General features: G+C 56.6%; 7 protein-coding genes, 1 long non-coding RNA gene and 2 other non-coding genes across 15 annotated transcripts in view; 7 read left to right on the top strand and 3 right to left on the bottom strand.

Annotated features, from left to right (window-relative positions):
* The window catches only part of EFNA2 (ephrin A2), a 48,368-nt gene extending 1,535 nt beyond the window's left edge, over positions 1 to 46,833 (top strand). Inside the window, 3 exon segments of the mRNA XM_076359140.1 lie at positions 41,274 to 41,563; positions 44,665 to 44,730; positions 46,330 to 46,833. Coding sequence (XP_076215255.1) covers positions 41,274 to 41,563; positions 44,665 to 44,730; positions 46,330 to 46,451 — 478 coding nt within the window. The 3' untranslated portion in view covers positions 46,452 to 46,833.
* Positions 46,834 to 67,830: 20,997 nt separating this feature from the next.
* Positions 67,831 to 79,038, top strand: LOC143170769 (calcium/calmodulin-dependent protein kinase type IV-like). Its single transcript, XM_076359319.1, has 12 exons — positions 67,831 to 67,879; positions 68,419 to 68,546; positions 72,402 to 72,480; positions 72,785 to 72,847; positions 75,200 to 75,282; positions 75,460 to 75,532; positions 76,176 to 76,266; positions 76,367 to 76,441; positions 76,669 to 76,744; positions 76,900 to 77,026; positions 77,152 to 77,304; positions 77,753 to 79,038. Exons 2-12 carry the CDS (start codon positions 68,449 to 68,451, stop codon positions 77,975 to 77,977), a joined length of 1,143 nt encoding a protein of 380 aa, XP_076215434.1. The 5' UTR covers positions 67,831 to 67,879; positions 68,419 to 68,448; the 3' UTR covers positions 77,978 to 79,038.
* Positions 78,958 to 81,177, bottom strand: LOC143170770 (uncharacterized). The gene is made up of 2 exons (XR_012997096.1): positions 81,073 to 81,177; positions 78,958 to 80,698 (listed from the first exon to the last, which is right to left on the bottom strand). It is a non-coding gene; the product is annotated as an uncharacterized LOC143170770 (long non-coding RNA).
* A 296-nt stretch (positions 81,178 to 81,473) lies between these two features.
* PWWP3A (PWWP domain containing 3A, DNA repair factor) lies at positions 81,474 to 91,819 on the top strand. Its single transcript, XM_076359619.1, has 15 exons — positions 81,474 to 81,520; positions 82,151 to 82,246; positions 82,372 to 82,467; positions 82,734 to 82,825; positions 83,181 to 83,251; positions 83,674 to 84,702; positions 85,311 to 85,430; positions 85,865 to 85,935; positions 86,412 to 86,488; positions 87,005 to 87,065; positions 87,576 to 87,651; positions 87,779 to 87,829; positions 88,286 to 88,716; positions 89,642 to 89,730; positions 89,976 to 91,819. The coding sequence occupies exons 3-15, from the start codon at positions 82,411 to 82,413 to the stop codon at positions 90,052 to 90,054; spliced, it is 2,304 nt and encodes a 767-aa protein (XP_076215734.1). The 5' UTR covers positions 81,474 to 81,520; positions 82,151 to 82,246; positions 82,372 to 82,410; the 3' UTR covers positions 90,055 to 91,819.
* A 535-nt stretch (positions 91,820 to 92,354) lies between these two features.
* Positions 92,355 to 92,427, bottom strand: TRNAF-GAA (transfer RNA phenylalanine (anticodon GAA)). The gene has a single exon. It is a non-coding gene; the product is annotated as a tRNA-Phe (tRNA).
* Positions 92,428 to 92,650: 223 nt separating this feature from the next.
* TRNAN-GUU (transfer RNA asparagine (anticodon GUU)) lies at positions 92,651 to 92,724 on the top strand. Its single transcript has one exon. It is a non-coding gene; the product is annotated as a tRNA-Asn (tRNA).
* Positions 92,725 to 92,899: 175 nt separating this feature from the next.
* On the top strand, positions 92,900 to 97,044 carry NDUFS7 (NADH:ubiquinone oxidoreductase core subunit S7). Its single transcript, XM_076359309.1, has 8 exons — positions 92,900 to 92,975; positions 93,365 to 93,401; positions 93,735 to 93,803; positions 94,273 to 94,390; positions 95,115 to 95,294; positions 95,379 to 95,425; positions 96,236 to 96,324; positions 96,835 to 97,044. The coding sequence occupies exons 1-8, from the start codon at positions 92,960 to 92,962 to the stop codon at positions 96,930 to 96,932; spliced, it is 654 nt and encodes a 217-aa protein (XP_076215424.1). The 5' UTR covers positions 92,900 to 92,959; the 3' UTR covers positions 96,933 to 97,044.
* A 580-nt stretch (positions 97,045 to 97,624) lies between these two features.
* Positions 97,625 to 101,219, bottom strand: GAMT (guanidinoacetate N-methyltransferase). The gene is made up of 6 exons (XM_076359523.1): positions 100,810 to 101,219; positions 99,967 to 100,112; positions 99,806 to 99,869; positions 99,405 to 99,472; positions 98,812 to 98,922; positions 97,625 to 98,460 (listed from the first exon to the last, which is right to left on the bottom strand). The coding sequence occupies exons 1-6, from the start codon at positions 100,991 to 100,993 to the stop codon at positions 98,320 to 98,322; spliced, it is 714 nt and encodes a 237-aa protein (XP_076215638.1). The 5' UTR covers positions 100,994 to 101,219; the 3' UTR covers positions 97,625 to 98,319.
* Positions 101,220 to 102,198: 979 nt separating this feature from the next.
* DAZAP1 (DAZ associated protein 1) lies at positions 102,199 to 128,957 on the top strand. Of its 6 annotated transcripts, none has more exons than XM_076359560.1 (13): positions 102,199 to 102,321; positions 108,463 to 108,503; positions 108,956 to 109,122; positions 109,441 to 109,506; positions 110,125 to 110,235; positions 112,642 to 112,690; positions 117,231 to 117,313; positions 120,656 to 120,809; positions 122,319 to 122,348; positions 122,778 to 122,918; positions 123,826 to 124,008; positions 125,627 to 125,715; positions 127,957 to 128,025. In XM_076359560.1, exons 1-12 carry the CDS (start codon positions 102,290 to 102,292, stop codon positions 125,704 to 125,706), a joined length of 1,137 nt encoding a protein of 378 aa, XP_076215675.1. In that variant the 5' UTR covers positions 102,199 to 102,289; the 3' UTR covers positions 125,707 to 125,715; positions 127,957 to 128,025. The 6 variants fall into 6 exon arrangements, with proteins under 6 accessions (XP_076215675.1, XP_076215674.1, XP_076215673.1 ...); XM_076359559.1 differs by having other exon boundaries at positions 125,582 to 125,715; XM_076359558.1 differs by lacking the exon at positions 125,627 to 125,715 and having other exon boundaries at positions 110,128 to 110,235; positions 127,957 to 128,957.
* Positions 128,958 to 131,516: 2,559 nt separating this feature from the next.
* Positions 131,517 to 133,648, top strand: RPS15 (ribosomal protein S15). The gene is made up of 4 exons (XM_076359159.1): positions 131,517 to 131,584; positions 132,052 to 132,137; positions 132,400 to 132,634; positions 133,484 to 133,648. Exons 1-4 carry the CDS (start codon positions 131,582 to 131,584, stop codon positions 133,595 to 133,597), a joined length of 438 nt encoding a protein of 145 aa, XP_076215274.1. The 5' UTR covers positions 131,517 to 131,581; the 3' UTR covers positions 133,598 to 133,648.
* Positions 133,649 to 135,416: the final 1,768 nt, after the last annotated feature.

Below are 135,416 nucleotides of genomic sequence, written 5' to 3'. Positions count from 1 at the left end.
GTTTGGGCTGTTCCGTTCTCTGGGTAAAAGGGGTGTTTCTTTGTCCCCCATGGGACCCTGCGGGGCGAGGGGCCGTGTGGGTGTGCAGCGTGGCCTGGCCCTCGTCCCCCCCCCGGCGGGGCTGGGGCCCTGGCCACGGCAGAGCAGGCAGGAGCTGGGGCTGCCGGCGAGGCGGCTCCCCTGGTGCTCCCCGGCCAGGAGGCTTTTCTCTTCTTGCAGTGGGAGAGCTGGGAGGGGGACCCTCGGTGGCACCTTCTCCTCTCCCGGCCGCATCCTGGCAGCGTCCTGGTGACGCCATCGCAGTTTATTAAAGTTCCCGGCTGTGTTTCGGCCGGTGGCTGCAGGCACCCAGAGCCCGTGGGACGTGTGCGGGGCCGAGGACCCTCGTGAGCGTCGGCGTTCGTCTGTCCACCACGCGTCCCCTCGGGGCGACCGACCGGGTGCCATCGCCCCCATCCTCGCACCCTCACCCCTCGCGCCGCCTCGAAATTGGGGAGAGCCCGTCCCTTTGTGCGCGGCAGTGCCTTCGCCGCGGGCCGCCTGTGGTGCATATGGATTTTATTATCTCCTTCACATTTTTGTGGGGGATTGTAAGAGGCAGGGATTTTTTTTTTGCCTATTGCAAAGTTTTTGGTTACAGTTCCTGGTCCTCCCCAGCTCCACACTTTGGGCTCTTTTCTTTTGTTCTACCAAATGCCAAACATGTGCGAGGGCCTCCCCGGTCAAACTCTGGCATCCCGGCCGCTGGAGACGAGGGCGGCATCGCTGAGCGGTCGGGGCCGCGGCTGAGATTTAGCACCCAAGGGTTCCTACGGCGGTGCTGATAGCCAAAAGCGGCCCCTGGTCCTTGGGTGACGGGCATCCCGGGAGCCGGTGTGGGACGTGGCGTCAGTGGTGGCTTCGGCTCAGTCCCGCGAGCTCCCCAAGTCCCCATCGCCCCCTTGTACGCGCCGGGATGGGCGCCGTGGAGAAGGCAGCGGGGAATTTATCCTCAAAAATAGGTGGTAGTTTATTATTATGTGTGTGTGTATATATATATATTTTTTTTTTTTTAAATCTGACATTGGCAGGGAAAATATTTTTGAGGGGGAAAACAAAATAGGGCAAAGGAAGTGCGAAGGGATAGGAGGGAAGAGCAGACAATGGCTGGTGGGTTTTAGCAGGCGCGTCCGCAGCGCCTGGCTCCGGGATGTGACCCAAATTTCCCCAATGTGGGAGCGCCCCATGTCGCAATCGGCCGATGCTCTCCCTGCGTGTGCGTTCAGGTCTCGGGATTCAAGGCACTTTATTGGATGTTGCAAATATAGAAATTGCCATTGAGTTTTCTGCTTATTTTCCTTTTTGAACCCAGTGGTGTTTTTATTTTGTTTGTCTCTGGAGTTACTAGAAGACTATCTCATCCTTAAAAATGAAGAACAACGTGTATATGCTTTTTCTGGTCCCTTGTTTTCCTTCTTTTTTTCCACCTACCATCTCATTTAATAAGGGGGAAATCAAAAGGGATTAAAAAAAAAAAGGCGGGGGGGAAGGTTAAAATGCCCGGTGCTTGTTTGAACCCACAGACCTGATCTGGCGATAAATATTTTTCTTCAGGTTTATATTGCAATCTATATTTTATAAAAGACAGTAATAAATCTCATGGTCAATATGATTTGCCCAGATTAGAATAATTCTATATTTCATAATTGGGTCTAAATTAAAAATAAGTGGTACTTCAGGATGCTGCAGTTTGCCTGTTCTGTGGAGATATTTAGCCACTCGCCGTGGATTTACAGGTTTATTTATTTTCTTTAAATGATTTTGTAAGCTTGCATTTGGAAGAGGTTGCACGGGTTCTGCTGGATGTAACTCCTGGATCGTCCTGGAAATAGCCGAAGGAGGAAGAACGTATCTTTATATAATAATGCGCTGTTTCCGTACCCACGTATAACTGTGGATTTTTGCTCTGTAGCATGTACAGACACGCTGACACCGTTTTATCTCCCCGGGTGTGGGATGCGTTGGCCGTGCCCGGGCAGCAGCAGGGCCAGGGCCGGTCGTGGGCGCGGGTGCTGCGTGGCCGGGGTGATGGCGCCTGCGGACGGGACTGCAGGGCACAAGAGCTTAGCAGGGCTCTTGCCGTGTCCGGCATCGCGGGCAGGGGTCCAGTCGGGGCAGGGCTCTTCCCTCTGCGGGGTCTTGGGGAGCCACGCCGTCACTCTCTGTTTTCCAGCTGGTGTGGCCGGTGGCGCGGGAGCCGCTTGCCCGTAGGGTTCTTGGGTGGATTTGCAGCCTTGGGACCCGACAAGAGGCGCAGCGGGTCGAGCTGGGCATTCCGGAGCATCCACCGGTCGGACGGCATCGCCCGGGCGGGTCGGGGTCTCCAGCTTCGGCTCCCTTTGCTCACGCGACCCCCGCGCTGCAGCAGGATTTAGGATGAATGTCTCGGGTGCACGACAGTGCATCGTGCAGCAAAAAATCAAGAGTCTGGGAAACCTCTGCACGCCGGGGGGAAAAGGTCTGTGGAAGGGAGTGACCTATCCTCGGAGGGTCCTCGAGCCCGGGACCCCCCGACCTGTGGTCTCAGGGCTGCGACTGGAAACCTCCGGAAAGCCAAAGAAGGACGGAGGATTTAAGATTTGTTTTTGTCCCCTGCTCTACCTACAGCTGTGTAACGGGCAGGTTATAGTAATTCCAGAATGACAGTTTTCCTGCAGCCAAATGCAATTCCCATATATGCTGCCGTGTGTTTCTGTATCTACAGAGAGGGAAATGTGCAAAGTATTAGGTATTTTCCTCTCTCTGTTTACAGTACAGATACAAATGCTGTAAATGGTCTAGATTTTACCCGTGTCCTATATTTAACTGTGAAGTCATTTCTTTGCCTTGGAAGGCTTATTTTCTGTTGGGGTTTTTTTTTGTTGGTTTTTTTTTTGGTTTTGTGAGCACAGCTGGGATTTCTGTTCTGCTCCTCTGCACTCCCCAATCCCGGGATCGGGAAGCCGGAGAAATGGTTTCTAGCAGGGGGATTTACCGTGGCTGGCAGGAGCCCGGGATGATGCTCAGGGACAGTGGTGGTGGCAGAGCAGGACTTTTGGGGGATCGTTTTGTGTGCCCTGTCCTTCGGGAGCGGGCGAGGGGTCTGTGCCGCAGGGATGGTGGAGTTGGGGTGAAGGGGGCACATCTTGGGGGGGAGGTGTGTGTGTCTGGGATTGTGTTCCCCAGCCCCTCGGCTTTTGTGCCCCTTCTCTCCTGCGTTGCCGTCTCCCAGAGCCACAGCCCCGGCGTCCGCCGGTGCTGGCTGGCTGGTGCTTTGTCCGAGAGCTCGGTGAGCGGCAGCCGGGGCGAGGAGAGCTGTGGCGAAGCCCCGATCAACTGGGGCTGGGGCCGTGCCCCATTAACTGCCCGAGCCTGAGCAAACTTGCCCGCCTCTGGGTCACGAGGGGTTGTGGCCAGGACCATGGCAGCCCGCGTGTGCTGGCTCTCCTTCGAGGGAGCGATGAAGAGACACGTTTTTTTTTTTCCAGGGGAATTTGGTGCTGGAGAAGGGTGGCCGAGCGTGCATGGTGCTGGATGTGCCCACCCACGCCTCCGTGCTGGGGCGGGTTTGGTACCAGCCCTGCCATGGGGTTGGTTCCCAAAACGTCCGCATCCCAGCTCCGTCCGGGGCTGCCTGGGCTGGGACCTTCGGGGTCGGCTCCCAACCCTGCGTGACCGCCCTCCCCGCTCCCGTCGGCATCGCACCAGGATCTGCACCAGCCTCTGCAAGAAACACGCCCCGTTCCCCCCTCGGAGCGATTTTAACGTGAATTTTAACTCTGGCACTTGGGTGGTTCCCGTATCACCGGCAGGCCGAGTCCCCTCACTGGGCGCACCTGGCTCGGGGTGCCGGGAGCGGTGCCGGAGTGGTTGGGGGTGCCGGTGCTCGGCCACATCCTGCATCCTGCGCAATTACTGCTCTTTTAGTTTTCATCTGTTTCGTTTTCCCTTTGTGCCGAGATCATTTGCAGCCCTTCCCACCCCTCTTTTCCAGCCCGTTAAGCTGTGTTAGCTATTCTTCACCAGCCCAGGTCTGCGGCGAGCGCGGTTAATGGAGAGCAGATACAAACAGGTCCAGCGTCTCTGACAAGATTTTCTCTCTCTGCCTGTCCCTTTTGAGGGACCACAATTACATTCCCTGCTGGTCACACATTTGGTATCCAAATGCTGGCCATGTGCCGCATCCTAATGCGAGGACGGGCTGGGGGGTGCGTGGCGCTGCCGGCGGGTCAGCCGCTCCCCGGCACCTGCGGCGTCCCCCGGCTTGTCCCCAAGCGGGGAGGCACAAAGAGGATATGGGGAGTGAGAGCGGTGCAGAGGGTGAGTGATGCCTTCACTTACCACTGGAAAGCTTTAAAAGTACTCCTTCGTGTATACATGTGTGTGTGTATGCACACATGTGTGCACACATATACACACTTCACACACGTAAACAATACAGATGCCCAAACACACCTACTCCCACCCAGCCTACCTCGGTGCGTGGGAAGGAGCGCATGCCTGTAACCGTCCCTATGTTATATACACATGTGATACCTACCTGTGGGCTGAGGGATATAAATAGGTTTGCTTTTACATGTCTATAAACACAGATCTTGGCATCCAGGTCTAATCTCGCCCAGCTGTCTGTCTGTCTCGCTGCATATGCACGTATGTCCCACGTGCCGGTGGCTCTGGCTATCTGTATCCGTACCTGCATACATTTGACAAGGTTCATCTGTCGGGTTGTCTGTAAAATTGCAGCAATTGTTCTTTAAATAGCTTCGTGTTCCTGATGGTGAAAATTTCGGTTCTTTTGTGTTAGATATTAATCATGATTTTAGAGGCTTCATTTTTATCCTAGATGTCTTTCCCCAATCGGGGCAGAGATCTTGCCCTGCTTCATTGGATTTAATGGGATTTACGGAAGGCAAGCGGATCTTGGCATTGTTACCTTCAGCTCCTAAGAGGAGTTTAAATTTTTTTTTTTCCCCTCCACCGTGACCCATCTGAGCCCGATGCGCTCCAGCCCAAAGTCCGGCCATTTTCCTGTGCTTGGAGCATTAGCACGAAACCAAAATCAACCCCGTTTTTGCTGCTGTGAGCGCGGGGGTAAGTGGCGCTTCCAGCAGCGCCGATGCCGGGATCCGAGTCGCCGCAGTCCGAGCCGCCGCGGTGAACGGGTCTGAAGCCTGAGAAGCACCGGTGTGAGCAGGCGGCCGCTGCTGACGCTTTGGTCTTTGCCAAATGAATTCAGGAGGCGTCTCTGAAGCCAGGGACACCCCGAAAACAGGGCTTGTGTTTCACTGACATGTAGGGGGTGTTTGTGTGGGTGCAAACCCTTTGCCGGCAGCCTGGCAAGCCCTTCTCCCCTGGCTGCCGGTCTTGGGGTCCCCATTTCTGTCCCCACTGCGCCGCCGGGCTGGGTGGGAGCCACATCGGGGTGGCAGCGCCCGTGGGGCCATTCGGGCTTGTCCAGCCCGTGGGATGCACCGGGGCTGTTTTGCCCCCAGCAGGAAAGCTGGGAAGGGGCGAGGCTGTGAGAGCGGGGCAGCCGGGAGGGAGCCCGTTCGGCTGGCGCTGTGCCGCGCCATGCCGTGCCGTGCCGCCGGCTGGGCAGGGTGCTGCGGCCCTGCAGAGTCCCAGCTTGTTCCTGGGCGGTCAGAGTGTTGTTATTTATTTATTTCTCCTCCCTCCTCTCCCCCTTTGCTTGTTGATGCTGCTGTGGCTGGGCTGCTAAATAGCTTCCCATTATTCGAGAGCTAATTACCTCTTAATGAGGCTCCTTACTCAAAAGCCAAGCAAGAGTGGAGGCTGTGGGGTGGGCTGCGTTTCAGGTGGGTGAAGGCAGGCTGCCTGGCAGGGCACTGGGGGAAGGTGTGGGCATCAGGGCACTGGGGTCACCGGACCCTCCTGGGAGGCAGCGGTTGGGTTTGGCTCTGCGGCACCAACGGTGGGCAATTGGGGCTTCCTTGGTTGGCTGTGGTGAGAGCTGCGGCGGTGGAGCTGCCGGCTGGGGCTTCATCCCAAAGGGCGGCCAGGGACCAGAGGGCTTTGCAGAAAGTCCCGTATTGACCCTCAAACCCCGCAACAGCCGGGAAGAAATGACAACCCTGCAGGGTTTGCCAAGGCGGCTCCGGCGCGGGGCCGTGCTGATGCTCGGCACAGAGCCCGGGAGCACAGTCCCAACGTCCCTTCTGGTGTGACACCTTTCCACCAGCTGCGTCTGCAGGGAGGTGTGTAACCTTCAGGGCACGTCTTCCCTTTTGGCAATAGGTACTTAAACCAGGGTTCCTCTGAGCTTATCCCTTGCCTGTGTGTGCGCCCTTGGTGGGACAAATCCTGCTCCGCTTTGCCTGTCTCCTCCTGACCTTATCCCGTCCCTCGGTGAGAGGCTGGTGCGAGCCCTCACCCCTAATGGGGTTCAAGAGCTTTGGCCGGAGGGAGCTGGGCAGCGTGGATGGAGGGTCCTCGGCCCTCCCGGGGTGAGAAGCAGAAGTTTTTGGTTTCTGCTTGCCGGATCCCGTCTCTGCCCCCGGAGTCGCGTGTGTCCCTTGGGCTGGTGGGGCTGGAGCGGCACCGCGGGCACGAGGCTGCGGCGGCTCATGCGGCTCCTCCGTGTGCCGGATGGCGATGCCGCAGATGTGATGGCGGGGAAAAAAGGATCCTTCTCCAAAGGGATTGGGAAAGCACCCGCCTCCGCCCTGCCCAGCCGCCCTGCTCTGATTGAAGCTGGGCTTTGTCCCCCCACGCCGGGGGTGGGTGCGGGTGGGAGGATCCCAAACTTCAGAGGGGGACGAGGTGGTCAGAGCAACAACAATGGGGAAAAATAAAACAAAGGAGGAAAATTTACTTCCTAGAATAATAATGAAGATGGGGAACGACTTCCCCTTCCCTTGCGCCCTTGGGGAGCGCCCGGGGCAGTGAGGGGTCTGACCCCGCAGCGCTCGCAGCCCCCGCAGAGGGGAGTGAGCCCGTCTGAGCTGATGGAAGTGCAAAGGCACGCGAGATGCCGGGCTCGAGCCCCAGCCTGGGCTGGTGGGAGCTTTGGGGTCGTCGTCCCCTGGCCTGCCAGCCGGGGCTCGGTCCGGCCCCAGGCAGAGGGGCTGGCTTTGCGGGGTGGCAGGGGAGACCAGTGGGTCTCACCCATGTAGTGCCTTGGTGGGGACCAGCCTGGGGCAGGACCGGGCTGGACAGCTGGCACTGGATGTGGGGGTCCAGGGGCAGAGGGGGTTTGGGGTTCGGCTGGGGCTCCCCAGTGCCCTCGGCTGCCCGCCTCGCCCACGGCTCGCCCGCCCGGTGAGGCAGGTGGTGGTGGTGGGGGCCCGCGGCGCTCTGCCGTATCGATCCCCGGCAGTGATTTAAATGCCACAAAGCACGGCTATCGACGTCTCGCGGCCTCCGGTGAAGCCAATCAGCGCTGGGGCCAGCAAGACCCACGCTCCTATTTCTGAGCCCTGCTCGGATCCATTCGATGTTTTCCCCCGGGTCGTTAACAGAGGGAGAGGGATGCAGACAGAAATGGGGATTAAGACTTCTTTTTCTGTAATTTTTTTTTTTCCTTCCTCCCCCTTTTAAATTTTTCCCCTCTTCCCACGTTTGTTTTCCAAGACCCAGCTGCGAGAGCGGAGGAGCAGCGAGCAATGCCACTGCTGGGCAAGGGACGGCCACGGAGCCGAGCCATGTCCTGGTGGGGCTGTGCCAGAGGGGCAGCCGTGGTGGGATCCCGTGGGATGCAGCTGCGGGATGCAGCCGCGGGCTCCCTCGGCACGTGAGCTCTTCCTGACCTGCCAATTTTCTGCTTTTCTTGGCATTTTTTCCCGCCCCAGCCTTGCTTTCCGTTTGTGGGGTTTTCCGTTTTATTCCTGCAGCCGCGACCTCTGCGCGCACACGTGTGTCGGTGCAAACGCCGCCTGCCCGGGGGCTGCCCGTGCAGAGTCGGTCCCGCCGAACGCCAGCCTGGTGCTGGACCCGGTGCCACTGGTCCCCCGAGATGCGGCAGCGCGTCTGCAGGCATCCGCAGACACCGCCGGTATTCCCACCGTGCGCTGCAGAAGCATTACCAGGATCTGCGGAGTTTAAAACCATCACTCGATACTTTTCATTTGAATACAGGAACGTGCTTTTGTTTAAGCTTCTTCCCCACGCAACCCTGAAATCCCCCCAAGAATTAAACTTTGTATTTCAGATCTTTTGTACAAAACGTAAATCTCCTCTGGCTCCGTTCCCCGGGGCCGCCGGCTTTGGCAAAAAGGCGAATAAATTGCAAAGGGGGTTTGTAACGACTGGAGATGGGAAAGACCCATTAGATCCCCCAGCCTGTTCCTCCTCCCGATGCATCCGAATTGTCTCCTCCATCTATTTGATTAGCGTGGCGTTCAGCCTAATTTCAGTGGAAATATTTGCTGTTTCCCCTGGTGTGTCTGCAACCAAGTTTTGTAGGATCTTTTTCTGCAAGAAGAGGGAGAAATTATTTGTATCGGTTTATTTTTTCTTTAACATTACATGGAGAGCAAAACTCTCCCATGTGCTAGGAAACAGATAAAGTGTTTAGACAGCAAATACAAATATTTCTGAACGCTCAGCTTGGCTACAGATATTTCTGCCTGTCCTCCAGCAGGATTTCTTACTGTGTATTCTAGTGGGTTTTTATTTAGGCTGGCTTGATTTTTTTTTTTTTTTTTTAAAGCCCTATTTGCAGTAAAATAAAATCAGCCAAGCCTGACCCTGCAGAGAACTTGAAAAATCCCAATTCTTCCTTTTTCAAATCCCGTTTCCACTGAGGAAAAAAGCCCCTGGACCTCGTGCCCCGCGCAAAATCCAACTGCAACGGGATTATTTCGGCGGCTGAGCTTTCTGCAGCCGCGGGTGCTGGGACGGCGGCAGCACCGTCGGCCCCCCCGAGCCGGGATGCGGGGATGAGCTTGCAGAGGTGGGGAGAGAGCTGGGGTCCCCGGGCACTCCCGCGGTTCTTGGGGGCATGGGGCGAGGGCGGTGGCCAGGTCCCTTGTGCTGCAGGTACCGACCGTGCGTGGTGCATCCACAAAGGGTGTTTGTTTTTTTTGTTTTGCCTTTTTTTTTTTTTTTTTAAATTATAAATTAGCTAATGCTGCTCCCCGGCAGTGTCCCGGCCTCGCAGTGCCCAGCAGCCGTCCCACTCCTGCTGGTGGCTCCGTGGGTGGTGTTGCCACCCCGTGCCAGCCGCAGGGTGCTGGGGCGGTCAGGAGCAGCCCGCGCGGCTGTCAGGAGCTGGGGAAGCTCTTTCCCAGCCAGCTCGATAATCCCAATTATTATCTGGTTTCTCGATCAGGGTTGCTTATTAAACTTGGCACCGCTGGCTTTGCCGTTCCGGCTGCCTGCCTCGGCAGAGGGATTTATCTCCTGCCGACTCGGGAAGGAAATTGAGTGGAAAAATGCGGGGCAGAGCCCCCCACGATGGCAGGGCTGGGGGCCGGGGGTACCCGGCCTCTGAAGTGCCGGTGGATGCTGGTCCAGCCCCAAACGGCTTCAGGACGCAGGAGCGGTGCTGCGGTGTGTCTGCCCCATCCCTGCGCGCCAGCGGAGGGTCAGGTTGGTGGTGCCGGCGGCTGTGCCGCCTGGGCCGTGTCCGTCTGTCCGTCCCCGCCGTCTGTGCTGGGTGGCTGTCGTGGCTGCGTCCGGGGCTGCTTATGGTGGAACGACTCCAGTTCTGGGATGGGTGCATTTATTTCAGTGTTATTTTGAAACGGTAGGTTTTTTTAAAAGAACATGTAAACATTTGCTAAATAGTTGTTATTTTCCCCTTGCCCTGAAATTAAAGGGAACCTTTATCAGCCTCCTCTCCCCCTTCACACCAGGAACATCACCTTTTTCTATATTCGGGCCTTCCAGCTTGAATTCCCCTGCTTCCCATCACATAAACGTTCTTCAGTGCTTTGCTAACCGACGCTTCCTCTTGCATTTCTTCTGCAAATTTTGTTTTATTGTTACCAAGACAATTTGCCAGACCCGGCACCGGAGCTGCCCATGCCTGAGCCAGCGTGTCGGCCCTTGGGAAGGGGCTTTTCACAAATCTCGGACCAATTCTCGGCACGGCCACGGTGCTGCCGAGCGGGGCATCTGGGTGAGCGGGGCTGGAGGTGGGAGAGATGCTGCCAGAGAAGATGCTCTCCTGAAGGGTTTCCCTCCTGGTGTTTGGTACTTGGGTGTTCACCGAAATTTCCCTTTGCTCTGCTGGAAAAAGAGGAGCCGGGTGGTTGAGCGGTCTCGGGTGCAGCTGGGTGTTGAGCACTGGGGCATCAAATCCCGATGGAGCCTCTCAGGGGGCTGCGGTCAGCCCCTCACTGCCCTCCCGGGATCACCTAAAGCAGGACCCGCTGCCTTTCGGGTGGGCGTCTCCCGTGGATCAGCCCGGATTTATTTGTCCCCTGGAAAGCCTGGGCGCATGGGGCGGGTGGGAGGGGAGAGGGGCTCTGTGTTTGGGGGAGCAGCCCAGCCGCGGGTGCTGGGGGGGGGGAAATCGCCCCGCTGGGCTTTTTGCTGGGGGCAGGAAGGTCCCAGGGTCCCTCGAGTGGCTGCGTGCCCTGTGTGGCACCGGTCCCACTCAGGGCGAGAGGAATCGCCTCCTCTCCCCTGGCTCCTCTCCCCACAGCTTCTTCCTTTGGTTTTTATCCCAGTTCCTCTTTCTCGTGCCCTTCCACCATTTCACTTCATTTTAAAGAACTGCAAAAAACCTGTAACTGCGTTTCCTTCTCCCCGTGGTGTCTGTTTGCTCGGCCGCTCTCCTGCCAGTGGGTGAGTTCCCTGCTCCCGTGGTCCCCGTTTGGGGGGGGGGGGGGGCTGTTCCCCTGTGCCCTCCCCGTGTGGGGTGCTGGGGTGTTGGGGAGAGCGGTGAGGACAGGAAAGGCTCCGAAATCCTTTATTCGGGGGAATTACTGTTATCCTGAGCCCTGCAAGGTTCTTATCTCCGGGGCAGCCTTGTGCTTCAGGGCATGGCGTCCGTCTTGGAAATCCTCCGAACTCTCTCCTTGTGTTTCCCGAGATCCTTCATGCAGGGTGGTCAGGAGGACCTGCTGCCCGCTTGCTGCCTGCCTGCCCCCTGCCCGCCTGCCTCCCTGGCCTCCCCAGCTCCGGCAGCACTGCGGCATTCGGGACGGAGCCGTGGCCCTGCTAGGCTGTGCCGTGCCACATCCCCAGGGCTGTGGGGCGGCTGTCCCGCTGCCACCGGCGCTGTGTTGCAGTTGTACAACCGCTGTCGGATACGGCACCAGCACGCGGCAATTCTGGCACCAGCTCCAGCTGCACATGCCGGTCAAAATGGTGCTCCCGGTTTGGTTTCCAACAGAGAATCCAAACTGCCATCCAGAATAGAAATGGCTTTTGGCTCCAGTGCCCGTCCAACGTCAATCTCTGTTGGATTGCCTCGGGTTTGCAGGTCTTGGTTTGGCTGGAGCTGGGCAGGTGTGCGGGGTGCCGAGTCCCGTGAAGCACCGGGGTCCCCCTGCACCGTGACACCGGCATCGCTCCCCCACTGCCTGGCCCCGCGAGGTGGAATTAAAGGTTAAAACGAGGGATGGGAACAGGGATCACCCTCTGCTGCAGGATTTGTGCTCCAGAGGTGGCATCGTGCCTAATGTTCATTGCCATGAATTGCCTTCGCCTCTGACCGGGGCCGGGTTCCTGGCTTTCCCTGCCTGTGGTCCCTGTCCGTGCTGGTTCTTGGGGTTGGTGGCTCTGAGGTCCGGTTGCCCAACCGCTGCCTCTTCGGCTGGCCCGGCCGGCCTCGTCCCCGCCGGCTTCGTCCCTGCCGCCATCTGCAGTTGTTTTTCTGCCTCGTCTCCTTCCCGGAGCTCTCTCCGGCGTTGTGATGTGAAGCGCTGGTGGGGCTGGGCGGCAGCGGGGGGGTGTCAGGGGCCTGGCGTGGGTGTACGGCAGCAGGAATCTGGACTCCAGAAAACATTTCAAAGCTGATTAATAATAATAAATCATAATGTTGTCTTTTAAAATAGAATGCTTTTGGATAAGGTGGAGGGATACTCTCATCATTAAGACAGCGAGCTGGGGTGTGAGTTCTGGATCCGGTTTCCAGCTCGTTACACGGAGACAAATGGCTTCCCCCCTGCCAGCCTCAGTTTCTCCGCTGTTAAGGTGAGGATCGCTGCCAGAGGCTAAATTAAGCAATTAATATTTGTAGAGTGCGTGGAGAGATTAAGAAGGACATCGCTCTCACAGCGCTGTACCCCGCTGCACAGCGTGTCCTCCTGCTCTGCGGCTGGACCCAGGAATTTCAGCTGGGAGCCGGAGCGTCCCCCTGGCAGCTCTGCGAACGCAGCAAGCGGTGTCGATGGCGGCGGCTGCAAAGCGCCTTCTCCTCCGTGTCCGCAGAGCCTGGGGCACGAGGATGGGCTGCAGCCCCCAGCCCCCCGGCTCCTTCCGGGCTGGTTTGGGGCCCCGGTGGGGATGCGGTTCTCCCGTGTTGGGGACGCGGTGGCTCAGAGCCATGGCTGGCTCCTGCGTACATCGCACGGCCGAGCGTGTTGGACAGCGCCGGAGCCCAACTTCATTACGGCATCCCACGGACACAGCCCTGCGCCGGGAGGGGTCCCTTGCTGCCCTATGAGTAGGCAAAAAACTGGTGTCACCACGGGTCCCTGGTTCACGCCGGGAGTTCCGTCCCCGGCAGGAGGGGAGCCCAGCTGGATGGGTTTTTGGGTTGTTTTTTTTTTTTTCCTTAAACATTGTAATATTTGTTTCACCTTATAAATCACCCCACCCGGGCTGCCTTCTAAGGGAGGATTTATGGGCGCAGGTGTAGCTGCAGCGAGAGGAGCTGTTCCTGGGGACCAACCTGGTTTAATGTTTTTATAATGATGGCGTTGCAGCAGCGATCTCGTTGAGGGGAGAGGTCTCACCCGGCTGTAAATCCTGCCTGGGCAGCGCTGCCGGGGCTGTGACGGGAGGGGGATCTGTTCTACGGACCCAGCCGGGATGGCACGGGGTCCGGCACACGTCGGCGGTGCCACTCGGGGTTTTCTCCGTGCTGGAAGGGGTTGCAGTGCTGGCATGGTGGCAGGTCAGACCCCAAACCATCTTCTGCTGAGTGAAACTGGGGGGGCTCAGCCCCCCAGTGAGCAGAAAAGGGGGTTTCCGAAGCCGGGGTGGTGGGTGTGAGTCTAGCAGCCCCACCGGGCTGCTCCCGGTGTCGCTCCCGAGCGATGGAGCCGTGTGAGGCGCCGGTGGGTTCCCTGGGCTGGTTCGGACTTGGACCTGTTCTCGTGCCCCGTACCGGGGCCGGATCCTGCTGTGATGCTTGGGGAGCATCAGCACCCCTGGGGCAAGTGGCCCCGCCAGCCTCCGAGGGGCAAAATGGGCATCGTGGCGTGTTTAATTGCACTTTGCTTTCATGCCTCAGCCTGGTCTGGCAACGGGGAATGGGGGTCTCTGCCCTTCGGGGCTCCATCACACCGGGGTGGGGGCGGCCCTGGCCCCCCAGGATGTTTGTAGCTCTGCGTGGGGACGCTCGAGGAGCCTGACCAGGGGAGAGCCAGGTCTTGCAGATGGTGCAAACCGGAGGGGGCTTTGCTGAGTCCCTTGAAGGCTGGTTTAAATCCCAGGGAGATCTCACGTTCCCGCCGCAGCCGCATCAGTGTCACGCTGGGGACGTGGGAAAGCCGTTAGCTGGCTGCTAACGAACACGGCTCTGACGGTGAGGGGGCTGAGGGGGCGTTGGGGGTGCGTGGTGAGGATGGGGATGCTCGGTCGTGGAAGGGCTGGGGGGACCCTGCCGGGGCTCCCCCTGCTCTCTGGGGGCCAGGGCAGCTCCAAGGGGATTTTCCCTGTGCCAGCGCTGCCTGCAGCAGCACAAACGAACCAAGTAATTGGCAACATGGAAATATTTTGTGCTCATTAAGCAGTGGGAAGCAGCAGGTGAGGAAGCAGCATTCTCCAGCACGGGCAGGGGCTGCCGGCAGCGTCCCCGGGGGCTGCCGACAGCCAAAACCCCACTGACCTCCGGCTGGAAAGTGGAGCCGGCGATTGCTGGCTGGATTGAGAGGGCAGGGACCGTGGCTGCCCTGGGGGGCACAGAAACACCCTGGTGTTGGGGGGCTGGCGGTGGGAAGCCCTGCACCCCGGTGTTCTGTGGGGAGCAGAGGAGCTGGGTCCCATGGATTAAAACTTGAAACGGCGAGTCTCAGCAGCTGCCTTTGAGCTCCCCTAACCCCGGCACTGTGTGCCGCTGGTTCCCAGGAGGGATGTCGAGGGGAGCCCTGGGGGGCTTGGTGTCCCCTCCGCTCCCAGCGCAGCAAGGGAGAGCAGTGGAAGCGGGGGGCGATCCCTGGGGGATGCCGTGGGGTGGGAACCCCCCTGGGTAGCCTTGTCCCTGCGAAGGTCGGTGGCCCGGGGATGGCTGCTCCCTTGCACCCCGGCATGGAGCCACAGGCTGGAGATGGCCCCGGCAGCATCCTCTGCCACGCTCAGACCCGAGCACGTGCTTACGGCACTGGACAGGGATGAGGCTTTGCCATCCGCCCTCCCCGTCCTGAGAGAGCCCCCCGGGGCGGTGCGTGCCCTGGTGCAGCACGGGGAGCGCCCGGCAGTGCTGCAGGAGGGGGAAGCTTTATGGCTGTAGTTAAAGTGACTTTATGATATTGTATCTGAACAATTGCTGGCTATTATCTGGATCGATGCTGCGTGATTGAGACACCGGTTGATAACCCAGCCGAGGCCTCTAATCGCTTTTAAACTGCGCAGGGTCGTTTGTGCTTTCGATAAAACCCCTCAGCATTTTCTATTTTAACTCTCTGTCCCAGGCTCTGGCGGGTTTTTCCCCGGGGCTGCGTGCCGGGGGCTCTGCCTGCCGCGATAGGTGCGGGCTGGCGGGGATGTGGCAGGTCCCAGCTCGTGCGTTGTGCCGCAGCCCCGTCTCCAGCCCCTCCGACTCACCGTTTGCCCTGGGTGGGGACCGGGATGCTGGGACCTGGCTCGGGGCGGCGGGATGCACGCTGGCTGCAGGGGCGCTTCAGGGTGCTGCATGGTGCCCAGCACTGCCGGGTCCCGTCCTGCTCAGGGATGGGAGGAGGGGGCGAGGGGTGTGCGGGGGGAGATTTTGGGGTCCCCGTCCCACCTTCGCCCGGCTTGCAGTGACCTTGGGTGAGTCACGTCACCTCTGCGCGCTTCATTTTCCGCAGCTGTAAAACGAGGACAATGATACCTTTCCCACCTTGCAGAGGGGTTGGGAGGCTTAATTAGTTAATGTTCGTAAAGTGCTTTGAGGATTAATTAATATTGTGACTCTAATTTTTTCCGATGGTAAAACGCTGCTAAAATATCTCCACGCTGGTACCTTCCTCCTGACCCTATAAAGCAAATCTACCCGGGGATGTCGCCAGTCTCCACAGGAGCCGGGCGGCCCCCTCCCTGGCAGGCATCGTCTCCCCAGTGCTGAACTGGGAGGCCACTGGTATCGGGAGGAAAGCGGGGCTGAGCAGGAGGCCCCGGGGTCGGTGCCCTCCGTGGCGGCCGTCCCACCAGGGCTGTCCCAGAGCTCGGGGTGCAGCCCTGCGCCCCGGCTCCCCAGTGTGTCCGCCTGGGCCTGATCCTCCTCCTTTGCCAGGCTTTCCCTGCTGGAAGCAGTTCGTATGTTGGGATTATGCCGCTGTCACCTCCCTGTGACGCTGCTCGTCCCTGCCCAGCCTGCTCAGGCACCTCTGGCATCCCCCATCCCTAGCGGGCTCGACCTGCTTAGAGGCTCCTGTCCCCACCTGCAGTGTGGGAAACTGCCCCCAGCAAATCCCACATCCCGGGTCCAATCCCATCCAGCGTGTCGGGGGCTGCTGGGCTGGGAGCGGGGCTGCAGGGACCAGCCGGGGGGGTGGCTCGGTTCCAGGAAGGTCAGGGGTGCTGTGCTGGGAGAGGTGTGAACCAAAGCGCTGAGCATGCACCGTCACAGTTCCCTGTGAAAACAAGTTGTTGCAAACACACCTGCCCTGGGAAGCTGCTGGCAGGCGCGGGAGGGCATTTTCTGGTATCTTAATTCCCGTATGCCATTAGTCAGATCGCTGACTGGCAGGTTTTGTTTCCTCCGAGATGATTTCTCAGCAGCGGCTCTGCTCTGCCGTGCGCTCCTGCCTCCCTTCTGCTCCGCCGCTGGGAGCCGCGGGGACAGAGCCGCCGGGGACAGGGATGGCGGAGGGGTCCCTGCGATGGCAGGGCTGTCCCCGGGGGCCCTTTGAGGTGTCGGGTGTGAAACCCGGGATTAGCTCAGCTCCAGCGCTGGGAGGGTATCGGGCATCTCTGGACTATCACTAGTGGGAGGTTTCCTGCATGGGAGCAGGCAAGGCAAGAGCTGAGCGTGTTTCCCAGCTCCTGATGACCCGAGGGAGCTCAGCCATGAGTGCTGGCACAAAACGGGGGCTTCTTGCCATGTTGGAGACATGCAATTTCCAAGAGGGGCTGGTGGGAGGGAGACTGCGGGAGGACGGTGCGGTCCGGTGTGGGACAGGTTGATGGGGTGCGATGGAGCCCCAGGGCTGGAGAATCTGTGACGGCGCAAGCATCTCCAGTTGCAGAGCACTGGAGGGGACTGGGACCTGCAGTGGAGTGAGGAGGAGGAGGAGGAGGGAGGACTGGGGGGAAGCCACCATCCTGCTCCCCGGTGCTGCTGAGTGGAGCTGGAGGAGAAGGAGGGTCTGGGCTGGAGGAGGTGGGAGAGGATGAGCCGGGAGGCTCCGGCGCTGGTCGATGGCTCCTGTCCCTGGTTGTCACCAAACGCAGCGCAGAGCTGTGGCTGTGCAGAGGAGAGGCACGTGCTGGTGTGCAGCAAGCGTGCTGGGTCTCAAACCCCACTCCGTTGAGGGCGTCCGGGGGGTTTGAGGCAGGACAGACTGACAGCAGCATCCCCGCTGCTCGGACCCTGCTCCGTGCAGTTAATAATATCCCGGCAATTAAACTGGAACTAATGCAACGATAAAAATAACACGCTGTCCTTCTGCAGCGTGCTGCATCCCACAAGCTCAGAGGTGTTTAAAAACCCATTTAAAGCCAGATCTTGCCGTCAGACCGGTGCGGGGTGTGGAGGGGGTGGCACTGGGCTCTGCGTGGCTGCGGGGCTGGGGTCGTGGTTTCCAGCCCTGATAATCTCCCTGCCTTCCACAAGGTGTGAATGGCCCCGTTTTCCTCCAGTTGAGAGACTGGTTTGCCAACTGCCAGGTTTTAAATAATATAAATTACATGAATTTTTTATTTTTCTTCTTTCTAGAGTTGTTTATTCCCCAGGGGTTAGTTTTCAGGCTTTTCTCCATAATGCAAAGAGGATAAATGCATTCTTTTAATGGTAATTGAGATTCTAGCATCATGGCAGGACTTGGAAGCTGCGATGGGCTTTAAATAACATGAGAGTGAGTGAATTCGGGTTCTGGCTCTTCAGACGGGTTTCTGAGGTTTTCTTGCGGTTTTCCTTGCTCTGCTCTGAGGTCAGAGCAGCCAGAAAGCCGCATCCCTGTCCCATGCTGGGACACGCTGCCCTGGGCACCCTCCCCAAAGCAGGGTGTGACTCTGGGGGGAGACAGGGACCCGTGGGTCATGGTGTCCTTCAGGAGACCTCTCGGGAACGGCTTTAGTGGTGACCTGCATCCAGCATTGCCTTGAGCCGCCTGCCAGCCCTTTCCCAACCCGCTCGCACCCGGACATTGGAGCTGGGTCCTCCCAGACTGAGGTTTGGGTTTTTTTTTTTTCAGCTTTGCCTACATCTGCCTGGCACGATGGGCACCCAGCCTGGTGGGCAGCCAGCCCTGCTTCTGCCGCGGGGCAGAGGATGCTCATGCTGGAGGCTTGGAGGAAACCTCCCACCTGTGGGGTGACGCCACGTCTGCAGAGGAGGCGACTCTGGGGCAGGGAGGTGGCTCTCCTCGAGCGGAGCAGCTCCGCAGTGGTTTCGTCCCGGCCCCCGCGCCAGCCGTCGGTGGGCTCCTGCCCCTTCGATGAGCCCTCGGGAGCCCTGGCTGCCCGTCTCCCATTTTCCTTTTGCTGCAAGGGAGCAGGCGGTGTCGGAGGGGACGGTGTCCTCCCCGCCTGCCGCGGCAGCTCCCTCCTTCGCCGCGCACGAGACCGGGGTGGTTTTGGAAGGGAGGCACGTGCGGGTGAGCAGGGGGTGAAGCGCGGCAGCTGGCCAGGCACCAGTGTGCCAGCCCGGCTGGAGGGGGCTGGATGTGCAGCCTGAGCGGGGGTCCCGTCGCTGCGAGTCCTGAAACCTCGAGCGCAGGAGCGCCGTGGCAGAGCTGGTGTTGCCGTGCCTGTGCCCCGCCGAGCTGCCCTGTCCTTCTGCCCGGCCTCGCCACGCTGGGGTAAATCTCTGCCCCGGCACTAGCGACACGCAGCCGTACCGGCAGGGCTTGCCTGTGCTGCCCATCCCCACTAAAACTGGCGCAGGGCGGTGGAAGGGGCTGCTGGGCACTTTCCAGATGGGGGGAAGCGGTTTCCGGCTGCTGGGGGAAACATCTGGATCCAATTGCTGTTCCATGTGCAGCCGGCCGGGCTGGACCTGCTCCTGCACGGCGCGATGGGAGTCGCTTTGCTGCAGAGGTACCTGCTGGGTCCCCGTCCCATGGCCGGGAGCCCCCCCCGCCGTGTCCCCATCCCACTGGGAACCCCACCGTCCTGCCCTGGAGGTCCCCTTGGCCGGGTGGCATCACTCGAGGCTGCCGGTGCCCGTCCCCAGCGTCCTGCCGCCCCGTCCCAGGCTGTGGCAGGGGGAGCCACTGCCCGACCGCGCCTTTTGTCAGCCTCAGAAAAATTGACCTTGAAGCGCGCTGGAAGAACCCTGCAGCTAATCGTGTTAGGAGGTGTCTGACTGCGGCTCCGCGCGGCTCTACCTGAGCGGCATTAGCAAGGGGGACGTGTCGGGCTCGCGGCGCCCTGGCTCAATAATTGATGCGTTTTTCTCAGCTCCCCCTTCCGTGAAAGGAAACTCAAGTGCCGGGAGGACGGCAGCTCCGGCGGGGTGGGGACGGGAGCGTGGTGAGGGGCTGAGGTGCCATGCGTGATGCTCGGGGACGGCGTCGTGGGGCCACCGCACTCCTCGCCAGGGATGGATGGGGATGTGCCGAGGGTGCTCTGCAGCCCGGGGAGACCCGCGGAGGTCGGAGCAGCCGCCTGTGCGCCCTCCTGCTCTGCACAGCCTCCTCCCCGCGGGGAGGCCCTGGGCAGCACGTCTCCACCCGCTCTTTTTGGGAATCCCTACAGAAACCTTCAAAACCTGTGTTCCCACGGGAACACCAAGCATCCTTGCACCGAGCATCTCCCTTTTTGCCGCGAACATCTCCTGCTCCGGAGCCCGGCACAGCCCCCTCGGTGCCCCCGGCACAGCCCCCTCGGCTGCCCCTGCTCTCGCCAGAGGCTCTGCCCCAGGCTCTCCCCATCACCCTCGGCCACCTTGGACCCCGTGGGGGTGACATTAGACCCGGGTGCCCCCCGGCTTGGCCGCCCCACGCCGGGCAGAGCTGCCTTGCCTTGATACAAACCTTCTTCCCCGCCTCCTCCCCTTTGCCTCTTTTTTTTTTTTCCCACCCTTTCCCCTCTTAGAAAAGCGTGCGGGGAAGGGGAGAGATTTTAACCTTCTGCCTGGAACCAATTAAAAAGGTCTTTCCACAGAGACGAAAGTGCTCGTGCACCTTTGTGTGCTGCTAACGGGGGGAAGAAAGCAGAGGCAGCCTTTGATGGGGGAGATGGAGGTCTCTCCGCTGGGACCCCTCCGGGCTTTCAAAGCCTGTGTTATTTCTTTATTTTTAAATAGCCAAATTAAAGTGACTCCCGCTTCCTTTCCTCCCCGTTAGCACATCGTGCGGCAAGCACGTGGCCCCCGCCAGCCGGGGGGGGGGGTGTGTGTGAGATGTGGCCGATGGGGCTGCCACTGGCTGGTCTCACACCAGGCACTGGTGCTCTGGGCATGGGGGGGTGCGGGCACCCCAAAACCCAGCCCAGCCCCGCGGGACCCCTCCGGGATGAGGCAGAGCCTCTCTCCTTCTCCCTGGGCTTGCAAAGCCCATCGGCGGGAGGCAGAGGTGGCCCTGGCAGGGTGATGCTGGGGGTGTCCCGGCTGAGCCAGGGCAGGGGCACGCCGCCCCCCCACTGCCCCCGTGGCCAGGACAGCCCCCCTGCTCGCCCCAGCACGCTGCCCCTTGAACTCAACCAGCCGAACGGATGAGTGGGTTTCTTCAAAGAGACCCCCCCCCCCCGCAAGCAAGACCTCTCTGCCCCCCTCCCCGCCGCCCTCTCCCCATCTCCGTAAGACTCGGGTGAAAAGGCAGCAGAACAAAGCACAGGAAGGATTTTAGGTGGTTTCCGCACAGACCTGAATGTCGAGTTGCTCAATGGAAGAGGAGATGCCGATGCGCCGACGCTTTCATCCCTGCGCCCGAGTTTGGCCAAGGGGGCGAAGGGGCGAGAGCTGCCTCCCCGCGCCCCCCAACCTCTTTTTTCTTTCTCTCTTTTTTTTTTTTATATAGTCTCAGATTTATTTTTCCACAGTATAATTCTGAAAGACAGCAGAGTATGAATTATTCATTGACCCCTAACTGCCTTTGCATACAATCCTGGCCGGGGGAGAGTGCCCGTGTCGAATGCATTTGTGTGCAGAGCTGGGCCAAAGTGAATTGAAATCAATTTTTAAGGTTTGGGGGGGGGGACATTTGGTGATTTTGGGGCTGGAGGGGCTGGAGCACGTGGGGAGGTGAGTGGGATGGGGCCAGAAAGTTTCTAGTGGGGAATTACTCCCTTTCCAAAGCTGCCGAGGAGCGAGGCTGGGCTGTGGGGTGCTGCTGGTGGAGCAGGGAGCTGGGGGTCCCGGGGGACAGGGTGTGGGTGCTGCTGGGTGGCCCTGGTGGGTCCAGGTCTCACGTGCATTCGGGGGGTTCTGGGCCCAGAGCCAGGGTCCCGGCTTCGTCCATCGCTGCCCGCAGGCAGGCACCCATCGTGCCCCCTGGACGTTGGTGAAGGGCAGCTGGCACGGAGCAGCACTGGTGCACGCGGCTCCTGGGCGAAGAGAGGGTCAAAAATAAAAAAAATACACTTTTTACTAAATTTATTTTGTTCTTAGATGCTCCTTTAGCCTGACTTGAAATGTGAGGCATGGCTGAGAAGGGAGAGGGATTCCCCAAAGAGCATGATGGTTTCGGCAGGGAGAGCTGCTGCTGCCCTGCTGCCTTCATCCCCATCCTGCTGCCCCCGGTCACTCCTCCTTCCCCTGCAGCCCCCCTACCCTGTGCCCTTCCCCGGGGGTACCTCGGCTGCCCGGTGCCACTGCCGGCCCCTTGGCATGGCAGTGCGGTGCCCAGACCTCGAAGTTGGCTGCCAAAACCCGCCAGGGGATGAGGGGGTGAAGCGGGGCGAGGGAGGGGGGGGAGCATCCTGGGCAAGGCTTTAATCTGATTAGTCTTGGAGTGAATGGACGAAGCGAAAAGGCTTTTAAACCCTAGTGAAAGGAGCGAGGAGGGGCGGGGGGGCCGTTGTGCCCTGAGAAGTGGAGACCCTGGCAGATCTCGCCAAATTAGGTCAAATTTGGCCAGGGGAACACGAGGGGAAGGAATAAGGGGGGGAAGAGCCAGGTGAAGAAATAAGTGTGGTTCTGTTGGTCCTGTGACCTTCCCTGGGCTTGTGAAGGTGACCGCTGGCCCCCCTGCCACGGGTGCTTGCCCCCTCCCCTGCCCAGGGGCCGGGGCCCGCCGCTCCCCTCCAGCCTCGCACGGTGGTGGAGGTACCGGGGAGGAGCCCCCCGCACTGCTGCCTGCGCCCCATGGTCACCCGGCTTCTTGGATGGGGACGAGGGGCTTCCCCGTGCCCCCGACCCGGGACACGTCAGGGTGCCACTGAGCTGGGTGCAGGGGGAGCTCCTGGTGCCGGGGTGCTGATGGCAGCCCCTCGCCTGGTGGGTGCGGCTCAGGCACCAGCATGACGGTGAGTCAGTAAAACCTGCCATATCTCCGGTCACCGTGAATCGATCACTTCTGCTCCCCGGGGAGCCGCGCTGCCCAGGCACAGCCCGCGGTGCTCACCGGCACTGGAGAGGAGCCGGAGGCATGAGCCAAGCCCCACGGGATGGAGGTGCCAGGCTGCAGCGAGGCACGGCCGCCGGCGTGGGCAGAGCTGTGCCGGACCGGGCTCTGCCCTCCCATTCATCCAGCTCCTGGTGTGTGCCGGGTCGGGACGTGGCACCCTGTGCCTCCTCTGCAGCCCGTGCCAGCGGCACCTCCGGCCAGGTTGTGATGTGAACATCATTTTGCTCCGGCAATGCACAGGGGTTGCACCTGGGATTTTGGGGGGGGTGGGGGGCAATGGAGCCGCGATGGGCAAACCCAGCAAAGCGCGGTGTGTTGCAGGACGGGCGGTTGCGGCTGTTACTGCGTGCGTGTGCCGTGGGCTCGCACAGCCGGTGCTGGCCGTGCCAGTTGCCATCAGCAGTGACACAAGCTCGTCCTTGTGCAGGAGGAGCCAGGCAGCTGCCTGCTGCTGGGAGGAGACTTGGGAAGGCGGGAGACCCCATCGGCGCGGCTGGAAGGGTCACCCCAGCCCCAGGAACGGTCGTTGACTTCGCCTGCGGTGCCTCGGGGTTGGACCAAGTGGGAGCAAAAGCTGCCCGGGGGTCTGCTTCCCCCAGTCCCCTCCGCGGGGGTTGCCGCCCTCCCCTCCATCCTCTTCTCCATCTGATCAATCCTGGCCCCGATCGATGGGCGCTTCCCTGCGGGCGAGGGGCGGTGCTGCCCGGCTGGGCAGGCAGGCAGGGAGAAATGGTTTTTCGCAGAGCCTTGAGCGGGTTCCAGCATCGATCTCCCGGCGAGGAGCAGAGCCTCGTCAGAGATCAATTAGGCCAGTCATTAGCCATGCCCCAGAGCAAAGCGTGAGTCTGGGTGGTGAGCTGGAAGGGGAGCGGGGGAAACGCCAGGCTGGGAGAGCTGGGAGGAGGTGCTCACCTAGCACCGCCACTGCCCTGAGCTGCTGAGAGGGGCTGGAGCTGCCGGGGAGGGTCCCCCCGGTCACCGCCTTCCTGCGGGAGCGGGGATGTCTCGGCAGCTTGCCGGCACCCCGATGCTTCGGGAGCTGCCAAGCACACGCATCTCACCCCAAGCACGCACAGATCCCTCCGTACCTCAGTTTCCCGGATCAGCAGCCAGGATAGAGGCTCTCTCCAGCAGGACCGAGGGGCTGGTGATGATCCTGGGGGCCGTGAGAGTCCTGTGGCAGCCCCGTGCCCAGGGTTGGCCCTGGCTGCGTGGCAGCAGCATCCTCCTGATGCGGAATGTTTGTTTATAAAGCATTTTGGAGGCCATTGGCGTGGCCGGAGCTGTCCCAAGGAGTGGAAAGGGGACGGGGAGGAGTGCGGCCGGAGGCACCACGCGGCTGTCCCGGGAGTTGACAAGTGTTTGCAAACGTCCGGGCGTGTGTCCATCCCGGCTTAGGGAAAACAGGCCGTGGGAGGCCCCGCGGGGACCGGCGTGCGGAGGAGCAGGATGTTGGCAAAGTCATTGTCCTTCTGCTGGGAGGCACGTGAGGCAGAGCGGCGTGGCCGAGGCCACCCAGGCAGTGATGCGGGGGCTGGATGGGACCCCCAGCTTGGCCCTGGGGACAGGAGAGTGCAGGGAGCCCCGCTGCGGATGCCCCAGGGTGCAGGAGTTGGGGAAGCAGGAGGAATGATGCCCTGGGGGGTTGTGGAGGGGAGCAGGATGAACGTGCCTTTCAGGGCTTTAATTTTTAAACCTGTGAAGGACCCGCAGGTCCTTGTCATCCATGCAGGGACACGTCGGGCAGGGCTGCCTGCGGTTCCTCCGTGTTTGAGCAACCTCTGCAATCCCCCCAGAGACGGCGAGTGCCCCCGCATTGGCGTGTGTGCCTCTCGCCGCCCTGCGCTGTCTCATCCCGGTGCCCACGGGGTGCCTGGTAGCCGGTCCCCCGAGGGCAGCGCTGGCACAGCACAGGGCCTGTCCATTCTCCGGCAGCTTGCCAAGGAGCGACCCCGGGGACCAGAGGGGACCCGGGGGTTGTCTGGACCGAGACCCTCTGCCCCCGGCATCCCCCAGACCCAGCATCCCCCAGGCCCAGCACCCCCTACCCGTGCCCCAGCCTCATCCTGTGCCTGTTTTTCCCCCCGGCTCGCGGGTTTGTGCCTGGCCAGGAGCACTCCCAAGCAGCAGAGGATGGAGGGAGCAGCATGGCACAGTGTTTGACATCCACCCTTTGTGCCGCTGCCCCGCCATCCTCCCCGCTTCCTTCGGCCAAAAAGCAGCTGGAGAGAGAAGCTGAACAAAGCAAACCCTTGGGTTAGGGGAGGAATGACCTGGAGCAGGTACCGCCTGCGACAGCCGCCTCTGCCCGGGAGCTGCAGCTTCTAAGAAACAGAAAATAAGGAGGGTTTCGGGGGGAAAAAAAAAAAAAAGAAAAAAGTTCCCCGATTACATCTGGTGAAGTGACAAATCTGCCAGGCAGGTGATTATTCTGTGTACGGACGTGCTGAACACAGATGCCGGTAGGATTAAAGGGGAAGGGGGGGAGCTCACCCTGTTAAACCAACACCTGATAAAAGAATAAACCAGCCGGAGGAATAAATTGCCTGTGCTGCCAAGGTCGTGCGCTGCCGGTCCCGCTGCTGCCGCACGGGGAGGGGGCAGCATCCGAGCTCCTCGGTGAGCCAGCCAGCAAAGGGCCCCCTGCGCCCGGGCACCCGGCGGCACCGCCGCAGCCCCCGCTCCCCGGTGCGCCCATACCCGGCATGCCCTCGGCTGCCTGGTTGCTTTCCAGGCACGTCCCGGGCATCCCCTTGGGATGGCGCAGAAAATTAACAGCAGTTCAGATCTGAGGAACTTTATGACACGGGTATGATAGGACTGAACCAGGGCGTAATTGAATGACGGATGAGCTTCCAAGAGCCACATTTCCAGGGAGTAATGAAAAATAGAAGTGCTATTGACTAAAGGAGCTTTTGGCGGCCGGGCGGTGCGGCACAGGATGAGCAGGCTGCCGGCAGGGGGAATGCATCAATATGGCAAGTAATAGCTCAGTTATTATAACTCTGGAAATGTCATTCAGGCCTAACCAGAGAACACTAGCTATTAACTAGCCTTAAACAGAAAGCACCAGGCGGGGAGGCCGAGCTGGGAGCTCCCGATAATTATTTTACTTCTTTTCATGGCTCTGTTGCTTTTTCCATTGCAGGGGGCCCGCCCGAGCACGCCTCCTTGCTGCCGGCAGCTCCGGGGGTCCCTGCGCCTGCCTGTGTCTGCTGCCCTGCCCGCGCTGCCGGTGCCGCAGCACCGAGCCAGGCTGGGCTCCCTGGGAGCTGCTCCGGGGCAGGGTCCCCGTTGCACCCCCGGAGTTTGCCCTGCCTGCTGCTGCCTGTCCCTCGCGGGACTGCGGGCAGCAGGATGCTGGTGTTGCTCTCGCCACCTGCGGCCACAAGCTTGGGGCTGAAGCCCTTGAGGACGCGTCCCTCCCCGCATGCACATCCCTCCCCGCACACGCATCCCTCCCTTCATCCCACCAGAGCCTCTGCCGAGAGGCAGATAAACGGCAGAGATGTGATCTGGGCTTGCAGCTTGGCCGTATCAGGGCCCCGTGCACCGCGGACCCCTGAGGTGTAATGAAAGCCTGTGGGAGAGTATCAAGTGAACCTAAATGGATTTTCTCCATTAACACAGACCCATCATCCAGTTATCAGCTCCTCGGCGCAGAGTGCTCTGGGGCTGCGGTCGCAGTGGCTGGCACTTAAAGTGCTCTCCGCCGGCGCAGCCAACATCTGCTGCCGCAGCGCAGCACCCACCCGCCGGCACCGCCAAAGCAGGCTCCATCCCGGCTACCCTCTCCCCGGCACACTCCGTGTGCGCCTTTGCACTGGCACCTTCCTTCTTGCTTATGGGGCCATCTGGTTTCGGGGTGCCCTTTTTTGGGGGACAGCATGCCCGTGTGAAGGGTGGCGGGATGCAGGGGAGTTCCAAAGCCCAGCCTTAGCCCCAGGTACCCCAACATCCCCCTGCCCCAGCCCGCTGTGGGGGAGGTGGTGGGGATCCTGTGGTGGGGAGAGGGCATGGCAGGGTGAGGGAGAGGAGTGAAGGGAACGGCTCTCATTCCTGCACACGGCCACTACCTGCTTTGCAAGTCGGAGTTCATCATTAGCCAGGAAATAATTAATTGTTGGGCAGACAAAAGGCATTGCTCGGCCCCCCCGGGGACCCCGTCAAAGGGAGCTGTCAGGGGCTGGCGTGATAAATTACGGCTCCGCTGGCTCCGCAGCCCGTCACCGTCAGGGCTGGGGGGAAAAGTCCCGCGTTGTCCTTTTGATTGGGGGTCACCGCGGGTCTGGCCTCCCGCCCAGCGTCCCCCGGGGATGCTGGGGGCAGGGGCAGGCAGGGTCTGCAGGGCTGGGGCAGAGGGGCCAGGAAAGGGGCTGGGGGGTGAGCAGGAAGGTCCCTGCCCCGTGCTGCGGTTGTGCCCGCTGCGTCCGTCCTTCTGAGCCGTATCCCTCTGTCCACCTCCGAACACTTGCCTGGCCCCGCCGTGGTGTCCCGCTGGGCTGCCGGTGGCGCGTCAGGCGGCCGATTTCCACCTCGTTGGCGTTTTTGCAGTGATGGCGGGGCCGGCGCTCTCCCCGGCTCCTGCCGATCAAATTACCGCGGCCGCGCTCGCCGGCAAATGCGCTCAGAAATCGCTCCCGCCGCTCGCATGAAATTTCCTGCGAATTAAAGTGTTGCAAGGTTAAAGAGTCACCCGTGAGCCCTGCTGCCCCTCCGGCCCCTGCAACCCCCTGGGACCAGGATGCCGCCAGAAAGTAAAGTGTCCGACAACCAAAATAATGAAATAATACGTGTTCATCCGTATTCCTTTGCGTGTCTTAAACAAAGTGGGGTGGGGAAGGCTCTCCTGGTTTGCTGCTTGTGCTGCTGGACCCGTGCCGTGCAGGGTGCTCCAGCCCTGGGACAGGGAAGCTGAGGCTCGGAAGCAGTGGCTGCTGCACCAGTGTCACAGCAGGTCTGTGCCAAGTCCTGGTCGTGGCTCTGGGGTGAGACCAACAGCAGCTCCCACTGCTGCAAACGGCTCTGGGGAGCACCAGGGCAGTGGCTGGTTCAGCTCAGAGACCCAAGGGTGATGCTGATCTCCCTGGTGCCCTTTGCAGCCGGGTGGCTCAGGGCACTGCCGCCACCTGTCGCCACGCCTGGCCCTCACGGCACCCAGCTGTGCCCCGGCCACTGGTCCGTGAGCTGCTCGGCACGAGCACCGACACGGCAGCCGGGCTGGCGTGTGCACTGCACACTGAGTACGAGCTAAAGGGGTTTGCAGATTAGGGTGGTGGTGGCTGCTGGGGAAAGAAGAGATGGTGGCTGTCACCTGGTGGGGACCAACGGGCTGCTCTGAGCATCTCCCTCTGGCCCAGTGGCGGTGGGGCTGGCAGGATGGGTGCCCCGAGGAAGGGCTGTCCCTTGCCCCTGCGACAGCACTGTGGGATGGCGGGGAGGTGATGGCAGATGGGATGAGAGGCTGGTACGATGCTGCTGCCCGTGCCCTGGGGCCGAGTGCCGATGGCCACGGCGCTGGGGACTCTGCAGCCTGGGTCTCTGCCCACAGCATGCCAGGGTCAGCCTTAATGAGTGTCAGGGCTCGGCAGTGCTAACGAGGTCAGCCCCGGAGGCTGTTTACCCTGTCCCCCTGTGGGAGACCCCCAAACGGATGCCTTGATCTGGCTGTCCTGGCGGGCTGCGGTGCGGAGCCGGCGTGGGCGGTGGGGGGCCTGGCTGCCGCCAGCAGATAACCCCCAGTGGCTCCCGCCCCATGCCCGTTATCAGCGCCCATCCGCTTCGCCAGACGTGTTAATTAGGGCACTCAGCGTGAGCAGCCAGAGCACGTATGAGCACGCGTGGCCTTGTGCATGGGCTGGCACGTGTCTGGTGTCTGGCTGGGAGCGACGTGCAGGGCCCGATGGCTGCTGGAGCTCCTGCACGGCTCCAGGGGACGTGAGTGGGGTGCAGGCGTGGGTGTGCATGGGGCAGGGTGTGTGCAGGACAGGGTGTGCATGGGTGCATGCATGCTGGGCTGGGTGTGCACTGGGCAGGGCGTGCATGGGTGCACGCATGCTGGGCTGGGTGTGCGTGGGTGCACAAGTGCTGGGCTGGGTGTGTGTGGGTGCATGCACGCCGGACTGTGGCAGGCTGTGATCTGGAGAGTGCGGGCAGCCTCTCCTCCCCTCGCCTCCCCGCCGGAGCCCGGTGCCCTTCTCACCTTTGCTGTCAGCTGCCACCATAAACACCTTCTGCTGCCGCGGCTCTGCCCTCTCCTGAGCCATCTGGCTGCCTGCTTTTGCAGAGCTCCGCTTGCCCTCCCCTGGCCCTCTCCCTGCTCCCTCCCTGCCTCCAGGACTCTCGGTCCTCTCTGCCTGCTCCCCGCCAGGACCGGGGGGCTTTGGGCCCCCAGCAAGCCCCCTGCCCCAGCGTCGCTGTGCCGATCCCACCATGCCCCCACGGCTCTCCAGGAACAGCGTGGCGAGCCGAGGCCGCAGGACTGCCGGCACTAACACAATTACCGTTACACTTTCCAGCAGCCGTCTCTCCGACAATGAATTTCTGATCTGATTAAATTTGCGCGGACCCCGGCTGCACGTACGGCTGTCTGCCGCCATCCATGGAGCCAGGCAGGCGCGGGCACTCCCTGGGGAGTGCGACGGGCAGCCGCAGTTGGAGACCCCCCCAGTGCCGTCCCGCCGGAGAGGAGCGGAGCGGGCACCGCTTCACCTCTGCGCCGAGGGCTGGCGGCAAGAGATGTCGTTGCATTCACGATTCAAGAGGCAAACGGCTCCTTGCACCTCGTTAGCTGGGAGTTGCTCCTGCGGTGATGCTCGGTGGTGCCGCTGGTCGAGCCGTGCCGGGGCACGAGGGCAATGGTCAGTCCCGCTCATGGCCGCAGCCCTGCAGGCACGTATGGTGCTCCCAAAAGCATGCAGGAAGGGATGTGGGACAGCGTGCCCCAGTCTGGCCGGGATGCTGAGCAGAGAAGGTGGAGACAGTGCTGGGCTGCGGACCCGGCTGGGCCTGGGGGTGCTGCGGGCGAGCGGCTGGCACGAGGGGGGCACAGAGAAGTGTTGGGGCGGGGAGAGCAGGGCGAGGGTCCTGCGGTGGCAGGGCAGGGTGCAGCGAGGGGCATCGGGGCTGTTCACCCACATCTTGTCCCTCAGGATCTCCATGCCTTGCCGGTCCCTGGCCCGCGGACTCGTGGCCGGCACCGCTCGGTGGCCTCAGAGTCCGTCCAGGAGCAGACGGGGCTGGGCTGCAGGAGGGGGAGCTGGAGCAGGGACCTCTGCACCGCCTCGCTTTATTATTGAGTTTAACCTACAGTCTTCCTTACATGCCACAGTGCCCGTAACTAGTGCAGAGGCTGCTTTTATGTGCAAATGAGCCTTTTTTTTTTTTAATCTTTGACAGAGAATGTGCTGTGTTTACATAACAGAGGGCCCTGGTACTCTGGAGAGGGCCACTGACAGTGCTGGCAGGAGATGTTAAGAAAGATCTAACATTTCTGATCTCTGTTTAGCCAGAGGCACTGCGAGGCAGGCAGGGAGCAGCAGGGGAGGGTGGCTCTGGGGTGCCTGGGGGAAAACAGCTCTGCTGCTGCTGCCCCGGGGTCTGGGGAGGGCGCAGGGGCCGGGGGCCTGTGGCAGCAGTGATGGACCAACCTGGGCAGGCTGCGGGGATGCAGTGGCACCGGAGGGTCGAGGTCCGGGGGTCCCCATGCTGGGGCAGACGCCACAGGGTCCTCCCGGGGATCCCCAGCCCCACAGCCATGGGGCAGAGGCTGCCCTTCCCTTGCGTTGATGATGCTTCCTGAGGTTCAGGAGCACCCAGCAACCATGGGCTGACCAAAAGCTGGTGGTGAAGCCAAAAGCTGGCAGCAAAGCACTGCCTTCAGTGGCATCCCTGGGGGAGAAGGGCTTCCACTGCAGTTGCCTCCAGCCCCCCCCGAGCAGCTGTCCCCTCCGGGGCTCCTGGGCAGGGGTCCTGCTCCCCTTCGGCAGCATCTCGGGTGGACAGGTCTGGTTGGGATAAACTGTCCCTGTGTCCCTCCCCGAGCCGCTGCCACGCTCACCGGGCACTGGCAAAGGAAAAAACTCCTCCTGCCAGGTTAAGTGGAAAAATGACCAATATCCTAAGGCCTGCCAGGTTAAAATGCATTAATTCAGGATAGTCTGTTAATGGCAGTATTGATTTAGTCTCAGTGCTGGGCTAATGAGCATCCACCTTAATAAGGGGTGAGTGGTGTGAATTGCAGCAGCTGGTGTGGTTCCAGGGGGCTTTGGCTGGGGGGTGACGGTAGAGCACCCCAAAAAGGGGCTGCTGCTGCGAGGACCGGCTTCGCCTGGCTGGGGAGTGGGTTTGTCCCCTCGGGGAGCTGGGGGATAGGGCTCTGGCACACGGAAAATGGAGTATTCGTGTGTTAAAAATATGTATTTCCAATTGACACCTGTGTTTTTTTCCGGGCAAGTGAGTAGCCTTGTGAACCCAAGGAAAACCCGTCTGGTCCATGCCTGCATCATGGGAGCAGTGTGCAGGATCCGGCCACCCGGCTCGTTTGTGCTGTACTTGGTCATCGTGGGGCAGCCAGCTCCCATCTAATCAGCGCTTGTGTTAAAAACTCTGCCTTGTCCGGTCAGATTTGGTCCCAAACGTGTGTGCTGCTAAAAGCTCCGGCTTCCCTTGTAATGAGACGCTCGGGTGGGAAGGGATCTTGGGAGGCAGAAAGCAAAATCTGCGGCAGGTTCCCAATCCTGTGCACGGCAAAACACAGCCTGGAGCCCAGCACGGGGCCGGGGAGGCGAAGCAGCCCTGGCTCTTTCCTGAAAAGCTTCTCATTTTTTGAACTCCGTTGCTTTTTTCTTTCTTTTTTTTTCCTTGAAAATACTTGAAAGACCACATTTCTTCCCCCTCCACTTCTCTAGCAGCTCTCCCTTACTCTACCCCCCCAGCCCTGTTACGCCCTGGTCCAGGGGGAGGAACGATGCCCAGGTTTGGCTTTTCTTTTTCTTTGTGCAACTTTGCAAAAAGTGCGGGGGGAGAATAAACTTGGTCTTTCAAGTATCAAGAGCAGTTTTGCTTTGGGGTGGCCATGAGTACCCTTTGGGGTGGCCCTGCAGATGGGGTACCAGCCCTGCAATGGGGTGCCAGCCCTGCAATGGGTACCAGCCCCGCAATGGGGTGCCAGCCCCAGCCCGGTGCCAGTTGCCCACGAGCGCCGGCGAGGATCGATTCGTACACGAAAGCCCATGAGAAGAGTTATTCCATCCAAGTCACTCTGTCGCTTGCCTGGTACACCCGGAGCCGGCCGGCCTGATTCTGCCTCCAAATTAATCTGTATGGTTGAGGGCACATCTTGTAAGATAAGTGTGTCATCCCGAGAGTATTTGAGAGGTGAGAGTGGCTGAGTGCTTCCTCACTGAACGGTGATAGGACGCGCCTGGCACCGTGTAGGCTCTGCCGTAGGACCTCTTGACGCAGCGGGAGGGAAGCTGGGGCTGCTTCGGCTGCATTTTCGGCACCGGTTTGGTGGGAAACCTCTCTGATGTGCCATGTGTCCGGGCGGCAGCTGCGGAACATGATGCCGGCACTTTGCTGATGAGTGCTGCCAGTTCGGCAGGCTGGCGCTTGCATTTAAACAAATTTTGTTTTCTACTCTGTTATAAAGCCTACCCTTAGCCTGGGGGAGTGGGGATTGCTGCTCTTTTTCTAGATCTGCAAACAGGCTGAAATAATAGCTCCGGGTGTACCCATTTATCTCCGTGTCTATCTCGTCGTGCATCCCATCTCATCCCACTCTGTCACCCGGTCCTGTAATATCTCAGCATCTCCCTAAAGCAAAAGATGACAATAAAGTGTAAATGGGGAGTGTTGGCTCTGGAGCATAATGATGGCAATTTAGATGCCAGCCATAATTTCCCCGCCGTTGCCCCAGGTAACAGGAGCCGTTGTCTCCTGTGGGAGCGCGGCTGAGCCGGGACGAGGTTACCTCCGCTCTCCCGTGTCTGATCGCCGCTGTGGGTTTTTCTGTCATTTACATTAAAAGGAAAGGGAAATATCTTTAAATGAAGGAGTGAGCCTCAGGAGGGCCAGGCGGAACCAGCCGGCGGGGCTGCTGCTCCCTGGTCCCGGCTGGACCAGCACCGGTCCTTGACCAGCAGCATCGCCGCCGGTGCCAGCCCACATTGGCTCGAGGGGTGTCGGGGCTGGGGAAAGCGCTCACCGGCCGGTGAGTGTTGGTTCTAGATGGGAATTTGCATACGTTACCCACAATGCCCTGCCCTCCCCAGTCCGCCCGGGGGGCTGCATGTGCCGGCATGTCCTCCCACCGCGTGCTCCGGCTCACTGTAACCGTGTGGTGCCAGTGGCCTTTGCGGCACCCCCAGAAAGTCGGGAAAAAGCAGTTTTTGGGAGGAGCGAGTTTGGGGTTCGCAGCAGAGCTGGCCCTGCGCCGCGGGCACGGTGCCCGCCGGGGAACCGCCTGTGCCATGAAACTGCCGCTCGGTGAAACCGCTGCTCGATGCTGCAAACCAGCGCCCGGTACAGAGGCTCACAGCCCATAGTTGCCAGGTTTTTAAGGATGAAAAAATAACTGAGACCTGGTTCTCAGGGTCCTTCCCCACCAGGGTGTGCATCCTTCAGATGCTGGGTGGAAAAACACACTAATGATGAATCCATTCACGATTTACCGATGCCGGGGCACGCTGTCCCTGTGGGCTGCACAGGATGCGACTGGGGGTGACTCAGGGAGGCTGATGCCAAAGCCAAGCCAGGGCATGCCGGTCCGGTCCCGGTGACTAAGGAGGCAAGCGTGTGTCAGGAGAGGCTCGTGGGGGCATGTTGGAGCAGGTAGGATCGGGCAGCCCGTGCACGCTGCCCTGTGCCGGCTGCTGCCAGGGAGAACGGGTGCCGAGGGGGCTCGGTGGGCTGCCAGGGGGCCCTTGGGGCTCACACTGTGCTAAGCCGGTCGTACGTCCCACCGCTGGCACGGCAGCTCTTGGCACAGTTCAGTCTCTCCGGTTCAGGTGATGGGGTGCTGCCTGTCCCCATCCCCATCCCTGTCGCAATCCCTGTCCCCATCCCCATCCCTGTCCCCATTCCTGCCACGCGGCTGCCGGCCACGGCTGCGCCAGGACTGTCAAACAGCATTAAGCCCAAACTAACCTCCCGTCCGTGGGAGCCGTCGCCGTCATTCCGGATAACTGTAATCGAGCTGCTGAATATGTAGCTGGGCTCGGAGTTTTGTAGTTGAGATAAATATTGATATTAAAGCTGTCAGGGCTGGCGAAGTGACGCTGACACCTGCTCCGCCGGTATCTCGCCATCTGACCCGTCGGCTCCCCCCCGGCCGCAGCTCTGCACAGCCCCAGCTCCCACCGGCAGCCCCGGGGGGCTCGCTCCATCCCGCCGCTCCCCTAAGAGGGGGGCCATTTCCCGGCGCACCAGCCGGGTTTGGTGGCTCGCCACCGCCGGCTGAAGCAAAGGGACGACCCCGGGCTTTCAACCTCTGGGCTGGCACAGCACACACCGGGACAGCACCTACAGTCCCCAACCGAAACGGTCCTCACGCCTCTCTCCTGTCCCTGAGGAAAAGAAAAGGGGAAAAATATAATGGGCATCCCTAAACCACCCCGTGTCCCCCCATCACCACCCGGCCAGAGCGGGGGGAGCCCTCGTGCCTAGAGTCCTGGTGCCCACTGCCCCGTGCCGGTGCCCGTCCCTCCTCCTGCCCCGCCGCGCTCCCGCTCGCTCCTTCTTTATTTTTTTAATTAGCTGATTCGCTATCTGGCGCCAAAGTGTGTTTCCAACCACCGCACTCAGGAAACCTCATTAACACAGATCAAAAGGAGCTTTTAATGATTTATAAAGGTGCAGCAGTTTGGAGAAATTAAATAATTTAGGTGGTGTGTGTACGGCAGGTCCCTCTGGACCACATTACAGGCGTACTGTGAGCCGCAGAACGAGACGCGCTTCCCCGCTCTGCCCCGCCGCCGCGGCGCTGGGGACACCGCTGGAGTGCGCACGGTGCTGCACGGCCCCGCCGGGACCGGGGGCTCATCGCCATCTCCGTTCTGCAGGGCTGGGAGAGACGAGCCCAAGGACGGGGCGGCTCCTGCCGTAACCCCGAGCATCATCTCGTTCCTGCAAGCACCGGGGCTTGGCCGGGTTGGGATGCTGGGATCCTCCTGCACAGCCCGGCGGAGGTTTGGGATGCGGCGGGTGCTGGTGCCACTGCCGGGGTGGCCACGCTCGCTCTCTGGCCATGCAAAACATTTTACCAAAATGGTTAAAATAAACCTTGGCACTGGTGGGGTGGTGGGACGGGGCGGGGGGGACACCCGACCCCGCTGGACTGACGCCAAATGGACCCAGGTGTCCGGGTGCATCCAGCTCCAGCTCCATCCCCTCCTGGACCCTGCAAGTGGCTTTCACCTTTTTTGCCTCAAGCGCTGCGACCGCTCTTGAGCGGGGAAAATGAATCTGTCTTCAGGACACTGTGACCAACACGTGGCCAAAATCCCCCGACAGCCCCGTCCGTCTCCCGCCGCTCGTGCCCGGCGCTGCCTTCAGCCTCCCGCAGGACGGCGCTCCGCTCCGCAGCGCGGCGGTGCCGGCTGTCCAAGGAGAAAGAGAAACAGATGGGAAAACCAGCTTAAATGTTCCCGGCGTGAAGTCCATCGCTGGCTACGGACATGCCAGAAACCAGCCGAGCAACGGGATTAATGGAGAAAAGAACCGTAACGCTGCTGAAAGGAGTCGGGCGGGCGCCTCCTCCCGCAGGGGCCATTCCCTGCCGCCCCCCCAGCACCGAGGAGCCGCTTTGTGCCTATTTACCGGGGGGGGACCACGACGGAGGCTGGCGGGGGGCTGGCGTTGGCCGCTCCGCAGCTGAATTTTCATCAGGTTGGGTTTAAAAGACAGCGAGAGGGCGGTGGGCAAGGTTGGGGGCTGGTTTCGGGGGGGGGAGAGGCGCTGCTGTGTTTTATTTTACTCTGTAATAGGCTTATTACTCCTGATCACGCTGTGACTATTTGAATGAAGATTTCAGGAGATGAAAGCCTAAGGGAGATTTTAAGTATCTCAGCGCCTGGCCCCGTGAGGACGGGTGCCCTTGGAGCCGGGGGACCCCCGCGCCTGGGACCCCAGCACCAGCAGCACCCTGCCCCAAACCCCTCCTCGCCTCGCTGCCCCTGCCGCCGCGAGCCCCTTCCAGCCCCTCGCTCCTCTGACGGTTACAAACCTCCTAATTTCCAGCCTCAATTTATTCATGGCCAGTTTATACCCATTTGTTTATGTGCCAACACTGTTCTTCAGCTTAAATAGCTCTTTTCCATCCATAATATCTCCCCCCCCCACGTATTTCAGCAAGCGCAATCATATCTTTTTTCAAGCTGTTCAGGAAAGAAAAATCTGAATTATTTAACCCTTGGGACACTGGCTGGTCTTACAGGGTGTAGCAAGACTGAGAGACAAATACGCTTTGTTCCCGCACTGGGTCGCTGCCCTTGTTTGGGAGTTTTGCGGGGAGCCGCTGCAACCCGGAGGGGAAACTGAGGCACCGGCCATGGTGGGAGGGACCAGGACCAGGGTCGGGGTCTCGTTACTCCTAGCATGGAGATGCTGTCCTGCCCGGAGCAGCTTCAGGGCTCGGGCAGGGTTTGGGTGCTGCCGCGGCATGGGAGGAGGGGAGGGTGGCGGAGCCGCTTCACGAGCTCTGATATTTTATTCCAGGCAATTTCACTCCAATGGATTCCCACTCTTGTCATGCAAAGGGACAGGCACGTGATGGCGCCGGGAATATTATCAATTAAACGCAAACCGAGATGGAGCCAGGGGAGAGCGGGGCGGCTGCCAGCAGCGCCGGGCTCGGTGGGTGGCAGGTCCCAGTACCGGGACCCCAGGGTGAGGGGGGGTGGGAGCACGGCACAGCTGCCCCTGGCTCTGCGGTGCTGCCGTCCGGCGGGAGCCGTGGCCGTCCCGGGGAGGGTGTGCTGGCGTGGGTTGTCCCCAGGGGGTTTCCTCCGTGCCACCACCGGAGCCCCCGCGCATGGGGGGCGGCGGAGGGGCCATGGGGCAAGCAAGCCCACCGAGCAGCCTGCTTGTCCCCTGCCCTGCTGGCGGAGCAGGCCCGGCTGTCAGGCAGCGCTAACAGTAACGAATGCCCCTAATGAAGCACCAAATTAGCCAGGATCCCAGCCTTAATGGTAGCTGACAGAGCTGAAAGCTGCGAGTAGTCAATTGTCAAGTGTAACATCCCGCTGGGGTGAGGCGGGGAGGCTGCTCCATCCGCCTCTGTCAGGGAAAAACAAAGCTCCCGCGTTAACCCCTTTGGCATTGGGTGAGCTCTGTGCCCACTGGCGGGGCTCCGGCAGCCGTGGTGGACCGTGGCATCGGCCCCAGCAATGGCATCAACCCCGTCCCATGGCATCAGCCCCAGCGATGGCATCGGCCCCGTCCCATGGAATTGGCCCTGGCGATGGCATCAACCCCGTCCCATGGCATCAGCCCCGTCCCATGGTGTGCATCACCCTGGCCATGGCATCGATGCAGTCTGTCCTAGAGGGGTGGGGGCTGCCCTGCATCCAATACTGGGGTGACCCCCAGCCACCCCACCAGCCCTGTGCAGCCCAGCACCCTCCTCTTTTATTTTTCCATGCATTGCAGGGCATGAAGACAAGGCAGCCGAAGCTGCTGCCACCCCCGCGGGCAAAGCCACCCCATCACTGCTGAGCTCTCCAGCGTCGGGGCAGGGGCTGGCCGGGGAGCAGGGAGAGCCCCCCAGCCTCTCCTGGCAAAGCCGTCCTGTGGCGAGGGGCTGCTCTGTGCCGGACACGTGCAGCTTGCAGAGGTGCAGCGCAGAGGACGCCGCTGTTGGGCCCCGATCGGCTGTGGTGAGCCCCGGGGTGCAGCCCTGCTGCTGGCACGTTCTCCGGAGCACGCCCATGCTTTCTATTTTCCCGAGCATTTAAGTGCAAGCTGCTGAGGGGACGGTAATTACCCTGTAGCTGCTGGATGGAGAATCACCTGGCTGCCTCCCGCAGCCATGCACCGCGGCAGGGGGACCTGCCCCGGCTCCACGGCCGGGGGGGGACACAGGGTCCCTGCTGCTGAGAGGGGCCAGGGCTGCACATTTCCAGTCGGAGTAACAGAAACCTGGATTTGCTCAAAGCTGAGCTTTTCATTTGGCTTGAAAATGTTGTGAATTGGCATTTGTTGGTGTGCCAAAGCAGGGTCTCTCCTCTTGCTTACTGCAATTCGCAGGGGACCCGGGGATTTGCCCTGTCCTTGCCCTGAGCCGGTGTCCCTGTGTCTCAGGGACTCGAGGGCTCAGTGGAACTGGGGACAGGGCTCCTCGTCCCTCTCACCCCGGGCTGGCAGCCGTAGGGAAGGGGAAACCCCGAGACATGGGCGCAGGTCCATGGGCACGGGGACTACAAGTTTGCGCTGGCCCAAGTGGTGCATGCCCTGCATGGAGCAAGGCGTGCCGGGCACAGGGCTCTGCCCGGGCGCCCGCTTCAGCTCCCAGCGGGCCCTCGGCTGTGGTTTGCAAAGCTGCAGCTCCTGCAAGCGTGCCGCTGCTCACCGTGAGCGCACCGAAACCAGGGAGCAGGAGAGGGGCACTGGCGCCCGGCTCGGCCCCGGCCGCTCGCCCTTCCCTGCCCCGCTGAAAAGCGCATTTTAGTTTTTCTGTTTTGAAGCAGACAAATTAGCGATGTGCCTCGTTTAGACAGTTCAAATCCCACTCATTTTAATTAGCGCGGCCTGGCAGCCCTGCTGCGGGTATTACACGGGGCGACAGCGCGCTTTCCAGGTGGCGGGTTTTTAAAATGCTGTTGACATTTTGCGAACTGAATGACTTAAACGATAACAAATTAACAGACGGCTCCGTGCGTGCGCGTGGGGCTGGCTCGGCGTGAGCCTCCGCCACGCGCCTCTGTGAGCAAATTCGGTTATCTGAGCGTGTCCGAGCGCCGGCGCCTCTCTCCGCGCACTCGACTGCTCCACGCCGAGGTGTGCCCTGCGCCGCCGGCGGGTGCTCGGGTCTCTGCGTGGGCACTGCTGCTTGGGGGCGGCTTTCGGGGTGGTGTGTGCTGGATCCATCCCTGCTGCTCCGGTGTGGGGTCCCGGCAGCACCACTGTGCCGGCTGCTCCACCGGAGTTGGCTGCAAGCGTTTACTGCCGGAGGGACAGGGGCTTGGTGTGAGCGCTGGAGCACCCCGTTACACGGGCACGTTCTGCTAACCCCCAGATCCGGGCTGTCGGTGCGGTTATCAGCCTGATGGTGCCCGAGGAATATAAAGCCGAAGTCAGCCCTGATGAGGCAGTGGCAGCTCCGGTCCGGTGCTGAGCCGAGGTCGGTAGCAGCTCCGGATGGCCGGTGGTTGGGGTGGGACAGGACAAGGACAGAGCGGCTCCACGAGCCGCCGTCCCTGCACCAGTTGCTTGTCCGGCCACGGGGTGCCCCGTGCCCAGCACAGTGGCACAGACCCCTCATCCCCGCATCCCCCTCCTGAGGGCATCCCCAGGGCTCCTCCGAATAAGCCCCTTCCCTCCTCCATGGAGCCGCCTGTGCTGGGCTTTGCCCGGTGTGCCGGGGCAGCGGCGCCCGGTGCTGCGGCACAGCCACGCTCCTGCTGAGCAGCTGCTTTGGGTCCCCGGGTCGTGTGTGTCGCAGTGTTCGGCAGAGCCACTGGGAGGGAATATTTGATCAGGCAGAAATGTAATATTCATAGGAGGGGGTGAATCGGCAGGGGGAAATGGAGACATAAATGAAGATTTGCCGGCAAGGAAAAGCCAGGACAGAGCCAAGACAAAGTCACCCAGCACCTGGGGACGGGTAGCCCCGGGGGTGGCAGTGCCCCGACCCCTGCCCGCTCCCCAAATGCGGGGTCCAGGCAGCCCCGGTGCCCCCCCAGCACCCCCCCGGCACTCGAGGGGACACAGGAGGATCTGGGCTGCAGCGTGGGTGTCCCATGATGGCAGATGGGGACGTCCCCTGCCCGTCCCATCCCATCGGGGTCCGTCTGTGCCTTGGGGGCTGCAGCTGCGGTGCAATGGCAGGGACGCCCGGTCCAGCCCTGTTGTGGGCTCCGGCACAACGTCCCCCGGGGCCAATTAAGGCCTCGCGCTGTCCCTGACCCTGGCTCATCCATTCGGAGCCACCTGGGCACCATCTGCCGCTCCCGGCCCCGGCGAGGGGTCTGCGGGGATGGGGACGGGGATGGGGATGAGGACAGGGCACGGCGTGGGTCCCTCGGCCAGCCCCTGCTGGGGGGCGGCCGGCCGGGGGGGGCTGCGAGCACCTCCAAGGCTGGAGCCCCCCACCCCACATCCATCCCCCCAAAACCTGTTCTTAGCTTTAAACCCGACTTTGTGCCTTGTGACCCTGAAAGCGCTGGGCTGGGCGGGAAGGTGGGCTCACGGGTGGTGGGGACGGTGACACCGAGGGGCATCGGGCGGGGGTGCCGGGTGGGCACGGGGGATCTCCACCGTGCTCGGTGGGGCCGGGAGGAGCCCAGGACCCGCCACAGGCGGGGGTGTACCGTGTGGGGGGTCCCCGCAGCTCCCCAGCACCCGCCGCCCCCCCAGTGGAGGATGACCCGCCCTGCCAGCGCCCGCCAGCGCCCGTCTCCGTCTGTGCCATTTATCACAGCTAATCAGCTTTAATTCAGCAATTTGTCAGTCTGGAGAAGGCCCTTGGAGTTAGTTGATTTTTTTTTTTTTTTCCCAAAAAATATAATTATTATTATTATTATTCCCCTGATAAGCGTGGGCCCTCCTGTTACAATCACCTTTGCTTGGGCTTTAATAACCATCATTAAAATAAATAATTTTTTAAAATAAAAGGCACAGAGAAGGGGGGGGTGCTAGGGGTTTTTTATTGTTTTGTATGCGTTTGAAAATTGTTTCCCAGTAAATCCCGGCCCTTTGTATTAATTTTACATTTTAAAATGTTACCTTGCCAGGGGCAGGGTTGGCACAACTGACTCGGGAAAGGAGAGAGAAGGAGAGAGAGAAAAACCCTTCTCCTTAATTAGCGTATTTCCCTGTGTGATCAGAGTGCTTATGAAGCAGGTAATGAGCTGGATGGGGGCAGGACGCTGCTCGGCTGCTCCGGCGAGGTTGGAGGACCAGCCCCCCCCGCCCGCCTCCTGTCTTTGGCCCCCCCTTCCCTTTTTGGGGTGCTGGGTGCCTTTTGGGTCACCCTCCGCCACTGCCGGTGGTTCGCTCCCATCCCCGCCTGCCCCGCCGGCGCTCGGCCGCCCCGGGGATGCATGGATGCATGCTTGGGGTGTCCCATGTGCTGAGTTTGAACCAGCCTCAGCCCTGCTCGCAGCTACTAGAGACTCAGGAGGGCACAGGGGGTGTTGGGGAGCCCTGAGACACCGCTTTGGGGTGGCCGGGGGGGCCGTGGCCACCGTCCTCGTCCCACCCAGGGCTGCGCTGGCCCCTCTGGCTGCTGACCACCCCGGGGCCGAGCTGCAGGGATGCATGTGGAGCCGGTCCTCGGGGTCCGGGAGCACTGACCCTGCAGCTGTGGGGTGTCCCCCGTCCCTGGTCATGCCGAGGCGGGGGCTTTCTGCTGGCGGGAGGGCCACGCCGCAGGAGCCTCAAATTAATTAGCAAAGAAAACGTGCTCGACATGGCGGGGAGGGGGAGCCAAGCTGCCAGGTTGGCTCCTGGGGGAGCCGGTGCGTTTGGCTGGTGAGCTTCATCGGCTGCGGTGCTGGTAGCGCCGGGGGTCTGCAGCGTCCCCCCACAGGGTGCAGTTTGGGGATGGGGGTGTGCAGGGGTCGCCCCGAGGAGCTGGGGGGGGTGGGGGGTGGCTGCCGGGCAGGCGCTGCCGGCATGCGCCGCGGCGTTCTCCAGCACCGCTAATCCCTTAATCTCTCAGATAATCAGTGCCAGAAACGCAAATTACACTGGGATTGCAGCGCACAGCTGCAGCGATGCCAACGCTTCGATGGTATCGCTGTGAATAATGATTCTTTTGTGACTTACTACCAAGTGGTGCCGGTTTATCGGGCGTAAAACAAAGAGGCTCTGGGTTAATCTTGTAGGTTAATGGGGGTGTTGTAGGGGCAGGGGGCTGGCGTGCCTGGAAGGGGGCGATGGGGAGAGGAGAGCGGTGCAAGGTTGGGCTGGGCTGGATCAGGCCCTGGGTCATGGTCAAACCAGGGTTTCGGCGTGCCCGGGGTCTCTGGCATCCCCACGGCAGGATCTGGTGAAACATGGTCCCACTGACGCCGGCTTCTCCCGCAGGTTTCACCGCGGGGACTACACAGTGGAGGTGAGCATCAACGACTACCTGGACATCTACTGCCCGCACTACGAGGAGCCGCTGCCCGAGCGGATGGAGCGCTACATCCTCTACATGGTCAACTACGAGGGGCACGCATCCTGCGACCACCGGCAGAGGGGCTTCAAGCGCTGGGAGTGCAACCGGCCCGACTCCCCCAGCGGGCCCCTCAAGTTTTCGGAGAAGTTCCAGCTCTTCACCCCCTTCTCGCTGGGCTTCGAGTTCAGACCTGGCCACGAGTACTACTACATCTGTGAGTAGGGGCCGCCGCGGGGACGGTGGGGAGGGGATGGGCGGGGGTCTGGCGAGAGCATCCCCGGGACGTCCCCCGCATCGCCCCGCGGTGCAGACTGGACCCGGGCGCTGAGCCATGGCTCGGTTTGCACTGGCGACCCAAAATGCTGCAAAGCCCCCAAACCCAGCCGTGCCCTTGTGCTGGCAGCGCCGGCATGTCCGGCTCAAGGCAGAGATCCCGGCCAGCGCACGGTTGGTGCCGAAACCCTTTGCCGGGACTTAGTCACAGCCATGGGCATGGGGTGGCCACGAGAGTGACTAGGACTTACCAGGGACCGCTGGATGATGGGGACACCGGTCTCATCCCCGTGGGACTACCACCAGGCACCGGTAAAGGTGCTGCACCGGAGCGGTGTCGCAGCCCTGCCAGCCCCAGGCAGTGGCCCCATGTGCTCCCACGCTCTCCGGCGCACTCCCATGTATTCCCACACGCTCCCGTGTATTCCCGTGCTCTCCCGGGGCGGCGCTCCCCTTTCTCACCCAACAGATGAAGCCCAAGCTGGCCGACCCGCTCCGGGGGAAACTTTTCTGCAGGCGCCCGGGCGCTGGTTGCAGGATCAGGACCCCCGGGGTGGAGCAGATCAGGCCCCTCATTGAATTTCTGCCTCCGGAGCGGCCGGGCATGGGGGCCAGGGGAGAGGAGGGGGAGAGGAGCCAGACGGGCTTCCTCGAGAGCCCGCCGGAGCCATGGAAAAATAAGCTAATGGGGCACGGATCAGGTGCTGGGAGTGTGGCAATCAGTAAAGGGTAAAAAAAAAAAAAAAAAAAAGAGAAACCATGACCCCCAAGCACTCGACGGTGTCACAGGGAGACAGGGACGCCTCTCTTCTCGCGCCGGAGCCAGCCGGCATGCTTATCTTCCTTATTATTTCTCCCCCTTTTTCCTAAAGCATCTGTTTTCAGCCCACTTAATTTGTTCCTTTTATCTATATTAAATTACCATTTTTTCCCCCCTCTCCTTCTCCCCCTGTAAAATGTCACTCGTGAAATAACTGCATCTACAACTCTCTCTTCCCCCCCCCCCCGTTTTATTTTTTTTATTTTTTTATTTTTAATGTCGTTAGGGAGAGATTACACAGAAGTAAATGGTGAAGCCGATCATTGCTAAACCGGTTAGAATTCATGTCATGCGGAACATTAGAAATTATGCCTCTTTGAGGAACCGTATTTAGCAGACATGAAAGAAAAGAAATTACCTCCTCCTCGAGCTCGCAAATTGGAATGCCATTAACCTCGCAGGCACAGGGACGCGCTTGTGCTCCCCGTGCCGGGTCAAGGGCACGGGCTGGCCCTGGGGATGGAGCCGGTGGACGGAGCTGCTGCAGGATGCCCACGGTGCGGCTCGGCACGGCACGGCACGGCACGGCAGGCGCCGGGCGCAGCTCGCGTGACCTTCTCCTTCCCCGCGTGGGGTGTAAGCGCCAGGGAGGAAAAGAAAAGGGAAGGGAAAAAAAAAAACCCATGGAGGCTCTGCAGCATCCCCGGCATCTCCCCGACATGGCTGTGCCCAGGGGTGCCGGAGCTGCGCCCGTTCCCATGGGAGCGCCGGTGGCGTGGGTGAGATGCTGACCTGGGTGCAGGGGCTGGATGCGACCCTCGAGGAGTCTGGGGGTGCACGGTCCCCATCGCGGGGGGGTGCTGGGGTGCAGAGAGGGGCCAGGTGGGGGTCGGGAACCCAACTGAGCCGGCGGCCCCTCTGCAGCTGCCACGCGGTTTTATTTGGTAAAAATAAATCAAACGGGTCCTGTGGAGCAGCGGGGGGTGGCCCCCGTGTCACCATCCGTACCAGGGCCCCCGCCGTGTCCCTCCCGAAGCGCCGGAGGGGAGGGACGGTGGTGGCCCGGTGCCGCCGGAGGGCACCGCGTGTGCCCCGGCAGGGCTGGCCCCTTGCTGCTGGTTCTCCTGTGAGCAGCATCCCAATTCCCCCTTCTTCCAGCTGAAATTAAACTTTACTGCGAATAATGCTTTCTCCCCTTCTTTAATTAAAAAAAAAAGAGAAAAGAAAATTAAATTCCTTTAAAAACATATATATAAAAATCACATTTTCTCATATTGAGAGGGGACTTTCACCAAGATAATCATTGCAATTACTCCCTTTCTCTCTCCCAATGAGTATTATTTTTATTCTGTGCCTTTATCCTCATTTTGCCTGTTCAGGGAGAGCCGTGCAGCCCCGCCTGTGCTCTCGCAGCCCCCTGCAACGCAGGCGATGGGACAAAAGCCCCGCGAGCCATCGTACCCTGTCCCCAAAGGGAAGCTCCAGCTGTGCTGGGACCATCAGGGACCCTTTACTGGGCTCACCTGGGCTGGGGCTGCCCCTGCCCCAGCCCTCCCGCCCACTCTAAATTCAGGCAGAGGGCGGGTGAGGGCTCTGCTGTGCTGGGGATGCTCTGGGGCAGCTCACTCACCGTGTCCTGTCCCCCCCCCACACCTCCTCCGGGCTCCCTGCAGGATGCGGCCCCCCTGGCTCTGGGTGGGGGGCTCTCCCTGGAGCGGGTGGGTGCTGGGACCCCCGGTTTTCCCTCTGCCCGAGGCAATGCCTCGGGGGAGCCTCTGTGGCGGAGCCTTATGATCCGCATTTCAAGCTGCTTCAGCATTTATTTGAGGTGACCCCGGGAGGGGACGCGGACCCGGCTCGTCCCCGGGGGGTGTTCCCCCCTGCCATGTCCCACCGGGGTGCGGGCAGCCAAAACAGCCCTGACATGGGCTCAGCAGGCAGGGTTTGCCGCTGGAGCTGTGCCAGGGCAGGGCGGCCGCCGTGGCAGCTTTTAAGGTGTGGTGACGCCGTGTGGGGGCTCTGCTCCTCCCAGCTCGGACACCCCCCCCCCCCCCCCCCCCCATCACTGGTCCTGTGCAGCAGGGCTGGATGCGGCCGCCTATCTCCCCACCCTGCCTCAGGCATCTCGGCGGTGCCGCAGGGGGTCATGGCGTACGCGGACACTCGAGGGGTCCCTGAGGAGGATCCCTGCCCCGAACCGGGCTCTGCTCCGTCCCCATGGTGGGGGCCGAGCCGCTGCCCCCCCTAACCCGCCCCCTTCTCTCCCCTTTGCTTCTCTGCAGCCGCATCCCCCCCAAACATGGTGGACAGGCCCTGCCTGAAGCTGAAGGTTTACGTTCGGCCAACAAGTAAGTGAGCTGGGGGGGGTCCTGGGGGGGAGCGGTCCTGCCCCACGGGGCAAGGGTGATGTTCTCGGCGGCCGGTGGTCCCAGGCGAGTGGGGACCACGGAGGGGGACGGGATGTCCAGGGTCCCACCTGGGTAGCACCCTGATGGGGACAGGGACGGTGCCCGCAGCCCTGCCAGAGCCGTCCCGGCGGTGTCTGGACCGCGGCGGGCGCATCACCTGCGTGGTGGACATTTGCCGCTGAGTTTCAGATGGGGGGGGGGGGGAAATAATAATCTCTGCACAGTGGCTACTTTTCAGAATCAAATAACTCAGCCATTTAAAAAAACAAATTAATAATTTTCTTCTCCTGTTAATGTGTAATTAGCAAATGGCAGCAGCGCTCCCTGGGGAAGGGCTGAGTGCCTGCGAAATGTCACCATTTAAAAGGATGTCTTTCTTTTTTTTTTTATTTGCATGGCTTTAAAATAAAACCCAATATAATGAAACCATCTGTAAAAAATCATCCTGTTTTGTTCAGGACTAGGGCATAATAGGGGGAAAAATTCTCTCCTGATACTATTTTTTAGTATTTTAATAATACTGGGATTTTATTACACTGATGCCTCGTGGAGAGGAAAGGCTGCCTTCGTGCTGCGAGGGGCTTTGCCCTGGGGGCTGCGGGGGCTCCCCGAGGGCCATCCCGGGCTGGGCACCCCAAGGCAATTGGGTCTGGCCCTGGGACGAGTCCCTGAAACCTCAGTTGCAAGTGCCTGGCACGGGGGGACCCCACCCAGGGACCCCCCAGGATGGGGGGGACAAGGGGACCGGGTGCGTGGGCAGATGGAGCATCCCCAGACAGGACCAGGGTCTGCTTTTCCTGGCTCCGGGTCTGTAAAAATCCTTAATCCAGTAACAAACATGAGTGAGCCGAGCCCGGGGAGCGTGTTAACAGCTTTAGCCATCGTTGAACTGTTCCCCGGCGCGCTCTGAGCTGCCGCCGGTCAGGGTTTGGCTGCGGGACCGCCGGGCTGTTGGCGAGCGGGTGCCCCTGCCCCACACGGGCTGGTCCGTCCCCAGCCCCGGCCATGTTTGAGCCGCCCTGGCCACCGCAGCTAATCCCCCTCGCGCAACGGCACCCGCCTCTGGCACATGGGGCTGTCAGGGAGGCTTAGGAGGGGACGGGGTGAAACGCTGCCTAATCCCATTTAGAAGGCAGGAACCAGAGCACCCCGTGCCCTCGCCCACCCTCCAGCCCCCAATCCTGCGGCGTCCCCGCGCTGCCTACCCCTGCGGCACGGGGCTGCCGGAGCTGCGTGTTGGTGTCCCTGCTTCAGGTCTGGCAGCGGCGCCTTCGGGGAGGCGGGGAGTCCCCGAGTCCTTTTTTTTTTTTTTTTTTTTAAATCCCATTAATCTGGAGACGGTGCCAGGGTTTGAGGGGGGATTGGTACCCGGCTCCTCGCCGTGGGGGATGCTGCTGCATCAGCAGCATCCGGACCCCAACCCCCGGGGTGCTGAGCATCACCCCCCTTCTGCCAGGGCAGGATCCGCCCTGGAGCGCGGCCATCCCGCATGGCTCTGCCTCCGGCTCAACGCCTCCCTCTCTTCCTCCCCTTCCACAGACGATTCCCTCTACGAGTCCCCGGAGCCCATTTTCACCAGCAACAACTCCTGCTGCAGCCTCAGGGTCCCGCACGCCGTGCTCGTGGTGGTGCCGGTCGTCTGGACGCTCCTGGCCTCGTAGCGCCAACGCCGACGTGCCGGGGAGTGGCTCTGTGGGGAAGGAGCAGCCCGGGGACGGATCCTGGCCACCCCAAATCGCCTTCGAGTCGTGGCTCCTGCAGCAGCGAGACAGTGCCCGGGGAGGTCGCCGGCACGGAGGGTTGGTGCTGCCAGCGAGAAGCTCACCCGGATCCTGCCGCCACGTGAAGTCCCCGTCCTCGCACGGCCACCCGTGCTGGGGCATCGCGCTGGGAATGGTGAAGGGCTGCCCCGCGGGACGGATCCTGGCTGCGCACGCCGAAAGCTCCCGTCCCTGCGCTGCAGCTCACTCAGCGCCGGCCCTCCCTGTCGGATGTTGCTTTTTACATTTCTAGACCAAATACAGAGTCCTCGTTTGGTGTGGTTTTGTTTTGGTTTTGTTTTTTTTTTTTTTAAAGAAAAAATATTTTTATTTTTATTTGTCGGGTTGTTTCAGTCCAGGCTTCTCCCTGTCAGACTGACCTGCAGGGGGCCGGGCTCAGCCCCCTCCCGCAGAGCCCCTCGCCGGGGTGGCAGCGGCATCCTGCCTTCGCCCGGCCACGGGCAGAGTCACGGACAGCACCAGGACGCCGGGAGAGACGGGATGCCAGCGATGGTGCCGACGGCTCCGTTGTCGCAGACTCCTTCCCAGCCCGGCTCTCGCTCCAGCAGCAGGACGTTGCAGTGCCGGCCCCGCCACGCTCTCCCTGCCACCCCCCTGCCACGGAGGGACAGGGACGGGGGGCCCAGATGGACACGAGCCCCTGCTGAGCCCCCGGTGGGGTGACCCTGTCCCCAGCACTCGTGCCGTGGATGTCACTGTTGTCCCCATGGGACCCCGGGCAGCTCTGCGGGCAGCAAAGCAAACTGGACGCACCCGAGGGGAGCACCGGGGATGCCCGGCTGGCGCCAGGAGCACCGGGGATGCCCGGCTGGCACATGAAGCGCCGCCGGGCGCTGGGAGCCGGCGGGCCGGGCTCGCCCAGCAGCTGGGATCGCTCCGAGGGCGTTTGGCTGGACCCGGGGCTGGAGTCCCCATCCATGGCGGGGCTGATCTCGCTGGGGCAGGAGGAGCGTGCCAGCCCCGGCGCTGCCCACAGGGCAGGTTTTCCTCCCCCGCAGCCTTCTGCTCTGCGCCAGATCCCCCCCGACGCCTTGGGGGTATGAGAACACCCCCCCATCCCCCCGGGGGGGGCCGGCGGCCGCATGCGGGACCATTGCGGCGCTCCCCATGGTGGCCCCGGCTGCTGCCAATGTCCCCAGGGCTCCAGGGCCGGGCTTGGGGATTTTTTCCTTTTCCTTCTTTGCATTAATAGGAAAAACCCACCCAAACCCCTGATCCGAGGTTGGCCCTGACCCCAGGGGCGGCAGGTCCCCAAGGAGGGGTCCCCCCGGGGCCCGACCCCTCCTCGCCTTAAATCTGGGGCTGTCCCAGCCGGGGGGGTCCCGTGCCCATCCCGCAGAGCCCCCCCACGCCCCAGGGTTCGGTGGTCCTGTGGGATGATGACGATGGGCTCGGACACGACCGAAGCCCTTCCCGCGGGCGCCTTTTCCGAGCGCACCCCAGACCCTTCCGGCGGCGGGGGGGGGCCGGCGGGGGCTCCGTCCCTGTACATACAGCGCTATACTGTGAGCGGTTTTTTTTATGTATTGTTGAGAATGAATTTTATGGAAGGGTTTATTTTATTTTTATTTTATTTTTATTTTTTAGACTAGGAAGCTGAAATCTCGCAATAAGCTCATCTCAACCATCCAAAAAATAAAAAAAAAAAAAAAAAAAAAAAAAGAAAACCAATAAAAAATCGCATTCCCTGCCGTCCCGTCCCCGTGTGTCCAGACCAGCTTGTGGTTCTCGAAGGCGAGCGAAAGCACCATGTTCATCCAGGGGATGAGGGGGGGCACCCACTCAGCCGGGCTCTGAGCACCCACCGGGCTCTGGCGAGGAGCCGGCAGCACCCGCCCGCTGTCACGGTGCCGGCTCGTGGGGGAGCGGCGACGGCAAAACCTGGCCTTCGGTCTGTGTTTTATATATATATAGATTATATATATAAATATCTATATTGTGTACAGCGACTGTGGGAGAGTGGAAAAGCGAATGCGGCAGCAAGGCTGGCAGGGGCCGGCAGCCGAGGCGAGGGGGTGGTGAGGGCTGGGGGTGCTTCGCTGTGGCCGGGCTGTCCCTCGGGAGCAGCCCATCGTGGGCGCTGGTTCTGCGTGTTGGTCTCCGTTCCGCCTAGCTTCGTCCTTAGACACGCCGCTTTTCGTCCTCGACGTCGTGCTGATGGTAACCGGATCACCGCCCCATTTGGATTCTGTATTTTTTTATAATAAAATAAAAATAAATGTCATGTGAGGCCCTTGCTTTCGAGAAATGACTTTCCCTCCCGCCGCTGTGGCGCTTCGGGCTGAGCCGCGCCGTGTCCCTGGGGGGGTCCGGCCCCCCCACAGGCACCGGGAGCCACCGGCCGGAGCGAGCTGGGGGGGGGGACGACAACGCCAGCACCGGGGTGGCCGCGCTTGGCTCCGTCCCTGCTCCCCATGCAGCCCTCTCCCCCAGTGCAACGGGGCTGAGATGCCAGACCGCTCTGCTGGGTGGTGTGTTAATTACGGGAAGGATTTAATTACCGCGTTAATGAATAATAATGGATATTAAATTAATTAATATGCAATTGTTGATAGTACTTAATTATTGGAGGCAATGCAGCCTGGCGGGTGGGCGCTTGGGGCTCTGATGCTCCGGTGTCTCCCCGGGTGCTGCTGCAACCCCGGCTGCTCGCCCGCCTCTGCCTCAGTTTCCCCCATGCTGGGGCGGCGTCGGGCCACCAACAGGTGATGTCCCGGGAGGCCACCAAAGCCCGGACAGGCTGCTTGTACGTGGCACCACAAGCATCCTTTGCTAACCCTACCGCAACTCCCACCCCTTGGAACAGCAGATCCAGCCGGGGAGGGGAGGGGAGGGCACCCCCCGCGTGCTCTTTTTTTCCTTAAGTACTAAATAACTTTTTTGTGCGGCCCATGTTCATTCCCGGCGCTTAATGCGTATTTCAGCATAATTAGCAGAATAGGAAGAAGCCGCTGTTAATTAATTTGGGCTCGTACAGCTGATCCGAGGCGCTGAAGTTTGCCACGAGAGGGTGAAAGACTAATTTTGCTTTTTAAGAAGGGCCATCTGCGTGCCGGGGGCGGGGGGAAATACCAGCACCGACGGCCGGGGAGGTGGGTGCCGTGTCGAGCTCTGTGGTCACTGCCAGCTCTGCCGGCTCCTGCCAGCGATGGGCTTGGGCAGTGAAAAGTGCCGGGGAAAGGGCCTGGCAGGGACTTGCCAAAAAAAAAAAAAAGGCGATTTTTTAGACCGACTCAGTAGTTTCTTTTGAGGCCTGACTCATTATTTTTTTAACACTGGGGGTTGGAAATATGGAGTTAAAAATAGCAAACTGGCAGGCGCAAGGCTGAGACAGATCATCGTTAGTAATTAATTAATAGAGTCATGGATTTTTAAGGCCTGAAAGGGATCATTTAGATCGGGCAGCCCATCTCTCCTGCAGAGGTGTTGTGGTTTGATTTAAGGACTTGTGGTGATGGAGAGCTGGTCCAGCCCTGGATGCTCTTCCCGCTCCATCCTGCCGGGGCTGGCCCCGCTCCGGGCACCACCAGGTATCGCCTGCCGGTGCAGTTCAGTCCTTTATTGTATTTAACCCGGGGCTGGATGGGGGCACACGGGGCTGGGGCTGCCGGTGAGGCCAGGGCACGGCCGGGCTCCCTGCAACTCGTGCATGGGGGGGTCCCTGCAGCTCTGGGGTCTCACCAGCCTCGTGCGAAGGGGAGAGGGGACATGGGGACCCGCTGCAGTGCCCACGTGCTGCAAGCGCTGGCGCACAGGGGATTGGAGCCGGGTCATTAATGCAGTTGATAATTGGGGCTGAAACAGCCGCTGCGGGGCCGAGCCCTGGGTCGAGGGAAGCTCAAGGTCCCAGTGCCGCGTCCCCTCTCAGCGAGCAGGGCTGGGGTCGTTCCCTTCCCGAGCATGGCTGCTGCTCACCGACTATCCCATCGGCAGCATCCGCGTTACCGTGTGGGGGAACCGCGGCTCCCTGCCCGGCTGGAGGCTGTGGTGATGCTGGGGGGGAATAACCCACCGCAGCAGACGGGCTGTCGGGGAATGGGTTTCCAGTCTCTTTCCTTATTTGAAGTGTCTGGCACTGCTGGAAAAGAAAGAATTCCTCTGCACGCTGACCCAGAGAAATGAAACGCGTCTTAAATCTCTTTAAACGTGGCAGCATGTGCGAAGGAAGGGGAAGGAAACGGCCCCCAGCCCCGGGGGGGGGGGTCCCTGACCCCCGATGGGAGCTTCCCCCAGCCCCATGACCCCCTGAACATCCTTAGTCCCAGCTGCAATCAGGATTTTGCTGGCAGCCAGGGAGGGGGGGGCGAGGGGGCAGGATGGGGTGCAGGGATGAGTGGGGGTCCAGGCACACGCAGGGCAGCGGCTGGAGCAGGGGAGCCAAGGCTGAGGGATGGGATGGGGCATCCCCAGGACCCTCTCGCCCTGGGGTGCTCTTGGGCTGGGGGGGCAATGCCCCTGAGCGCGGCCAGCACCACGGGCAGGCAGGAGGCAGCGGGGGGGGACATCACATATGGCTGGCGGTGTCTGAAATGGGTTTTTTATGGGCCAGGGTCTCCTCTAGCACCAATTTCACGTTGTCGCTGCCAGGGCTTTCCAGCCCTGTGGGCACTGGCAGCCCCTCAGGTCGACAGCCCCGTTACACCAGCAGTCAGGGTTTCAGGGCTGGCGGAGATACAGCTTCATCTCCCCGCGCTGCACTAAGGGCTGATTTCCTCCGGGATATGGCTGTGCCAATTAATCAGGACCCCTGGGCTTGGTGCGGGTGCGGGGGGGCCAGGGCTGTGCCCTCCTTCCAGATGTTCAGGCGTGGGGTGGGATGAGGACAGCTCATGGACCTCAGCTTTCCCACGTGCCGTAATTCCTCCACTGAGCGGTGAAGGGGAGCTCTCCTGGCACGGCCCTGCTCCAGCACACGCTCTCCCTTCTGCACCCTCCTCCTCCTCTTCCTCCCAGCCAGGGACATGCTCGGCTCCATCTCTCTCCGACCAACTGCCGGACCTGCGTCTGGCCGCAGAGGCGGTGGCAGGAGCTGCCCCCGTGATCCTGGGGGGACAAAGCTCGTGTCTATGCGGGGCGGCTGCTGGGGTGCTGGCGGCCACGGGCACGGTTGGGTCGCCCCAGCTGCACCTCCAAGGGCGCCTTTGGGAGGTGACAGCCCCGTGGCTGTGACCCTGCGGCATCCTGCGTTGGTGCTCCCGATCCGCTCCAGTGCAAAGGTACCGGGGCAGCTCAGGGGTCCCGAGCCCCCATGGCGGTAGCTGCCTGGTCATAGCACGCACCTCTCCGAGGAGAGCAGCTACTGTGCGTCTCCGCCGGCACGCCGCTCCTTGCTCCATTTCAGCATTTCAGCGGCAGTAGGTTTTTTTTCTTTTAATCCCATGAAGGCAGCAGGCGCACCGTGCTCCACTGGCCCGTGGGATATCCCACCTGCCGTGAAGTTACGTCTGCAGACAGCACAGGAGCCCAATCTGCAGCTTGCTCAGGAGGGTGTAGCCTCCCCAACCCTGGTGATACCATCCAGGTTTACACCTCGGTGAGGCTCAGGATCTGGCCAGCAGCTCACCACTTCCCCTGGTGCCTCTCTGGCTTCCCTCCTCTTGTTCTTGCTCCAGATTCAGAAGCCTGCAGGCGAAACACAGCCAGAGGAGGGATGCTCAGCTGGGCAGGTCTGATCCCTGCTGTGCTTTGCAGCGGGGGTTTCCCAATTTGCACCGCGGAGGGGCCAGCCTGGTGCCCGCTCTCGCGGGGATGCCTCCTCAGCTCCTCTGGCAGCGCTGGGTGCAGCCCTGGACGCTGTGTGCCGAGGGAAACGGTCACAACATGAGGACGGGCTGAGCTAAGCTGAGCTCTCCATGGGGCTGCTCGAGGCAGAGGGGGCTGGGAGCACCCCGTGCTAAAAGTGATCCTTTCTGCAAAGCCCGCTCGATTCCCCAAACTTGCTGGCACCCTGACACCATCCTGTCCCGTTCCCCCCCCCCCCTCCAGCCAGGCCACCCACTGAAATGCTGCCCCCCTCCCCGCCACGTGCTCTGGGCTCCCTCCCTGCGAGCTGCCCCACGTCCCCTCCCCAGCATCTGGCTTGAATTTGCTCCGTTTAAATGAATTCCCAGAGGCCGGGCTGCCCCCTCGCCTCCCTGCGTCCCCCGTGGCATTGTGCCTTTGCACAGGGCTTGTGGATGCTGCAGAGCTCAGGCGCCTGGATGCACCAGCTTGCACGGTGGCCACCGAGGTTGCATGGTGCCATCCGGTTCCTTCTGCCGCCGCGGTCCCCCAGCAGCCGTGCAGAGCCGAGCAGAGACCCGGCTGCAGCAGGGCTGGGGGGCTCGTCCCTGCGTCCCCCGGTCCCATCCGACGCAGGAGACCACAGCGCCCTGCAGCACCCTGTGCTCACCGCAGCCTTGCTGGCACCTCCCGGGTTCCGTCGCTTCTTTCCGGCAGCTCCTGGCACAGGCTCCTGCCCCGTTTTGGCACAGCTCCGATAGGAGCGTGCATCCATCACCGCAAGAGGTAGCCGGGCTCGCAGGAGGAAAGTGCTGATGAAGCGGCACAGGGGGACCCGCCGTCCCTGCTGCTTGTTTTCTGCTACTGGGCTGTCACATCTGCACTTCATTCCCTGCCTTCCCTCCCGCCATCCCTCTCCCCAGCCTTATCTCCTGATAGGTACAAGTGATACAACCCAAAACATTCATGTAACAAGCTGCCGGGCACTGAGCACCCAGGAAAATACCAGATCGGGGGGATGATTTATGAAAATAGCACGAGAGAGGAGTTTGCTGAGCCGTGGCGGAGACGAGTCGCACGCGGTGAGGGATGCTGGCTCCCATCGCTGCTCCCCGAGCAGTGCCAGCACCTTTGCTCCCGGCTGATCTGGATGCGGGGCCGTGCCTGGTGCCGGCGGGCGGCTGGAAGAGGAGGCGGAGGGGGGAGGCGGGTGCGTGGAGCCCCCGCGCTGTCCCTTTGCGGCCATTGATTTCCATGAAATAAGCCAGCCGGGTGTGTAATTGCACACAGCGATGGCAGCCTCCTTTACATGCCGTTCGGCGGGGCCCTGCTCGCAGGAAATGAAACTTTTCAGGCCACTAGACATTTAGTTTTCTTCAGCTGTTAATTCCCCCGCCCCGGGGAGAGGAGGGGGTGAGGGCGGCCTCGCGGGCTGGGTGATGGAGGGGTGGGCTGGGGGCTGCTGCAGCCCCCTGGGCGTGGGAGCATCCGTAGGAAGCGATGGGTGAGAGCATTTCGGGAGGTCAGTGCATCTCGCCTGCACCCAGGGCACCTTCCCTGCCCCTTTGCCCCCATCCTGAGCCTGGCTTGGCTGGTGGGAGAGGCGAAGCAGGCGCCGAGCATCCGCATCCCTGCCCCCTGCCAGCCCCGAGCGCTTTGCTGGGGAGCGATTTCTTCCCCCCAGGCATGGAGTGAGCATCCATTCCCCTCGGCGAGCTCCTCTCTCGCAAGGTAACCAGCATTATATTCGGACCAATTGCTCCAGCATGATCCTCCTGAATGTTGCACAGCATGTACAAGGCGTCTTATGTAAAATACATGCCCCTGGATGAGCCTTTTAATAGCAATGGCTCCTGCCCGGGGGGCGGGGGGGCCGCTCTCTGCCATGGCGGTGCCAAGAAATGATTGAAAAGTTGGGGCTCGCCGTAGGAAACACCCTGCTGGGGGGAACAACGTGTTTTCATTCCCCTGCCAGGTAACAAATGAAAAGAATTGCAATGAATGCTAATGGGGCGGGGAGCGGGATGCTGCGGAGGCTGCCGGGGCTGGAGCCGGGGCTGGGCAGGTGCTGGGGTGAACTGGGAAGGGGGGAGTCCAGCCCTGGGAACACGGGAGCTGCCAGGGGACCCCTGTTTTGCAGGCTGGAACCGGCCACGCGAAGGACAGCACGCCCTGGCACGGGGCTGGTGGGCGCTACGGGGAGGATGCTCTGGGATGCTGTACAAAAATCGTTTCTTTTTTGTAGCAAATCGGAGCTGGGGGAACGCGCCAGCCCCCAAAATTCCCCTTGGCGGGAGCTCCCATCCCCAGGGAGCCCGTCCCGGCTGTCGCCCTCCCCGTGCCATGGCCGAGCTGCCGTTGAACCAGCTCCTCCTCGCAGGCAGCCGGCGAAGGGCTGCGCCGGGCTGAGCTGTTTGTAAATGCAGCCGGTCTGGAAAGCGGGAGGGTAAACACGGATGAATAGCCTTCATCCATTCCAGTAAATATTTTATATCACACACCAAGAAAAGACACTCCTATTTAAATGATTTATAAAGGAAGATCATGTAGAGGTTTCTATAAAATATGTAGGGCTCCTAATCCCGACATCATCAAGCAAAGAGGACTGAAATCATATATTACCTTTTCAACAGCCTCGCTGGCTGCAGGGATACAACTGACAAATAAAAGTGTGTTTACAGCTTTTGGGCTCCTCTGGGGAGAGGTAAATCACAGCAGGGGTGGGAAGGGGAAAGGAAGCCGGAAATTAAGTGGCAATTTCTGTCCGTCACGGCAGCGCGGGGCGGGGGGATGCCAGACTCGGGGGGCCCCAGTGTCCCCGTCCCGGGCAGTCATGCTCTGGGTACAGCGATGCTCGTCCCCCGGCAGGACCCTGGAGGGGGTGGGCACAGGGCATAAACCCTTCTGGGATGCCCGGAGCCGCACTGACGTGCAATGGGTTGACGCACGTCGAGGCCGTGCCTCGCTCCGCTCCGCAGCGGGGCTGGACCGAGGGCAGCCATCAGGGATGAGTTTTCCATGGGCACCAGCGGAGTCAGGATCAGGCCCGCAGGGATACGGCCCTTTTAACCTTGGGGCCGGCATCTGCCCCCTCCACGCTGCCACTTGACGCTCCCATTGCCCCATCCTCTCGCCGCATCCTTTTGGGTCCATTTATTGAGCTTTTTTTCCCCCCACAGACCCATCCGCTGCCGCCATCTCCCCACCGGGAGCCAGGGGGGGACCCGCGGCCCCTGCAGACGGCTCGCACCGTGTGCCCGCGCCGGCGAGGGGCACGGCTGGCCTCTGGCAGCGACGGCGGTGATTTGGCATGCGGCAGCGGGAGCCACCAGCCGATGGGGCCCCGGCCGCCGCGTTATTAAGGGATTAGCAAGTTGTCTTGGCGCTCAATTGTAGATAAGTGCCGCATTTTGTATTATCTTTTCACGCTGCACCGCGAAGGATGACAAAGAGACAACATGGGTGTCATGGCCTTCAGCATATCATTAAGGGTAATTTGTCTTGCAGGGAGGGGGAGGGCGAAGGGAGAGAGGGAAGGAGAGGAGGCGAGGGAGGAGAGGGAAAAGCAACCCGGGAGGAGAGAGGGGATTAAAAACTAAGGAGAGGCGATTAGGAGTGAAATGCGAACTGTATTCAGAGTCAGCCAGGCAGGGAGAAACAAATAGCCGAGGAGGGGACGGCCGTGCCGCGGGGGCTCAGCCCGGCAGCCGGGTCCCACGCCGGGGCCAAGCCGGCAAGGGAAAGCCCCAGGGCTTGGATAGGGGAGGCAGGAAGGTGGGCAAGGCACGTGGGGGGCTTCAGAGACACCCCCCCCTCTTTTTTTCCTGCACTGAAGAGCCCCGAATCCATCCCCAGCCTCGATCATATGCATTAATCTATAATAATAAGCAGCCATCCAGGCCGGTGTCACAGGCAATAAGATGCACACCAGAGGACTCGAGTGAATCCATTTCCCCCTTTCATGACTGACTAACCATTGCCATCAGCCCAGGCCCGGGGGGGTCCCGGGGGGGGCTGGGGGCACGGCTGGGGGGGGGGGGCAGGGGCCAGGGCACGGCGGCAGCTCCTCAGTGCAACCCACTCCTTGGTGCAACCCGCTCCTCGGTGCAACCTGCGCCTCGGTGCAACCTGCTTCTGGTGCAACCTGCTCCCCGGTGCAACCCCATTTCTCACAGGCTTTGCAGCACCCCCCAGCCCCGCTCGGCCCCGTCCTCACGCAGCACCTTGGCAGGCGACCCCGATAGGAGCCGGCAGCGCAGGGCAGGGTCTGCTCCCCCCCTTGCCGGGCAGCGAAGGGTAAAAGAAAGAGTAATAGCAAGAGGAAAATGTAGCAGAAATCCAGCAAAGCCCCCCAGGCCTGGGAAAGCGGGGGCTGAGCTGGCGGTGGTTTGCTCTATCGGTCAATCAATCAATCAGGAATAAAGGCGGGGTATTGATCGTGGAAGATGGCTTTTCAGGGGCCGGGTAATGGAAATATGCATCTGGAGACAGTCAAATGGAACCGCTAATGCTGCAGTCACTGCTACGAGGAGATGCCGACCTGATTTGCAGGAGGAGAAACCCTGTGACGACAGCTCACCCCCACCCAAACACTGCTTCGGCCCCTTCCCGCAGAGCCTGGGGTGGCCGAATCCCCGTGGGGCGGCGAGGGGCTGGTGCCGGCCCCGGGGGGACGCAGCCATCTCGGGACGAGGGGCATCCACGTACCACTGTGGTCCCCCCAGCCTCTTCCTCCACCGCAGGGACCGCGTCTGCTGGGGAGGGGGACGGGGCTGGGGACAGGGACGGGGCATCCTCCCGCACCCCCTCCCTACCCTCCCCTTCTGATAATCCTATTTTTGAACCAGGGGATTAGGATCAATACTTCACTCCTAATGCTGTGGTAATACAGTGTTACACCGCCAGCGCCAGTTCCCCGCTGAAACACTTAAGGTAGTTTAAACCCATTTGTGCCAGGGAGTGCCGTGAATCCACAACGAGCTCGTTGCACGGCTGAAGCAGAGCCGCGGCGGGGCGGCACGGTGGGTGCCGGCCTGGCAGCTGCCTGCACGGCTGCTGGCCAAATCCAGCCCTGGGTGGCCGCAGCCAGCGAGGGGACGGTGGCCCTTTGAGCTCAGGGGGCTTCTGGACCCCGAAAGGGCCATGCCGGGCAGGGGCTTGCGTGCACCAGGGCCGCCGCTGTGTCCCCTGCAGCCGGCCGGGCGGGAGCCACGAGGGACGTGCAGGCAGCGGCTGCCCATGCTGCCTGTCTCGGCACCTCTGCTAGCCCTGCTCTGGGCAGCCGAGCCCTCACGCAAGCACCCCTCGTGCAAGCATCCCTTGTGCAATCGAACCCTCGTGCAAACAGTTGTGGCCCCTGGGTTTTGGGTGACCCCGGCTCTGCCCCACGTGCGGGCGCCCGAGCAGCCCCTCGCCGGCCGGCAGGACAGTCCCAGCGCGGGGCTGGGGGAAACCCGGCCATCTTTCACTCCAAATTGGCTGAGGGGTTTGGAGGCAAACTCCCAGGGAATAGAAACACAAATATTTCCATCCAGTGCTATAATTATGAATTAGAGCAAAGCTCTGTCTTTATTAGGTGCTAATAGAGATAAAGGGGGTTTTGAAATGCAAGGCACAGCTATATAAATGCTAATTCACCCGGAGACCTTCCTCTCTCCCCAGACCGCAGAGAACTGAGGTTTCAAGGCAACTTCACTCAAAAAAAAAAAAAAACCCAGCCGAGCAAACTCCAAGAAACCATCTCAGTAACTTAATTAAGTTTGTTTAGCAATGCAGCAGCTCCCTTCCACCGCGCCGCCCTTGCACCAGCGATGCCCCAGCAAACCCCATCTACGGGGTCCAGGGCAGGAGCTGCCCGTGGGGGCCGGGGAGGCAGCGAGGGGCTGGCGGGGGACCTACGGCGTGTGAACAGCGAGGCACGGAGAGGGCCGTGTCCCCTGCGCGCGCAGGTGTTGCGGCATGCGCTTGTGCACGTGCGCGCGCGCACACACACACACACTCTGCAGCATGCACACACACACACTGCAGCATGCGCACATGCACACACTGCAGCACGCACGCGTGTGCGCGCACAGTGGCATTGCCGTGGCACCCCTGCGCACATGTGCTGCCCTTCCTTGAGGCACCGCAGCGGGAGGAAGGCGAATCGCCGCCCTGCGCTGCCCGCAGGCGGGGCCGGGCGGGCTCCTGGCAATGGCGGCACAGCCGCGGCCCCCATTTACTGCAGCTTTTGGATCTGTAACGCTGCAGGGAACGGCCTGGCCTCCCCTCGCCCGCCTCGGGACCCCCACCTAGGGACATCAGCCCCAAACTGATCAGGCGGTGACCGGGGAAAGCAGCAGAGCCTCTAGCCCAGCTCCCGCCTTCAGCAGGGCTGTAAGTGCCTGAAAGCTTCCAAGGTGGGTTATTAGGGAAACGAGCGGCAGGGATCCTAGTGAAGGGAAAGCGGCTCGCTAGCACTCATCCTGCCTTTCACAAGCAGCCAATCAATCCCGGCTCCCCTCTGCTCCTGGCTCCTCTTTTCCAGGGAATTCCTTCTGCCGCCTGGCGCAGACCAGGCGATGATTTATCCACCCGCCGGGTGTGCGAAGCCCGTTACAACAGCCCCGGCTTTACCTGGTGCCCCCCGTCCCTCTCCCCGTCACCCTAAATATGTATTTTTCCATTTTCTCCCGTATCGATTTTCAATCTGGTGCAGAGAAACAAGACAATCCCGGCTGAGCCAGCCCGGCTCTCGCCGCCGCTCGGCCGAAAAGTCATCCCTGCAATTAATGGCTGTCCTCGGCAGGCAAGCTGATGGGGTGCGGGGTGTGTGTGTGTGTGTGTGTGTGCGCGCCTTTGCAGGGGGGTGCCTTTGCAGGGTGTTGCTCCCCTCCGTGTGTGGGCATCCTTGGCCTCTCCTTTCCCACTCCGCGGGCACAGGGCTGGGCGGTGTGAGGGGCACGGTGGGTGCGAGGCTGCAACACCCTCCCCCCCCCCCCTCCCCGGGGCATTTCACCGGGGTGGGGGACGCTGGGGGTCCCTTTCCAGGCCGGTCCTGCCGCAGTCCCTCATTTCCCCGGCTGTGCTCGATGCGTTTCCCAGGGATGTCGAGGTGCCCGGTCAGGCTGAAGGATGCTCACGACAGCAGCTGTGAGGGGCCTGGGCGGGATCTGGCAGGGCGGGCCAGATCCTGTACCGGCATAAAGTGGTCTCATCCCTCCAAGTGGTGCTGGTTCTGCTGGGTTACACCGGTGAGGATCCGGCCCTCTGTGCTCAGAGTAGTTTTCAATTAAAACAAAAATATCCTGCAATAACCCACAGAGGGGTTTTTATTTCCTTCCCTTTTTTAATTTTTTTTAAAATAAATCTATTATGAGGAGCTTAGAGATGTATGTAAAACCGGCAAGGGGCGATTTGAGGATTAGGGATCGGTGCTGTCCTGGTGTGACGAGCAAAGAAAAGAAAATCCTGCCGGGGCCGGGAAGGGGACGCAGGAGGGGTCACTGCGGCGGCAATGGCTCCGGAAGCAGCGGAGAGACCCCGGTGCCAGCGAAGGGGGGGTCCCGGAACGGACCCCCGTGGCTGCCCATGCTCCTGCCGCGCTCCCACCCCGCTCCCTGCCTGCCCACATCCAGTTTAGCATAAAAGTAATTTTGGTTTGGGCCCCCCCCGCCCCCACCTGCTGCTCCCTCATTTCCAGGCAGCTGATAACTGTCCTGAGCATCAGGAAAACCCACTGGCTGGGGACGGATAGCTGTGCGGGGTGAGGAGCATTTAACCCCCTCCACCAAGGATAATTGGCTTGTTTACCATTTTCCTGACCCCAAAAAGACAATGAAATTGTGCACGAAACCAATAGATTTTAGCCACATGCCTGCAGAGAGAGGCGATATAAATAAAATACAGATAGGGATTCATGCAGCGGGGATGGGTAATGGATTCATAGCGTGAGCGGGGACGTGCCGGGACTGCCGGGGGGGTCGGGATGGGATGACGCCCCGGCCCCGCGTGCACCTTGCAGCAATGCTCTGGGTGGCTTTTTGGGGACCAGTTCTGGCTTTCCTGGAAACCTCCCCGTGGGACTGGCCAGCTCGGACTGTGGCACCGAGCCTGGTCTGTAGAGCTCCTTTGGGTGAAAAACCCACGGTCTGAGCAAAACCTGCCGCTGGGGGAGAGCGGCCGTGGCTCCGCGGCGGCCACCGCCCCGGGGCAGGCTCAGGGTGCGGACACAGGGGTACCCGGAGCATCCCCAGGACGGCTCGTCCCGCATCCCTGCGGCAGGCACCGAGCTGGCACCCTCGGAGCCCCTGATCATCCTCTTGCTTTAACGCACCACCTCTACTTATTCTGCTCCTGTAACTGTAAAATTGATTTTCTTGCAACAAGACGCTTGTCTTTCACTACTGAACGCACCCAAATGCTCCAACATAAGACACTGGCAATTTTTAATTAGTTTCCTTTATACCTCTTGCCTCCCCGAGCAGGCATGTGGAACCGGAACAGGGGAGCCCAAAAAGGAGCAGGATCCGGAGGTGACAAAAGCACTTTTTATTCTTGATATGATTATTAATAATAACACATGCCGTTTACCTAATGAGGCAGGAGCGCGGGAGGGCAGGGGTAAGCAGCAACAGGCGCAGGGAGGTGATTAGTGCATCTTTTAGCTGCAGGGCTGGAGAAGCATCTTTAACCACCGGAATCTTCAAATATTATCTCAGAGCAGCTCCTCGCCGCCCGGCCCCCTCCCCACAAACGCCCACCTGCACCCAAACCGGCCCTGCTCTGCCTGTTGCTTCCCCGGCACGGCGCGGCGGTGAGCTGCCGGTCCCTGCCCTGCTCGGCCTCACCCTGGTCCCTCGTGGCCAGGAGCCCGGCCGAGGCGGCGTCCCCCCGGACGGGTTGGGGGGAAGGTGTCGGGAGCCCCTCGAAGGCGAGCTGCAAACACACGTGGGTGATACCAGCAAAGGACTAATTGGAAGAGCCACACGGCGCATCCCGCCCCCCTGATAATGAGCCCGGGGTTGTTAAAGCCTTAATGGCTGGTTTGCAGGGAGCCCCTGCTGCTCCGCCAGGCTCCCACCCTGCTCCTGCCAGCCCCCTGCCCGCGCCAGCCCCCTGCCCACACACCCACGGCCGCACAGGGGATGCCGCCAGCCCCCAGCTCTGGGGGGGTCCTGCAGCTGCCCTGTGCCCCCCGAGGGGCTGCGCTAAAGCCACAGGAAGCCTTGGCCGATGCTCCGGGGAAGCGTGCAGGTGAGGTGCCAGCGCCGCGTGTCCTCCTTCACCACAGCCCTGGACGGAGGTCGCCGCTGTTGCTCCTGCGGGCTCCTGGCTGGTGCATGAGTTGGGCAGCCCCGGCGTGGGCACCCCTTGCCCCCCGCCCCCCTCCCCCAGGCACTCCCTGCCTCACACGCGCTCGCTGCTGTTCCCCCTGCGCCTTCCCCAAAACACACGGTCAGCTCGGCCTCGCAGGCAGCGACGGGGCGGGAGAGCCGGCCGGACCCCCGAGCACCCCCAGTGCCGGGCAGGGCCGGGGGGGTCTCCAGGAGCGGGGCAAGGTCAGAGGGGTCTTTTTGGCCGCAAGGAGAGCGCAAAGCCCCTCTGCCCCCTCCGGCGGCACCGGGAGCACACATGCATGAGCACACATGCGCACGGACGCGTGCGCGCCCAAACGAGCTGCCCAAAAAAAGTTACCGGGGGGGAGAAAGGGGAGGGGTAAAAAAAAAAAGGGGGGGAAAAAAAAAGCAAAGGAAAGTCCTGCAGTCTTTTGCCTTGTCAGTTCTCTGTCTGCTGTCACTCAGCCGCCGAATTCTCCTTCAAGTTGTCATAGCGAGGCTGGCGGGGATTATGCCGAGGCTCTGTCCAGAATTGATTCATGTGGAACGCGTGCTTGACGAGCGGAACCGCTGGTGTGAGCGGGAGCCGCTGAGACCCCCTATTTTCCCACCTTCCTCAGACAATCTGGTATTGTTTGGCCGCAGCCTTAGTGATCCCTGCGCCGGGGCTGTGACTGACACAGCTTTGAGGCTCTAAGGCGTATTTTGAATTTCTAAAACCTCTCAGGAAGTCCCCGGGGTGCCTTCTGCCATTGTCTTGTTTCTCCTTTCGCCTTTTTCCCTTTCCACCCCGAACCCCTCCTGCCTCCCCCGCCGCCTCCTCCCCTTTTTTTTTTTCCCCCCTTCCTCCCCCTAATTCCAGGCCCTACAATCCCTAACACAACCCAGTTTTTTCTTCCCCCCCATGTTTACGCTCTGACTCTCTCTGGAGCTGCTCAGCCAGTTCGCAAACACGATTTAAAAAAAAAAGGAAAGAAAAACTAAATAAAGCTCTAAAAGTTCCTAAATCCTTGATCCGCCGTGAAGGAGAAGGGCTTTACTTGTTTGCTTTTAATCAGCTGACACAAACCCCGGGATGTATTGAAAAATAATAATAGAAATAAATCTTTCACCTAATCTATCGCACGCTTGCGTCCATCCCGCTGCCGGCTCCGCTCCGGCTATCCATCACCCATCCATCACCCATCCATCCCTGCTGCGGCCGCGGGGAGGGACCGTCCAGCAGGATCTGGCCAAGGAGTTAACGTCTCGGTGAAGCGTTTCCACCAGGAGCCCCCGTCCCCCGGCGAAGGGCCGGGCTGTCCCCCGCACGGGGTCTGGGCTCTGCTACCCCCGCCTTGGGCTTTCGTGCACCGGGACCACCGAGCCGGCGCTGCCCCGTCCCCCCGCGTCCCCTGGCCTCTCCTGGGCTCGGCACTATATAACCATTTCCCATTTCCAGTCTTAATCTTATAAGAATGAATTGAGAATGACCAGCGTAAATACACAGGTGCCACTGGGAGCAGAAACCACTCTTTAATCTCAGATATGAAAACAATTCCCTGCTCCGCTCGCTAGCAATCAGCAAGTGCTATCAGTGCCGCGCTCTCCCCGGGAACAGGAGAGCTTATAAATATGAATTAGTGCAGAGAAAATCTACTCTCTTACCTAAAGCTAAATGTTATCTGGGTCCCTTTCCAGCAGTGGCTGACATTTCCAGAGTGCTTTTAGTCACATCTGCGGGAAGACAACTCATTTCTTGTTTAAAAAAAAAAAAAAGGGAAGAGAGGGAGAAAGGAGAGAAAGAGGAAGCGGAGGAGAAGCGGGAGGAGGACGAGCGGCGGCGCAGGGAGACCCTGCCTTTGTTTAAAGAGGGAAATGCTGGATGCCTGAGCCACCTCCGGGAGATGCCAGGTGGGAGTCTGCCCTGGCACCTGGCGCTCGCCAGGGAAAGGATGGGGTGGCTGGGGCAGCCGAAGCCCCGAGGCAGCGGCACAACGTGCTCCTGCCTGAGCGAGGCCTGGAAACACGGGTGCTCATGGCTGGGGCGTCGAGCAGCCCTGGGCTGGCTCCGAGTGCCGCCACCCGCCTGCCCCGGGGTCCCGCTGGGGGGTACATGGGGAGCGGGCACCTCACCCCGGCACCTCGGCACGCAGCACCGAGCGCAGCCCGGGGCGGTGGTGACAGCCAGGGCCGGAGGGACGGCGCGTCCCGTGGGGATGGGTGCCCGCAGCCCCGGCACGGAGCCCATCAGGTTCACCCAGGCGAAGCCTCGCAGGAGTGGAGCCCGGGAGGGGCCAGGTCCTGCAGGGGTTTGCGGGATGGCAGGTCCCTGCACGCCACCTCTGCCCAGAGTCTTGGTGAGCCGTGGCCGGGTCAGCTCCTGCTGTCGGTGGGGCACCGCTGGAGCGGCACGTATGGACCACTGAAAGCAGCAGGGTCTGGCTCGAGAGCAGGAGTCGGTGCCTGAGACAGAGCTGGGAGCATCCCCAGGGATGCCCCGAAAATAGGGAGGTTCAGCACCTATGGCCCTGTGCGAGGGTGGGCTGTGCTGCCCTGCCAGAGCTGGGGAAACTGAGGCACAGCGTGGGAAATGCTCCCGCAACCCCGGCCGAGGGGATCTCTTTGGAGAGAGGGGAGAGCGCGAGGAAGGCAACGGGGCAGGGGGGTCCTGGGCATCACCAGCAGCAGGAGCTCAGCCCCGGCAGCATGTCCCAGGCATGGGGCTTGCTCTGCACCGGTGGCATCCCGGCCAGCCGCATCTCTCCCTGCCTCTCCTACCCTCCTGCTCTGGGTGCACGAGGGACCCCCCCACACGCTGCCGCTGCACCCCAAAGGGCCCCGCGCCTCCACGGGCCGGCGCTGCTGGTGATGGGGAAGGACGCGACCCCGCAGCGGGTGTGCAAACCCCATCCCTCCTCCCTCCCGTTGCCCAGCTCTGATCCCCGCTACCTGCGCACGCCGGCCTCTCACCGCAAACGTATCTGCGAGGGAAGGAACTACAGACCAGGAGAGTCTCTAATGGGATGCTTAGGCCGTCTTTTAGGTTTTTAATGAGCGGTTCCTGGCAGGAATGCTAAACATCACTAGGTAGACAGACCTGTCTCGCTGTCAGGCGGCGCAATGTGTTTCTGTGTCCTTGTCTGGCTTAAGTGAGCTCTGACCTCATTTGCTTCGTGCCATTCAATTAACAAGGCGAGCGGCGCTGGGGAGGGGGGGGTGCCAGGGGGAGTTTAACCGTATGTATTAATTTCCATTTTATGTTCCAAACAATTGAGCATCGCTCGGCGGCGGGAGGCGGCAGCCGGCCCCTCTCGCGGGTACCGTTCCCAGCCACCGCTCTGCCCGGGCTGTGCTTTGCCGGCAACCCCCAGCCCAGCGCTGGCAGCTTGCGGGGTTCGGGGGGACCTCGGGGGTCCCCGCTCCAGCCTCGCTTTCCTGTCCTCTGCCCAGAGACGGATCCGCGCCCTGCGCAGCCCCTTCGCTGCACTTTGGTTAATGCCCCTCCATCTTGTGCTTCATCCGGAACATTGATGGCTGCGCAATGAGACAGAAATGATTTGGAAAAGGGCGAGAGAGGGAGAGAAATGTTTCCCAGGATGTTAAAAAAAGTGACTTCAGGCACCTAAATTTATGCTGCTCTAAAATGGATTTTATTCCAGTGTAATGAGAGAACAAAATAATTAATTCCTCTCCTGCAGACAAAAGGCTAGAGGCTTTCCTCCAGCCCCATCTTCCCACCGAGCCGTCGGGAGGACGGGCCGGTTCCTGGGGCAGCTCGCCCGGTGCCAGGGCCGGATCCTGGAGGTGCAGCCCAGCCCCTTCCCGCAGGCTGGGGGCCAGGTCTGCACCCCGGGAAGGTGTCCCAGCTGGGGACAGGGTGCTGCAAAGGGCCTCCTCCTGAGGCTGACACACTTGTGGGGTGCTGGGGTGTGCAGGGGACCAGGGCTGCCTGGCCGTCGTCGCAGCCCCATCCTGTCTCCCGCTGCGCAGGCTGGATCCAGCCCCACGCTCCATCCAGTGCCCACCCATGGACACCCATCTATGGGCACCGCGGGTGGGATTGCAGCCCCCTCGCCCAGAGGCGTATTACCGTGTTTCTGAAGGGAAAGGGCTGCCTCCGGTCTTCAAATGCAGCCCCCCCAACTCCTTTTGGGGCTGGGGATGAAGAGGGGGATTGTGCTTGTTCTAGATGAAGCGATAAATATTAATTATGCAAACCGGCCTCTTCCAGCCCACCCTTGTCTCCACAACATACTAGGACGGGGAGAAACGGAGGCAGAGTCAATTTATTCACTTAGCAGGTCACTCCCTTTAAGAACATCCCTTTCAAAAGAGAGTTGCAACTAGACTAGATCAAGCAGGGCCGAGTTTGCCTCCCTCAGATATGATAAAATATTCTAATAAATACTTGGGAAGCCCATTACAAGGAACATTTCATGCCAGCGAGACCTTTGCGGCGGGTCCTTTCATGTGGGTCTCCCATCCGAGCCGCAGCTGGGGGGGGGACGTGCAGCATCCCCGGGGCCCTGCCGGCATCGGCACCCGTCCGTCGGTCCCACGTGGAAGGTCGCTGCCCCACAGGACGCTCTCCCTATTTCTAATTTTTAATAGCAAAACATAAAAACCTGCTCCTGGCTCATAGCTGTGTGGAGGAGGGCTTGGAAAGGAGCCCCTCTCGCCCGGGTGGGCCCCACGGTGAGGGCAGCCCCGGTTCCCGGCCACTGCTGACAAGGAGGGGGAATGGAGAGTGTTGCTGAACCCCCCGCACGCCTCCTGCATGTTGGATATCAGAGCTGACACTGCCGGCGTGGTGTGACCCGCGGCCGTGGGCCCGGCCGGGATTCGTTTCCTCCCCTCGTACGTACGGGAGAAACCTCCTGCCGGGGTCCCTTTGCTGCGGGAAACACAAAACCCCACGGGGCTCCCCGGCAGCGTAAACGGCCCCAGCCACGGGGCCAACTGCCCCCCAGCCCTATCCCCATTCCCAACCCGTCCCTGGCCCCATCCCAACCCCATCCCCAGTCCCACCCCAATCCTATCCCCATTCCCAACCCGTCCCTGGCCCCATCCCAACCCCATCCCCAGTCCCACCCCAATCCTATCCCCATTCCCAACCCATCCCTGGCCCCCTCCCAAACCCATCCCAAATCCCCCCCCCCAGTCCTATCTCCACTCCCATCCTGTTCCTGGCCCCAGCCCATCCTATCCCCAATCCCACCCCGTTCCCACCCCACCCCAACCCTACCCCCAATCCCCCCCCTTTCCCTTCCCATCCCCCCCATCCCCTCAAACCAATCCCGCCCCAATCCCAATCCCAGCCCCGCCCTGCCCCCCCCCGCCCCCCCCCGCCGCCCCCCCCGCTCCCATCCGGCGGCCGACGGCGTCACCGTGCGGCCGCGCCCGGCAGCGCCCGCGCCCTCCCCGGGGCAGGGCAGGATCCGGCCCCCGGAACCCAGGGCGGGACGCCGGGCTCTGGGTGCTCCCCGGGGCGGGGCAGGGTCCGGCCCCCGGGGTGGGTGCAGGGCTGCGGGTGCTCCCCGGGGATGCGGGGCAGGATCCGTCCCTCGGCACCCGAGGGGGTGCCGGGCGCTGGGCGCTCCCCGGGGGAGCGGGGCCCAATCCGGCGCGGTACCCCCCCCCCAGCCCGGCCCCGCCGCGGGGCCGGATCCTGGCGCTGGGCTTCGAGTGATGGGGAGCGGCCGCAGCGCGGGGCGGGGGGGGGCCCGGGGCCGCCCTGCATCCCCCGACCGCCGAGCACGGCCCGGAGCCCCGGGGGGGGGGGGTGGGTTGGCGGGGCGCGGTGCAGTGGCGGCGGCGGGCCGTGGGGTGGCACGGCCGAGCCAGCCGGGAAAGCGGCGCCGGGCGGTGATGCTGCCTGGGAGGGTCCCCGTGCACCGCAGCCCCGTCCCCGCATCCCCACCTTCCTCTCTGCCCGCACCCTCGCGTTCCCGCTTCCCTCCGTCCTCCCGTCCCCGCGTCCCTCCATCCCCGCGCCCCAGGGCCGCTCGGCGCCCCGCAAAGCACCGCCGAGGGGCTGAGCCTTGACGCCCCCCCCCTCCCCGGTTGGGGAGCGGCGCGGGGGCCCTGCCCGCCGGTTGGCAGCACGGGCCCGGGGAGGGGGGGGGGGGGGGGGCTGCGGCTGGGCGCAGCGCCGGCACCGGGGCGTGCGGGGGCTGAGCGGCCCCCCGCACCCGGTGCCCACCCTCCGCAAGGCCGCCCCGCGCCGGGGATGAGGCGGCGCCGAGGGGGACGCGGCTCCGCCGCCGTGCAGCCACGCCGCAGCTAACGGTACGTGCCGGCTCCCCAAATCCGACCCGAATATTGTGGGGGGGGGGGGGGGGGTTGCAAAGAGCAAGGGGCTGCGAGGACCTGCGGCGGGAGGCGTCCTCCCCGGGCCGGCGGGCGTGCTCGATGTCGGGGTGGTTTTGGGGGTGACTGCGGGAATCGGGGTGCAAATAGCCCAACGTGCCAGTCCGTGGGGCACAGCCTGGGCTCTGGGCACGGGGTCCGGCCTGCCGGGCTCTGGAAAGCCGAGGCAGCCCCAGAAGGATGGGGATGGGGTGGGAAACGGGGGGAGTGTGGGGGCCTGCTGTGAAAAGCTGGGGAGGGGGGGGACACACACACGACATAGGCGGGGGGGTATTATCTCCAAAAAGGCACCGTACGCGCCTGGTGGGAAGGAGATTTGTGGCTGCGACTTCATCGCGCTCGATAATCCCGAGCACTGCTTTTTGCTGGGCCATCTGGGCGCTCGCACGCGTGGGGGCAGCGAGGCGGGGGGGGGGGGGGGACGGGACGGCGATGCTTGAGTCTCCTCTTCCGAGCAGCTGGCGGGAGCTCGCCGCCCCCGGCCCACCATGCCCTCCTCCAAGACCGGCAGCGAGTACTGGATCGACGGGTCCCACCGCGAGACGGCCCTGGAAGATTTCTACGTCGTGGGCCCCGAGCTGGGACGGTACCGGCTGCCAGGGGGTCGGCAGGGGCTGGCGGGGGGCAGGAGCCCTGCTCGCACGGGAGCGTGTGCCGATCGGGGCAGGGACTGGCCTGGTAGAGAGAGGGATGGAGGGAGGGATGCAGGAAGGGATGGAGGGATGCAGGGGGGGATGGATGAAGGGGGACGGAGGGATGGATAAGGCGGGGGGGGGGATGGCGGGAGGCCCTGCCCTCACATGTGAGCTGGGGCTTGGGATCTGCCGTGACGCTGCAGCAGTGGTTTCGGGAGCGGTCACTGAGGGTTTGCAGGATGGGGCCCGGGTTCCCCGTGCGCGTGGAGCTGTACGTTTCTCACCCCCGTAGTGGAGAGCGGGCTCGTGGTGAGACCCATCTCCCCTCTGAGCAGCCCAAGGCTCTGGGGAGGTGGGCGATGAGCCTGGCACAGCGTGGGGCCGCGGTGCGTCCCTCCCGCAGCAGCCCCCTGCAAAGGACGGGTAGCGCGAGCCCCAGCGAAGGGACGCGGCCCCGGGGGGGATTTATTCCCAGATCTGGATTTGTCCCACTGGGTCAGAAAGCCCCACCGAGGGTACCGGCTGTGTCCCCGTGGCTGTGGGGTGTGCGGACCGGAGCTGCCTCAGCAGACACCGGCTGCTTGGTGGAGGCTCTCGTGATGTATTTATTAGAGGTCCTACTGCAAATCCTCATGGGCAGGGAACATCGGGGCCGGCTTGCCAGGCCCCACGGGTGCTGTGTGCTGTTTCCCGGGGCTGCCAGGAGACGCATGTTTTCAACCTGCCCGAAGGCGGTGCCCGTCTCTGCTTCCCCGGCGGGTTTGCCCTCACCGCTGGCAAACACCGCTCTGGCGCTGCTGTCCTCCGTGGCAGCTCAGCCCTTTCCCAGCCCTCCTGGGGCCCTCAGGATGCGGCGTCGGGGGAACCCAGGGCCGGTGCCAAGCGCCCACAGGCCCAGGAGGCTGCCGGTACCCCAGGGGCCACGACGCATCCCGGAGATGCCCAGGCCCAGCTCCCATGTCCTGTGGAGGAGAGCGGCAGCGCTGGCACTGAGGAGCTCCTGTGCTGGGAGCGCTCCCGAGCAGAGGGCAGGTGACAAGGTGTCCCAGTGCCCCCAGGGCAGGGGGGTGCAAGGGGGTGCTGGGAACCTCTGTGCGGAAAGTCTGACAGATCCATTTGAGGGGGGCTCCGGGCTGTGCCGGCAGAGAGGAGGCAGTGCTGCCCGCCAAGCCCTGGCTCTGAAGCAGATGTTTTTGGTGGTGGTGGTTCAGGCCGGGCCAGCCCCAGCCATCCGCAGGGTTTCCATCGGCAGAGGAGGCTCTGAGCCTGAAAAAACAGCAGCTTTGGTAAAAGCAGGTATTTAAGGCTTCTTAGCGAGGTGTGGCCAGTGTCAGCCCAGGGCTCGGCAGCACGCAGCCCTGCACAGACGGATGTAGGACAGAGGGATAGGCTCTGAGCCCCCAGACCCCCTTTCATCCATCCATCCATCCATCTAATTTCAGCATCCAGGTTTAAATCAAACCGGTCTCGGTCTTGGAGCCGTCCGCTCGTGGCTGCACGCCCGGCGCGTTGGGCACAAGGTGTGATCCGGAGCGGTGGGAGCCCGCTCGCCGCTTTCGTTTAGTGCCTCTCTGCCACGGCACGCCGAAGCCACCCGAGCCGCTGTGCCAGACTGCAAGGTCTGATCCTGCTCTGGCCTTAGAAGCCACAGGGAGCAGGGGATGGGTGGAGGTGCGGGGTGGCCGTCCCACCGGCCGTGCTGCCATGCCAGTGGGGAGGACCCAGCCTGATGTGCCCCACGGGTGACTCGGAGCAGCCTGGGGGCTGCTCTCGGCCATCGCAGCGTGGCCGTGGGCAGCAGCGTCCAGCCGGGGTGCCGGCTCGGCCGCGGGTTCGCACCATCCTCCCCACGGGCCGGCCCCGGCGCTTGGCAGGCTGCACGTGCCCCCACCGCCGGTCCAGGCTCTCTCGGCAAATCCCATCGTTCGACATTTTCCAGTTCATCTGTAAAGCAAATGCAATTATCTCTTGTCGCAGTCAAGGTTGATTGCGGATATTTATTTGAAGCCTTAAGCAGCAGCGAGCAGCAGCTGCTGGGGCTGGCGGGGCGAGGGGCTGGGTGTAGCGAATGCCGGCGCGAATCCAGCCGCTGCCGTAATTGGGAACGCGTGAGGGGCAGTCGGTGCCGCGCCACGGGCACAGCAGGCTGCGCTGCATCCGAGGAGCAACCCCAGCACCTCCTAAATGCTGAGCCGAGGGCTTCTAAACGATCCTGTTAGCAGCAGGAATCAGGCTGCAAATTGTCCGTGCAGAAAAATCTTGCCGGACGGCGGGAGGGCGAGAGGCGCCGGGTCCGGGCTGGGATTCAGCCATGGCGAGGGGGTGGAAGGAGGAGAAGTGGGGGCTGCCGGGTCCTGCCCCCGCGCCCAGGCCGGCTGAGAAATCAGGATTAATAACCAGGTGTCCGCCACGCGCGGAAAGCCAGCGGCGGGGCAGGGTGCTGCTGGTTTACTGCAAACCACCCGGCGCATTTGGGAACCGTGCCTGCCGTGAGCTGAGCCCCGGCTGCGGGAGGGCTGCTGGAGCCAGGGAGGATGCTCGTGGCTTTTTCTCCCGTTGGAACCACGTTATCGTTGCGGTCGCAGCAGCGGTGATGCCATTTTGGGTTCAAATTGAAGCCTTCTGCCCATTTTCCTGAGCTGGAGAAGAGGAGGGTGACGGCCACCTCTCCCCTCCAAGCCTGAGCAATTTGTTTCCAAATTGCTTTTTATTTGCGAAATAAAATTTCATAGAAAATGTTGAGCAAAAGGAAGAAAATGTTTTGAAAACGGCCAAGGTCTAGAATTGCCGGGTTTTGCTTGCCCCGCAGCATCCCCAGGCTCCGTGGTACCCGGCTCTGCCGTTGCCATGGGAACGTGATTCCCAAGTTCAGCCGGATGAGTTGCAAAATCCGCTCTCGTTTTTAGAGTAAATCTCTTCTCTTTCACGAGAGCACCCCGGGGAGCGCCGGCGGTGCCGGGGTATTCGGTGTGTGGTGCTGCAGCAAAAGGTCACTTGCAGCCACGCTGTGGGTTGGTCTTGGTCTCAGGGGAGATTTTGGTGCGAAAAATGGCCCCTGGGCGCAGGGGGCTGGCCTTTCGGGGTCGGTGCTCGCCTGGGCCGAGGGCACGGGCAGGCGGGGATGCCGTGCGCCTCGAGGCAGAGCCTGAACTCGGTCCCCGAAGACGGCGAAGCCAAAGAGCAATAAAACGTGGTCGATTTACTTGGGGGCAAGAATTAATCTGCTCTGAGGAGCCAGGCAGTGAAGATGAAATTGCGAACGAGCCCCGTAATGGCCTGAAGCAATGGGTTGATTTCACTGTCCAGTGGTTAGAAAACATTATTAACTAGATCTAAAAATCACTGGCAGCTGAGGGGCACTGCTGGGGGTTTAACGGGAACGATCCCTCTTGTAACTTGGAGCGGTTTAACTTGGCGGGGAGGTTTTGTGGCGGTGCGAGATTGCCCCGTCTGCCGTGGCCTCCCCAGCACCGCGGGGACGTGGCCGGGGTGGGGACCCTCGCAGCGTCCCTGCGGTCCCCGCTGAGGTTGTCCTTGTGGCCGCGAGTGGGGAGAGGGAGGCTCCGTCCTGTCGTGAAAGCTGCTTAAGGATTTAAACCCCCTGTAGGACTCGGTTTTAATTAAAATGGCTTTACCCGGGAAAGCTGGACGTGATGCGGGGAGCGGGATGCACAGGGGGAAGATGCACGCTGAGCTCCCAGGGTCTGGTGCTGGCAAAGGTCATGGTGGGGGGCATGGGGTGAGAGGGACCCCCCCTCCATCCCGGCCGCATCCAGGCCACCTCACCCACCTCCGCCCTCCCGCAGGGGAGCCACCTCGGTGGTGTACAGCTGCAAGGAGAAGGGCACGGGCACCCCGTACGCCGCCAAGATACTGAAGAAGACGGTGAGTGTCAGTGGGCGGGGGGCTGCAGGGCGTGGGGGGGTCTCTGCTCCGCTCCCAAAGCACCTTGGCACCGGTGGGGCACTGGGACGGGGCAGGGGGCTGTCGGCTGGGCGTCGGCTCCCGCGGTCGGGGGGTCCTGGAGGGAGAAAAGTGCTGGGGTTTGGGCTGGGGGTGCAGCAGGCTGGGGGGGGGGGGGTACTGGGTGCATGAGAGGGGTCTCTGCATGGGGGGGGGGGGGGGCGGGGGGCGGACCCAGACCCGGCAGCAGAGGTAACGCCACCTCCATGCGGGCTCTGCTTTCCAGATTGACAAAAAGATCGTGAGGACGGAGATCGGGGTCCTGCTGCGGCTCTCGCACCCCAATATCGTGAGTACCACCCCACGGGAAACCCTGCCTGCACCCCATGTCCCCTCCCTGCCTTGCAGACGGGCTCACGGGTGCCCGGTCCTCGCTGTGGCACGGTGACTCCCCGCTTGCTGCCACATGAAACTCCTGGTCCTTGCAGCGCCTTTGAGCTTCCCAGCTCCGGTGTCGAGGGCCAGGCCCCCCCGTCCTCCCCCCTGTCCCCTGGCCTGAGATTTCCATTTGGTAAGCAATTTCCATCGAGGAGATCAAATGAATACCACAGAAAATTGCCCACCTGTAATGAATCCTGCAAGGGGAGATAAAAGGGGAGGATGGGGCCGCGGGTGCTGGGCGCTGCGTCCCGGCATGGCCGGCCGCCGTTTCTCTTGCTCAGCGCTCGGGGGATAACGGCAGCTCAGCTGGAACGATTTGCAACGCCCAGGAGCGGATCTAATCACCGCCGGTGTCAGCAGAGCCAGGGCCGCCGTGTCGGCCCCTCTGCAATGGCAGGGGCCTCGGGGGCTCCGCGCCCCGCCCCATCCCTCCGCCCGCCAAAAAGGCTTATTCCCGGCTGCTTAGTTCCACCGGCAAATTGCAAAAGCATCTCGGAGACAACCCGAGTTAAAGAAATAACACAAAAAGCCACCTGGCAGCTGCTGCTGCTGCGGCACTGGGGGCTGGCTCTGCGGGGGTGCGACAGACCCCACTCCAGTTGGTTTCGTGGCCGGGACATCGCCGGGACGTCGCCGGGACATCGCCTCGCCACTGGCTCCTGCCCAAGCTGCCATTTTTTTACAGTACGGCTCAAAACCCCGGGCACGGCTGCTTCCAGCCCAGCCCACGCCAACTGCCCTTGGAGCAAGAGGGCTTTGCTCTCTGGAGGAGCCCCAGCGGGGGTGTCCCGCCCGCCCGCTGTCGTCCCAAACCTTGATGCAAGAGGTGAAGTCAAAGGAAGTGCAAAAATGAGGATGATGGGGGCAAACGGGCTGGAGCCGGGGCGTCCCTAAGCCCCTGGGCCAGCTCGGCAGGGGCCTGCCTTGGGCATTGGGGTGTTTCGGCATTTTGGTTCAATCAGGCGCTTCAGCCTTTTCCACGGAGACGCTTCCCCCGTCCCAGGACATTTGGGCAGACGGAGGGACAACAGCCGGGATGGGGATCACCCGCTCGGAGCAGCCCGGGAGGATGCTCGGCTGATACCGGCCACGGATGGGGAGAGGCTCCTCTCTGATGTGTTATCAGAAACGCAACAGAAAATTCAATTTCTGCCCTCCCTGCTCCTTTACTTTCCAGGCAGCGGCACCACAGAGACGTGGAGGAGGAACCAGCCGGGCAGTTTTAATATTTAAATCGCTGAGTTTTCTGTAGGGTTCCGCTCACTCCCAAGTTCAAGTGATTTTCGAAGAAGAGATGCTCCGTTTCATTATTTACGCTGGTGCCGTCTACGCGCTCGCTATCGTTCAGCACCAACCTCAACAGCGGATGATAATAGGATTGTAAACTTTTGAAGTTAATAGGAAAATTATAGTGCTTCTGTGTATTATTATAATGCAATAAGCTGCCACATAGTGTCTCTCACCCTGCAGGGTATCACGGCTTGTCACCCAGCCTAGGAAGGTAATGATTAAAGCCCCATGAAATTCGCAGTGCCACAAAAGTCTTAAGAAGCATGAAATTCTCTGTTTTCCATTAAAAAAATTTTAAAATTGCATTTTGACGTAGTTTTAAGAGATACCTGTTAATTCCAGATTTGCTGCAGTGGCACAGAGGTCTCGTGCAGACAAGCTCACCTCGCGTGGGAGCTGAAAAACAAAAATCAGGAGAAAAGCAGTTTCTTTAGTGCCTCTTCTGCTGCAAAGTGGTCCAAGGGACATTTCCAAAAGCGCCCACGGGGTCCCAGGGCCCCGGTCCCAGAGGTGGCTTTGGCCCCTCGGGGCTCCGTCCGTCTCTCCTGCATCCCTGCAAGTGCAGGTGTGCAGGATCCGTCCCGGCTGGGACGAGGGCAGGGCTTTGCCGGGGGTCGCTCCCACGCCGCGGGGCTGGACGGAGGGCCCGAGGTGCCAGCGCGGCCGACGAAGCTGCGAAATTAAAAAGCTTTCGGTGAGCTCCTCTTCCAGCTAATGAGCTTGGAGACACGAAGAGGATAAAGGCGCCGCGTGCCCGTCTCTTCCCATTCCCAGCATCACCTTTAATGCACGATTAAGTGAGCAGGGCTGTTCCAAACAGTTAAAAAAAAAATTCCTGTTCATACAAAGGCAAGGAAGGAAATGTGCCGGCTGCCCCGATAAACCCCTGGCAGCCCGGCGGTCGCGTGCTCTTCCTGGCACAGCCAGGCTCCGCATCCGCATCCCGCATCCCTCCTGTCGCCCCTTTCAGATCAAGCTGAAGGAGATCTTCGAGACGCCCTCCGAGATCGCGCTCGTGCTGGAGCTGGTGACGGGAGGAGAGCTCTTCGACAGGTACACCCGACCCCGCGATCCCCATCCCGGCTCCTACCGAGGAGGGACAAATCTCACCTCGGTGGTGGTGGGAGGATGAGGATGGAGGGGGCTGATGCACGCCATGGTTGGGGGATGGAAGGTGAGGGGGGTCCATGTGGGGCAGGGCGATGCCACGCTGACCCCGTGTGCCCGCAGGATCGTGGAGCGGGGTTTCTACAGCGAGCGGGATGCGGCCCACGTCGTCAAGCAGATCCTGGAAGCCGTTTCGGTAACGTGCCCGCGGCGTGTGTGTCGTGTCCCCCCCCCCCAGCCCCTGGGGATGGCCTGGCGAGGAGGTCCCTGCGTGGTTCAGGGGTGTCGCTGCGGGGGCTGCACCCTCCCAGATACCCCTGGGGAGAGGCATCGAGAGCTGCGCCATCCCAAATATCCCTGGGGAGAGGCATCGAGAGCTGCGCCATCCCAAATATCCCTGGGGAGAGGCATCGAGAGCTGCGCCATCCCAAATATCCCTGGGGAGAGGCGTTTGCCCACTCGCCCTTGGCCCTCCGAAGGCATTGCTGGCGGAGGCGCCTCTTCTGATCCGCGTTTGGGGGGGATGAAGGAGAGGAGGGAGGAAGGTCAGCGTTGCTCTGCATCACAGGTCGGCTGGAGATGGGGTTTCTGTGGCAACGGGAGGGTTTAAAAATGGAAACTCATAACGGGAAGTGTCCTCACCGTGCCCCCGCGGCCGTGCCGGCAGCTCCGGCACCACAGGTGTTAGGGGTTTCCAAAGGAATAGTTGGACGAGTTGGTCCCGTGTTTGTGCCGGGTCCCGGATCGCTGCCGCCTCCTCCCAAATTCTGTCCGAGGCAGACGGGGCTTCCCTGTCCCTTCCCTTCCTTCCCGCATCCCTGCCCTCTCTCTCTCTCTAGTATTTGCACGAAAACGGAGTCGTCCACCGCGACCTGAAGCCGGAGAACCTGCTCTACGCAGACCTGTCCCCCGACGCTCCCCTTAAAATCGGTGGGTCTGCCGGGGGCCCCGGGGGGGGTTTCGTGGCACGAGGGGGGTTAATGGTGCCTCTCCCTGACGGCAGCGCCACTTCCCTCTGTGTCCCTCCAAGGTGACTTCGGGCTCTCCAAGATCGTGGATGAACAGGACACCATGAAAACCGTCTGCGGGACGCCGGGGTACTGCGGTGAGCGGGAGGGAAGAGCTGGGGGGGGCAGGAGGGAGACCCGGGCAGGCTGCTCCCTGCCTGAGGCCGCGCACAGCTCAGTGCAGGGATGGCAGACGGCTGCGCTGGGCTCGGGAGGCGCTGCTGGTACCCAGGAGGTGTTTCCTCCACCGTGAGGTTCCCACCGTGGCCGCGCTGCCAGGAGTCCCCCCACACCCGTGCGTTTGAACCCCAAACTCTGCTTCCAGCCCCCGAAATCCTTCACGGGTGCCCGTACGGCCCTGAAGTGGATATGTGGTCCGTGGGCGTCATCACCTACATCCTGTGAGTAACGCTGCCGGGGCCCCGCGGGCGGCGAAACCGCGGCGGTGAGACGGTTTGCTCCACCTCGGCCCACCGCGAGCAGCTGGCAAACACCGGCACGGCTGCGCCGTGGGGCCCGGGCGGCGGCATGTAGCTCCTCTCTCCCGTGCTCGCAGGCTCTGTGGCTTCGAGCCTTTTTTCGACCCGCGCGGGGACCAGTACATGTACAGCCGCATCCTCACCTGCGACTACGAGTTCGTGTCCCCGTGGTGGGACGAGGTTTCCCTCAACGCCAAGGACTTGGTGAGCTAGCCAGCGCCGGGGCTCAGGGCTGCCGAGTATGAAGCCTTCAGATCAATGCTTGTACGTAACAAAACTAGGTGCATTTAACAAATGAAGCCCTTTCGTGTGTCCGAAATTGGCTACAGGTCAGAAAATTGATCGTTCTGGACCCCCAGAAGAGACTGACCGTCTACCAGGCTCTGGAGCATCCCTGGGTCACCGGGAAAGCCGCTAAATTTGCTCACATGGACAGCACGCAGAAGAAACTGCAGGAATTTAACGCCAGGCGGAAACTGAAGGTAAGGTGAAAAAGCCCCGTTAACCCCCGGGGGTGGCTCGTGTTCACGTCCCCTCGTGCAAATGGCTGGGGCCACCGAGAGCCGCCGTTGCTGGGTTTTAAGGATCCCCTGCCCCGAGCAGATAAATGTTCAGCGACACGTGGCAGCTCAGGGGGCTGGCTCGGGGAGGGGAGTGAAGGACGATGGAGCCGCTCCTTGCGCAGCTGCGTCCCCGGGGAGCGGCAGCTGGGCTGCCCGGGGAGCGGCAGCTGGGCTGCCCGTGGAGGCAGCTGCTGCCGGGAGAAGCCTTGCCCGCGGCGAAGGGCTGCGCTTCCCAGCTCAGCGCGGCTGAAGGAGCAGGCACGATCTTCCCTTCCGCACGCTCCGGGGGCTCGAGCGCCTCGCGAACGGCATCGAAGGGGAGAAACACACGCTAATAACTGCTCGCGCCGCTGTGCCTTTGCAACAGGCTGCCATGAAAGCCGTGGTGGCTTCCAGCCGCTTGGGTAACCACGGGCACCACGACTGCTCCCGCAGCGGGCGCAGCCAGGGGGGTCCCCGGGGCGCCTGCCTGCCCCAGGGGACGGGGACCGCCGGCCCCGAAGCCACCGCCACCGAGGACCTCGACACTTTCCGGAGCGACTGCCCCGCCGTGTCCAAGGTTCCTGTGAACGGCGCCGGCTGCAAGAGCTAAGGCGCTCGGCGCCGCTGCCGGCTCGCCACGGCTTCGACAAGCAATATCCCACTGACCCTTGGACGCTGGCACGGGGAGAGGTGGGGGAAGCCGGGGGGGGGACACAGGAGCGCCCCGAGCGTAGGTGTGCGTCGGGAGCCCGTGGTCTGTCGTGTGGAGCATCCTTATTTAGCGTCCTGTTGCCAGTGCAGTTGTACCTGGTCACTGTGAGTGTGTGTCTGTACGGACCCGACTAAGGAAAGAAGGCTGGCGACTCCGTCTTCCGACAAATTAACAGTTTTGGCCACCTGTGGCTTGAAAAGATCCCAAGTGGCTTAAAAACGAGGAGCAAACAGCAGAAAAAGGATTTCTTTCACCTTCCCTACGAAGGCAGTAAGCTGTCTCTACGACAGAGTTTTGTCGGTTCCTGTAAATAGTCCCGAAGGGTTTATTCGCTTAGGGGAGAGGGGGCGTCTGGATTATCGCTGACCATCGACGTGACATCTACAGTCGCTGTTACAAGACCCAGCTGTAGGCTTGCTGCTCTATTAGACAAGGCTTGTAGGAGCCTTTGAACCCAGCTGTTTGATCCTATCCGGAGAAAAAGTGTTTGCCAGTGGTTCCTTTATTATCTCTAGACGGTAGACGACCTCTGCTTGATCTGTGCTTTCGTTCCACCCCGGTTTCACTTCTTCCCACGTTCAGCCTTGCTGTGGATAGGCGCTGGCGGTAGGATTGTCGCCAGCCGGGAGTGCTGGCCCGTCCGGCCTCTGCGTTGGCATCCCAGGTCACGACTGACACGACGAGTTCTAACGAAGAACAACGCGACTCTTTCCACGGCGCGTCGTGAGACTTTGTGACACGCAACGGTGCTGTTGTTTCCTGAGTGAGGACAATGAGTTTACACCTATTTTGTTTGGGTTTTTTTAAGGTGAATGAAATCAGTTGACGAAACTTCTTGAAAAGGAATTTTTTAGGCAGTTATTTACCAAGCCGCAGGATAAGCATTTGCAGATTTTAATACAGAACAAGTGATCAGACAGGAAAAGCCATATTACGCGGGGGGGGGGGGGGGATTACAGAAAGCCGGGCGGCTGCTCCGCAGCCCCAGCCGGTGGGATCCAGCGCGAGGTTTGCCAACCCGAGGCGATGACCGTGACCTGCACCCCTCGCGGTTTGGGCCGTACGCATGTAACAATGCGTTCGGGCAAAAAAAAAAATCTCAACTGGAGAAGGACGGAATTTGTACATGAAGTTAGTTGTTCCAGGATGGGGACGTACAACCCGGTAGCTGATAAAGGAGGGGCTGCACAGAAAAATTGTAGTTTTGCTGAAGCTGAAAGCCGCCATTACGGACACCCGGCTCGGCGCAGAGGGCGGGTCAGCGCCGTAATCGGAGCGGCAGGAAGGCCAATGCAACACGGCGACTTTCATATTTATTTACAGCACAAGCAGAAATCATAAAACTACGTGTAAGGGCTGATCCATACCGTATGAAGCTCATTTATGTTTAGGGCGCTTGTAAAGCCGAATACAGAGGAGAGATCGGATGTTCAAGAGGGTTTTTTAGTTGGAAAAATATTAGGTCTTGACCAGAAATGAGCTTTTTTTTTTTTTTTTTAAACTAACGGTCATACCTTCAACGGGGAGGCAGATGCACAGCAAGACACCACTCCGGAGAAAGCGGGCGCCGGTAACACGGGAGAGTGTTTAGGCGAGGGAAACGTTATTTCTTTCGCTTTGCGTTTTGCAGGCGGGGCAGTTCTTGTCTCTCCTCTTTTTAATACAGAGGGCTGAAGCTTGCAGCGTGCTGAACTCCGGTCTTTACCCTCTGCTTAGGGTGACACCCTCTGTCCCTCAAACTCCGTGACGTGTCCCCATTCGCTCCAGTGGGGCCGGAACTCCGACTGTAACCCTGTTGTTTACTAACCCGGGTCTTAAAAGACTATTTTACATCCTTTGACACGGAATACTTATTTAAACGCCTTGCAGGACCGGGCCAGAGGGCTCAGCACACCCAGAGCCCGTGAAAGAGAGATCGATGCTGGGAAATGCCGAGTAGCGTTGCCCCGCCCGCAGACCACTCCTGGTCCTGCAGAATAATGGGAAATAAGGGTATCCATTAGATAACAGCGATTAACAAAGTGTCTTCAGCGATGGAAGGCACCCGAGGGAAAACTGTAAGCAAAAAAAGGAGTTCGCCCCTTATGTTATGTCAACAAAGTATTATTCCACGAGTATCAGTACTTAAAAGGTAGAAAAAAATGTACTCCTGGGAGCACAGCTAATAGGAGACGCCATTTTGGTCCGTATACCGTTTTCAGAATGTGTTTTAATAACTTATTACTTCAGTATAGTGGTGACATTTCTGATATTGCAGGTATTTATAAAGAAGTATTAGACAGCTAATAAAGTGTCAAACATCATCACGTGGGCTCTGTTTTTACTGTTCGTCTCAGAACACAAGGGCTAAGAACTGGCAGAGCCGAACAGCAGCTCGCTGAAGGCCGTTTTTGTTCTGACTTTTTAACCCATTTTCATACGACAGTTTATTTTCAGGCTCTGGACAACTAAACACTCTATCCGCCCGTCCATCTCCCCAGGGTTACGGCGATTTGCCCAAGCGCTACCGGACCGGCAGCCGTCTTCCCCTCCTCTTGCCTTCGTGTAAACGCGAACCAGCCCTTCCGAGCAGGCCCCCCGCGTTACACGCCGACAGCCGCGCCTGCGAAGTCATTTAACCTAAAAAACACAACAAAGACAACAAAGACAACTCCCTTCTGATGTCCAATGGGAAAAAGCACCATTGACGGGAGCGCTGGGATGGGGGGGGGGGGGGGGGCGGCTGCGGGGCCTCTGCCCCCAGGGCCGTGCCCGGTGCGTGAAGCGCACGGAGGGCACCGAGGGGGAGGCAGGGGGGTGCGCCGCGGCGGCGTGCCGGCAGGCGGGCGGCCCCCGGCCGGAGCGGCGGTAAGGAGAACGGCGTCCGGCCTCGGCGAGGAGGCCCAGGGCGGGTCGGGGCCTGCCGGGGCCTCTCGGGCCTGCCGGGGCCTCTCCGGGCGGGAGGCCCGCGGCGGGGGGGGGAGGGGGGGGGGGGGGGCGCTCAGCTGCCGCACCCTGATGTCACGGTGCAGCCCTCCCACGTGACGTCACCACCACGGCCCCGTTGCCATGGCGCCCGCGGCCGGTGTCGCCGCGGACACGCTGGGGGGAAGCGCCGACGCCCCGCGCCCTGACGTCACCGCCTCGGAGGGCGGGGGAAGTGACGTCGGCGGCAAGGACGCGCCGCAGCGGGGGCGGGGCGTGCCCCCAACGCTCCAATGGAAAGAGCAACAGAGGGGCGGAGCAACCGGAGGAGCGGGCGCTCCGATTGGCTGCAGCGCGTGTGTTTTGGCGCCGGGAGGGAGGCGTCCCGCGCGCGAGCGGGGGCCCGCTGATTGGCTGTGGCGTTGCCGGGGGGGGGGGGGGGGAGGAGGGCGGCGCATGCGCAGACCTGGGCGGGGCGGGCGGCCTGGTACGGAGGGAGGCGGCGCGGCGGCCCTGTCCGCCTGGCGTTCGCGCACGGTAACACCCCCCCCCCCCCCGCCCCGGGGCCCTGAGGGGAGCGCGGCCCTCACCTCACCTCACCTCACCTCACGGCGGGGCCCGGCGGGGCGGCCCCCCCCCCCCCCCCCCCCCCGGCGCTGGGCGGCGGGAAGCCAGGGGTGGAAACCGTGGCAGGGCGGGGGGGAGGGAGCCGGCTGAGGTGGAGCTGTCGGAGCCTCGTCGTTCCCCCTCAACCGCGGGGGGCAGCGGCAGGCTTTGTGTCCCCGCCCCGAGCCCGCGGGGCTCGGCGCGTCGGTGCGGCAGTAACGCCTGCTTCTCGCTGTCCCTCGGCGGCAGGGGCGCGTCCCAGCCCGCCTCGGCGGCGTCCCTCTCCGGCTCTGTAAGCACGGGAGGACCGTCTTGCCCTTAACGGGTCTTTCTCAAAGCCTTTCGGGGCTTGAGGAGACGCCTGAGAACCCCGTCGCTGGCTCGCTCGGGTTACGGTCGTAAACTACGTATAAAAACTGTAGCGGCGTGGGGGGGGCTCGTCGGGTCCCGGCCTGCCCGGTCGGCGTGTGGCAGGAGGGAGCGGCGGGACGTGCAGGCCGGCGGCAGCGTTTCCTTATCTACGTGTGACAGTGTTTTTTCCACCCCTACGCGCTCCGTAAGGCCTCCTTGCTGTGGAAGGATGCTGTAGAAAGACGCGCTATTAGAACTTAACTTTGGAGAACGCATGCAAAATAATATAGTCCAGCGATCTCAAAGGTAAAACGATACGTAACTGTAATAATACGTGCTCTATTTAAATCCTATATTTCTTCCAAAAAAAAAAAAAGGCAGACAAAAATGGACCAAGTGTTGGGTAACTCTTTAATTCCCTTTTTCTTCAGAGCACGCTGGAATTTTCCTTTCCTACGTGAAACACAGTCATGACGGATCAAGAGTATGTTCTCTGCATGTGGAAGAAGCGTTTATGGCCAGCAAAGGTAAAGCAGATGTACAAATGGGGAAAGGTGTGTGGCTATAACTTAGAAATGGATGAAACGGAGCAGTAAGTAAGAGCTCCAAGTAAGCACGTGTCTACTTTAAAAAAGGGCTGATCTGTAGGGGTCCCAATACTGCAACCAGGTGCCGCGGAATATCGGTCCGTTCTGTGCTGTTCATACTGAAAATGTTTTGACGTCAGATCTGTCCTGTAGTCTAACAGACCTGGTCAGGGGTTTTAAACACGTGTTTTTTCTCTTGAATGTAGGTTTTGTGCAAAACTGGAGTGGCTGGGGAAACGTCTGTTACTAACGCGAAGGAGACTTCTTTTACAGTTGAAATACTTGGCTTGAAAGAACAGTTAAGTATCCTTGTTACTGTCGTATGTTTGCACTCTTAGACATTAAAAAAAGAAGTAATCCCTTTATCTGAAGAGATCTGTGAAACGAGATCATTGATTTACAGAAGAATTAGATGGCTAACCCAAAACCCGTTGCCTTTTCAGAGCCGGCCATATACATCCATAAACAGCGTACTGTTAGCTCAGGCATTCTTCATGTGAGGTGGTTTTTTTTTTTTCCTTACCTTCTGCTAACAAGTACAGGGTTTTTTGGGAAAAAAAGTACTGCAAGTTTATTGCCAGATGAAAGCAGTGTCATGCTGTTAGTAACGCTTAGCGCTGTGACGTTTTTGGTCAGCTTTGTTGTATTTTCAGGATCCGTGTGAACTGTGCAGATGCTGTACCGCTGAAGGAAGAACATATAGAAAACATCGCCTCTAACTTAGGTGAGGAGGTGTCAAAACATTGCTGCCTTGTATATATTCTGAATGTAAAATATACACAAAACCTCAGCCTGGGGGACAGTAGTTACACGTTTCGCTTATGTATTTATTGAGGGGGTGGGTTTGCATTTCTCTTCCCCTCTTTCCATTCCATCCATAAAGCTTGAAAAGAGACTGAACGTTACCACAGCTGCTTTTGCTCTTCCCTCGTGTAGTGTGCTGGAAGGCATGGTGAAGACACTTGTGTGTGCTTCCAGCAAAATAAGGCGTTGGAAGCTTGCACCGTGTGTGTCCCTCTATACTTTGCCTGAAGAGTCACGGGTGATTTAAGTGTTAAGTTGCATCTTAAGCAAAAGTTATACTATAAGTTAAAATTTCTTATATACAAAGAAAGCTCATTGCGTTTATTGCATATTCTTCATCAGATCAAAGGAATAATTCGAGTGAGGCTGTGGAAGAACTGAAATATCGCCGTTCTCTTAAAATTGCCCTGGATATTTTGAATCAAAATGGCTCAGCCGGACAAGTACCACCTTCAGAAGGAGGACGAAACGCTCGGTTATCCCAGGAGAGCAATGCAGGGTCTCTCTCATCTACCCCCTTACGTAGATGTCGGTCGCTCTTTCACTCTAAAGAACAGTTGGAGCCTGAGACTTCCAAGAAGAAAAGAGAACAAAAGAATAGCCCCAGCCTGAAGACTGATACAAAAAAACAAAACCAGAAAGGTTCCTTCATTTTGGAGGAGAGCGCTAAAGCACATGAAAGCGGAACAAACCCTTCCAGGTGTGGTACTGGGGACTTGTATAATACATCAAACTCGGATAGTCAAAATTGCAAAGTACCAGAGTCAAAATCCCTACCAAGACAGAAAAAAATCAAGCCCAGAGTGTTGACAAAGTCCAAACCAGGGAGTAAAGTCTCCCTTAAGCCCAAGGAGGAAGAACATAAGCAAGGAAGAAAAAGGCCAGGAGGTGCGGGATCACCTGTCTCGTGTGGGAATGATTTCCCCAAGGATCAAGCACGGCCCCTTGCTGAGGAAGGGTCTCCTCTGTCTGACCCCTGCAAGTCTGACGCAGCGGTACCTGTCAGAAGGGCAAACACCAGAAGTCAACCTAGAAGGACGTTACTGGATTCCTCTTGTAACAGTGCCTCGGATGACTTGGAAAAACGCATCAGTAGTGAGAGCGAAAGTCTAGCAAAGCAATTAGCTGGAAGAAAAAAGCCAGTGAGTTTAAAACGGATTAATGGAGAACAAGAGACCGGTGCAACCGTGTCCTCGTACAGAAAAAGGAAATGCAGGAATCGCCCTGAATCTTCATCTGGGCCTTCTAACCATGGGACGCTTTCTGATAGCTTCCCCTCTCAGCTTAAAGAGGAGGAAAATAAGAATACTTCGCACGTGGATATGAATAAAGTAAAGCAGTTTCAGCTGCCTGACTTTGAGGAAGATGAAGGTGGGCATGTCGCTTGGGGAAGGGAAAACTTCATCCCGTTTGATTGCCGAGCACTGTTGCTCATCTTGGAATGTTGCAGTGCTTTTGTGAAGGAGGTTCTTAAATTTCTGATTTTAATTTTGTTTGAAGTTTTGGAGAAGCAGAAAATGCAGTCGCTTTAATGCTGGCTAAAGACTAGTGGTCGCATTTAGGTTGTCTGGAGTTGTTTAGGGTTTTGCCTTGAAAAACGGTACTTGGCAGCAGTTCTTACCCTTCGCTAGGTGACTTGCTGACTTCACGCGTAGTGGGTGTTTTCTGTACTGCTATCTAGTTAGTGTGCAGGTCAGCGTTCAGATGAAGTGACGTTACGTAAAGGAACAGGCTGGTACAAAGTCCTGAAACCAGCCTGTTCTTGTTCCTTTCCCTTCTTCACCTTCTGTTCAGATTATTAGGCCTCTACCTAGGCAGAGAATCGAAAGCGTGTGTGGTGCGACAGACCCTTGTGTTACGGTGACTCACGCTGCTGGGGGGGTCACTTACACAGTCGTGTGTTTCACCTGGTCTGAAGCTGATGCTTTTTTAACCACTGTTCCGCGCTTACGAACACCGGTGCTTGCTGCTGTTGGCAGGACTGGAACCGTCTGACCTGTCTTCAAAGATCGTTTCCTCAGAGAGTCTCTCTCGCCTCTCAGCTCTGGTAGATGACGAGGAGGAGGATGAAGAGCTTCCTAGTATTTTATCGCATCAAGGTGAGACATCAGTGTACCTATTACGAGACTTCTTCACCCAAGATTGGTGTGCTCTTTTAGGGATTGTGTGCTTCTAGTTTGCTGACGAGCTGTGGTAATGAGACCACGACGCCCTTCTAGAAAGTGAATCCAGCTTTGTTCAAGCTTGGAATAAAATCCATTTCTTGGATCCCCCAGAAAGGCTTTCTGAAACAGAATGAAATGCAAATCACTGCGAAACTGGGCAAGGGCTGAGGATTGAAATGTCCGAGTTCCTGTATTCAGAACTACCTGTGCTGCATTTTGGGGGGCGTGGGGGGGATGCCCTGTCACCTTAGGTGAAACCTGTAAAAGCATTGAAGTGAAACCCTGAAAGGAGGCTGATAAGAGAGGGCGAGCTAACTGTCTTGTCTCGTTTTTTTTTAAAGAAAAATTACTTTATTTTTTCATCATAGAACCACAATCAATCGAAGAAGGGATTTTGGTCTGGTGCAAATTGCGAAGGTATCCTTATTGGCCAGCAGTGGTAAGAACAGCTCGCTGCCTTCTTAGAGTGATATTGCAAGGGGTCTGATAAGGAGCAGCTTACCGAGTTCTTGAGTGTCCTTTGCCCTTCTTGACTTGTGTAGAGCTGGACATGTTAAAGATCTTCCAGTAGAAGCGTTCCAAAGATAACAGAAGTAAATTTACCTATGACAAAAGCCCATAAAAAAAAATAGCGGTTGATTCACGTACGTTTGTATTGGAGCAGAGGATTGCTGCTGAGCCTTTACATCTTGTATCGTGAATTAGGGTTGTGCCCAACTAACAAAAGAAAGGATGGGTCCTTGTGCACTAACAAACGCTCCGTTGGGGTAACTTGCTATTCTTGCCACTTGAAACTTAATTTTCCATATTTGTGTAACTTCCTTTAAGTATGGGGTGTGCTGTGTAATACGGATGGAAAATGTTCCTGCTTTGTAAGGGTGTTGGGAAGCTAACGAGACTTTATCCTTTCAACAGGTAAAAAACGTGAAGCGGAAACACAGAAAGGCGTGTGTGCTGTTAATAGAAGGGAATACAAATGACAAGAAAAAAGGGTAAATGTTGTGGACTCTGAGCACGTTCTGAACTTTCGGTTTCTTTCAGGCAGCGTCCTGTACTCTTTTCCTGGTACAGGGCGATTACGCTGTCAGTTAAAACTAAGGTTGATCTCAGAGGGAGGGACCAAGGAAAGTGAGGATTTGCGGGTGTGGGCTGTGTTGTGCTGCCAGCTGAGGCAGGCTGGCATTCATGCGAACAGCTGATGCTTATGTGAGGAATAAAGTAAAAAAAAAAAAAAGGGGGCTGGGGACCCCACTAATGTGTTTTACATGTCGTGCCCAAACTTTCTGGAAACACAGGCCTGCCTTTAGTTTTGTTTTAAAACCAGGTACTTCTCACTTGTTAAAAGACTCCATAGTTTTAGCTTATTATGAAAACCAAAACTAGTAAAACCTGCGTTCCTGAATCCCTTATGAAACCTAATTTTCAGGGATGTGTAGAATTGCGGTAAATAAATAGAGGTGCAACTCAGCTGCCTCTCTTCCCTAACTGTGTTTCTTTGTTTCATCAAGTTTCTCGGTATCTCTTAAGAATCTGAAGCACTTTGATTGTGAAGAAAAGCAGGACCTCATAGTAAGTACTGCCAGTAACACGTAACTGCACGTGTATAGGCGTGTTGGGAAGAATGCAGCTGTATAGACAATGTATAGCTGACCCTGCGGGAGGAGCGTGGTGCAGCTGGACTGGTCTGGGTTTGTTCACCGTTCTCTGTTCTCTCTCGCTCTGTTCAACAAAGTAAACAAACGTAATTCGCGCTCCGCACAATGGAGAATAATATGGGCATGGGATCCCCCGGCAGCTTTTTCCATCTCAGTGAGGCTGCTGCTGAGATCACGTGTATGTGGGGGGCAGGCAGCTGCTTAGGACGCTTACTGCGTTTTCACTTCGCTACGTACAACAAAGCCACTCTCGCGCTGCATGACAAAGCGGTGGCAGGAGTTGAATTTCGGGAGAATGCAGAAAACTGCAAGTAAACTTTGATCCGTTGCCGTTAGCTGTTTCCGTTACCTGGTTGGTGTCCTAGACCTGAAAAGCTTCAATAGGCTGCTCTCTTTAGGACTGAAAACGGCTCTCGTTTTGTAGGCACGAGCCAAAGAAGATTATCGCCAAGAAATTGAGTGGTGTATTCGATTGATTTCTGACTATCGAATTAGAGTAGGTAAGCAGATGAGTCGGATGATGTCATCTGTTCTGATGTACATCAGAAAAAAGATAACACCAAAACTGGCAGCTTTGTGGCGTAGGCTTAATTGAACTGATAAATAACCCTGCTTTGGGCTTTTTAGGTTGTCATTCTTTTACGGGATCCTTCTTGGAATATTTTGCTGCTGACATCAGTAAGTGAATGCGTTATCTTTCGTATTCTTCTCTTGGTAGGTAAGTTTAGCTCTAACGTTTGGAGGTGTGTGTTGAGTTAGGCATCAGACCCATGAGGGGGTACCATTAAAACGACTACCCGCCGTTACTGCGCTCTGAGGGTTTTCAGTCCCACAACAAAAGCTAAATAAATATTGATTGTTAAAGACAATCGGGTAACTGGTTACTTCAGGCTGTAGAGAGTTCGTTTCAGAGCTCCTGTCAGAGTTTCAACTCCCTAATTTTTCTTTTTTAAGGCAAAATTAAGATTGTGGTGGTGGTGGTGGTGGGTTTTTACCCTCTTTGGTAGGGGAGGAAGGAAAACTTCTCTCTTATCAAGAAAGTCCCTTATTTTATATTTGTATGCGTAAGTATGTATGCGAGAGCGCCCCTTGTTTTGTATATTTAAGTACGAATGGTTGTGGCTTTTCTTTCAGGCTACCCAGTTAGAAAGGAAGGTTATCAAGGTTTGGTCCAAATGGCCTTTCCGAACGCGGCAGAGGAAGATGTTGAAGAGTCTTCATCAGAAACTTCGCCTCAGAAGCCCTGCAAGAAACTTCTTCCTGACAGAACAAGAGCCGCTAGAGATAAAGCGAATAAAAAGATAGTGGAGTTTATAGTGAAGACTAAGGGGGCCGAAGAGCATCTTCTGGCTATTTTGAAAAGCAGAAAACAATCCCGGTGGCTGAAGGAATTCCTGAATTCAAGTCAGTACGTGACCTGCGTCGAAACGTATTTGGAGGACGAAGAACAACTAGACCTCGTAGTGAACTACTTGAAGGAAGTGTATCGTGCAATAGACACTAAAAATCTGCATCAAATAGATGGAGATGGAATAAAATTTATCTCGGATGTCCTTTTGCCTGAAGTAAGTAAACATGAAAGGCTGAGAAAAGTAAACGTTAGAGTAAATGACGCTAGTGTTACGTGATCCGAGTTTACTGGCTTGCGGAGCATCCCCCGGGAGCTGGGTGGCGTTTGAGCCGGGCGGACAGAGTCAAGCCTGCTTACCTACCTGCCAGCTTGGGTCACGGTCCCTTCAGCTCAAAGGGCACAGAACTGTGCTTAGTTTCTATGTATATCTTGAGCAAAGAATATTAAAATCGGGGCAGGAGGCTCTTGAGCCACGTTTTTGTGGGCTGGTGATCGGAGAACAAGCAGGTTTACGTTACATGTTGGAGAACATAAATAAAGCCCCAGTATTAATCGCTACACGCGGATGTTGGCACTGGCGGGGTTATGGGTGAGCTGTGGAGCGATGTAACTCTAAACGCCGATTTTTAAGCCGCTGGCACAGAACGGAGAAGCTTTAGGTAGTGTGATGTTTTTAAAGGCAGAACGATTGCTTGCTGGTGTATTTTGATTACTTCTGAAACTCGTCAAAGCTTTGGGTTTGTTTGTTTTTTTTAATTTGGCAAGTCATCTCTGGGTTTTCTTGGGTTCTTTGTGTGTGTTGGGGGCTGGGTTGTTTGTTTTTACAGTTCTACTTTTAGATGCTTACAGTTCGTCCTAGGAACTTTCCTGGGAGAACATTAGTAACTTCTGCAGAAACAAAACTGCTATGAAGAATACCTGAACCTGGTTATAAAAATACTCTCCTGGGAATGCTAAAGGTCAAGTCTGTATTATTTCTTTAAGAACTTGAGGTACGCAACAGGCAGCTTCCTCCAAGTTTCCTAAGTGATGGAGGAACCTTATTCCAAAAACGTGCTCATCTGCTGAGAGAGTTTCAAATCGCTGGTTGTAATTTAGTTTCTGTTTCACGAGTATAAATGAACGAAATACTTTTATAGGCCATCATTTATGCGATTTCTGCTGTGGATGACATAGATTACAAGAAGGCAGAAGAGAAATACATAAAAGGACCATCTGTGAGCAAAAGGTATCTCTCTATTTTTAGTTTTCTCTGAATTTTTCTTACTGGTTTACTGTTTATACGGAAAAATGTGAGTGTAAGGGCAGGGGAGTTCAGCATCCTCCCTTCTGTAAGGCCGAGCTTCCTCGTTGTCTGAGTAACAAAGTGATTGAACATGGGAAACGTTCTTGCTGAGTTACTGTAACACATCGCGAACCCTTCAATGTGTTAAGATTGTTTTCACTCCAGAACTTCAATGTATTTCTTTTCAGGGAGAGAGAAATATTCGATGAAAAAATTCTAGAAAGAAAAAAGTGGAAGAGCAAACTAGCATCTGCAGACAGCGTCTGAGCAGCGGTACAAACTTTCCCAAGTTATCCAGGCACTGCGTGTATATAACAAAGTGGTTATTTGTATAAAACGTGTAATTCTTGCTTTTTAAAACCCGTGTGCATATCTCCAAAAGATGTAGCCGTTATAACGCTGTACTACCGTTAGGCACAGTTGTATCTTCAGTCCTTGCTCTCGATTCCGCGTACTGGAGCTGCACGCTGCTTCCCTTGGTCTTGCCGTGTTCAGCTGCCTGTGAAAGACGATGCAAACGGTGCAGGGGCGCTGCGGGTGCGCGGCCGCCCCAGTCCTCGCCCGTTCCGTGCACTTAACACGCGACCTGCGAAAACTGCGAGTGTTTTGCATTGCTCCTTGATGTGACACTAAGTGTTGTATGAATGATTTTGGCCAAGCACCTGACAAAGGAAGGGCTGTTGTCCTCAGACAAACAGGTGCTGGTGAATTACGTAGCCACGCATTGCCTGACGACTCTGCTGCTACTGAACGTACGCAGGTTTCCCGTCTGAAGGCGCTCCCAGCGGGTTGACTCTTCTTGCTTTATATGTCTCAAAGCGTGGGAAATAAAATTGGTACCTCGTGATGCAATCTAAATAACAAAGGCTTTGTTTTTCTTGATAGGACAACTGTAAAATTCAGTGGAAAAGGAATCCAGTGTTTGCTTAAAAACCAAAAAACATTCACTTTTCTGTTTAAAAGTGAAAGCGTTTTGAATGCTGTTTTAATGTGTTTTGAGGCCATGATTTTAGGAACACTTTTAATTGTCTCTATCTGATTTAAATATCAACTCTAATCGTGCGTAGTTTGCTGAAGGCGTAGCGTATTGCAAATTGCCTTTGACAGACTTGCAGTGTTACTGGTATCTGTTTAACGATAAAAGCCCAATGATTCCTATTTTTCTGTATTGTAATGAAAACGGGATCTACTTGCTTGTCCAATAGAAACCAAGATGATTTGAAATTAAGGAAGAAGTTTACATGTAAATTGGGATACAGATGTGTATTCTGGCTATAGTAATTATCTGAATATATTTTAATTACGCTTTTAATTGCTCTGTACTCTATAATGAGTTTCAATATGCATTTGGAATCCTTATTCACGTTGCCGAAGGGACATTCACAAGTACCTAAATCATAGGAATACAATAGGTACTTGACTGGACTGTTCTCACAAGTTTTGATGGAAAAACAAAGAAGGGACGATGCGTTTTCTGTGACCGTGTGAAAATTTAACGGCAAGTTGATAGAGTTGACTCTGGAGGCGCGAGTGGCACTCACAAACGGAGGAGTCTTCGGTCAGGTGCGGTTGTTTCAGAATGCAGAAGCTTCCAGCCCACAAAGCCGGGCGCTGTTTGCGGTCGTTCAGAGATCAGCGTGTCCTCGGGTTCCCCTCTTCAAAACGTAATCGTGTGTACGCTTCTCAATTAAAATTCCTAAAGTACTGTTAAGATCCTTCTTCAAACCAGCAGCAGAACTCCCAAATCACCTTGCCTTTGTCTCGGTCCCTACCTTTCATACCTTTCGGCCAAAGCTGTCTCAGTTCGATTCAACGTGGACAAGTTCTCTTTAAAAATCAAACTGCCGCCTTCTGCCTAAGGTCGACCGAGAGCGTACGTTGTGTTGAAGCACTCTAAAACCTGTACCTCTTTAAAAACCAGGCATTAACGGTTCCTTACAGTACTATTCATGCCTCCAGGCCACATTCGGTCTTGCGATGTGCAGAATTATGTGGTCTTCAATCAATTAAAGTTGGATGAAGTGAATCGTCACAGGCTTGTCGTTACTTTTGTTTGAATACGCTCGTTTATTCCAAACGCCGATTCTAAGCTGTGGTCTTTGGTGCGCGCAGGCAGACGCTTCCACCTGAATTTTATATCGGGTGAAGCTTATTTTTGTGTATCGGATAAAGCCGTAGCATCACGTCTCAGTCGCCCAGTTTCACGTTATTAAACGTAGGGGCGAGTACAAGAAAGCAAACTTACTGTTTTCTGTTCCTGTGCTTTATTTAAAACACTTACCCGCGTACATCATCCCTGCCAGGAGCGAGCTTGTCCGATTTTAGTCGAAGCGCCTTCCTTCACCCGAGCTGCCTCCTCCAGCGCGCGGTGTTACGTCGGTACCTGCCTGCGCTGCTGCTTTGCGTTTGTTTCTAGGACGTTAAAACGGCTCGGAGCGCGGTTTGGGGGGGGTGTGACGCATTCACCGACGCGGGGTGGTGGTTTTGGGGGGGTTAACGGGAAGGATCGGGAGGTTTGGCCGCCTCTCGGCAGCGCAGCCCGAGGCGCGGGTAGGAAAAATAGCGGCTGCCGAAACCCGGGATCGAACCAGGGACCTTTAGATCTTCAGTCTAACGCTCTCCCAACTGAGCTATTTCGGCTACATGGGAGCGCTTCCCCCGCCCCCTCCCGTGACCCCCCCCGGGGCGGCCGGGCCCGGCGGGGGTGGGCGCCGAGCACCGAGCGGGGCGGCGGGAGGGCCTGACTGGGGTGGGGGGGACGGGACGGGACGCGGCGGCGGCGGCGGCGGCGGCGTGGGGCGGGCGGGGCCGGCGCGATCGGGCTGCCCACAGCGGCGGGCGCGGCGGCGGCGGCGGCAGCGCGGTCTCTGTGGCGCAATCGGTTAGCGCGTTCGGCTGTTAACCGAAAGGTTGGTGGTTCGAGCCCACCCAGGGACGGCCGCTTCCTTTTCCTGCGCGGCCGCGCCGCCGGGGCCCCGCCGCACCGGGACGCGCCCGCCGCCTTCCCCCTTCGTTTTGCCGCGGGCCGGGGCGGGGCCCGGCGGCTGGCCGCGGAACTCCCCCGCGCCGCCCCGCGTTCCCCGCCGGCGCGCTGAGGCGGCGCACCGGGTCCGCGCCGGGCCGCTTAGCGGGTGCACCGCGCCCAGAGGTTGCCTGAAGGGCTGCGGGCGAGATGGCGGCGCTGGGCTGTGAGCGGGGCCGGGAGACCGGGGCACCGGGACACCGGGTGGAGGCCTCGGCCCTCTGCGGAGGGACTGAGCCGGGAGGGAGGCCTGAGGGGGGGACCGGGCCGGGCTGGGGGCTCCGGGGCCCTGAGGGGGGGACCGGGCCGGGCTGGGGGCTCCGGGGCGAGGCAGGGACCGCATCTCTCCTCGGGGGTGACTTTCGTCCGTGGGGCTGAGGGCCCCGGGGAGCGGTCGGGGGCCGTGGGGTGTCCCTGTCCCCTCCGGGGCAGCCCGGGGCTCGTCTCCGGGGCGAGGGTCCCGCCTTGAGCTCTCTTCCCGGGTTCGGGCCGTTCCCTTCCCCGCGGTGACGGTCTCCGGCCGGAGCTGAGCTCTCCCGTGCTCTCTCGTTGCAGGTCTTCGCCTCCCTCGGCGCGGCGTGCCGGCCTGGCGGTGAGGGCCGGGGCGGGAGGGCGCCGGGTGTCCGTGCGTGTGAGCGCGGGGGGGGGGGGGGGGAGCCGGGGCGACGGCACCCCCGAGCCCCGCAGCTGACAGCGGCTTCCCCCGTGCCAGGGAGAGCCCCGAGTGGGCTGGGTCGGGGGGTCGGGGTGGGTGGGAGCGTCGGCTGTTCAGCCGGGTTCTCTCCTCCGGCTGGGTTTGATCAGAGCGCTTGCTTTCTCCGGTTCTGGGGAGAAGCAGCGGTGTGTGCTCCGGGGGGGGGGGGGGCAGCGGGGGGGGGTGTGCGGCCATGTCACACGGAGGTGCAGCGGCTTTTCTTTTCCCCAGGCCCGGTGCCGTGACAAGTGTTCACGCTCAGCTGCTCCATCGGACGCCAGCGGCTGACCGTGCTGACAGGTAACGCTGGCGCTGCAGGGCGGGTTCCTCAGCTGTGCCCTTCCTCCCGCGGGCGGGGGATCCCCAGTGGTACAGGGGAAGAAGAAACCACCTGTTTGCTGTAGCTCTGCCTGCGTACGCATGACAATCTTTGCCTCACTTCGCTTCTTAAAAGCCAGGATTAACTGGCAGGCTGCTGTCAGTCTGTGAGCCCTGGAGATGAGCCCGCCAGGCACCCTCCGTAATTTGGGTACAGCCAACAGAGGGGCTCTGCCTGAGCACCGAACGCCACAGATCTCCCCACAGTGCGGGGGGGGGGGGGAAAAACCCTGTTATAAACAGTCTCCAGCGGTAGCAGAGGGGGTGAGATTGTCCATAAGCGATGTACCACGGATTCTTTATGGGATCACAGCTCCTCGAGGCTAATGATTGTGTTCTGCAGTTACGCTAAATAATTGGAGACTGATGCTAGTGCGCCGTTTGTCTTCAGCTCTGCCCAAGTCCAGCAAAAGAGCTCAGCTGTTGTCCAGAAAAAATCCTACGTCCCCACTAGCAAGGGTGAATATATTGTCACCAAACTCGATGACCTGATCAACTGGGCGCGAAGGGTGAGTCGCTGAAACTGTCGTGCTCACTAGGGAGAAATGGTGTCAAATGCTTTGAGGTGCTGGTGGGAAACGGATTTGAGCCGTCTCCTCCTCAGGATAAAAATAGGTTCAGAATTCTCCCCAGGGAAATAGCCAAGTTTCTTGGCCAGAGGTTGACGTTTGGGGTACTGTGTCAGAGTGGGGGAGAGACGCTTAACGAGAGGGTGGCGCAAAGCGGCGCAGGCTGCCTGTCTAAACGGAGCTGCCCTTCAGTGACACGCAAAAGGCACTTTCTGGTTTTACGCAGTCCTTGTAGCGCGCAGCTGCCCCGTGCCGTGGAGAAGGCTGCGCAAGTGACGCTGCCCCGAATCCAGTGTGCTCTGCCTTAGCCGAGTTTTGCCTTCTCCGGTCACCGCTGCCCTTGTGCGGGGCTTCTGAGGTGGCTTTTAGCGGCATTTAGAGATGTAAAGGGGAGCGTCTACGGCTTTGAGCGCGTTCAGCATCTCTGGGGCTGCAAATGCACGGACCTCTACGCACCTATTTCCCTGGAGCCGTGGGTTTTGCTCTCCTGCGTAATGGCAAACACCCTTTTCGTTTATGATGCTCTGACTGAACAGACCTTGAAACTTTTCTTGTTCTGTTTCCTTTTCCGTCTGATCAACTCTTGTTCTTTGAGTCACCCGCCCAGGCTCTCGGCTCCCGCTTTCAGCGTTCTTACCCCTAACCCCCCTCTCTCCTGCCGCAGAGCTCCCTGTGGCCGATGACGTTTGGCTTGGCGTGCTGCGCCGTGGAGATGATGCACATGGCGGCTCCTCGCTACGACATGGACCGCTTTGGGGTGGTGTTTCGAGCGAGTCCCCGGCAAGCTGACGTCATGATTGTGGCCGGCACCCTGACGAACAAAATGGCTCCGGCTCTTCGAAAGGTACAGGCTGCGGCGGATGCTTCGTGCACGGCTGCGCGCGCTGGATGCAGATGGAAAGCGATCTGAAATGTCTGTGTCCTGCAGGTCTACGACCAGATGCCGGAGCCTCGCTACGTGGTCTCCATGGGGAGGTAAGTGCCGGGACATCCTTATCGCCTTCTACTGCACGGGAGAAATCTGGTGTCTCCGCTTGAGTGGGGAGATGGAGGGAGGGGAACCCATTTCTCATTTGTATTTCCAACCCTTTAAATTACATAAAGAGGCCTTGTTACAAGTGAAACATAAAGACCCTTTGATTAGGGTGAGGAGGATGATGTCTGTCAGGTCACTGTGAACTGCAGAGTCTTCCCAGTGAAAGATTCTGGGGTTTTTGCAGCTGTCAGAGTCTGGGGACTTGTATATGTCCAGAATCTCGGAATTTGCATTTAGACGAAAGCTTTCAAAATGCTTCAACTGTGCAGCATGAAATCTGAGCTCCGTGGAGCTCTGGCGTGGAAGAACTGACACCTTGTTGGTCTCCCGGAGCTGCTGGGGCCGAGGGCGGCCGTTTCACCGGGGCCTGGAGGGGACAGGACGAGTTCTAGAAACGCTCTGTGCAGATGTGGCAAAAATAAAAAAGCCTTTGCAGTAGAGAGGAAGGACCCTCTGAAATCTGCTTTGTAAGAGTAACGGGAACGGTTCGGCTTGGTTTGATTCAGCTTGAGATGTAACAGCCTGCGAGCGTAGCCTCCGCCTTCCAGCCGGGTCTTGTGAAGAGGCTGAATGGCCACGGCGTAAACCTCGGCATCCGCCCCATCCCTTTCGGTAAAATCTGTCGGGTGGCTTCTTGCCTCACAGCGCTCGGATGCCAGGTTCACGTTCTCCTTCGCCTCCTGCTCATCTTTCCCGTGGGCCGCCGAGCCGCATTTAACAACGTGCTGAAACCCGCCCGTCTCTTGCAGCTGTGCCAACGGCGGGGGTTACTACCACTACTCCTACTCCGTGGTGAGGGGCTGCGACCGCATCGTGCCTGTGGACATCTACGTGCCAGGTAGGAGAGAGAACCTCTGCGTGCCACGGCGCTAACTCGGAGCAGGACGGGGGGGAAGTTAATTTTGTACGTTTGGACGGTGCTTGGTGTAGTTTTTAAAGATCTTTCTGTTTCGAACTGTGTTGCTGAAGCTGCGGATGCTTCGGTGGGGTCTGCCTGGGGTTTCCAGTAAGCGAGTGGAGCTCCTCTGGCGATGTTACTCGCCAGTAACTGTCGTGTGAAGCGTGGGCTGTGGTTCAGTCAGCCACGTACTCTCCTGTGAGATACCGCCTCGCTTAAAAGCAAAGCGTTCCTACGTTTTATAAAGACCTTTTCGAAAAATACCATCTCTTTAGTTACTTTAAAGAAGCCCTCTTGCTTTTATGAACTCTGCAGCCTGTGACGTACACGAAGCCAGGGGGAAATCACAGCCTGCTTTGGGGTAAAGCCTGCGGCTGGTCGGTTCTCCTTCTGCTGGCTACGCTGCAGTGCAGCTAGCAGCCCCGCGGGCTTCCTTTTTCTCTCTCTCAGGTTGCCCGCCTACTGCTGAAGCTTTGCTGTATGGGATCCTGCAGCTTCAGAAGAAAATCAAACGGGAGAAGAAGATTCAGATCTGGTATAGGAAATAGCCTCTTATTTATGACCTACCCACTTACTGCCCACCTGGGGCGCCCGCTTGCATCCGTACGCACAATAAATCTGTATTCTCACAAGCCTTCCAATAAAACTCTACCTGGATAAGATGCTCTTCTCTCTTGAATACGTCCCTCTCATCTGAAGCGTTTTAACTCGTTTAAAAACTGAATTAAAAAGCAGGAGTTGCATTTGATGACATTCGGTGTGGTGTTTTCTGGTCTGAACAGCCTGTGAGGGCAGGGGAACGTTTGAAGTTACCTATTGTGAGATAAATGCCTTGCCAGAAACCTCTGGCTTTGTTAGGCAGTTCTGAGACCAACGCACGTCCAGGTGAACCCCGAGGTCGCCCCGAGCTCGGCTCTTACTCACCGCCCGCTTTTTGCTTATAATTCCTACAAAGAATCTAACGAATCCTTTATATCTGCGTGCACGGCAGCCGGAAATTAATTATATTTCTATAACGTAAGTAAAATACTAATGCTTAAAATCAGAATATGACTAATAAAAGTGAATGCTGCAGCACGCCTTGGCAGAGCAGGAATAAAGCAGCCCACGGCGGGCTTTGGTACTGGATGTGTCCCGGGAGCCTGGTGGGGTGTTCTCCCAGCAGCCCGGGACGAGAAACAGTCGCCGCAGAGTTACACACGCGCTTTTGAAAGACAAATACATTGCTCTGAAACAGCAGTTGTGTATTTCATTCCTTTTTAATGGATTTTTATCCCTTCTGGGTAGAGAGAGGAAACGTCATTTATGCGCTACTGAACTGCCAGGAGCTTGTCAGGATCAGAGCTTGCTGCAGTGGGCTTCAGCCAAAAGCATCGGGGAGACTTCACTGGGGAGTTGCTCCAGGAGCAGCCGAAATGCCTCCGAGTGCCCCGTCTTCCCCAGTTCTCCCGCCGGGGTTAGATTACTTGGCTCGTGTGTGGAAAGCCACCCCGTGATTTCTAAAAATGATCCGGTTTTTAGAGGAAATGTCTCGTCCTTGAACCCCTTTGGCTAAAGGCTCTGATCTACGCTCTTGAATTGCAGCTTAATCGAGGTATTTGGAGACAAGGGGTTGAGTGGAAACCTGCCTCTGGGACAGGCGCAGGGTGGGACCTTCCTCCACAGAGCCCAGAAGACCCCTCCAGGGCAGGGGGGTGGCACCCGCAGTGGGGCAGGGAGTCCTTTTGTCCAGGAGGGCCCCTGGAGACCCAGGACTTCCATCCCAAGCCTCCAGCCGTCTCCCGCCTCCAGATAAGTCAGCTTCAATCTTCTCTCATTAGCATCGAAGGAGATAAGAGCTTTTCTCCTCCTGGCAGCGCACATAATCAGCCTCTCCTCCTTAGCGTTTGCTTCCTGCGGCTTCGGGGCAGCCCCGAGGGACGGTGCCAGGCTGCCTCAGTGCTTAACGATGGTGGGCGTGATCATCTTGTGGAAGGAGTAGTACCTGCAGTCCCTGGGGGGGACCAGGTCCATCACCGTCGTGCTGATTTTCTCCTTCTTGAACCCGGCCTCCACCAGGTGCCCTACCTGCGTCTCCTGCGAGAGAGGAGGGGCGGAAAGGAGCAGCGGCGGTTTGAGCTGCCCGGATGCGAGCGGAGATGCTGCCGAGCCCCGGCCTGCGGGGACACGGGACAGTGCGAGCGGCCGGGTGCAGGGAGTCTTGGGCTGCCGTGGGCAAAAACCCGCTGACCTTCCCTCAGATGTTCCCTGCTGAGCCCCGGCCATGAGTTAAGCGGCCATGGAGTGCTCCGGCTCGTGCTGCTCCACGGCCACAGTCGGGCGAGGGCCCGGGGATGCAGGAGGGGCACAGGCTGACAGGGCGACTTCGGGGACCCCGGGTTGGGCTGGGGGTGCCAGGCCCTCCCCAGCCCGGGGAACAACGCTCACCTCAAACATCTTCTCGATGTCGGTGTACTTGGTCTTCAGCAGCTCCCCCCAGGAGGTCAGGTTGCAGTAGGTGAGGACCCCGCCGGGCTGCAGCAAGCGGAAGGCATGGTCCTGCAACGGGAATCGGGGGGGGGGGGGGGGGGGGGGGGGGGGCGGCTGGCTCAGCACCCAGCACGCTGCCCTTGCCTTGTGCAGCACCCTGGCTCAGCACCCGGCCCCCGCCTTACCCCCCTCCAAGCTCTCACATCTCCCCACAGAGCCAGATGTTGCCCCAGCCCTCCGCACCCTCCTGCTGCTCCCCTCTGGCCGGCTGCGACCACGTGGACTGAAAGCGCTGCGATGCCACCGTCGCGCTGGGGACATCACGGGGACATTGGGGTTTTCCAGAAGGCACTAAGTCCCGGGTGGCAGGGAGGGTGCTGGGATGGCGAGGGCTGCAGACCAACACCCAGCTCGGGCTTTGACTCCTGAGCTCCGAAATTCCCCTCTCTGCCCCGTGTGCCACCCATCTCCCCCAAACCCACCCGAGCCGGGGGCTCCGGCCCCTCGCAAAGGGCAGTGGGAGGTGCGGGTGCTGCACCCCGCCACGTTACCTTGATGAAGGTGAACTGATGCGTGTGCCAGGTCTCCTCCGACAGCGGGTAGGTGTCATACAGGATCCCTGCCCAGGAACACCGGAGACTGTCCGTCAGCCGGGAGAGACCACCGAGGCGCTGGTGGGGCTCGTGCCGGGGGGGAAGATCCCCCTTCACGGCCTGTTACTATTTTTTCCTATTTCAATTTGCACCCCGTGTCTCTGAGCCCCGGAAGGCAGCGATGTGCTGCTCCCCAGGACAAGGTGCCGCTCCCCGGGGGCACCGGCTGCAGCCCCGTCCCCGCCACCGTGGGAGGGAGCCGGGCTGGGTGCTCGCCTGCACCCCGAGCTCTGCCGTGGGGACCCCCACCCCGCCACCCCCTCCCCGGTCCCGCCGGGCTCAGCTGCGCGATGCCTCACCCCTGAAGTGCCCGTCCGGCAGCGTCGGCACCACCTCCTCCCACAGCCCCTTCAGGGGCACGACCTGCGGGCGGGACGGCAGAGCGGTGAGCCCCGGCGGCAGGCGCCCACCGGCACGGCGCACCGGTGCACAGCCTGCCGGTGCACAGCCCGCCCCACACCTTGTGCGGCTGCGTCCTGGCCCACTCCTCTAGCCGCCGGAAAACCCCCTCGTTGCACTCGACGATCCAGTGCTCCTCGATGTCGAACTCCTCCACCTTGGTGGCGGCGATGGCCATGCCGAAGCCCACCTCCAGCACGCGGCCGCCTGGGGACGAGAGGGCAGCTGGGGGGGGGGGGGGGCTGTGCCTCCCCAGGGATGCCGGGCAGCTGGTGCAAGCCCAGCACACGCGGAGCCCTGGTTTTCCTCTGCCTCGGAGTCGCCCCCAGCCCCAAACGCTGCCCGGCTCTTTCCCTGAATGGGGCTTTTTTCGGCGCGGGTTGAGAAAGCACGGTGCTGCCCGCGCTGGGGTGAGAAGCCAGGAGCAGCCCCATGCCCCCGTCACCCGCTGCCTCCCCGGCTGCACCCCGCAGCAGCCCTTTGCCCCCATCGAACCCCCCCCCCCCCTCCCCGGGTGGTTGCAGCAGGAACAAACAACCGCTCGCAGCGGTGCTGCCGAAACCCTCCCTCCGCCGGCGTGCGGGAAACGCTGCCCAAAAAGCCGCAGGTCCTGGCGGGGCTGTGCTCTGGCCCCGCGGGCGGCTGCACACCCCCCTCCTCCCCGCAGCCCCAGCCCCTTTTGGGAATGTGTCACCCTGACACGAGAGCACAAGTGCCACCGCGGCCCCATGCCCACCGTCGCTGCGTGGGGAGCGCCGGCAGCGAGTGGGGTGCATGCAGTGGGGTCCCCCGGCAACAACGTGTACCCCCCCCCCCCCATTGTTCGCTCGTGGGAAGGCTACCCGCTCCCCACACCCGAGCTGCACCCCACGGCACGGCCCGGAGCCCGCGGGGCCCCCGTTACCCCTCGACGCAGCCACGGCCGCCAGTGAGTGCATGTAGGGGGTCTCCCAGCGCTCCATCACCGGCTTCCCCAGGATCTCCAGGTGGGCGTCCGGTGCATCGTAACCGGCCGCCGCCTCCCGCCAGGCCGCCCGGCAATCCTCGCCCTCCGTGAAGATCGGCCCCGCCGCCGTCCTGGCGCTCATGGCTGTGCCGCCGCTGCGGGCAAGAAAGTCCACCGGCCGGGCTCAGCGGTGCTGGGGGAGGGAAAGGGCCGCCCGGGTCTTGGCCGGCTTTAAATAGCCAGGGCTGGAAAAATGCTGAGCGTGCACGACGGGCTGGGGCCCTTCTGGGCGAAAGGGATCCCTTATCAGGAGCTGGGGCCGGCGGGGGGACACCGCGGGGCAGGCGGGGGCCACCAGGCCTGAGCGGCCGCGCACGGCGGCCTGCGCCGGCACGGCTGGGCGGGAGCGACCGGTGCCCCCCCCCCCGGCCGGAGCGGGGCAGGAGCGACCGGTGCCCCCCCCCCCCGGCCGGAGCGGGGCAGGAGCGACCGGTGCCCCCCCCCCGGCCGGAGCGGGGCAGGAGCGACCGGTGCCCCCCCCCCCCGGCCGGAGCGGGGCCGCGCTGGGGCGGGCGGGGTGGAGGGTGCAGGGGACGGGGCCCGCTCCCGGGTGGTGGGTGGAACCGTGCACCGCGCTGTGCGTGGCCGGAGCGGGAACGACCGGCGCCCCTGCGTGCAGGAGCTGGGCTGGATCCGTGCAGCTGGGGGGGGGGCCGCGGAGGAAGGGCTTTTCCCCGGGGGGGTGATGGTGGTGTGTGCGCGGTGCTGTGCCCCGCTGCGGGGCCACCCACGGGGCTCTGCCCCACGCTGTGCCAAGGCGCCAGGGCCGCGCACGGTGCCGTGCCCCACGCCCCTCCGTGCACAGTGCCGGTGCGTGGCAGGGGTGACCCGGACACTCCCCCCCCCCCCCGCCCCCAACGGCGGAGCCGGGCTGCACCGGCTGGGGAGGAAGGGCTGGCCCGGGAGGGGGGGGGGGACACACACACACGCAGGCGGCGCTGAGCCCGGCGCCGGGCCCCGCGGGGGGGGGGGGGAGCCCCCAGCCGGACCCGCACCCCCCCCCCCCCCCGCGCAGCGCCGAGCACCGCGGCCGCACGTGGGGCGGGCGGACCGCCCCTTCCCGTCGGCCCCCGCGCGCCGCGCCGCGCCGCGCCGCCCCGCCCCTCCCTGGGCGCGGCCCCGGAGACCCCGTAGCGAGGGCAGGTGCGCGCGCAGCGGCGGTTGGCGGCGCTGAGGGAGCGCGAGCGCGCGGCGGGGGGGGGCCGGGCCGGGCCGGGGGCGGCCGTTTGCGCAGCTCGGGAGCGCGGGGGGGGGGGGGACGGGGGACGGCCTGGACGGCGAGGAGCGCCCGCCCGCAGCCCGCGACCTGCCGCTGGTGCCGCCGCCGCCGGAGGGAAGAGCCGGGCGCGGCCCCGGATACCGCCGAGGAGCCGCCGCCATGAACAGCGTGGGAGGCGCCGACGAGATCGGGTGAGGGGGGGGCGGCCGCCTCAGGAACCGCCGGGGCGGGGGAGGGGCGGGGGTCCGGCTCCCCTTTCCTGCGCCCTGAGGCGAGGGCCGCGCCGGAGTTTCCGCCGCCGCCCGGGGTGGGGGGCGACCCCCCCCCGCCCCGGGTCCCCCGTCCGCCACCGGGCCCGTCCGCCATGCTGGGCCCCTGCGGACCGGGAGGGTGTCGTCGTCCCCCCCCACGTGACCGGCCCGCGCCGGGCTGCGGCGGCGGCGGCGGCAGGTGCGCGCGGCCCAAGGTCACCCGCGGCGCTTCCCGCGCCCTCCCGGGAGCCCCGGCCCGGCCTCGCCACGGGGCGGGGGGGGGGACACACACGACACACGGTTTGTTTCCCCTTTCTCCGTTGCTGACGAGGGGAGGGGGCGTAAAACCCGCCGGTGACTTCGTTCCGGTGACTCATCAGGGCTTCCCCGCGTGTGCCCGGAGGGGCCGAGGGCCGGCCGTGCCGCGGGCCGTGGGGCAGAGACCTTCGCTCTTCACCGGAGGGACGGCAGGACAAAGGCGGCAGCCGGGAGCCTCTCCTCGCCCCTCGCTTCCCTCCTCCGTGCTGCAGAGGAGCCCTGGCGCTGCGTGGAGCTGCCCTTCCAAACTTCCCCTCCGCCGGCGGATGCCTCCTGCCCGCTGTCCTTCCGCACGAGCCGAGTTTCGGTCAGAAAAACGCCGGTTTTAGTTTAAAGGCCTCCCAGAGATTTTGTGGCTTCTTCAAACCGATGGCCTGCCATGGGTCTCGTTCTTCTGAGATGGGTTTAGTATTATCCTGCTTCAGTGCTGTATTCTGAACATTTAAATTATGAGAAATATTAGAACTGAAAATAGCAAAAAGAAAATGAAAAAAAAACCCCTACGATTGGCTGCTTAGCTTTCCCGACAAGTTTTGGCACAGAACGTGCACATCGTAACTGGTCACCTTTTTTGAAACTAGAGTTTCTGGGCACGAACCAGTCTTCCGTTCTCGTGCTGTCTCCAGCGCATAGTAAGCTGCTTATTTACTGTGCATGTTCTTAATTTGTACAGTCTTAAAAGTACAAGAGGCAGGACAACCGTTTTGAATATAACGTGTTGCTATGAACAACACGCGTTGCATGAGGCATGTTTAAATGTGTAGGCTTTGCTCTGAAATTGTTTTTATTTGGTCCCGGGCCTTAATTACTGTCTAGTGCCTTGTGAGAGACCTGATGAGCAGACTTCTGTGTGCCGCTGTTCTAGATCCGTAGGTGAGTGCAGGCTGCAAGTTACTTGGTGAAATATTGTCAACTTTTATCCCAAACAGGCCCGGTTGTCACAGAGCTCGTTCCCAGTTGCAGACTGCTTAGATTTTGATCTTTCTGAGTTGTAATCAGATTTGAAAGGGTTGGATTTTAATCAGAGATGTTAGTTTTCTTTTTTCTCCTCCCCTAAAAGTGCTCAGACAGAAAGGTAAACGCGTAGAATAAACTGCAGTTTTAGTCAGCTGCCTATAGCTGTGTGAAGGAAGTTCTATTTTGAAAGCTGTTGTGAGATGCGAGTCTTAATAGGAAGTTACGAATTTAACCGCTTTTCTAGACAAGAGATTTTAAGTTAAGAAAAAATACTTGCGAAGGCTGTAGGCCTTGCAGTCGCATTGGTCTGAGTAGGTAGGGCCTTGTGAGCGTTATTCGTTGTAATTAGTACTTGGGACTATTTTGGATGAAAGAAGAGCGCTGATCTTGAGATCCTTCTGCCCTACAGGATGTAGCTGATTGGGACTGCGCTAAGAGAAATGATAGATGTTAGTCAAACTGCCAGATTATTTTACATAGGCAAAGAGTTTGTGCTTTTGTTGAGTTTTGGTACTTTTAAAATACCTGCGCGTGCTTTCGTACTAATTCTGGGGTTATCTGCTTCAGTGACAGATACATTTATGGCAGAAGAGAATAAATTAGCAAGTAGAATTTTGTCAGGAAATAGTTGAAGTGGAACATGGGGGTTCGTAGAACTTAATAAACGTACTGTAACTTCTGAAGAGTCATTACTCTGCTTCCTGCTCCTGAACGGAGCACTGCGAGGAATGCTGGTGCTCCAGGTGCGCCGTGTCTGCCGGTGTCTTTCACTTACTGGCGTACGGTGCGCACCGTCGTACCATTCGTGGCGCAAAGAGAGGCCTGCCCAAAGAAATGGGCTCGCGTTTTGTGCTCTCATCAGGCTCGTGCTGGGGAATTGCTTTACGTTCTGTTGGGGATGGACTATAGCAGCCGTCTAACGCTACAGTCTGTAAATATGTCGCTTTACGGAGGTGTACGTTTTTGAGGGTGGTATAACTAGGTATGAGGACAGCGATGTCAGCAGGCTCAAACCGATAGCACAGTTTTAATACCTACCAGCCCATAAACTGTTGGAACAAAAAGTTTTATAGGAGGCAGCATGTGTAAGACCTCGTGAACGGGCTGGTGATGCAAGCTGAACGCAGGGAAACGAGCACGCACCTAGCGTCATTTCATACAACTGTCTTCCTTCTGACAGCTGTCTTGTACAGTATTGCGTCTAGATTTCTGTGTTAGGTAGGGATTAGTTAATTCTGGCGTTTGCTCAGGGTGTTCAGACCACTCCATGGAGGAGTCAAAGGCCAGGGTAGTCCTGGCTTTTGGCATTCTATAGCGTGCATATAAATAGAAGCCGTGTATTTACATACAGCTGCTGTAGTTGACCTTAGGCAACCCTGCTTTTTTGTTCGTTTAAATGTATGTGGGGTGACTACAAATAATTAATAATGGAATTGGAAGGTTTCAATGACCACTAACTGCGGGGAGTCTTCCTTCCCTGCAGACAGCTTGATGCTCTGTCAGAATGCAGCTGGTATTTTTAGATCGATCTTACGTAGATTGATCTTAGATACCAAGCGATCAAATTTAGTTTAAAAAAAAAAAAATCCCAAAATACAATTGGTCAAAAAATGTAGCTAACGCACAGTCAAGGGCCATGAAAACTTTAATCTGAATATAGCATTAGATCAGTTATTTTTTTCTTTGCTGTTAGGAAATAACTTTATTTCCTTATAGAACTTTCCCTAAAAATAATGGCACAAGAAAGAGCAGACAGATTTGTGCGTCTGTCCTGTACGTGGAGAGGAAACGTAGTAAAGGGACAGTCGTGGCAGCTACCGGGAAGTCTGCGTGTGGTGACGACTGTTGGGTGAAGTTTGGCTGTTACCAGAATACGACCTGTTGCTGAAAACTGGCTGGTGTTGAATAAGCTCTTTGAACTGGTGCCAGGAACGAGCTCTTTGCCGGTGGAGGGGGGGGGGAGTTTTCCTATGCTTGAGAAAAACTTTGTCATCCTGAAACATGCAAGTAGAAGAGAGGCCTGCTTTCAGCGAGGTCGATAATGGATGAAATGTCCTGCTTGTGCTATTATCAGATGCATTATGATAATGCAGGAGCAGATGCAGCCACTGTCTTCTGCAACACTGTGAAGACTGTACTTTCTTTGCACGTTACTGGTTTAGTTATTTTCTGTCCTGCTTAAGAAGATGCTTTGATCTGTGCTTAACAGTTGGTCTTAATTTTTTTTTTTTTTGAAAGATAAGACTTATGTCACCTCTCAACTAGAGACTTAGAAGTAAAATTTGCCTCGATGGAACAAGACTTGTATGTACCACGTAATACTGAATTTAGTCACCCCTTATTTTCGTGTGTAGCATACCTGCACTCTTAAGGCATTGGTTTAGTCACTGTTGGCTGTTGCATAAAGGTCATGACACAATGCCGTATCACGGGGAAATGAATCAAAGTGAAAGGGGACTGCTGGTTTCTTCTGCAAGCTGCCCTGCTACACAGGACCTTCTAGGTGCAAGGCTTTCACTTCTCTGATGCTCCCTGTGCACCAGCAGCTCTCCAGGGGTGGCCGATTTCTTACTGCAGTTAGCTGCTCCTGAAAAAAGCAGGTGAGAGGAAGTTTAGGGGTTTTTTTTGTTAGAAGAACCTCGACTTTCTCCGTTTACGTGAAGGTGCACTAATTCCCGGCCTCAGCTCAGCTGCAGCTATACTCGGATATATCTGAGGGCGAGTAGAAGACAAAGCAGACTATGGTTCCTCTCTTTGAGGACTGATAAGAGAAATAGAGGGCATCCTCCAAAGATAAACTATCCCAGCACTTGTCTGTGCAGACCCATAAAACTATTAACAGAAGAGCTTTTGAGTTGGTGCTTCTTACTGAAAAGGGCCAAGTGTTGAGGTGGCTTTGAACTAACCTTTCATTATGGAGTGAATTACTTTGCATGGAAGTCTTGTCACACCCTAACGTTGATAAAGAGTTGCAAAGCAGACAGTCTGGCATCTTGCTGCTCCTCTTTGTGCACTTGCCCAAGTACTTTGGCGTGCTCTGACATGAAATGGGACAGATTTGGATGCTCTTTTCAGAAGATGGGGTTGCTTCAGATTTGACTTAAGTTTTAAGCATGGAGTTTAGTTTGGGTTTTAGCCATGACCTTCTCATCTATTTGGAGATATCTCTCAACTAGATTGTGAAATGGTTTCACAACTAATTGCTGAATTAGTGCTACTCTGTTATTTAGTACTTGCCTCACAAGTTTGCCTTCTATCTTAGACTTGAACTTGGTGGTTCTACTTTTGCTTTCATTTAACTAGAAGATAATGGTAGACAAAAGTGATTCTGACTGGTCTTTCTAGGTGAGCGAGGGAGTAACACATAAAAGGAACGGATGAAGGGTTTTTGTTTGCTGTAATCAGCAGTTTAAGGACTTTTCTTTACCAGGACAGTACTTCGAGAACACAGGGGCAAGGAAGCCTGAGGGCTGACAAGCTTTTTTGATCTGAGGATGGAAAAACCTCATATGCTTTCTCTTTTGCTCAATTTTGCAGCTGGAGAACAAATATAGAAATTTCAGGTGATGCCCAAATCCAACCACTGCATCTAGATCAGCATTCCTTTGTGTGCAGTCTGGTTCTTTTAGCTGTGATTCCCGTTGGGCTTTGACCTTCTGGCATGGGAAAGTTGGCCACATCATCTCAGGGCAGATGCACTTACGCTGCTTATTATTTGTAAGTTGGTATTAACCAGCTTCAACCGCTGGCATTGTTTTTCATATGGCGATACCTCTCAACGTAGGAGATGGTAACATCAGATGTGTCTGCTTCAGAATCTGGTGTTATTTTTGCTACAATACCGGTTACAAAGGGCTGCAGCAGCTGTGTTGCTAGTGTATTTTTGTGGAATAATTTTTTTAACCTATTTTGGTTGTCAGTTATCTTTCTGGTAACATTCTGTGTTAGGCAGCAAATGGACGTAGGAGAGCCCAACTGTTCTTTGAACTTGGTTTCGGAGGCCTAATGCAAGACTGTGCACAACTCTTGATCATTAACCTGGGATTAAAGCAGTTAATGGAATGGACTGGGATACTTAAACGAGGTTGTCTGGTTTTCTGTTAGTTTGCTTTATCTCAGAAGTTTCCTTAAATTGGAACTGCATGGACCCTGCAGTTGTTTTCTTCTGTTGCTCAGAGAAGTTGTGTAAGTAACTTAGAGCCAATGATCCAGGCCTTGACAGGAATCCAAGCATCCCATTTTGATTGGGGGTGCGTGGGGGCTAACCAGGTAGAATGACTTTAGAATGGTGTTCTTGGATCACTTTTCAAATAACTTCAGTGATGCTTTGTACGTATTTTTCTGAACGTTGTAGTGTTCCGTGCTGGAATTCCTTTCTGCCCCAGAAGGGCAGGTAAATGCACTTCGTGCGATGTTCTAAGTTTTTTTTCCTTCTGGCTATTGTAATGATTTCTCAAAGCAACACTGCCTTCTCAAATACCTGGAAATAAGAAATTTGGAGGAACTTAGGCTTTTCTGATATTTTCGTATTCTCTTTGCGTAAAAATAAAATTTATTCCTGTAATAAGCTTACAATCTGTTCGTGCTTGTGGCACACAAACCAGATGCTTCAGTTTTATGTGTGTCTTCATGAAACAGAAGGTAGTTGTCACAAAGAATAGTGAATTCTAGTGAAGAATGGGCTTTGCAGTGTATTTTGGAGGCCTCGGTACCACCAGACCTCTTCAGAATAGCTGACTTCTGCGTTAAATAAGATGAAGCATCTGTCGTGTAGCACCCTAAAACTGCTGTATGCTTCGTTTGCAGAAAACTGTTTGTGGGTGGCTTGGACTGGAGTACGACACAAGGTAAGCTATGTATTCTACAGTCGTTGAGCCAGGCCTTTGTGAACAGCAAAACTATGTACAGATACACAGCTTTCTAACAGGCGGTACCGTGGTAGGAAGATTTGGATGAGATTGTACTGCTCTCTTCTGTTAGTAAAATTTTTTTCTAGAGAGAGTTCAAATATCTGTTAATCACTTTTGGGTTTGTATTTTCTATCAGTGTTTGGTATTGAAGTTTTTGTCAACTCAGATGACAATTTTTTATCATTGCTTTACTGTGATACTACTTTTCTTTCGTGTGAGTGGAAATAAAGCAGTCTATACCATTTGTTTAGAGGAAGTAAAATTTAATAACTTTCAAAAGATGAGTTTGAACTTGTTTAGCTATTTGCTTATCTTTTATGTCATAATTGCGAACACAGCCTGGTAAAGTTAATATCTGGTTCTGTTTAATATATGCTTTTTTTTAACAGAAACTCTTCGTAGCTACTTCTCCCAGTATGGAGAAGTTGTAGACTGTGTAATAATGAAAGACAAAACAACAAACCAGTCTCGAGGATTTGGATTTGTCAAATTTAAAGATCCTAACTGTGTGGGAACAGTACTGGCCAGTAGACCTCATACGTTAGATGGCCGAAATGTAAGTTGCTTTTGTGGTTGTTTTTTTTTTTTCTGCTTCAGAACTTTCTGCTCCAGACTGCTTCAAAGATCTGTTTTAAATTCTGGCTTCTTAGTTGCAGACTGGATAGTGTAAAAGTTACCTGGTTGTTGATTTTAATTATTTACTGTACGACAGCTTTAACTCGATGATTTGTGTCACGTTGTAGAAGCGATGTATTGACGATAGCTTTGATCCGAGGAGCTGGATTTCAGCAGTGCTGTGTTCAGCTGCCATAAACGTAACTTTTAGAACAATATTCTGCACGCTGAGATCTGACCAAACTGGAACTTCTTCCAGATTGATCCAAAGCCATGTACACCTAGGGGGATGCAACCAGAAAGGACACGACCGAAGGAAGGATGGGTAAGGAAAGATACTTGGTGTATCCTGCCTGTTTTCCAAGTTTTGGCTTACCTTCTAGCAGTTAATTGAATTCACTTGGATGATATCCATGTTTTAAAATCAGGAGTCAGTATGCAGGCCTTGAGTGTAAATTTTATTTCTACTTAGATTTCCATGGTAAAACTCCAAGTACAATACAGCGTTAACGAACGTTTTGTGTGTACGTCAAACTCAGTTTGTGGGTGTGGTATTTTCTTAAGCTCTTAGCAGTTCTTTTAGTTGAGTTCTTCAAACCTTGAAACAAGTGTCTGGAAGTGCACTCGCAGGACTGATGCTCTTTTCCAGCATACTTCACACCCTGCAGGTTAACACGATTTCATTATAAAATGAGTAAATGGCCTCAGAACACAGTCCCTAGTTTTCTGATCTTCTGAAGAACAGAGACTGGGTTATAACTGCGAACACGAAACTTCTGAGCTCTGAACATGCAGTTGCTTCACTTTAATGACTAGGAGACTTCAAGCCCGGAGATGGCTCCCCCTCAACCTGCAAGAGACCATTGTTCATGTTTAAGTATAAAATGATAGAAGTAGCCAACTTTATTGTCCTTCTGATTGAATTTTTTCCTCCTTGATTTAGCAGAAAGGATCCAGGAGCGATAACAATAAATCAAATAAAATTTTTGTTGGTGGGATTCCTCATAACTGTGGCGAGACAGAGCTCAGGGAATACTTCAAGAAATTCGGAGTGGTGAGTCATTCAGCATGATGGCAGTTATCAGTTGGTTCCAAGATGCTTTCCCTCCCCACTGCCTTTTCTCAGATTTCGTCAAGCTGTCAAATTTTGGGTTAATTTAGACAAACTGCTGTAGGGACATATTGAAGCATTTTGTGAATAAACTGTAGTAAACGTTCATCATCTTGAAGTGTATCTCGCTGTTTGTCAAAATCTATTGCTCTGATATGTGACTTAACTTTGCTGCTTCTGTCTCCTCTTGTTTAAGTCTACCTGATGCATTATTCTGTTCCCTTCTTGCAAAAACTCCTGAGTTGAGTTGGCTTAAGAATAATTTTTTTCTCTTTTCAATTGGTAACTTACAGCTCGGGGATTAAAAAATTTTTGTTGAATTTTTTTTGGGCGGGGGAACAGCGAGTACTTCAGCAAGCTTATGTCTAAGATCCTCGTCTTTGACTGCGTGTACAGATAGGTTAAATTTTGCAGTCTCCTGCCATTATTTTGGTAACAGTAGCTGCTTTTAAAGCATCATCTGGAATCAGCTGAGTTCTGTTGTCCCTAGAACCTCCATTCTAGGGACAAACTACTACTCATGTTATGCACCTGTTCTTAATTCATTTTGTAACCTCAGACTGAAATGACTATATCTCCTGATTTTGTTTTTTTTTCTATTTAGTTTTAATTCCCATTTATCCCAACTACCATTGCCCCTTTAAGATGGTAAACTATTGAACTAAATTACTAAATTCAGCTGTGAATAAGTTTAAGAAACTTAAAGGTTGCCTGGGTTAAATTCAAGACTGTGGCAGTGGATGTGAACTTGCCATCTTTGAGTGGCATTTAGTGTGTTCTTTTGATACATTTTTTAATCACCTTTCTCTAAGATCTCTTCTTAGTGGCAGCAAAGGATTTGTTGATTTTTCTCAAGTGGCTAAGTTTATCAACAGTACTGTATTTAAAATTTGATTAAGATAATTTAAAAAAAATATAAAAGGCAATGGCTAACAACTGTTTCTTTAGTTTGAAAGGCTGCAGTAGATTTGTAAATAAAAATGGGGGAGCATGTTCCACAGCTGTGGAGCATAATTTCTAAAGGCTCTTCCTCACAGACTTTTGGCTTTCCAATTCTGACCTCTGGATGGCTTGGGAGATACAGGGTTATGTTCCACCAAATATAGAAGGCAACAGCCATTAAGTGTAAGTGCCTTTAAAAGTAAGTAGTAGAACTTTAACAATAATATAGAAATTGGGGAGTCTACGTAGCATTCTTAATGAGTTATCTTTGGAGAAGTAGAGGCTCTTATATATGTTTTGTGGCCACAGAGTGAAGAGGCAAAAGCAGGCGCTGGTTCTTAGGCATGGTAATTGCTTGGTAAATAAGACCAGTGTGAAGAAGGGGATCCAAATGGACCGGTGGGGGAAAAAATCTGGCACTGTCACATGGCATAATCCCCAAATGGGGATAAATCTCAGCTGTTAGCATCCAGTAGGATATAATCAAGTGAGTGTATACGGTGTAATAACTTGAAAAGTATGTTTTCTGGCTGTAAGTAAAAGGTGAATTTGCATCAGATTTTAAGCTTATTCAGGGGATTCTGGTAAAAAATATCCTAAGAGTGCCTTGAAGGCAAAGATGTGATTCCATGAGATCACACACATTTTGTGACCGCTTTTCTGCATCTGAGAAATTTAAAGGCAGTTCCTTTCAGCTGTTTTAATGTTGCCTTTGACATAAATGTTACACCTCTGGCTTTGTTTAAATTGTAGCTCACAGTGGTGCTTATTCTGAAAAAAATTTTGAAGCCCTCGAACAGCTTGCATTTTCCATTTTTTGTGGGTTTTTTTAAGTTAAAATCACACTGATACTGATCATCCATAACTTAGGGGGTTTTTTTGTAATGCTATTTAAAGCATCAATTTATAACTGGTACTCTGTGCCACACTGATATGCAAGTAAGTAATTCAGAGAAGCTGTGCAGATTCTTAAACGTGTTTGGAGTTAAAGCTGCTTTTCATGTTGGGAGTGAAAATGTTTAAAAATGGAAAAAGTAATCTTTTAAGAAGCTACACTGACGAATAGTATGTTGAAAACCAGAAACCTTTGCAGTTTTTTATAGGCTATAGTGTGGGTATAAACAGTGTAGCGACCTTAATGCTAGATTAAAATCTTAAGTGTGATGAGACCTTAAAAAGCCACAGTGTAGCGGCTTTTCAAAACAGATGAACTCAGGCTTTTCTTAAACTCCCATAAAGAGCAATATTCCCAATTTGTTTGCGCTGTGCTAGGACAGCCTGGTATTGATGGCTACATCGAGCATTTAATCGTGCTTTGTGGATGGAGTGCGGGAAACCAGCCTGTAGTAACTGTTTATAACACTCCCCTGGTAGCACAGTTAGTAGAACTTCCCTTCTCTCTTCCAGGTCACTGAAGTTGTAATGATCTATGATGCAGAGAAACAGAGGCCCCGAGGTAAAGGCTGATCTAGTTTGTCCTTGAAATTTCTTCATACTCTCCTATAGTCAGATGGCAAACTATTTCACACCATCAGAAAAGGTAGACTTTTTTTTTTCTGTGTTGCCTCAGGAAAAAGAATAATTCACTGGGCGAATATCGCTCCAAGTCTAGACTCTTCATCTACAGCTTTAGTTGGTATCTGTGCATTTAAAGTCAGATGTTTCATGTTCATTTATGGGTTTTTTGCTAGTTTTTTAGTTGAATGAAATTTGATTCTCGAGCCACTCCTGTGGCTTAAGGTACTATTGGGGGAAAAAAAAAATGAGCAGACTTTCCTCCTGTTCACATGAAAGGTATGTTGATGTCTGTAATTGCATGGGGGGGATACTCCCGTTCAGAGTACTTCTGAACCTGAGATTAGAACAGAATCCATGCATTATATACTTTTTGTTTTGGTTAAACGGCTTCACTTAAAATTAAAAAGCCGCACTTCTTAAACTACACAAAATAATTCTGAAATATTTTGATTGGGATGTATAATCCCTGTATGCTAGACTGCTTTTTTAAGGAGAAAAAAAACCCACCAAAAAACAACTGGAAGTTTCACTAGACTATTTAATCAAGTTGGTAACCTTTGGTCAAAATATGAAGCAAGTTTCATGTCATCCACCTTCCATTGCATCTGTCATCTGTTTGACGATTAAGAGGCAATATTTTAAATATGTGAAGCTCAGTTGCACTGACCACCTTGTAGCATGTTCTACATGCTAGAGAATAGTTTGCCATCTGAACTTTCATTTATCTTCTGACTCATTATTAAGAAATATATTCTTCACTTCATATTTATTAAGCTGTTAAGTCTTAGTTTTATTTTTAATTTAGACATACATCCTTAGTGACATATTTAAGTGTTTCATAGTAAAGTATGGTAATGTTAAGTAAGTTATTTTTTTTTCTTTTTTCTCTGTGAATTGTTTGACTGTGATTAACGATATCTCTTTAGATTTCTTCTCTCTAGGTGATAATTTATCACAGAGGTACAGGCCAGTTCCACAGTCAGAGGAGGGACGGGCTTTGTCTTTTATTGGAGTGTAAACGAAGTTTCAATATATTTGTTTTTTTGTTTTCTTGCTTTAGCTATCTTAATCTTCTTTCAACAGATACCTTTTATTTAAGCAGAACATAAATTCATCTATTTAAATGCTGCAGAGCATCTGATTTTAAATAGAGGAGGCAGTGGAGACAAAGATACGGGCATCTGGGTATAATTTGTGGCTGAAGTTCTGAAATATTTCAGTAATTATTGTATCATCTATATATATCTTTGTAATATTTAATCCCAGCCTTGCAGCCTCTGAGCAAAAGGTACTAAAACATCATGCCTGGTCTGGATTAATCCTGGTCTCAATTAATGGCTTCTCTGCTTAAAGCTATACTAAAAAAAAAAAAAATAGAGGGCTTCGGGTCCACTTCCTAGGTGGTAGCTTAAAGCAGAAATGACAGATGTGCGCAGGCTTGCAAACCTGTCTCTATCCAGTGTGCAGATGTACTGCAGAATACTTTCCCCCTTAATTCATCTGACTTCTTAAACTGTTCTTGAATCCTGTTGCTCTGGCTTTCGTTTTTGTTCTGTTACATTCTTTTATGTAGTGTGGTAACTAACTGTCATCTCCAAAAATGGCCTTGTCAGTCCCTGGGGGTGTGCTAGGAAAAACTCCTCGTAGTTTGTATTCGGCACTCCTGGTCATGCATCCCAGAACACATTTTCTCTCTTGCCTTCTCTTTCTGATCTGTATTCTGTTCCATAGAGTGCTACTCAGTCTATACGCTTGTCCTTTTAACACGATACCTAAATGACTATATATTTATAAAGTTTAAAAGGCCAATTCACTGCCATCTTCTACTCATACCATTCTGAATTTTGCCTTTTTCCATTAGCTTTACCATCCTTGCATTTTGAACAGATCCCTTCCTGCATGTCATTTTACTAGTTTGCTGGTAGGAGGAGGGAAAAATTACCCCTGTTACTAATCCCTGTAGCATTCATCTACCTTCAGCTTCTCACAAGAACACTGGGAACCAGATTCTCGGTTAGTGTCAGAGCTACAGTGACGCCCTTGAGGAACCGGCTGTGTGTCTTCAAGTATCCCAAGTCGTCTTTGCTTACTCGCAGTCCCTACCTACTTCTGTTAGCTCTCCTGCAAGCAGTGCTTTCATCAACGTTTTTTTCAGAGTCCCCAGTATAAGCGCAGCCAGCCTAGTTACATCTTAAAAGAAACAGTGGCTTTGTTGCAGTCTCTGCTTCTCATGCTTTCTATTCTTGGCGAAACCAACAACTGTGAAGTAATTTACAGGTTCTTGCTGTGTTTGTTCTCTTCTTCCCCTTGGCTGCAAACCAGTGTCACTGCTCTGTTCGGTAGTTCACTTGGATTCCTGCTAAATGCAATTAGTTTCTTCAGTCTTCAATAAAGTTCTGTCCTTCAAAAAATAAAGCTACTGGATGATAGAATTCATCACTTTTGCTGTATTTAAAATTTCATGTTGTTGGAATTTTGCTGTGTATTGTACTCTTGATTTCTTCATTGTTCCTTATCTTGTGGTGTTTGACCCTTTTAAATCCTTTTTTTTTTCCCCCCTTTACTGGCTTCCTCAATGACCTCTTATTCTCCTTCCTTCTCCCCCTCCAAACCCCATCCCCGTACCACAATATTCCCCTCCTTCAGTCTTCTTGGAATCAAGTTAAACGAGCAACCTTCGTATGTAGACAATATCCATCGTTTTTTCTTTCCCACGTCTTTTTAGATAAAGGCTGTAATACTAAATGTGTGATTTAAATACAAATACTTTTCTTTTGGCTCTAATACTTAGATTTCTAGTTAACCTCAGACAAATATATTGTGATGAAATGCTGCTCTTGGTTTTTGAGGCTGCTTTCATCACAGGTCAACAAAACTTCGTTTATACTGCCAGTCTTTTGTGTGTGGGAAATGCTAAGTTTTTTCCTTTTTATTTTAAGTTTATTTTAGTGATGTCTTTTGCTCTTGTTGCTGACAGCAGAATTTGACCTGCTGGAATCTATTTTGGCCTGTATCTTTGTGTATTTTTTTATATATAAACTTTCTCTACAATAGGCCTCTTTGGGCTTACCCAACCCAGTTGGATAAGCTTAGAGAGACACTAACTGTTATAGATACTGTATTTCTGTTTAACGCTTTAGAGCAATATATGGCTGCTGTCAGCACTAGCTGCAAAGCAAAATGCAAACCAAGGGGGAAATCTTGGGTTTCAGAAAAGCAGAAATGCATCCATGTTCCATATGCTTTTGATGCCGCACCTCGTTTTTCTTTCTAATTTTTATTGCTCTACCCTTAGCTAATCTAAAGAATGGCACAATTTATGTACTGCATGTGTTCTTACCTTTCCTGGGATTTGGTTGTTACACCAGCAATGAGTGGTTGATGGCATGAACCAGCCTCCGTGTTCTGTGAAATTAACCACTATTTTGCCACTCTCTCGGCAGTATCAGCAGCTACAACCTAAGTGCAGTGGTTCTCAAAGTGTGACCTCAAAAAGCGATTTAGGCCTGGGGCTTTGCCTCTCTTCCGGCGTCTTCTACAGGCATGAGACGCTCCCCCGCAACCTTTTAAAAAGCTGCTGGGTTCAGCTGAGCTGCCACCATCGAGGGCTATGGTCAGATAAAAGGGAACGAGCTACCCTTGGGGATCTGGAGCAGTTAGCAATGTCTTGGGCAAAAAGAGGGACTGAAAAGCGTTGCATAGATTTTCAAGAGAAAAGCAGCAGAAAATATAAGAAATAAAATAGACTAAGGGACGTGACGGCAAGTGTCGCATTCCATATAAGCAACGCTTCTTTAGTTGGCAGGGGTTGCTGCGTTCGGAAGGAGTAATGTCTGTTACGTGCTTTTTCTAAGGTGTGGAAAACTTGAGAACCTCTGATCTAGGTTGTTAGTTTCTGAAGCTTCTCATTCATCCATGGAGTGGTAAAATTTTTCATGCTTTAACAGCTACATTTCAAAGACAACTTTCTTATTTTCCACAGAAAATATTCCCTAATTGGAAGAGCGGGATAAGGGATGGGAGGTAGTTGCTTTGCAGCTTTGGGGAACAGGGACATAATAGGTTTTCTTGGGAACCTAGTCTGAATCAAAAGATAGGAGCAGCAACGTTGCTTGCCTTTAATCTGCTGTCCCACGAGTATTTTGTTTTTAATCATGTGGCACAGTTATAGTTATGACGACGTTAGCACTTTTTTTTCCATTTCCTGGTAGGTGGGTTAGGAATAAAATAAAATTAAAAGGTAGTTAACAAGCTCAGTTTGTAAGTTGCATGTGTGAAACCAAGATGAGGCATTAATTGCCTAATGACAGGAAGTATCCATTGCAATTTTCTCAGATTGACTTTTTTTGAAAATTTAACACAAGTCTCGGTTATCTGAAACCCCTGCTTGAACCCTTGGTCCGCCCCTAATACTGTTCATCATCCTGTTTTGTGTCACAACACCCTGCTACCTTGATTCACTCTTCGTCGTTGGCTAGGTTTTGGATTTATTACTTTCGAGGACGAACAATCAGTGGACCAGGCTGTCAACATGCATTTTCACGACATCATGGGCAAAAAAGTGTGTAGTTGTAGTTTTATTTTACCTTAAGAAAGAACCAAGTCTTGGGCAACTAGCAATTTCACTGGTGAATAAAAGTTATTGATTCAGTTAGGCGGGAGAGCGTGTATGTCCAAATTCGAGGCTTTATCCATGAAGGTGGGGAAAGTCTTCTGAGTTTGCTTAAACAGGCGAGAAAGGCAGTTAGCTTGTGGCGTAGCCCATAGAAGAGACAGATCTTGAAAGCCTGAGAACTTAGGCTGTGGGCTGTTTTGGTTTGGGCAAGGCCTTGTGCTGACAGACCTGGGGGGCTGCTCTGGCTGAGCATAGCTTACGTTACACTGAATTGATGATGACTGCCTTTGTTTGGAGCACTGCTTAGGTGCAAGGATAGAAGTTAGTTGTTTCCAGCTGTTTGAAAATCAGAATCCCAATGAAATCTGAGTTGTTCAAGGCTTGGTTTAAGATACCACTCCTTCAGATGTGTATTTGATACTCAAATTTTGAGGTGGTGTGAGACAATCTACTTTATATAATCTTAAACTTAAAAAGAAAAAGAAAAAACATCGTGAAGGATTGGTCTTTTAAAAAATTGGGTCACTTACTGTGAAACTTTGATACAAACCCACGTACTCTATATAGTATTTAACCACAATGCAGTTAAGTGACCTCTGGTTGTTTCATCTTCATACTGTGTTGTCAGCAAATGGGTGTTTGGTAGGGAGGAATTTTTTAGGCTTGCTTTGATGTTACCTGGCAAGGAACATGCTTGTACCTGTGGAAAAAAGCTAAAAGCAAAGTAAATTGTTGCAGGACACCCAAGTTTTATACAGAGAAAATAGTAACTTCTTAAAGAAAAATTAACCACAGGAAATTCTGGTAAATTTAAAGTCCTTGCAGCTTTACAATTTACCCACAATTTTTAAAGTAAGCGTTAAAACTGCTAACCTTAGAGAGACTTTAAAAGACAATGCAAAATTATACAATGCAATAATTTAAGGAAAGTGACAGTGTTCTTGTGTTTTCTGGAAACCTGTTCACTCTATGTGTTGATACTTCATAAGCATTTATTTAGCTAGCAGGGGATATATTCTTGCATATCAGTGGAGTTTTGGTTAATTATGCAGTATATAATGCTTTTTATTTCTGTGAACTTGTTTTGGGGTTGAGGGGTGGGCTGACTTCCTAATAATGGAAATGAAGCAAATGAAGAAATGTGCTTGTGTGGTCAAGAACATTTGTGTATGTTCTTGATTACTAGTGCTTTCCTCTCGTGAGCAGTTGAGCTCTTGTGAGCTCCTGTTTGTGAGTGGATGCGCTGACAGCAGTAAATTTATGTTGGTATGTGTATGAATTATCTATATCCTATGTACATCCTCTGATCTTGCCTTGGAATTGCCTTAAACTTACATGAACCACTTAAATGAGAGGTCATATCACAAAGCAGCATGCTAGATATAAATAGGAACAAAGGATAGTACATCTGCTGTAATGGCTCTGGGAAAGCATGGAGAACCCTGTGTGAGCCTTCGAAATGTCACCTCTTATGCTGCCAGTTTTCAGAATACGTCAGGGCTAATTCAGGGTTCTCCATTGTTTCCCAAAGAATCTCAGTACCAAGATGAAATAATCTATTTTTGCCTTTTTTTTTTCTCCTTTCAATGACATAAGAAGCAGAAATATGCAGTGTTCTTTCAGCTAGGAGCAATGGAGATGCCTCATTTCTTGGTGTAAACTGGGCTTTAGGCAGGCGTAGAATTTTAACCTCGGCGCTAAGAATATTGCACAGGGATTTTTCAGTCCTCAGTTTGGCAGTTCACCGCTTCCAAATGTGCACTGAAAAATTAATGGATTAATGAACTCCAGATACTCCGCACTCTTCATTGACTAATAATGCCTACTTTAAAAATGGTATCTCTTTCTTTTTGGTAATTAAAAAGGTATCGCTGAAATGAATCCATATGTTGTTGAAAGGAAAAAAAATTAAAATTGCAAGAAAGACTCTGCTTTTGTAAGCAATAACCGAATTCCCTCAAGGCAGATGTGTTAAGACTCATTAATTTGAGTCCTTTGAAAAATTCCCTTGGTTCCTCTCTGGAAGGGCCTTCAGCTGACAGAGATTTGGTTACTGTCATGTCTAATGTCCTTGGGGCATCTGCAGTGGGGTGGGGGCGGGGGGCTTTGTCCTTGCCTTGTGCCTGTTTCCTGTTTGTTCTCTGACATGAATGGTTTTTAAGACATGGCAGGAAGAATTCTGAATACTTTATTTTCCATACTACTCAGGCCCATTGATGATTGAGATTTATTTTCTTTGTACTCTGGCACCCATTAAAATTAATCATAAAATAAAAAAGACTTTAATTCAGCATGCATGAGTGCTGAGAGTGTTTCATTAAATCAGAAACTGGATTTTTTTGAGAGGTTTATATTGAATGTGCAGCTTATTTTAAGTAGGTCAAATGCACTTACTCGATGGCTTGGAACACTAGGACATTTTATCTTTGAATAAAATAAGTTAAGCACTGTGGCTTACTAATTTTAAAAACAGGAGGGCTTTTGTCACTGACTTAACACAGTATGAAGATTTGCTTCTTATTGACTCAACTGTCCATTTTTATTACTTGCATGTTTGTTTACTTTTTTGTTAGATGTAATGTAAGATTCTCTTATCACATCCATTCCCTCTGACATTGTTTGAGTTAATTGAGATTCTTTAAGCGTTAGCCTGGGGAAGGTAAGTCTTTATCTTCCATTAGACATTTAAATAAAATCTAAGTTTTAAAAACAAACAAACAAAAAACCAAACAAACAAATGTGTGTTTCTCAGGTATGAGCAGAGCTGAAATTGTAGTTAGATGGGGTGGGTTTAAACTGTAACTTTCAAATGAACCCCAAACATGTTTGAACAGTTAAAGCATTAGTACCCTTTTTCAGAGCGTACTCTTTACTCAAAGTTCTTTTTTTACTGAAAATGTCATCTTTGTAACTCCCACCTTAAATGTTAAATTAGGATATGAATAATTTAAAAGATTATGCTTTTTTTAAGTGAAGAGTCGTTGTAAGAGGGTACTGCTGTTTTAAGATTAAAGCCAATGAATACTGTACTATGACGAAACATAAGTGATTTGTAGGATGTGTTTTACTTGAAATACCTCAATAGTAGGACTTGTAATGTCTTACCATCATATATATTGTACCTGAGAAACATTTTAAATTACTGGCCTTAAGTTTAGTAATTAAGTATTTAGACATAAGTCATAAGATGCTAAGTGTAGTCTTAAGTGTAACTAAGGGTGTGTGTGAAGGGAAGGGGGGTATCTTAACCTGCACCATCTCTCCTAAATGGTGACTCTGTTTGTTTAGGTGGAGGTGAAACGTGCAGAGCCTCGTGACAGCAAAAGCCAAACTCCAGGGCCACCCGGTGCCAGTCAGTGGGGAAGCAGGATCATGCCAAGTGCTGCCAATGGCTGGGCAGGTCAACCCCCTCCAACCTGGCAACAAGGATATGGCCCTCAAGGTACTGCTTTAGTCGTCTCAGAGTCGCTGTCGCAAGAGAGTCTTGCCTTTACAGCTTACGGGTAATTTGGTCTTACTGGCAAATGACAGTATTCCCAGAGGTTTATCAATGCTATGGCTGTGCTGGATTATTGGTAGCAGAACTGAAATTCCACACATCAGTCCTTCCCAAGTCTGCTGAGATTGTTCCTTCACTTCTTTTCCCAAAAAACGTGGTTTCATAGGGCAGAAGTCAGTGGGTCGTGCCGAGTCTAGCATGTGTCGCAGGCAGTGCTTCACCTGTTCTGTTTGGTTCTGCCTCTCCCCAGGCAGAATTGGCAGGGTTTTTGGTACTGTGGAGAAGGTGTTGAGAAAGCTCAATGGCTCCAGTTGTGACTCCGGCTGTGGGACTGTGGCCTGCGTGAGACCCTAATGAAAAATTTTGTTGAAATACGGGTTTTCAAGGATGAGGTGGTTTCAAAGGAAGTTATAAGTAAAACTTGAAAGGGATGAGAGAAAAACAGATGGCCTTGTCTTTGGATTTTATTGCTTAACGTAGTCTGGAAAAATAACAAGCAGCTATGGGGCTAGCAGTGGTGCAGGGGAGCACTTACTGCATATAATTTTCTTGATTTAGCTTGAACCCTTCAGGGCTGAAAGGAGCAGCCATGTGTTTTGGGTTTGATGGCTATAACCCCCACAAGATTTTGAAGACAGGATAAATATGCTGAGTTCATCCAAAGACAGTTTTGATAACTTGTGGAGAAATACGGTGGTATAATTGAGTTGCGTTTGACAGAACAGAACTTGCTTGCTCTGATAGATGAGAAATTTTCACCTGGGGGGGCTAAAGGGAGTGTCACTGCTTCATCTATTGCTACAATAGATGATACCTCAGTGGAGGGATTGCTTGTTTCCCCGTGGTGCTTATTAACTTGAAAGCTGCAGCTGAGGCTTTGACATTCTGCACAGATGCGCTAATCTGCAACTGCGCAAATGGAGAAACTAGATTATTTTCAATGTGGTTATTTGTAGAGAAAATGATATCTAATCTACTGGAAAGATTAATGTAAAACAAATGCAATTATCTTTCAATCTTAGTGCTGCAACGAATGCAGAAGATTGTTTTTGTGGTTCAAAAACTTCAAAAATAACTAGGATAAACCTGGTAATATATTAAAAATGCTTTGGATGTGTAGTCTGCTGTGATTCTCAGTATTTTTGTTCTTTATACTAGTACAGTTTCTTGCACTTGGTGTGCTCGTGGTTCTTGAACGCTCCATCTGATTTGAGCTTGGGGACTCCTGTCTTGTATCCATTATTTGCTGAATGATTCGGAGTCTTTTCAGAATTGCGTATTCAGAAACAGTCCAAGACTATTTCTTGGACCATAAAGATAGATCTGTAAGGGACACTGGGGAGGATACCTAGTCTATTCCAGAGCAAGATCAACTTTCTTTCAAATCATTCCTGTTTCATAGTATAGAGCTTCAATGCATGTATAAGTTGCTTTTTTTTTGTTCTGTTTTAGGGATGTGGGTGCCAGCTGGACAGGCAATTGGTAAGTACGTTATATGGGACCAATTTTAAAACAAAAATTCTACTGAGCGAGGGTGCAGTTTCTTGAAGAATTCACGGTGATTTGTGGATTTCTGTAGTATTTAACCTACATTTAAATGTTTGATTGAATTTGTCCTGAAAGAATGAAGGAGAAGATAGTATATTCTTAATGAATTAGTAATGGGAGCTGACATACATCCTGCTGTTGCCAGCCACACTAATTTGTTATCGAGGCATTACGTTCTAAACTGCAGTTATTTACAGTAGGGATACTTGGAGGACAAATATTTCCCAATGTAAGAATTCACAGAAGGCTGAGACTGCGTCTGAAATCTATCAAAGAGCTTTACCCCATCTAGAGGATGCTGACTTAAGCAGCAACTTTTCATTACTAAGCCGCTTTAGTTCTTGGTTTCCCTTAATTTTCTAGGTGGATATGGACCACCTCCTCCAGGAAGAGGAGCTCCTCCACCACCACCACCATTTACCTCATACATAGTCTCTACGCCTCCTGGAGGATTCCCGCCTCCGCAAGGATTTCCACAGGGCTATGGCACCCCTCCACCATTTAGTAAGTGACCTACAGGAGTTTGGGTACAGTCCATCACCACATTCAGTTTTCAGCTTTTGCTCATCTTTCTCTGGACTTGGATTTTTTTTTTCCCCCTATGTTTCATCTATCCTTAGATGTTTTGCCTAGATTGTATATTCTGAGCTATAATTAACTGTATAAGTATTTTTGTCAGTGAGTTGGGTTACTTTTTTCTTGTGTGCAGTAATCATTTGCTGTGTTCTGTAGTCTAAATCTGTGTTGCTAAATGAATTTAGATTTATTGTGTTACCCCTATTACGACATCTGAGAGAAAAGTTAGAGATTACTGCATGGTCACCTGGGCTAGACACAGGCTGGGATTTTCAGAGAAGCTTAAGGAATTAAGGTCGCAACTGGCATTGGACATGTAAATAAGATTTTAGCACCTGCCCCCTCAGGCCACCTTTTGAAAAGTCTAGTCACAAACCTGGTTTAAAAAAGAAAGCGGAAAATAGCACCCGGTTATCTAGAGTTGCTTGTTCTGCTACGAAGAAACCATTTGTTTGGGATACCCTTTTTTTCCTCCTAAGATCTTGAGCAATATGGCTTCCTCCTCATGTCTCTCTCGTGTGCAAGCGAGCGCACAGAGGTGGTCCCTAGTTCTACTTTATCGCTTTCTCTTTGCTGGTTGCTGATGCGGCTGCAGTCTTGGGGTGAGATTTTTCATAATAGAAGGTATGTTGTTGGGGTCTTTTAGCCACAGTGGTTGCCAGAGTGTAGGAGTGAATTACTGCACGGCCAGCTGTAGGTAACAAACACTTTGGTTTTAATAGACTTACAAGTATTTTTAAAAAAAAAGTTGTATCATGCTCTAAAGCCAAGCGAGAGGTCAGAGTGGTGTTGACCCGTATCTTTTCACATGTATTGTACTTTCCTCATGTTTCAGGTTTTGGTTATGGTGCTCCACCTCCTCCACCTGACCAGTTTGCCCCACCTGGAGTACCCCCTCCACCTGCCACTCCAGGGGCAACACCACTAGCTTTTCCTCCACCACCACCACCATCTCAGGCAACTCAGGACATGAGCAAACCCCCAACTGCTCAGCCAGAATTCCCTTATAGTCAGTTTGGTAAGTAGCTGCATATAAACTAAACAGCTTGATCTTTCTCCCCTTCCTGCTTTTCTTTTATATTCTTGGGTAAAAAGTCATTGTTCAGAAACAGTTTGCTAACACTGAAGGCACTTCTCTCAGGATGGGAATGCCAGCCACCAGCGCTCAAGCGATCCTTAAATCATGCAGTATTCTAGCCAGAGGGTATTTTCTTAATCAACTCTAAAACATTGCTTGTATGCTGTGAAATAGTCTTCAGAGACTTGTGCGCTGCTAGGATAAGTTACTGATTTGCACTCTCCCTGAATCTGTACTTAAAACTTTTTTTCTCCAAGAGCTTCACAGAGCTTGTAGTCAACTTTTTTGTGTAACTGATCAGATTGGAGAATAGACTTCAAGAGTAAGAACAGCATCGAGAGGCGAGCAGTGCAGGGTGTAAGAATCCAAGCTGCGTGCCTCTTCCCCCCTTCCCCCCATTCCTTTCCTGTCTATCTCAAGTTATAGTTCTGTCAGAAGTGTGTAAAGTTCTCCATGTGTGCTAGTGCCTGCCTGCTTCGTTTGAAGTGCCTGCAGAAACTGTTATGAAATGAACACTTCGTAAAGTTTTTTAAATAGATACTATTCGAAGTTCCAAAAATGTCAAACAGACTCTGAAGGAAGACGAGCCTTTCAGATGTGTTTATAAAGCACGCATATGCTCTCATGTTGAGGAATTTGAAATGTTTTTCAATTTGTTTGTTATAAACACAGTTGCTTTCATACATAGCTTTGCCCTTGTGACTCAAGAGGAAGTTTTTCTTGTCTTGCCAGAACTTGTCTCTTTGCAGACTTTTTTTGAAGGGGGGTGGACCCTACTAAATAAAGTATCAATCTGTGCACAGTCACTTATATTGAGTGGGGAGCCAATATTTGCGATGTGTTGGAAGTTTAGGAAGAATCTGTTTTCCAACATTGTGAACAACTGGGGAGGGGGGATTCTAGTATTTGGAGTGTATGGTACCACTTGCCTCTTGTATATTCTAGGAAGCCTCTTTGCCAGTGAAATATTTCAGGTGTTCTTAGTTAGTCTCTTAAGAGTGCTGGGTAGGGAGGGAGGAAGAGGTGTGTAGTACTGCATTTTGAGGAAGAAGGCTAAGAAGGTTAGTTGTTTAAACCACAACTGCAGTTAGTCTCTCACCTCAGGAGTGCTTTTCTAGCCTGAAAGCTGTTATGAGTACAAGTGCTAACAGGGATAGAGGTATTTAATATGCTACAGTACCACAGAATCATCCACCTGTTCATAAAGCTGTGTGTAAAATCTTTTAAACTTTTTTTTTAAAGAGCTTCGGCACTTCATGTGATTGCAAATTAGTTAGCAGCATTGCTGTACAATAGGCAGTCTAGCTGATCTGCATGTATTTACATAAATGCATAAAGCTTACGGGTTTTAAAGAGGCACTGAGTTACCTAATCGTTGTGGCATTTTAAGATTTGTCCTGGCTTGACAGCATCTTAAATGCTGCTATGTTTACAGCTAGGATGAATGTAAACACTAGTAAATTAAACGCTAACATGGGTGTCTCCCTCACCCTGAAAAATTATCTCTGTACAGGGCTCTCTTGGGGTTCGTCACCCTGGTCTCCTCATTTCTTACTAGGGCTGGGTACCTATTCTCAAGACCCTTCAGGCTACGCGCCAATACTTTGTTTACACTCTTTTGGTCAGGCTGAGCAGTGAGAAACCTAGGTAGGTGGTGCCTATTTACAACCAATGCTCTTGATATATCTGCGTTTGGGAAATTAACTTGGGTTTCTTGCAGGGTCTCTTTTAAGAGGGTGGGGGGGAACAATGCGGCTCAAATGTTTACTTTGTGAGTAAGGGCAATACAGTTCTTTATGTTCATTAGCTGGCTGAAGGGAAAACTCACGACTGAAGTACGAATGACGCTGCTGTTCACTTCCCAGGCTGCTGCATTGGCGAGGCTTTATCCTGTGTGATCGAACTGAGCTCAGGTTCTTAAGCAAGACAGTAAAACCGTAATGGTCGGCCCTTAGAGAGCAGAGCCCTCTGAAACAGCAGGTGACCTCGGTGTTTCACTGTGAGGTGCTGGTGCAAGCCGAGAGCTGCAGCAGCAATTAAGAAAGCAGGGGGAAGACAATATGTACTGAAACGTCTGGCTGTTCAGGTTTATGCTGTAGGTTTCCTTTGTGATAAACAAATTGAGAACTGTGGTTTCCACCACTTAATGCTGTAACACTGCAGTGTACAGTGAGAATAATGATTCCCCCCCCCCCCCCCCGAGCCTCACCCCTTGGCAAACAATTAAATCGTATTTTTGGTTGCCTGCTTATCTCTGTCTGAAAAAATGACTGGATTAGCATTTTGAGCTAATAGAAGCCTGTGATAGATGTGTTTTAAGGCTCGTTAGTGGTAGCAAGTCCTGAGAGACAGGCAGAGCTTGAAATTTAAATACTGAAGACATGCTAAGAGACTTTGTTTTGGATTAAGAGAGTTAAACCTGCTTTAAGCCTGCATAGAGAGAAGCAGAACTGCAGAAATGTACTTAGTAATTAGGATTCTTAATACCATCTTTCATAGCAGAGGCTTGCACTGATGCCACTGTTACGATTAAGAGTCGTATTTAATTACGGGAACTTTTATTAAATTTCTCAGTGTCCTTAACTCACATCTAGTTGTCTTTCATATTGGCAGCAAGAATTCCAGCAAGTCTTTCGTCTTCACCCTTTCTCCCTATCCCCAAATTCTACTTGCTCTAAACCTATTCTGAATCTGGTCTTTGGCATGGATCACGTCGCAGAGCGTGGTCGCAGCCTCGCTGAGTAGGCAGAAGGGCAGTGTGGCAGGAGAGAAGTGTTTAGTTCCTCAGATCGAGGAAGAGCAAGTTAAACATTAACTTGCAGCATGCGTTAGCGTAAACTTTAGTTGAGACACAGTACGGGTTCAGGCTTAAAAGTAACTGAACTCAGATGCAGTTGGTGGTGTAGGGGACGTGGGAGAAGGGCTTTATAGCTGCTTACTGACTGCTGCTTCTCTTCAGCCGGGTTAGAAGTATTCGCCACCATCTGCAGTAGCGGGAGGGTGTCAGGTTTTGAAATGGAGCTTTGTTTTTTGAACTTGCAACAAATAAACTTCAGCCTGCCCGTGCAGTGAGTTTTCAGGGGAGGATGTTAGTTCTTGCTAAGGGCAAATTTGGACCAAGGGTTCCATTATAAAGTATACAGTGGGGGCAGTAGTCGCAACCTTCTGGATTCTGCTTTGCCAACTTTGCCCCCTCATGTTTCAATTTACATTTTTTGAATTGAGTATTCCTTGAAAGAAAGGCTGATTAGTTAATTAAAAAATATATATTTGGGCAGCAGTACTCTGCTTTTTGAAAGGGAATTTAAGATTGTCTTCTTCAGCGAGTCTTTTCAGCGAAGGAAGTTTTTTGACTGTCCAGGGGAGATGGTGAAGCTGGCTCTACAAAGCCAGAGTTGAGTAACTCTGTGCAGTCAGTCTGAGGCGCTGCAGTTTAATAGCTGTGAGGTTTCAGGAAGAACTTCCTTGCCACATCTTCATCTCTGCTGAACCTGACAGTACTAGCTTTTAGCAATAAACAACCCAAACCAAAACAAAACGACTATTCGGAATGAGCTGACAGCAAACCTGCAAGCCACTTGAAGCTTCTGAACAGCCATAATAGGATAGTTTAACTACCAGCCTGGGTAGGATTACCTCAAAAGTGAAAACGACCATTTCTGCATACCTATTCAGTTCGGCTTTTTGCTTGTTTGTTCTGTATGAGAAGGTAGATAATCGCAAGAACTGAAAGCAGCTGCTTATCTTAACGTGTTAGACAGAGGTGTCTGTTCCTGAGGCCGTGCATGGGGGGAGGGAGCGGCGTCAGGTTTTGCATTTGTGCCTCTGTTGTTGTGCGTGTGGGTGACACTGGAAGCTTACTCTGCCGCCTTTCTCCCTTCTCCCCAGGGTATGGACAAGACTTGAGTGGTTTTGGACAAGGTTTCTCTGATCCCAGCCAGCAACCCCCTCCCTACGGAGGCCCCTCGGTGCAACCATCAAGTGGCCCACCTGCAGGAGGAAGTGGTTTTGGACGAGGACAGAACCATAACGTGCAAGGATTTCACCCCTACAGGCGCTAGCGTGGGCTGGCAATCAGGGAATTCTGTCCACACAGGGATGTCTGGTACCAGCTGAACCCAGGAATCCCAGACTTCTGAACTTGTGACAATCACATACTTGATGGAAGAAAAACCTAACAACATTTTTTTTTTTGGGGGGTGGGGGAAGATGGCTTCTGAAGGCAAAGCTGTGGGTGTTTGGACTGCAGTTTTTAAATATTTTCCTTTCTCTAACCCATCAGCACAAATAAAGAAAATGTCACTGGTTCAAACTACAGGGTTTTAAAAATGTCTTCAGCTTTAATTCAAAACTTCAGGTTTCTTTTTTTTGAAATTATTTTTCCTGAGCCTTTGTTTTACCGTATATTGTAAACTTTTATGTTTAAAAGAAAAAAATATATACATTTACAGATTGTGAAATTTTTAAGAGAAATTTTCTACTATGTATGCTGGCTTATTTTTTAATTTAAAACAGGGTTTCCGTTAGCACTGTTGGAAGTGAGGGTAAGCTGCAACCCCCTTACTCCTGACATTAGTGGTGGGGCGGATGGTTCAGAAACTCTGGGAGTTAAAAGAAATCTACTGAGTGTATTTTGCTTTTGTTACCTGATGGTATAGAACTGGTAACAAGGCAGGTGCAGACTTGTTGACGCACAGAGTCACTTACGAAGCGCAGTGTTAGATCTGTGCTTCAAATGCTTTCAAATCCTCTGTGGATTTCATTGGGGTTAACGGAGGCCTTGTTAAGATGTAGATTTCCCTCAGGCAAAAGGTTTAGGTGCATTTTGCACTAACCAGTGATTACCCCTGGTTTGAATAAAGAGAAGTACATTTGGATTAGAAACACAAGCCTGTCTCCACTTTTTTTTTTCTTTTGACAAAAAAGTTTCTTGTGAATTTGTGTTTTCATGAGAAATCAATTGGCAGCCTTGAAAATCATGTCTTAACATCAGTATACAGGCTTACGCTGTGCCTCAATGGACTGTTAAGCTGCTAGCAGTGGAATTAAGTCAGCAATTCTTCATGCCCACTCAACTCTTGCCCTCTTCGTGAGAGAATCAGCAGTGCTGGTGCAGGGTCTGGGGTGGCACTGTCGGATTTGCTTTGTAGAGGCTGAAGAGCCGTCGCAGCACGTTGCTGGCTCTGACCTGGATTGGATTGGACGTGGTGAAGGGCCGTTGCTTGGAGTCTCCTAAACCTGTTGGCGCGCCTGTCGCCAGAGCTGCGGGCGGGTCTGTGTGCGTTAGGTCATTCGCACGTTGATAGCAGCGACGGGTTGAATGCTGCTCTTTGTCTGGCCTTGAGGCTTCGAGGCACTGTGGAAAAATGCAGCCTTACAAGCTACGAGGAGCACGTGTAGCTAGCTCACGGATTTGTGCACCTCCAGGAGAGTGCCCCTCTTCTCTCTCTTTCCCCACCTCTGAAATTCAGAGGTGACCTTGCTGGTGACGTGATCTACTAGCGCTTACTCGGGGGTCACGTTCTTAATTTCTGCCCTGATGCAGTAGCGTGCTCTCGCTACCTCGGACTGATGATCGGGTTACCGTGTACCTCCTTTTTGGGGGGTTTCTCTGTAACTGCTGAGAGCAGTGTAAAACGTGGATTCATGAGTATCTTGCTGTGTACATTAGTGTCCATAACTATTTGACCTGGGTCTTCCAGAACACTGCTCCAGCGTTCCTCTCGCTTAAATGCGGGGTTAAGCCCACGGGAAACGAACTGTCCCTAACGTGATAGATGAGCCCTGTGTAGCGACACGGGTCGTCGGCTCAAAGGCAACAGCGTGTTCCGTGTTGTCCCTCCTTCATACGCGAGTCCGAGGCAGGCTGCTGTGTCAAAACCAGATCTTCTCCAAGGAACCTTCTCCCAGGGGCTGTGTGCCGCTGGGTGTGCGTCTGGGCTTGTTAGTCCTCCCCGCTCTCGTTAATCGCGGTTAATAGGGCTTAACTCTTCAGGAGTGGACAGCGCGCTGCTGCGAGTTTAAAAGACTTTTTGCAGGAGCAGCCGTGGCGTTGCTCAGCATGACGTGAAATTCGGGATGTGTTGGGATGTACCTGCCGGAGGTCACTGGGTTGCTCTCGGAAGGACTTCGGTCAGTTCAGAGGTTTTTCGTGGTTGCGTGTTTGGATCGTACCGGTTCCGCTCGCTGTGACTCCTCTCGGCTCTGCTCCTCGCTCCGTTACTTCCACGAGCACAAAGTGCAAGGTGCTTCCCTGCCAGAACGGGAGCTGCTCCTTCTGTGTTCTCTTTGCACAGGTCTAACTTCGTGCTCCGCCTTCGATGTGGCGCGACCGCTTGGATTTCCCCGTTGAGGTTCGGTTTGTAATTTGTTGCTGTGTGAAACCCACCGCGGAAAGTGGCATAGTTCAAAACCGTGGCGCTTCAACGACACGCGGAATGGAAGGAGACCTGAAGTCGTCGCTGCTCTGCCGCCTCGCAAGCTCTTCTTGGATAAAAGGTTTCGGAGACCGATACCTTCTGCGCAGAACCAGCTCTTCCAGGTTAGCGCAGGCCATTACGTCCACCTGAAACTCGCCTCTGCCCAGGGACAAACCAAATCGGCCTGTGCCAAGAGATGAGCCGGCACTTGCCTGCCGCGCCTCGGCTCAGCGCTTGCTGAGTCGGCCTGCGAGCAGGATGGGGCCGCGGGCTGGTGGAGAGTGATGTCCTCGTGACGGGAAGGAAGAGGCACTTGGTGCTACCGTGGGGTGGCTTTGTCGTCCGTTCTGCTCTCCGGCCATGCCTGTAATGTCCGCCCTCGCTTCAAACCTCCGCTCGGAGCCTGAGCTGGAAAAGCTGCCCGGCTCGTGTGGGAAGCAGGAAGGCAGCGGAAGATGGAGGTCCATCACTGAAAGATGAAGGCTGCTGCCTTCCCACAAGCCAAGCGGCTGTTGGCCTGAGCAGGGCTGGGTGACGGACGCTCGGAGCCCGCCCGGTGTGGTGGTGAGGTCCGTGTGCGGCTGCAGCACCGCGTAGTTGTGCCGGGAAGGTGACTTTAGGATCCCTCGCTGCTGCTGCTGTTGGGTCCTACCTTCGGGGCAGCGGGAAGGAGCAGTTTCACAGTACCACCCCATGGAACATAAGCTGCCCTTCGGCTCCGAAACTGCTGCAGGCTCATCCCTCCTCCTGGTGCTCTGCCCCTCGCTTTGGGCAGCGCCCGCTGTCTGCCCTGGATGAGGAGGAGCAGGTTTATGGGGGAAGAGGCGGGTCTGTCCCTCAAACAGAACCCTCTCCCCAACCAGCGGGTTCCTGCACCACCGTGTAGCCGTTCTCCGTACCAGCGCCGATCCCCCCCGTTACACCCGGTCGCCCGCGTTCCTGCGGGGCGCGGCCCCTTTAAGGGAAGCGAGGGCGGAAGCGCTGCCAGAGGCTGCGGGGGGCGGGGCTTCTCGCCCCTTCCGCCCCGGCGCCGCTCTCGCGAGATCCGCCACTTCCGGCCCAAGAGCGGCCCTTTCCGAGGAGACCCGGCCAAGATGGTGGGTGCGGGCGGGGGTGCCGGCGGCTCCAATCGGGCTCCATCCTCCGCGGGGGCGGCCGGCCGGGACCCGGGGGGTGCCGCTGCCGCCGGGGGCGGCCCGGCCTCTTCCCTGGGGGGGCGGGAGGCTGGCCTCCCCTGGGCCCTGCCGGGGCCGTGGCCGTGGCCGTGGCCGTGGCCGCCCCGGCCGGGCTAGGCCTCAGCGCGGCGGGATCCCGGTTCCCCAGGGCTGGGCCCGGCGGCGGTGCGGGGCGCGGGCGGTGGGAGGGAGCGGGGAGGGGGCTGCGGCGGCGGCGGCAGGGCTGTCGGGGCGGCTTGGGCGCCCCGCGGAGCTCGGTGCCCGCGGCCTTCCCGTGTGCGGGGGGGGGGTGGTGGTGGTGGTGTGTGTGAACGCGGGTCTGGGCCGCCCTGACGCCCCCTCCCCTCCCCTCCCCTCCCTCCCTCCCTCCCCGGCGCTCCCGGCTGCAGGCGGAGGTGGAGCAGAAGAAGAAACGAACCTTCCGGAAATTCACCTACAGAGGGGTGGACCTGGACCAGCTCCTCGACATGTCCTAGTAAGAGCTGCCAGCGGGGCGCTGCCCTCCGAGCCGGGCCGGGGGGCCGGGGGGGGGGATGTTCCCCGGGCGCCTGCAGGCTGGGGCAGAGCCTGGCCCCCTTTGCTCTCGGGCTGCGCGCGGCCCCCGGCGGTTTGGGTGGCTCTGCGGTTTCTCGTCCGGGCCGTTTGAGGTCCCTGAGCGGGTAACGCTGCCAGCGCGGGGTCCCCGGGGAGCTCCCCGCAGGCTGCGCTCCAAGGCTCCGTCTCTCCGTCCCTTCCAGCGAGCAGCTGATGCAGCTGTACAGCGCCCGGCAGCGCCGGCGTCTCAACCGGGGGCTGCGCCGCAAGCAGCACTCCCTGCTGAAGCGCCTGCGTAAGGCCAAGAAGGAGGCGCCGCCCATGGAGAAGCCGGAGGTGGTGAAGACCCACCTGCGGGACATGATCATCCTCCCCGAGATGGTGGGCAGCATGGTCGGCGTGTACAACGGCAAGACCTTCAACCAGGTGGAGATCAAGGTGAGGAGTCGCGGCCGCATCCCGAGAGCCCCGGTCCGGATCCGAGCTGAGCACCCTGAATGCGTCTCCGTTCATTTTTGAACACCTCGCGTGATCCTGCTCCCGCCCGCTGTCTGAGGGGGAGGCCGAGGCTCCTGCTTGGAGCAAAGCTGGCCCCGAGGGACACCCGGAGGTCCCCGTCCCGAGGGTGGGCCGCTCGCAGAGGGGTCTCGAGGCCTGACGAGGCTTCGGCGCGGCTTTGCAGTAACAAAATAAGGTGGCTGTCGTTGAGCGTGCCTGTGCTGCTGCGTCCGGAGGGCCGGGGATGTGCGCTGGCTGCCCTCGGCCCTGGCTCCCTGCCCGCCGGCGCCGGTTTCCAATGAAACGGATCCGTGAGGTTTCCCGGGAGCGGGAGGTTTCCCGGGAGCGGGATAACCTGCAGCGATGGGGAGCCGGGGCGGTGCGACCCGATACCCGCTGACAGGATTAAGTGGCGTTTTCTGCTTGTACCTGGCCTTAAATCCAACCTGAAAGCGCACCAAAACGCCCCCGAGGCTTTGACTTTCCCCTCTCCCGGGAGGCGCAGCGCTGGTCGGGGGCTCTTGGGGGGCAGAGGGAGCCCCTCGTCCCGCTGGACCCCTCTGGCTCCACCTGGAGCAGGAGGAGCCCGGGCGCGGCAGCGCCGCAGGCAACGCCTGCTCCACACGCAGCGTTTCCAGAACAACTGGGGGCTTCTGCCAGCGCGGGGACGAGGGTTGTAACTGTCCCCGACCCACCGCGGGCTGCGGGGGGTGGCGTGGGGGAGGGCTGTGCCCTGTGCCCCCGGCCCGGGTCGCTGCCTCCAGCGCGGATCTCTCCTTTCTCTTCCAGCCCGAAATGATCGGTCACTACCTGGGGGAATTCTCCATCACGTACAAGCCGGTGAAGCACGGCCGGCCTGGCATCGGTGCCACCCACTCCTCCAGGTTCATTCCTCTGAAGTAACGGGGCGCTGCGGGGAGCCTTTTCCACGTGTAAATAAAGAAATTTCTCCCATCTCTCTCTCTCTCTCTCTCTCTGTGTCTCTCTCTGGCCTTGCGGTTCCTGGGGCGGCGTCTGGGCCGGGGCACGGGCGAGCAAAACTCTTCAGCCTTAATCACGACTTGATGTTTTCCTGAAGTTTTCCCTTTTTTTTTTTTTATTTGGCACCCCTTTTCGGTCAACGCAAGGCAGCAAACGCTTCTCTTCGAGTGGGTTTAGTAGATGAACGAAACCCCCTGTTCTTTGCTGGGAGGCGGATAACGGCGCTTCCGTCTGTTTAACTTCAGTTGTGGGGTTTCGAGCCGACGCTGGGCTCGCCCCGGGCAGGCGCCTCACTCTTCTTGCTGCGTGAGGTAAAGCGAATTGAGGGGCGGGTGGGTTCCCGCTGCTTCAGAACCGGCCCCTCTCCCCGGGGGGAAGCTGCCGAGGACGCGTGGCAGGGCGCCGAGATCCCAAACCATTCTTTTCTCATCTTAAAATCGGGATTCCAAAGGCTTTTGGCAGGACGGGAGGGGAGGGGGTTGAGCTGGTGCTTCGCAGCTCGGGCTGAGAGGAACGTTTCCCTTCACGGCTCCGGGGGAGAAGCTGCTCTTCGGGGCGAGGTGGATGATCCGAGGTGGATGATCCGAGGTGGATGATCCCGGGTGGATGATGGATGATCCGAGGTGGATGATCCGGTCTGTCCTGGGAGCTGCCCCGGGGCCTGGGCCCAGCCCAAGGCGCCTGAGCTGAGCACCGCTGTCAGCGCTGGGGGGGGGACAACAGGGACATGGTGTGGTGGCGGCCCCAGCTCCGAGGAGCCTTTTCAGGCGGCGTCCCCTGCAGAAGCTGCTGGGCCGAGCCCCCAGCCCCTGCGGCGGTGAGGAGCCCTGGCGTTGCCGCACTCTGCAAAGCCGGTTGTCACCGTCCCCTCTGCTCCTGGCACGCTTGTCCTCCGGTTTTGCTCCCTGCCGTCACCCCGGCTGCCATGTCAGCACCAACCACCACCCTGCCCCGGCACGTCTCGAGCGTCGCGGTGATGGGTGTTGGCACGAGCTGCGCTTGGAAAACCTCGTGACCTTCAGGCGGGCGGTGATGCGGACCACGGCCACGGTGTCCTGCTGCCGGAGACGTCAGCAAACGCGCTGACGGTCTCATCCCGGTTTTACCAGGACCGAACAGCCACGCCTTTGCCCTGTGAGACCTCGGCACTGGGGAGCCGCTGGGCTCAGCGCCGGCCCCGGGCTCGGGTCGGATCTGCCCCGGGGCCGCTGGCAGAGGGGAGGGGGGCAGCGGGGGCCGTGCCCGGGGGCGGTTTCAGCTCGTCCCTGCTGGCCCTGAGCGCGTTACGGGGTCTCTCGGGGCCTGGCGCCAGCCCTTGGGGTCTTTTAAACACACACCAGCCCTTTGCCTCCTCCCCGGTGATGCCGCAGCACGGCCGGGGCCATTTGTCCTTCAGGGAAGGTCTCCGGTCACCGGGCTCCGGGTCCCTTTTGTTCAAGCAGCGTGACCTTGACGGTCCCCGTGCAGGTCCTGCTGGCGGGGGGGGACGGGACAGGGCTGGGGTCGCTCTGCCTGGTCGGGGCTGCGTGTGCACCCCCAGCCCTGCCCCGCGCCCCCGGGAGGGCGATGCCGGGAGCGTGATGTTGGGATAGGCAGGACACCCCGGCCAGGTGGGTGATGGTGGCCATGGCGTGCCTGGTGCCACGGTGCACGGCACAGGTCACGGCCACGGGCAGAGCAGCAGGATCAGGCCTGGGGCTGGATACGGCCCCGGGCTGCCTCCAGCCGGGCCTGGCTGCGG

Source organism: Aptenodytes patagonicus, chromosome 25 (genome assembly GCF_965638725.1).
Source record: "Aptenodytes patagonicus chromosome 25, bAptPat1.pri.cur, whole genome shotgun sequence".
In the NCBI taxonomy this organism is placed as follows: domain Eukaryota; kingdom Metazoa; phylum Chordata; class Aves; order Sphenisciformes; family Spheniscidae; genus Aptenodytes; species Aptenodytes patagonicus.
The sequence above is the reverse complement of the archived record's forward strand: the minus strand, read 5'-3'. Positions and strand labels throughout refer to the sequence as shown.

Coding starts and splice junctions, on each gene's coding strand:
- LOC143170769 (XM_076359319.1), top strand. CDS start 68,449: ATGCCCTCCTCCAAGACCGGCAGCGAGTACTGGATCGACGGGTCCCAC. Junction 72,848..75,199: donor GGCTCTCGCACCCCAATATC/GTGAGTACCACC, acceptor CGCCCCTTTCAG/ATCAAGCTGAAGGAGATCTT. Junction 75,533..76,175: donor AGATCCTGGAAGCCGTTTCG/GTAACGTGCCCG, acceptor CTCTCTCTCTAG/TATTTGCACGAAAACGGAGT.
- PWWP3A (XM_076359619.1), top strand. CDS start 82,411: ATGACGGATCAAGAGTATGTTCTCTGCATGTGGAAGAAGCGTTTATGG. Junction 82,826..83,180: donor ATACTTGGCTTGAAAGAACA/GTTAAGTATCCT, acceptor TTGTATTTTCAG/GATCCGTGTGAACTGTGCAG. Junction 87,652..87,778: donor TGACTATCGAATTAGAGTAG/GTAAGCAGATGA, acceptor TGGGCTTTTTAG/GTTGTCATTCTTTTACGGGA.
- NDUFS7 (XM_076359309.1), top strand. Junction 93,804..94,272: donor GCGGCTGACCGTGCTGACAG/GTAACGCTGGCG, acceptor GTTTGTCTTCAG/CTCTGCCCAAGTCCAGCAAA. Junction 95,295..95,378: donor TGGCTCCGGCTCTTCGAAAG/GTACAGGCTGCG, acceptor TGTGTCCTGCAG/GTCTACGACCAGATGCCGGA.
- GAMT (XM_076359523.1), bottom strand. CDS start 100,993: ATGAGCGCCAGGACGGCGGCGGGGCCGATCTTCACGGAGGGCGAGGAT. Junction 100,113..100,809: donor GGCCGTGGCTGCGTCGAGGG/GTAACGGGGGCC, acceptor TCTCGTCCCCAG/GCGGCCGCGTGCTGGAGGTG. Junction 99,870..99,966: donor CCAGGACGCAGCCGCACAAG/GTGTGGGGCGGG, acceptor TCCCGCCCGCAG/GTCGTGCCCCTGAAGGGGCT.
- DAZAP1 (XM_076359557.1), top strand. CDS start 102,290: ATGAACAGCGTGGGAGGCGCCGACGAGATCGG. Junction 117,314..120,655: donor ACGACATCATGGGCAAAAAA/GTGTGTAGTTGT, acceptor CTGTTTGTTTAG/GTGGAGGTGAAACGTGCAGA. Junction 122,349..122,777: donor GCCAGCTGGACAGGCAATTG/GTAAGTACGTTA, acceptor TTAATTTTCTAG/GTGGATATGGACCACCTCCT.
- RPS15 (XM_076359159.1), top strand. Junction 132,138..132,399: donor CAGCTCCTCGACATGTCCTA/GTAAGAGCTGCC, acceptor CGTCCCTTCCAG/CGAGCAGCTGATGCAGCTGT. Junction 132,635..133,483: donor TCAACCAGGTGGAGATCAAG/GTGAGGAGTCGC, acceptor TTTCTCTTCCAG/CCCGAAATGATCGGTCACTA.